General features: G+C 38.0%; 1 protein-coding gene across 5 annotated transcripts; it reads left to right on the top strand.

Moving 5' to 3' along the window:
- Positions 1 to 3,811: 3,811 nt before the first annotated feature.
- Positions 3,812 to 116,651, top strand: PDS5B (PDS5 cohesin associated factor B). Of its 5 annotated transcripts, none has more exons than XM_030475801.2 (35): positions 3,816 to 3,976; positions 27,334 to 27,459; positions 31,022 to 31,225; positions 36,390 to 36,476; positions 36,570 to 36,667; positions 37,734 to 37,860; positions 43,086 to 43,166; positions 45,294 to 45,434; positions 54,658 to 54,773; positions 56,492 to 56,586; positions 58,747 to 58,892; positions 59,802 to 59,953; positions 61,449 to 61,562; positions 63,073 to 63,154; positions 67,698 to 67,746; positions 69,173 to 69,312; positions 69,390 to 69,505; positions 71,278 to 71,383; positions 73,318 to 73,478; positions 74,071 to 74,194; positions 74,962 to 75,120; positions 75,909 to 75,977; positions 80,667 to 80,803; positions 87,015 to 87,138; positions 92,629 to 92,833; positions 97,116 to 97,230; positions 97,613 to 97,745; positions 98,532 to 98,651; positions 99,922 to 99,984; positions 102,635 to 102,780; positions 104,002 to 104,101; positions 108,437 to 108,879; positions 108,971 to 109,072; positions 112,007 to 112,148; positions 112,975 to 116,651. In XM_030475801.2, exons 2-35 carry the CDS (start codon positions 27,352 to 27,354, stop codon positions 113,008 to 113,010), a joined length of 4,341 nt encoding a protein of 1,446 aa, XP_030331661.1. In that variant the 5' UTR covers positions 3,816 to 3,976; positions 27,334 to 27,351; the 3' UTR covers positions 113,011 to 116,651. The 5 variants fall into 5 exon arrangements, with proteins under 5 accessions (XP_030331663.1, XP_030331661.1, XP_030331660.1 ...); XM_030475800.1 differs by having other exon boundaries at positions 3,817 to 3,976; positions 104,002 to 104,107; XM_030475803.1 differs by lacking the exon at positions 108,971 to 109,072 and having other exon boundaries at positions 3,812 to 3,976.
- The last annotated feature ends 2,030 nt before the right edge of the window (positions 116,652 to 118,681 follow it).

The raw sequence follows: 118,681 nt of genomic DNA, 5'->3' as shown, positions 1-118,681 counted from the left end.
AAATACTTAATTTGTGCTGGCCGTTTATCTCTCTGGTGATGACTGTATGGAAATATTTGCTCAAAAGTTACTCTTAACTCACATAATGTTAGTCTATAGGTAGGGAAATCAATAAAACAATTCACAACTTACTACTATCAAAAGCAGGTGTTCCTGTTCTCTGCTGTGTAGTCCCTCCCTTCTTTCTTGTGTTAGTTCACACTCCTGTGATCGGACTGAGCTTGCTAGCCACGACAGTGATTTAGAATATGGTTAAGCTGAAATATCTGCTTATCTTGGGAATGGGAAAAAAAAAAAAAAAGTTTTGCTCCCTCCAAACCATTCCTTCCCTTGTTCTGTCAGGGACTGTAGGATTTTTTAGGCAATTTTCATATTTCAGTGTAAGGAATCAGTAGGAATTGCTACAGCACTGAGTCATTCTAGGACCCAGCTTCTTTACGACCTTTCTTCACCCCTCAGTGGGATGCTGGGGTTGTTTGAAAGTTTATGTCCTTCTCACCTGCCAGCTTGATTCCAGAGGTCCTGGTCTGTTCAGTCCTGTGAGGTGTATCTTAGAGCTGTTATTTAGACAAAGGTATGACTGGTAAAGTTAGGATGTTGGTTTATTCTGGTTTGAAATATCCTTGATTTTCATCAGTGACCTGGAAAACAGGCTGCACACTGTGATACTTGGATGGTGTCAAAGTCTTTTGGGTAATCAAATGCTGTGCTGGTGGAAAGAACTCCAGAAGGTCTCACAAAAGCGAATGGGTAAAAAGATGGCAGATAGGCTTGAATTAGATCAGTGTAAGGTAAATCATAGAATTACCTGTCAGTAATGGAAGTTTATATTCACAGTCTGGAAGTCACTGTTTTCAGCTCTCGGAAATCCTTGGCCCAAACTGCAACAGCAACCAAAAAGCGCCACTGAACAACAGAGATGTAAGGCATCATCAGGAAGAGTACCACAAGCAAGACAGAAGGCAGTTTGCTGCTCTGTGGGAAGTCTCAGCATACTGCTGTCTTGATTACAGTGTGCAGTCCTGGTCTGCAAGGACACAACAAATTTAAAGAAGGTATCAAGAAAGATAGCCGAAATGACCCAAAGGGAGAGATCAGCAGTCTAACAAAGTAGGGACTAAAAGGGTTTAGATTCTGATTGTGAAAAGACAAGGCTGAACAGCGTATGATCAAATTTTACAAATCAAGGAGGCCCTGTTTAAGCTGAACGCAGAAATAGGGTTCTTGACACAGTGGGTAGTTGGCTTCTATATTCTGCTGCCTAAGTAGGATAGAAAATACGCAGTGTCAGCAGGTTCAAAAAGGGATTAGATGAGTTAGTGGACAACAGGTCCACAAATGGATTCTAAATGCAAAGAAGTCTTTGAAGTTCTGTGGCGCTGGCTTTGTCTGTATGTCATACTGTAAGCAAAATATTTATTTTGTACAAACATTTTGAATCTTTAAGCATGCAGTTTCCGTAACATACATTTATGCTTACTCCTGGCTTTCAGGAGGTGGCAGATCTAGTAAAACCGAGTCTGCTTACAGTCATCAGTGCCCTATGGCATGTGACATTTCTTGTGGAGAGCCGGAGCCTGCCCTTGGGAACACAGCCAGCACTTGCACAGATTGCACGGTGCGGCTCTTTTAGGACCCCGAAACGGGGCCGGGTACTTGCTGCTGCTTCCTCCTGTAGGTCGAGTTCCTAACACTTTACAAGTTATTTTCTGAGGGAACTCCTGCGCAACACGTCCAGCGAAGTGTCCAAACGAGCGTCCAAGGAGCTCCTCAGCGGCTGGCCGGCCAGCCGGCACATTTCGCCGAGGAACGGCAGCTCCATGCTGCCTCCTGCCGCCCGCGGCCCCGCGCCCGGGCTCTGCGTGGCGGCGCCTCCTCACGGCGCTGCCGCCCAACGGCTGCCCCCATCGGCCGCTGGGGCGGGGGCGGGGCCGGGGCTCTGCAGCCCGCGCCCCACCTGCCTCCCTTGGCGGGAACCGGCCGTGGGGTGAAGGTTAGCGAGCGGCCGGCCGGAGCCGCGGTGTCGGACGGGCTCCCTCCTGAGGGCCGCGCACGCTACTGCGGCAGCCGAGCGCCTGTCTCATAGCGCGGCGCCCGTAGCGAGCACCGCGCGGCGGGGAGATCGGGAGGGGAGGAAAAGGGAGGAGTGGAGAGTCACCGTCAAAATGTCCATCTGTGAAGTTTTAAGGAATCTCGGTGCAGGCAGGAAATGAAAGGCAGAGCGTATCTGCGGGAGGCCTCCGTTACACAGCGCCGTGCCCCGCTCCCCGACGCGTTCACCGCGGGAGCCGGGACAGCTGCGGTAACCTACTCTCTCGGCAGAACGTTCGCGTCCGCAGCATGTCAGCACACTAGTTGCTTTCACAGCTATACACCTGGGTTTACAACTGCGGTAGCTATGTTTAACTTTCCTCCTAGTTTATAAGTATCCTCGCACACAGGTGCCAGCGCTCTGTAGGAAGCAGGTGTGCTCCCCAGCCCAAGATACGGTGTCTCGGTAAGCCCAGCTGGCAGTGGGCGGCATGAAGGGGAAATTGTACAGCCTGCGTCCAAAAAAAGTATATCCTTGACTGCAAGTAGTACAAAACTGCCAGATAAAGTATTCCTCTCTTTCCTGCCCGTGCAGTAGTACTTTTGTTTTCAGGAAGTGCAGGACAAACATAATTCACCCAAAAATACAAACGAGGGGAGTTTTGGGGCCTGAAAAAATGATTTCTATGCGATTTCTGGCAATTTATCGCAGTAGGAGTGATGTAGCCTTTATTAGAAGATGAGGCTATTAGTTTAAAGGGCAAATGAAAAATAAGACAAGCTCGTTACAATGTGTTAGTGAGGGAACTTAAAGATTGAAAGCACTAGTTACAGTGTCTTGGCTAACATGCAGTTGAAGTATGTCCTCACGCCAGGCAAAGCCCTGAGTGCATTTCAGCAGATCTGCTAAGTACGATTTATGTTTGGGTTTTTTTTGAAGCATAATACTCTAAGCACTTCTACGTTCTCCTGATGTGTCATTCATAAATGCAGCATTTCATCTGCAGCCCTGAGAAGTTACATCACTTCTCTGCCTGCGCTTTCCTGTCAGGGCGCCCCTGAAACTCTTGCGTGCACTGAAGCAAAACCAAAGGGATTGACGAGCGATTTCTGCTACTTTTTCTGCGCTTTCTCCGCAGTTAAGCAACTTTATTCCTCACCCTTTTACAATAATTCGTTAATAATTCGTGTAGGTTTGGGGAAATACTTGTTTCGCTGCTTTGCACCGTGCACATGGGCGGGTAACGGACCGCAGCTCATCGGCCGAGGGGCTGCCGGGCCCTCCCCCGGCCCGGGCCGCGGGCTGTGCGTAAGGCGAGGTGCTCTGCCGGCCTGCAAGCCGTGCAGTCGCGGTCCTAAACACAGCTCTTGGCTTCTGACAAGGATCCGTACGGTGCTGTGCAGCGGCTGGGAGTCTTTCGGGCGGGGGGGCAGGCTCAGCCGCAGCCCCCGGCTGGCAGGCGGGGGCTGGACCGGGCCCCGGGGCGCAAGCACACTTGGGAGGGGTCGTGACTTTTACACCCTCTTCCCCGCCCCGCTGCATCGCCCGGTAGCGGCGCTCTGCGGCTCCCGCAGCGGCGGCGCGGAGGGCCGAGGTGTCTGGCGGGCCGGGGCGAGGGGGTCCGCCTTTGAGGGCAGCGGTGGCCGCGGGCCCTGTGACCGCTGGCTCCGGCCGGTGTCCGCGCCACGGCGGCCGCGAGGGCCGGCAGGGGGCGCTGCTGCCCCGCTCTGGCCCCGCTCGCTTCCCCCGGCGGTTCCATTGGAGTAGCCGGAGACAAGTTGGCGCCATTTTGAAGCCGACAGGGGGACCGGGGAGAGCTGCGGAAGGGGAGGGGGTTAGAGGCGATTGGCTGCGGCTACGGCGGCAGCTCCTCTCCGAGCCCGGAGCAGCGGCAGCGCGGAGCGGACCCGCCTGGGACCAGCGAGGAGAGGCGGCTGCGGCGGGGTAAGGAGCTCGGCACCTCGGCTGCCGTTACCCCCACCCTGGTCCCGCTCCATTTTCCTTTCTGTGGGGCTGGGGGCGCCCGCTCGGTCCGAGCTCCGCGGCCGGCGATCGAGGAGGAGGGGGAGTGTGGGGGGGGACAGACCTCCACTTGGCCCGTTGCGGAGCCCCCCCTTCCCTCCCCATCTCCTCGCGGTGCTGCTCCCCTCCCCCCTTCCCCGTGGCCGGCGTCACAAATTAAATTTGCCGCCCCCCCTCTCTGCCCCCCTCCCCCGCCCCGGTGGCGGCAGGGCCCCGCGGGGGGGTGACCTTGGCTGGGGTGCGCCGCGGGGGCCTGGGGGTCACCCCCTTTCCCCTACCCCCCCCCCCAGGTGGCCGGTCGGGCGGTGTCGCGCGCTTAGCGGCGGTGGCTCCTCGCGGCGGCGCGGGGCGGGGGGGGAGGGTGCTCGTCCGTTGTGGTGAGCGATCGCGGCCCCCGCCGGTGCCCCCCCCCCGCTGCACCCGGCCTATTGCCCGCTCGGGCTGCACCGGGGATTGCCGAGGGGACCCCCCCTCACTGCCCGGTTCGGTTTCTCCCTCCGCACTTAGCAGCGATCCTCAGCCGGGGGGAGCTGGCGGCCGCTGAGGACCTCGGTTCGGTAGGTCCCTACTTGTGTGAGCCCGTTCCTTTCATGCTTGCCTTTTTTTTTTCCTCTCTCCTTTCTTTTTTCCCTCCCACTTTGCATCAGGCTCTGTTAGAAAGCGCTCGGAAAGGAAGCGGGGGGAGTGTTTGCTGCCGCCTGGTATATGAAAAACTATGAATTTTACATCTGAATTGCCAGATGGAGAATGGTTAATTTATAGGTTATGTATTGTTTACGTTGAGAGCCTCTGGTCAGGAATCTAGGTCTGTAACTTCATCCCGCGGCAAATAAATCACTATCTGCTCTTCAAAACAAATCAACAATTAATGACGGTGAACAATCCCGGAACGTTAAACTGCAGCAGAGCAGCTCCGGCAGAGCTGGGTTTTGTCGTGCAAGTCTTATTCTGACTTTTATGTTTGCTCCCTGCGCGGTCGCTTACTGAGAGTGGTGGTTATTTTGTTTGGCATTCTGTTTTCCCATTTAACACAACTGCTGAAGTATTCTCGTGTTGGTCTTTGTTTTGTGCTTGCAGGGTAGGTGCTTTGGCTATAGCTGATTTCTCTTTGCTGGGAATGGAATAGGAGTGTTGAAAATTTGAGTGGCTTTATAGTTGAAAGTGGATGTCAAATCACATTTTGGGAAGGGGATAAGATGACGTGCATTCCTTCAGGTTTTCCCCGTCCAAACTAGTGGAATTGGTCAGTTTTCAGATAATAGAAATTTTGCTTGGTGTGTCTTGTATGTAATATAGCTATGCTCTAAGTATTATATTTACTTATGTCAAGTAATGCCTCAAAAAGATGTGAAACATCTGCATGTATGCTGTACTCAGACCACCCTAAAAGAAAACTGATAGTGACAGACAACCAGGTAAGATAGTTTAACAGAGGTGTGTGTATTGTGTTCGTTACAGGCATTTGAAAGCGTGCGCTACTGGGGAAGGTGTTTAGTACTTCAGTACTTGCATGACGTCTTGTGTCTGCTTGAAGCAAGATAGCACTTCATTGCTGTGAGGTGTGGGGGGTGTGCAGTTGTGTGTGGTGTATTGTTTGGGTTTATTTTGTTTTATAGTTCTTACACAGTTGTATTTGCCTCTGTCCCTCTTGCATTCCCTTTGCTAGTTACTATACAGAGTGGACAGGCTGTAGTTCAGTTTTTGATGAAACAGCTAAATAAATGAGAATGGAAAATCATAATGTGTGTAATGCATGTATGCTATTTTTTTTTTTCTTGTGTGCCATATAAATGTTGGGGTTTGACTGTACCTAGCAAGCTTACTTGTGGACTTGAATCAGGCAAGTCAGCCAAGTCATTATTAAGCTGTAATTAATATAAAAAACAACAGTCATTGCTAGCATTTGGAAAAGCATAGTAATGAAATACGGGCATGACCTCAGGCATTATCCATTTTTGGCTGTAGAACAGGAGGCTCTGTTACCTCCTGTAGATCAAGAGAGGTGCATTTTCTTTTGGGATATATTGCTCTCTACCAGGCTATCAGGTTGTGCTTTTTTTCCTCTCTGTCTTTTCTTCAGTCACACGGTTCATGTCATACAGAAGAGCAAGAGGTTGTATGGCTATGTGTAGGAGTCTTTTAGTATGGGATTTTTCATTTAAAGTTTTTTCGAGTAAATGTTTTTTCTTTAAGCCTGAGTTTGGAGAGGTGATAAAGGCTACTTGTTGCACACGGAAAATTTTCATGGGAGCAATGAATAAGAAAATATGAAGCTGAACAGTAAAAGCATGCAAAGTAAGAAATGGAGGAAAATGTGATATTACAGCTCATTATTTTTCCCTACCAGTTTCGTTCTAACATCCCTTTCCCTTAATATTAGTTAGCCCAAATACATAGCTTCCTCTTTCTTGACGTAGTCTTCACTCCTGCCTTCAGACAAGTTCCTTTATTAGAATCAAAAAGTAGTTCTGGTGTGTGTTAAAGATACCACTTGTCAGTATCATACTCCTTTTAGCAACTATCTGCAGTAATGGTGTTTTTACTCTTAGCACAAAACATCAATACTGCAACCTGAAATAATCTTTGGAAAGACTGAGAGAATATGAGAGGCTTTCAGTCAGTTTTGAAACTAGCTGGTAATGGAAAACTGAGGAAACTTTTTTAAAAGGATGTGTTAGTGTGATAATCTTTGGTGGTCAAGTATTGTGTTGATTTATAAGATTTATAGACCCTTTGGACTATTTGAACAGCATTGACAGACCCTGGAAGGAATCATGTGCAGGCTTTTAAAGAATTGCAAAATACATGCTTTAAAAACAATAATAATTCCTTGCTCTTAGAGGCTGAACACCTAAAAGTTAAGATTGTGCATGTATGTAAATGACTTACCTACTGCTCTTCCATTGGTGATCTCCTGAGTTGAATGTAATCTTGTAGAAAACTTGAATCTTTTTTTATTCCCCCCCCCCCCGCTTAATTCAGATACTTAATTACATCAGAAGTGCAGTGTATGGATGAAAATAAACTTTATTACTTCAGTAAGTTAGTGGTTTATTTCAAAAAGTCTTTGGAACACTTTGGATTCCACAACAAAAATGCTATTAATATGAATGTTTACTGTAACACATCTAACTTGAAACAATTCCATGAAATACAACTAATATTTTAACTTTGTTTCTAAGAATCAAAATGTTAATGCCTCCGCTCTTTTTAAAGGTTATTACTGTCTGTTGCTGCATGTACTGCCTTTCAACCTTCCCTAAAGTGTGAGGGAGTCCTTGGAGTAGGTTCTGAGGATTAAGACTTCCATTACTTTGTCCCCATCTGTGGAATTTACTCTTTCACATCCCATCCCACGCATTCAAAAAACATTCTGCATTATTCTGCTTGGTTTATACTGCCTGATCTTAGCTCTGTTATTTCAGCTCATGGCAACTTTGGTATTAATATGCTTCAAGAAATAATAATTGAGAGAAGCGCCATACCTCATTGGGAACAGATGGGCATGTTTGTACTAATCATCTTGTGTCTGTCACCATTTATATGGTCGTACCGTAACCAGGGATCAGGACCCCATCTGGGGTTTTCTAATTTAGACCCTGTTCTTTAAAGATCGATTCCAGACAATACTGTGTGTACTTTTTCTCTGACTTAATTAGAAACCCTGGTGGATGCTTCCGCTACTGAAATGAGATGCTTCACTTGCATGCTTTTTAATGGTTAAAAAAGACATGAAGTTAGCAGTCAAAATGTTATTGTCTTAATTGCTTCCGTTGTATATTCACCTAAACTACATTTCGTAGCTCTTCTAAACAGGACTAGATCGAGCTAAAACTTAATTGTTAATCACTTAGAAAGTAGCTGCTGAGTGAGGCTTTCCACCTTTTGTGCACATAGAGCCATTAGTTGTCCACAACTTCTATCAAAGCAGCCTCTGGTTCTCTCTGAGAACCCAGTATATCCACACTGTAGTTCAAGATCAAGAATCAGAATTCTGAAAGTCTTAGAAAGGGGGGGGGGGGAAGTGTTTAAAAAAAATCTAGTTATCTACACTGAGTGTGAACATACTGCTCACAAGGAAGTCTTAAAAAAGTACATCAAAACTTTCTGTATGTAATCTTTCCCCCCACCTTGCGCCTGACTGTTCACTTCTGTTAGTGCTGCTTCGTTACCTGGATGTGGAGTTTCAATGAAGACAATCAGATTTCCAGGAAATCTTTGTTTGTGCATGTGTTGGGTTTCTATTCTTAAAAAAAAAAAAATTGAGATGGCTTGTTGTCAGTTATAAGAAGCGAGCAGAAGTTACTTCATGGAAACCTTTTCTTGCATTTTGGGATTTCCTTCCCGCCCTTGCATCTACCTACTTAAAATTTGAAAGTGTTTTCTTTGGGGATGCGTACAGAGGTGCTGGGCAGCTCACTGTTAGGTGTGATGCTGTCAGTACGAAGCATTGTGTGTAGTTCATTATGATTTCGTGTACATGGAAACAAAGTGTATGGAAGAAGCTATAGCTTTTTGTGCCACTAGTTTGTGAAAGCGTTTGTGTGGGACAGTGTCTATGGGCATTCCATGTGACAGCCAGTGCTTTTCAAAAGTTAAGGGAAACAAACTGTGGATGCAATTCATGGTATATAATAACGTTTGCATTGGGTTTTCTTCCTCTTGAGGGTATGAACTAGTTAGAATAAGGCTGTAATGTTCTGCTTTACTGGTTTTGGAAATGGAAGAAAGAATGGATAAGCCCAGTGATAAACTTTTGAAGATTTTTGAGGGAGCATTTCTCTTCCATTTGCCCAGCTTGGATTATGCAGTCTGTAGTTCTTGGAAGCATTTCTGTAACTGAAGGAATTAAGAACAGAGATTTTCATGCATGTGCAGTTTTTGGAAAGCATTACTCTGCTAATTTTTAATGAGTAGTATATATGTACTTTGAGAACTCAAAGTATTTTGAAAGTCTTCCCAAGTTACAGATGTTGCTGGGTAGTAATCTCTCCATTAGGTTGTTCGTACGCTGTTACATATGAGCATGTTTAGAGTAGCTTTTTATTTCTTAATGGGTCATTGCCCCCTTAATTTTCTATATTACGTATAAAAATGCCGTAAAACAATATTCAAAATGTAATTTCTTTTTAAAAATAGGAAAGTGCTTTAATTAATTCCTGTCCTCATAAGTACATGTTATGGTAGTCTTTAGTTATGATTTATATATAATTATTTTCAGCTGGCTGTATTTAGGAATTAGAGCTGTGTATCAAAGTTGGCTGACATATTTTCCAAAAGCTGGGAAACGTGAAATGAATTGACAGGGAACCGTGGGAAGGGAAAGCATATCTAGTGATTTGAATGATTGAACGTCACTTTGGAATACTGCAATTCTTTTCTTTTTGTCAGTTTTTCGTGATCCTAGATAAGTCTGTTTCAATCAAACTTTCCGCAAGAGCTTTTTAGTAGTACATTGATGTCCTGGGAGACAGGCTGTAGACCGTGACTACTTCTGCATGGGTCAATAGAAGTTTTAGTTTTAGACACAGCACTGGATAACATGGTGTACTTTTAAAGTTGTGCCCTAAATTTCTTTAACTGTGCAGGCAAAATTAGTGGGTAGTTCTTAAATTTCATTCTGTAATTCAGGTTACTCATCTATAATATGGGAAGAATAGCTGTTTTTGTGAAAACTTCTGTGAAAGCGTTGTGAAACAAGTTAATTTTTCTGGCACACTAGCATATTACAGTGGTGAGTCCTGTACAGAAGCCCAGTAGGAAATTAAGTCTCTTCAGAGCATGGTTTAAATAGGGTGTAATAAGGGACACACATTAAATTACAAGGAGAAAAGTTGCGTAGCTTCTTTGCTTTGAATGAGAAAGCCCTGTGGCATGGAAAAAGGTAGTAAAGGATCAGGCAAATCATGTCCTTTGTGCATATTCTCTTTAATATCGTATAAGAAATCTTAATTCTGATGTTTCCTAACTTTTAGTAACTGATTTTGCAACTATTTCCACACTTTTGCTCTTTGTTTTTAAGCAAACTTAGTACATGAATTTACTGTATGGATGTGCTCCTGTGAATCATTAGGTCATAACCTTTAGCTCTGTGTAGCTACTACTAATTAAATTGATGGAATGCTATTAGTAGCAATAAGTTTTTCTCTTTTAACCAGCAGTAAGTGTGACGAGGTACAAGAGCTTTTCAGTGAATTCTTGTAAATGCTTGTAACTGGTAGAAGATCTGTGTAACATTATGGGTGTGTGTTGCACTGCAGGCCCTAGGAAGGAATGAGTTCTGTGGGATGTGCATTCACCTACTGCCAGCCGCAGCTGATCTTGCTGATCTGGTCAGTCTCTTTCTCTAGAGAGTGACTTCACTGTCGAGTTAGTCCTCATACCTTTTCAGGCTTCTGATTCCAATCCTTCATTGTCCAAGTAAATCCTACTTCCTTAAGGTTCCTGAACTGTTGTGTGTGGAGTTTGTGGTTTGTTCACACCCTCAACTTTGCTTTTTGGTTGACTGGTTTCCCGTAACCCCTAAACTTTCTGCTCCATTTGTCTGATACAACTTGTTAGTCCCTGCAGCGGAGTTGTTAGAAGTGTGTCCATAAGATTATAGAATCATAGAATAGTAAGGGTTGGAAAGGACCTTAAGATCATCTAGTTCCAACCCCCCTGCCATGGGCAGGGACACCTCACACTAAACCAAGTCGCCCAAGGCTCTGTCCAACCTGGCCTTGAGCACTGCCAGGGATGGAGCATTCACAACTTCCTTGGGCAACCCATTCCAGTGCTTCACCACCCTCACTGTAAAAAACTTCTTCCTTATATCTAATCTAAACTTCCCCTGTTTAAGTTTGAACCCATTACTCCTTCTCTTACCACTACAGTCCCTAAGGAAGAGTCCCTCCCCAGCATCCTTGTAGACCCCCTTCAGATACTGGAAGGCTGCTATGAGGTCTCCATGCAGCCTTCTCTTCTCCAGGCTGAACAGCCCCAACTTTCTCAGCCTGTCTTCATACAGGAAGACACACCTCAGCTGTTTCCATGCTAAGCTGAGCTTTTTGTCTTAAAGACTTAAGACAGACTGCTCTTGAGCTGAGAATCTGAGTGAGGTGTGGACAGTTCCAGCTTTTTCTGCTAAAGCAGCAGTAACATCTGCCTGTGAGCAGACAGGTGGATTAGTGATGGATTCAGTTGTCAGCAGGATTTATCAGAGGTGTTCATTAGTCAGGTTTGGCTATGTTAACCTTCTAACTTCAGGGGAATCGAGAGAGCAACCTGTAAGTTAGAAGAACTGTTCATATGCACATTAAGTAATAGGTGGAAGCTCTCTTAACTTCTTGTATCTTGATTGTATACTTACAGTCATAGTATAAGCAGCTGTATCTATTAATGCTTTAAAGCTTGCTCCTTTCAGTTGCAAAACCCATCCTGTTAACAATGAGGAAAGATTAGTTTCTGCGGAGTGTTTTTACTGTTATCTTCTATAGGTGCTACTTATGTCCTAACTCTTTCTATGTATGGAACATAATGCAGTGGGGAATGTGTAGGTTTTTTTGTTGTTGTTTTGATTTGGGTTTTTTTGTAAACGCTGATTAACAAATGCTTTAGATTTTTCTCCTGGGTAGATTTTTGTCCTTCGTGGGGGATGGGGTGGTATTGGGTTATTGTAAGGAATGAGGTGTACGTTGTAAAATGAGGTGTGTGTCCTTACTACATATCAGCACAGATCTGAGCCTTAGTTAAAGTGTAACCTATACACTAATGCACACAGTTTGTCTGCCATTGTGCAGCGAGTATATCGTAGAATCATAGAATATTCCAGGTTGAAAGGGACCCATAAGGATCATAGAGTCCAACTCCCCGCTCCTCACAGGGCTGCCTAAAAGTAAACCGTATGGCTGAGAGTGTCATTCAGATGTTCCTTGAACTCTGACTACTTGGTGCTGTGACCACTTCCCTGGGGAGCCTGTTCCAGTGACTGAGTACCTTCTCAGTGAAGATCTTTTTCCTAATATCCAATCTGAACTTCCTCTGATGCAGCTTCATTTCATCTCCTTGTGTCCTAATATAAGTGATAAGCTGCAACTGAAGGATAACTAAATATAAAGCATTAATTTCCACGGTGAAAGCAAACCAGAGAGTTTGAAAATTTCTTATCCAGAAGGTTGGTGTAGCTGTAATAGTACATACACTCCTGTTTGTAACCAAGCCAGGATTAAAATGTCTCAACATATGCAAATTTCTGAAAGGAGGGTACAAAGAAGATGGAGCCTATCTCTCTTCAGTGGTGCCCAGTGACAGGACCAGAGGCCATAGGCACAAACTGAAACACAGGAGGTTCCCTCTGAACATCAGGCAACACATTTTCACTGTGATGATTACCAAGCACTGGTACAAGTTGCCCTGGGAGGTTGCGGAGTTTCCATCCTGGAGATGCTCAAAAGCCATCTAGATGTAGTTCTCAGCAAACAACTTTAGGCAGCCCTTTGTGAGCAAGTGGGGTAGACCAAGTGATGTCCAGAGGTCCTCCACCAACCTCAGCCATTCTGTGAAAACACAACCCCACAAGACTAAGGTGATTATAAGGGATGAGTAACTGTATTAGAAGTTGTTACAGGAGTGAATAGTTTATTGGCAAAGAAAGCTTCCATGTTGATTGAGTGTAGAGATAGATGTCAAAGGTAAGACTTTGCAGATTGAAACATCAAAAGAGTCTTCAGCTTCAATGTTAGGTTCATGTGTGTTAGCAGATGACTAGACCTTGTCACTTCAAGTTTCTTCTAGTCCTAAGGTCTTAAAAACCTACCACAAATGCGCTTAGTTCACCTTGTAGTAAGTCTTCATCTAATCTGTGCTTTGTAATCACAATTATGGGTTCTTTCTGTGTCTCCAGGGACATAATCATTTTTGCAGTCTGTGGTTTTCTGTCACTTAGAGTTTTGAGAAAAGCGAATAAAAATGTTCTAGTTAGATGGGAAAAAAAGCTACCTGATACAAGCTGTCTGGGTAGCCAACTTCTATTTGTAAAACACCCAACAGAATGTGGTTTTGGTACTAAGATTTCTCTATGCAGTCCTAAAAGAAATGTTTGTTTATAATTCATATTGATTAGGAGCGGATGCAGTGTTGCTTAGCACAACATCTGACTTTGCAGGGCAATACCCCTGCTTTCTTTTAGGTCTTACAATTAAATCCATCCCACTAATGTGTTGTGTTTTGATCTTTAGTAATTCCGTACTGGATCATTTGCAACAGGGTGCAAGACATTTGGTTTTGTGGTTTTTAACATTACATACAAAGTTAGGAATGGAAGGGAGGCTTATTTATGTATACAAATTCTGACTTGTTACTAGAGCAACTTTATATTGGCTATCCATCTGTGAAATTTTATAAAATGCTGGTTTGCTTCTGTGGTGGCATGCTCATGTTCTTCATGTTTGGAGTTCTTTTGTTTTAATTCTTACAAGAAACCTCTCCCCTTCCTCCCCAAACCAAACCAAACCCCAACAAGCGTTCATGGTAAGGCTCAATAAGGCATTTTTTGCCAAGGTGTATACTAAAATAATACCAAGTGTTGTTTTCTCCCAAGGGACAATACAGTGATTAAACTTGATTTGTACCTAATGTCTATCCACTGTAGTTGTCTTCTGCTTTCTGTCATGTTCCCCTTATTTTCCCCATGGCTTCTATGCCATTCTTGCATGTTTACTTCTTAGGTATGGATAAATACTACAAATGTTAGCCTTCTAAAATTAGTAATGCAAAATATCTGAACTTTTAAGGACTTTGTTATGCTTTTTTGAAAATAGTTAATGTAAAGGAAAATAATAATTCCTGCCTCCTTCCTCCCATTCCTTTCCAACTGCTGGAGGAAGGAAAAATATAATTTTCGCCCTACTAAATCTTAAAGTAGCTTTCCTGCTAGAAGAGAGCTGTGCCTGAATTAGGGCTGTAGACAAGTGATATTGTTAAATTTTTATACCTAGGCTAGTTGTCAGTTCTTCTTAGACTGGTACTCTTAAAAAAGATGTTTCTGTCAGTTTCTAGTGATTCTAGTAAAAAGTATTTTGTAGAGTGAAAGGTCTTCTTTTTCACATAACTATTCATGTAGCCTACAACAGCAAGGTACTGATCTCTTGTATACTGAGTAACTTCTGCATATTCTATTTGGATATTTTGCTTCAGAAAATTGTTAAAAAACTTTATTTTAAAAACTAGAAGTCTTCCTCTAATTGTCAGTATTGCTTTGTCTGAGCGGTGGGGTTGGAACTAGATGGTATTTTAAAGGTTCCTTCAAACACAAACCATTCTATGATTCTGTTTATCTATGAGCTTATGTCTTATGGTGGCTTGTTTTCTTTGGGTAGGATCTTCCAGTATTTCTGGTATTTATAGCGATTTCTGCCTCTCTTCACTTACCCTTCTGACTGGCTTTCTTGTCACCTCTGTAGATGTGTTTTCCTGATGTAGTAGACTTTATGGGCACTTTTTCCAGTTTAAATTATCTTGATGATAGGTGCTGGTAGCTGTGCGTAGTAGTCCAAGCAAGTTCATAGAATCATAGAATCATAGAATCGTAAGGGTTGGAAAGGACCTTTAAGATCATCTAGTTCCAACCCTCCTGCCATGGGCAGGGACACCTTGCCCTAAATCATGTCGCCCAAGGCTCTGTCCAACCTGGCCTTGAACACCGCCAGGGATGGAGCATCCACAACCTCCCTGGGCAACCCATTCCAGTGCTTCACCACCCTCACTGTAAAGAACTTCTTCCTTATATCTAATTTCACCTTCCCCTGTTTAAGTTTGAAGCCATTACCCCTTGTCCTACCACTACAGTCCCTAAGGAAGAGTCCCTCCCCAGCATCCTTGTAGACCCACTTCAGATACTGGAAGGCTGCTATGAGGTCTCCACGCAGCCTTCTCTTCTCCAGGCTGAACAGCCCCAACTCTCTCAGCCTGTCTTCATACGGGAGGTGCTCTAGCCCTCTTATCATCCTCGTGGCCCTCCTCTGGACTCGCTCCAACAGCTGCATGTCCTTTTTATGTTGAGGACACCAGAACTGTACACAGTACTCCAAGTGAGGTCTCACAAGAGCAGAGTAGAGGGGCAGGATCACCTCCTTCGACCTGCTGGTCACGCTTCTTTTGATGCAGCCCAGGATACGGTTGGCTTTCTGGGCTGCAAGCGCACACTGCCGGCTCATGTTAAGCTTCTCGTCAACCAACACCCCCAAGTCCTTTTCTGCAGGGCTGCTCTGAATCTCTTCTCTGCCCAGCCTGTAGCAGTGCCTGGGATTGCCCCAACCCAGGTGTAGGACCTTACACTTGGCTTGGTTAAACTTCATAAGGTTGGCATCAGCCCACCTCACAAGCGTGTCAGGGTCCCTCTGGATGGCATCCCTTCCCTCCAGCATATCAACCGAACCACACAGCTTGGTGTCGTCGGCAAACTTGCTGAGGGCGCACTCAATCCCACTGTCCATGTCGCCGACAAAGATGTTGAACAGGACCGGTCCCAACACCGACCCCTGAGGGACACCACTCATTACAGGTTTCCAACTGGACATCAAGCCATTTACCACAACTCTTTGCGTGCGGCCATCGAGCCAGTTTTTTATCCACTGAGTGGTCCATCTATCAAATTGACGTCTCTCCAATTTAGAGACAAGGATGTCGTGTGGGACAGTGTCGAACGCTTTGCATAAGTCCAGGTAGATGACGTCAACTGCTCTGCCGCTGTCCATCAGTTCCGTGGCTCCATCATAGAAGGCCACCAAATTGGTCAGGCAGGATTTCCCCTTAGTGAAGCCATGTTGGCTGTCACCAACCACCTCGTTGTTTTTCATGTGCCTTAGCATGTTTTCCAGGAGAAACTGTTCCAAGATTTTGCCAGGCACAGAGGTGAGACTGACTGGTCTGTAGTTCCCCGGGTCTTCCACCTTCCCCTTCTTGAAAATGGGGGTTATATTACCCTTCTTCCCGTCATCGGGAACTTCACCTGACTGCCAGGATTTTTCGAATATGATGGACAGTGGTTTAGCAACTTCATTCGCCAGCTCCTTCAGGACCCGTGGATGGATTTCATCAGGTCCCATGGACTTGTGCACGTTCAGGTTCTTAAGATGGTCTCGAACCTGATCCTCTCCTACAGTGGGCCTAAGGTCTTCATTCTCACAGTCCCTGCATTTGCTTTCCAAGACTTGGGTTGTGTGGTCAGAGCATTTGCTGGTGAAGACTGAGGCAAAGAAGCCATGAAGAACCTCAGCCTTCTCCAAATCCATGGTAGCCAGTTCTCCTGATAGCTTCTGGAGAGGGCCTACATTGTCCCTAGTCTCTCTTTTATTTGCTACATACCTATAGAATCCTTTCCTGTTATCTTTTACATCCCTTGCCAAACTTAATTCTAGCTGGGCCTTAGCTTTCCTAACCTGGTCCCTAGCTTCTCGGGCAATGCTCCTATATTCTTCCCAGGTGGCCTGTCCTCGCTTCCACCTTCTATAAGCTTCTTTTTGCCCTCTAAGTTTCCTCAGCAGCTCCTTGTCCATCCAAGTTCTTGCCAGTACTTTAAAATCTGTGTTAGATATTGAGGTTTTGGCTTTGTAAGGCTTTGTTTGTTTGTCTTTTTGAAGTACCTTGTCTAGAATTAATGTTACCATCACCAGTATGGTGATTTTCTATGCCGGGACCCAGGCATGGGGCCCTGCTTCAGCCCCCTGTTTTTTTTCTCCTTAACAGTTGATTTTCTTTCAGACTTGTAGCATATATTCTTGTTTGGGTGTTCAAATGCACTCTTTATACAGATAAACATTTCTCTAATCTTTTATTTCAGTGTTTTATTGGACGACAGTCTGATGTATCTCAGCATCCATCCAAGATTTCCAATTAATTGCTTACATAATAAATGCTTTCTGGTGCAAGGAAACTGCAAATTGTTTTATCACAGTCTGATCAAACATAAATCGTCCCAGGGTAATATGATGACCTTAGAAGTTACATTGATCCCAGTATTTAAAATTTTTACTTTAGCATGCAGGTTTTTTCTAAACTCTTTAAATACTATTGATATCAAAGTAGTGCAGCTGCAGTGGCAGTATTACTTTTTTGCTCTGCATTATTAGTGACAGCATTGCCTTTATTTTCTTGTACTACACCTTAATTTTTAAAATAGATTTAAATTTTTCAAATTGAAATGTATTACACTTTAGTTTTTAGATATCATTAAAAAGCTTTGCATACCACACTGGTTCCCAAATTCTCAGATAGTGTCTGTGCAAGTGCTTTGATTTGAAAACGTGAAGTTCGTAAGTATAGGCACTGTAACTTCTGATTGAATATACCTGTTAGCAGTTGCTGCAGGAATGACATTTTACCTGCTATTTCTTCGAAAATGGATATTCAGCTGACTTTTTAGGGTATTGCAATATCTTTTTGATGCCTAATCATTACTATGCAGCAGCGCTTCCCCCACCCCCCCCACTCCCTCTTGGTTTTAGCTATTGAAGTGCAATTTTTTAATCTTTTTAAGTTTGCTTACAATGGCCATTTGAGTTTGGCTTCAATTCTGTCTTTGTAGTACAACTTTCCTGTCTTGAGGGCTTTGATTACTACTTACAACATTTCCTAAGGGGTTGTTTGAATTTGCTTAGTACTATCAAAACTTTCCTTGCACCCCAGTCAAGGGGACAAACAGCTTAAAGCTCAGTTTCGTTTCTTTGGCGTGGACATTGCTTGTGACCACCATGCTGGAGTTGTATATGTCTCCAAATCACTTCTGCTTTCAATTTGTGCCTTTCAAAACAGAGACTTTATTTGTGCACTGCTTGTGTCAATTTAATATAAACATTCATTGTCTTTGAATGTTGGCAAAATCGGAACCTGTGGGAGTACAAACTTATGTGATGTTGTTTGTGAAACTTAAGTTTTGTCATGTGTGTGTAGGCTGGAGAATCCTGACTGTGACTTAGGGGGTAGTTTTGGTCATTCAAGTATGTGTAGGTGGCTTTCTTGATAGAAGAGGGGGGTTTTTCATTCCAAATTTCCACTGAGAGCAGTATTCCCAGGTGCAGTAATAGTTAATGAGGAGGTCCATGGGGACAAATGTCACTGCTTCTCCTCAGTATTGAATAGCTCAAATGTACAGAATGTTGTAAACATATCTTACCCTTCTGAAAGCCACTGTTATCCAATGTATGGATAACGTTTCATGTGGTGACAGTTTCATGTGGTGGACTGGAAGCAGAATTATCCTGCTGCTGATCCATGTGCTGTTGGTTCACTTTCAGTGAAATGCTGAAAGTTGTCCAGAATGTTTATGCTTGTGGTCTCAACTGATATTTCACTGAGTTACACTCTTTGTTTTTCTGGAGTTATAGATAGGATTGCAGGTGTATCCCTTGACAAATGTGTTTTGAGCAGCAGTATGTCACACTTCCCACCAGCACCAGAAAGGCAGGGCATCTCAAAGGCATCCTCTAAAGAAGACAAGTGAATAAGTCAAGGTGAGGTAATCTACAAAATGAATCTTCGTGAAGTCCGCCATTGGTAAATGGGCTTTTGTGAGCTTTATAATCTTGCATAATTCTCCATGAGTGTCATTTTTAATAATTACCATGCTTTATTTTCAGATCTTGTCAGTATCATTTCAAAGTAGTGTGCCTTCACACAAAATAGCTGCATTTCAGTTTAGTACTGATTAGTTTGAGTCTTCTGTATGAGCAACTGGTTTAACTTTTTTGTTTTACTGCAGTCACAACATTGGCAAGAAGGATGGGAGAGGTCTGATTTCCAGAGTTAGGTCAATATGTGCCCTTTAATTTTAGACTTGCTTAGACCATGCCCTTTATTTTTTTGTTGACTGCATTCTTTCCCAAATCCTATTGAAATAATCCTGAAGTATGGGCTGTCAAGGCATGGACATAATAAAGACAGTTTTAGTAGGCTTTGCTATTAAAATCAAGAGTGTTGAGAGTACGTATATCATGGGGCTTTTCAGAAGCTTTGGTAAAATTTTCCTGGGGGCAGAAACTATGCTGTTATCCTTTTACACTAGAGACTACTCTCTTCCTAACTTGATATTTGTGTTCTAGAGAACAGGGAAACTAGTATCTTTTTAGACAGCTCTGTCTGATTTGTGATACATGGTTTACTTCATCTTGGATTTATTCTGGGACATGACTGGAGACTACCAAGAAAACTTACCAAGAAGTATTTGCAGCTTCTCTAATGTAGCTGAACTTTATATTTTCTGAAACTGACCTTCAATATGTGAGGTCATTATGAAATATTTAATGGCTTTCGCTCACTTAATGAAACTTGTGTGTTCTCTGCACCTGCCTTTCTCCCTGCTTCTCCTCCTGACTGGAAAAGTGTTACCTTTTTCACAAAATCCTCCACATCCAAGTGGTACATACAATGCTTCATTTCTGATTTTGTGAGTATAATGACATCCTGCCTATCTGCAGCTCCTTCCATGCATTCTTTTTCCATTTCTTTAAGGAATTGTATTTTTCTAGAGCAAAATAAATTACTTGGTACAGGACTGGAAATGTTTAGTAAGTGTATTAGGTGAAAACTGTCATGCTCTTGTCCAACCAAACTTAACTGCAAGCCAATTTGAATGACTTGCTGTAGTTTTTTTACAATATTGCTAATTCTGTTATTTCACGTCTTTTGCATTCAGTGTTAAACATTCTGAGGGCTGGTCATAGTCTGCTTATGTGCTTCTCTTTTTTAAGCTTTTATGTAGTATGCTTGCATAATATGACCACCTAACAAGCAATGAGGTGGAATGTTTTCCCTAGTATTTGGCTAACTGACAAATATGTTGCAGATGTCTATTCAGCTACCATCATATTTTGTCAGCCTACACTCTTTTCCACTTTACAAAACAAATAATTACACTTTTAAAAATCTTAACCAGTATTTCTTTGGTTAGTTGTGCTTTTGCCTTTTTCTGTGTTGGAATCTTCTGCTGTAGTCTTCAAATTTTTATCTCATTGACATTTCTTTTCCTGCAGCCATGCACAGAAATAGGAAATTATAATTGTAATGTCTACGGTCCACTTTCCTCTGTCTTGGGCAGAAGTATGAAAGCTGAGATCCCACAATAACGGGGCAGTTTTGGTTTTCTTAGGTTGTTGATTGGTTTAGTAGTGAATTCTGATATGTAGTTTCTCATCATTTTTTTTTTAATCTGGTTTTATTTGAGTGAAAATGCTGTTTCATAAATGGCAAAAAAAAAAAAAAAAGGCAATTTGATTCTTGTCATTTTTGCTTTTAACCCAACTCAAAAATGATGAAATTTACAAATTGAGTCAGTTGTATCTTGTGGAAGCTGTGAGTATCTACAAAACCACTGGAGAGAGCTGTACGCTGAGAGAAGTTGGTACTGAATACTGTCTACTTGGGTAATCTTTGGGAGGTTTTCTATAATGAAGTTTGAAAAAAATCTCATCAGCAGAAATGGGCTCTTGTCTGGGATCACTTCCTAACTGATTGCAAGGAGGAGCACTAGGAGCACTATACTCCCTTTAAGCTGCTTGAGGATTTTTAGCAGGCATATGCTGACTTTTGTATCGTGGCTTGTCTTAATGTTTTGTTCTTTATTCTTCTGTGTTCTTTTCCTGAATCCTTCAAATCCTTTGTACATAATGAAAATATCTGCTCTTGCACAGTTATGACCTGCACATCTTTTCATTTTCCACAAAATGTTTGCTCAATATGTTAATAAAGAAACTTAATGTGCTTTGCCATATTTTCTAATGGAAGGTTGATAAATAGCATTTCCTAGTTTAAATAGGCATTATTACCTACATATTGATTGTCACAGGATTGCTGTTAATGAGACTTCTGTAGCAAACCCCTAGTAGTTTTCATGTCATTTGCCAGGCTTGAGAGTGTTACTCTTCCCTTATGTGTTTTTTTATTCCAGGAGACCTTTAATTAGTGATTTCTGTAAATTCTTCCTGTATCAGTCCTTACTATGTATAGTGCTGCCTTACAGAAATAGGAAGCTAACATTTTCTTGATACTATGAATAAAACTTGATTTAATGATAGTTAAGTAAACAGTATAGCATAATATAACATTCCTAAAAGAGAATGGAAAGTATTCATCTAGACATTGTATCTGAATCTGTATGAAAAATGACTTTGATTTCATGAGCACACTTGGTGCATCACACTAAAGTGTTCTATTTTACTCAACAGCAGAAAATTAACTGCCAAGTTTCAGCTTGGAGTTGATTTTTTTTTTTTTTTTTTTTTTTTTTTTAATAGCCAAGTTATAACTCCTTAGCAGTAGATATATTATAGAAAGATTTAATTTCGTGGCCCTTACATAATGAAAGTCTGTAACACCTAAGTCACTTCTCACTTTGATCAGTTGTTGTCAATCAGCTATACGCAGCAGGAATTTACCAGGACGCAAGATTTTTCTGTAAGTGGCTTGAATCATTAAATTATTTGTGATTTATTAATAATTCTGCTGAAGGAGAAGGATGCCTGCCTCTTCCACTTCTGTAAGTCGCTAAGTAATCTCTTTAGAATACCTTGTGGCATCTTTTGTGGAAATTACAGCTTGACCAATTTCTTCATACATGCTATATTGTTGAAGCAAAATTAGTGGTTTATATGTATTCGTACAAGGATGTTACCTACTGAGGGTGCAAAAATAAAAAAAATGGATATAGATAAGAAAAAGACATGACAAACAGCGTGTTGACAGAACAACAGAGCCTTGGAGTGAACTCTGTATTGTGGTTTACAAAATGAAAAAGATTTGAGTTCTTTGCAATACTCCTAGAGACAATTCAGGGAAAATGTTCTTGGTTCTTCTAAACTGTCTTTGTATTCTTGATAGGATAGCCTATGACGGTGAGAGGCCACTGGTCAGCCTTCTTGATTGTGGACAACAGGTTGATGAATATTTGCAAATCCTTTTTCTTGGCTACGCTTTCCTGTTGTTGGAGTGGTATGGACTGTGTGAACACGTGTATTTAAATCTCTACAGGTTACAACTTTCTTCCATGCCAGCAATTTGTTAAATTCACTTAGGCTTCTAATAGCTTTGTGAGTATGAAGAAAGTGAACTTCCCAGCAGCTCATTGTAAAATGTCTAGCAAACATGGATTTAAAAGTATAAATATTTGCATAGGTCAGATTTATAGGTCTTAAATTTTGTATACCTAATTGAAAAATAGTGATCTCTAAATATATCTACATAAATAATTATGTATAGTTCAGTGAAAGTTCTATGTCCTCGTGTTTGGATTCTGGATTTTAAATAGTGAGGTAGGAGACAGATTTGCAAGGAATAAAGGAATTGATTTGCTAAAGCTTGCTTTTAACACATGTAGGGTCTTTGAAAACGTACTGTTGACACATGACTTCATGTATGTTAAGGCATAGTTTGTTTAATGATTAGCACAGTTAATTAAATCACCATAGGCTATGTGAACTGTCATCCAAACAAACCACACTCCATTTAATTGTATTTTAAGTCCTCTTTTAGATCATTGACTTAACATCCTGTAATGATATTTATTGACCTATTAAATATATTGCGTAGGTACTTAATATGTGAGATCTCAGTCCATAGTTTATTTGTGTGTTTGTAATCCGTATTTTATACTGTTGAGCAAGTAGAGTGTGTGTAATTAAATTATTCACAATTCGGTACTATAGAGAAACCATCTGAGTATTGAATCTTTTAATATTCAGTATTATGGCCAGTAGACTTAACTGGGATTGAATAGCTGTTGGGTCCTGCTAATTATGTACAGAACTACTCATTTTGAGTTTGACCAAATTTTGGCAATGATACTTGTTAATAATTAACTCTGTTTAGAGTAATGAATTGTTCCCCGTGGCTGGTGATAATCATCATTTCTCATGAAGTATTATCTTTCTATTTAACTTTTGTCACAGGAGGTAGATGAATTCAATCCCTTCTATTTTAATGTCCAATAAGTGCAAATTCCATTTTTGTTGCTTTTTCCATGCTTTAATTTTCCTGTTAGCATTGTACAAAGAGTGTATATTGTCGTCTTTCATTTTTTCCCCTCCATTTCTTTTCTTGTACTGCTTTTTTCCACTCTCTTCTCCCCCTTCCTGCCCATATAATTTAGTTTTTAGTTTGTCAAGCTTTTTTAGGCATGCATTTTTCCTGCAGACTTGATCATGGTTCCTAATTTCAAGCCTTTCACATTATAGTTGCAACAGTGCTTCTGGTGCTTCTGTGTTGAAAGCAGCAGTGCCTAGATATCTTAAGTCCTACTCTATCATCTCCTTCTGCGCAAGGAGTGGAATAAATATTTTAAATGCTATATTAGCTTAAGATATGTTTATTTTCTTTGTAGTTTTCCAGGACTTCACTTGGCTTCTAGTACTGCTTAATACAACCAAAAGCTGATTGAATCATGGTTTTTATTCCTGTGTATTAGGATTAGCATTTGTTTGTTATGAATATGTTTGTATTTGTTATGTATTTGTTGAATTATCTCAATTTTTGTCCTCATATAAGAGCAGAAACAGTGCACATCTTACTGATTAGTTAACAGGTTTACATTCGGTCTGGTGCAAAGCATCTTAGTGTCTGGAGTGTTTTCTTGCCTTAAAGAAGGTATCCATGTGAGCATTTCCTTTTTCTTTGCCTTCTGATTGTGTATATGGAATAATACTGGATTTCTGAAAATGTTGTGGAGAACTAAAGTTTCAGTTGTTAAAAATGAAAAAAAAAAACCCAAAACCCAACCTGTCAGCTGAGTTTCTTGTTGAATCTCAAAGAAACTTACAAAGAATTGCCCTTTTCTGGATTTGGTACGTAGTATTTCATAGAATAATGGTTTGAGTTGGAAGGGACCTTAAAGATCATCTAGCTCCAACCTCCCTGCCACTAGACCAACTTGTTCAAAGCTCCGTCCAACCTGGCCTTGAACACTTCCAGGGATGGGGCAGCCACAACTTCTCTGGGCCACCTGTTCCAGTCCCTCATGACCCTCATAGTGAAGAAGTTCTTCCTAGTATCTAATCCAAATCTACCCTCTTTCAGTTTAAAGCCATCCTAAAAAGCTTTCAGGAGTGATCTGCAAATTTGTAGTACATAAGAAATTTAAACCATTTATGATTCTTTGCCACTTATGGTCAAGTAATAGGCTATTTCATTGAACCTTTTTAAAATTAATTTTTGGTCCTGTAAGATCAGATGTGTTAATTCTATAGAAAATTAGGTTCTATTTAGTGGTTTCTATACTTCTGAGAGGGATAAGTTACGTGCTCTGTTTTGTAACCTTGGCTGGCTGCTGGGCACCCACACAACTGCTTTCTCACTCCCCCTACTCAATAAGAAAATAAGAATGAAGAAAAGGGGAAGAAAATAAGATGAAAAAGTTCATGGGTCAAGATAAATACAGCTTACCAATAACAATCACTGGCAACACAGACTTGACTTGGTGAAGATAATTGCCAATTAAGAGTAGAGCAGGATGGTGAGAAACAAAGACAACACTAAAAACACTTTGTCCCCACCCCCCCTTTTCGCCACGCTCAACATCACTTCTTCTTTTCTGACTGTTTTACATTCCCCTTTCCCCATCGATCAGCACAGGGGAGATAAGGAAGAGGGGTTGTGGACAATTCCTAACCCTTCATCTTTCTACTCCTTCCTCACGCTTTTCCGCCTGCTGCAACGTGGGCCCTAACCAAGGGATGCAGTCCTTCACAGATGTCTCCAGTGCAGGTCTTTCCTGTGTGCTGCAGTTCTTCACAAACTTCTCCAGCGAGGGCCCTTGTCATGAGGTGCAGTCCTTCAGGAACAGACTGCTCTAGCATGGGTCCCCTCCAGGGTCACAAGTGCTGCCAGTAAACCTGCTCCAGTGTGGGCTCCTCTCCACAGCTTGCGGTGTGGTTATCTGCAATGTGGTCATCCATGAGCTGCAGAGGGACAGCCTGTATCACCATGATTTTCTGTATGGGCTGCAGGGGAATCTGCTTCAGTGGCTGGAGCATCTCCTGTTTCCTGACCTTGATGTCTGCAGGGTATTTTGCTCACATTTTTCTCTCTTCTCTATATTAGCTGCTCTGCAGCATTTTAGACCATTTCTTAAATGTGTTATCGCAGAGATGCCACCAGTGTCACTGATGGGCTCAACTTTGGCTGGGGTGAGTCTGTTTTGCAGGGCTCTGTCTGCCATGGGGACAGCCCCTGGTCCCTTCCCACAGAGGCCATCCCTGCAGCCTCCCCTGCTAATAAAACCTTCCCACGTAAACACAATACAGATGTTCAGTTTCAAACCCAGACCTTGTATGTCACACAAGCTTAAAAGCTTGGTTGCATGTCAGTTGGACATATCAGCTGGACAGTTCAACTTGACCATAATAGGAGATTCAGTCTTTGAATTTTTTCAAAATGTGCTCCAAACAGGACTGTATCATCATCTTCTAATCAAGTTTGCACTGCAGTTGATCTGATCTGACAGCTGTCCTCCACTGGAAAGGGGAGTTTTGTTTCCCCAGTTCCCTTAGTTCCTGTTCCTTCCCTTGAGTTATCTTTGATGCTTGTCACATGCTTTTCAAAAAGAATTAGGCTTGTTTTTCTGAGTTGGTGAGTTTTGTTGGTCCAGCAAAGCATTTGATGCTTTTATATATTATCGGATTAAGGGATGCAAGACTCCCTTCTGCTGTGATGAGCTGTTAAAATGAATTTAGCTATGACACAGAACATGATCCCATCTGAAAGTTGGAATGGAATATCTGTGTCAAACAGCAACAAGAGTGAACTTGGTTACATCTTGTGTGTCTTTGCGGAGTCCTAGACTTAATGTCATGACAATGCATTAAGAAATGCAGTGGGAACGAAGGTGGCAGTGTATTTTCCATGGAGTATTAAAGTAGTTGCTTCAATGAGTTGTTCCATCCCAGCTTTCTCATGGTCTTTACTACAACTGCAAGTACATAGCACTTGGTTCAGCTGCCATGTAGGTACAGAGGGGATGACAGAAACCTAGTTGGCTTTTGTGTAGCTATTGAAGTACATTGCATACCATGGCTTGGGCCAATAAGTCTCAGTTATGGCAGGTTACACCATCTTGTTATGTAACATGCTTCTGACCCATCTCTTGTGGATTTTGGTTGATTTTTATTTCTAATGTTACAGTTCTGAGAAGTTCAAAGTGTACATAGATCCTCCTTGCATAGGAGGTCAGTAGGAAGAAAATACCTGACTTGGAATTCACAGTTCAGGAGAGTGATGACTGTGAGGAAGTTTTTCAAACTTTAAAATAAATAAATAAAAATATGAAGGCAATGGCAAAGAAATTTTATTTCCTTTTGGTACATTTTTGACTTGTAGCTGTCCTGGTAGAGTCTTTTCCTAAAATTCTAATTTATCCCAACACATGCCATCTAGTTTTTCACTGTCTTTTGTATTAATTGTTTTTATGCAAGTAAAGCTTTCAATTCAGCTTCCTTCTCTGCAGCAGTGGGACTTTGCATAACTTAGGGTGGATTAAGGTGGCAGTCTGCATTTCCATCAGTTTAAAGGGACTGAGAAACCAAGTAGCAGAGTTGTTTTTATACTTGGAATTTAGGAAGAAGATACCTTTGCTTATCTGCAGTCTTGCTGAAAAACTTAGCTTTGTGACATAGAGGAAAGACTTCCATTTCATCTGCTCTCTTCCTGTCCCTACTTTGTTCTCTGTCTGCTGCTTCTCTGTCAGTATGGGCAAATTAAAATTAGTGATGTGTAACACTTCACCAGCATTGCTGTTTAGGCTTTGGGGGAAATTGTGCTCTGTTTAATTGTTTGGAAAACACAAAGTCCACTTCAGATATCTGTTTCTCAGTCTGAAAATCCAAGCTGGCTTTATTGATTTATTGATAATATTGATATTATCACTATAATAAAAAATTATCAATATAATTATTATAATATTATTAGAATATTGATTTACTATTATCAAATGGTGGAAACAGTTCATACAATAAAATAAGAAGATTCTTGGTTGTGTCTCTGTATGTGAAGATCAAATACATTCAGGAATGAGGAGTTTTAGCTTTTTTTTTCTGTGTGCTTGTCAAGTTTTATTGTAGTATAGGACAATCTATCTGACTACCAATACCACTGCTGTCTACCACAATATATGTTACTGAAAAGAGTCAAAATCTCTTGTCTGACTTTTTCTTTGTATGGGTTTTGTTGGTATATTTCTAATTGGATTTTGTTTGTGAAAGCAAGACAGATAAGGTGAACAAACCAGTGAACAACATTGACTTCTTCATTTCTTTCCACAGTTTTAAAATCGTGAAACCATGGCTCATTCGAAGACGAGAGCCAACGATGGAAAAATCACATATCCTCCTGGAGTCAAAGAAATCTCTGATAAAATATCTAAAGAAGAGATGGTGAGAAGGCTAAAGGTTAGTATGCAAGTAGCTGTTTGCGGATTGAAGTTTCTTGTATACAGCATTCAGTGATTCTGTTCCTGTGTTTTTCTATCTGCAAGGATTATTTTTATTTTTCCTTTGGGCTTTACCTTTTCTGTGCTCAGAAAGAAGATATTGTTGCCTGTTGTGCCTTCTACCACTTTCTTGAAGTGACTTGTCTAAAAATGTTTAAATGAGTTAACAAATCACAAATGGAAATAAGCTATATTAATTTCAAATACTTCCTTAATTTTATTTCAGCTCTTACAGTAAGTTGGTACTTTTAGAGAAGAAAATACTGGAAAACATGAAAAGCCAGTCATGATTTTGGAAATAATATGAATGTGTCAGAATTTATGGATTTGTGCTTTTTGGGTTGATTACAAAACTCTTTATTCTCATTATTTTAGCCTGTATCATAATGAAGGTTGTCTTTATTATGGTATGTATTTGTCTCCTCAATTTCTTGATCACTTCATTTGGCCAAACTCTACAGGAAGGTGGAGAGATTTGGGGAATAATTATGTTACCACAGTTCTTTACACATGTACTCTCACAAATAGGCAGGCCTGTTAGTATTGTGCAGAAGGAATGCCTGCAGCTTGGGCTTGCCCTGTGAAACAGGAGGGAGCAGATGTGAGAGAGGAACCTTAAGTATTCTAACAGCTGGAAGAGCTTAATTTGGCATTTGTTTTCTTAAGAAGTGGGTTTAAGTCAGTTGGAACTACTGGTAAATGAACAAAAAACAATAAAACCCCAAAACACAAGGATTCTTTCTCCCCTCCCCCTCAGCAACCTGTCTGTGCTTTGGGAGTTAGACTGCTAGAATGCAGTTTACTGACTAAAGTCTGTGATGTTAAGTAGAGGATGACATTTATAACTGTATGTATGAATGACTCCTAACAGAAGGAATTATTTGTTAGCCCTTGTGTACTTTTTTGTTTTGGTTTTTTTTTTTGGGTTTGTGGTTTTGTGTTTTGGTTTTTTTTGGGGTTTTTTTTTTTTTTTTTTTTTTGGGGGGGGTTTTTTCGGGGATGGGGTTTTTTTTTTTTTTTTTTCAGTTTACAAAAATGTACACAGTTCTTACTGATACTTTTTCTCCAATAGTTTAATTTCATTTTTGGCCTTGAATGTCTAGTCCCTTCTGCTCTGTCATTTTGATCTGTCTTGCAGAAGTGTTCTTTGCAGGATGTCCTGTATTTCTTGTCAGTGGTTTATTCTGGCATTATTCATTGGTACACAGGCAGGGAGAAAACCTCAAGCAGTTTCTTTTATGAAGGATTGGATAATCTGGGCTACACCACAAATGTATAGACCTATAGTATAAATACAGTTGCAGGTGTTAAAGAGCAGCAGTTGATAAATAAGTGAACTGTTAGCCTCTTTGTTTCCCCAACTGCCAAATTCAGATAAATATTAGGGAAGAAGGACTTTTCTGTGGATTTTATTTTGATTTACAGAAGCAGAGAGTGTGCTGTTTGTTAATGACAATCTATTTATATAAATACAAATTATTGAGAAATCTCTAGAATGAAATGGAAAATATGCATAATAAATTTCTATATTAGCATAACTTCTCTTAAATATTATGCATTTCCGATCCATGCTATCTCCAAGTTATAGTAGATTTGGAAAAGAGATATAAACTAAGTGGTTGGAGTCATGAACTAGCACTGAAATGAGAAAGAAGGTAATAAACACTTGAAAATGAAAGTGTGAGAAAAAAGTTATTCCAGAGTTTCTCTTATAAGCAAGAGGAAAGGCATCATCTAATGAAATACATTCATTCTAGATCAGCAGTCTAATAATATAGTCTTCCATAAGTTATATGACTAAATTCTGAAGCTTATTACTGTAGAAAAATGTAGGAAAAATTGAATGGGTTAAGAAATACAGGCCACATCTGGAAGATGAAGCTCCCGGAGTATTAATCATGGTGGCCTGGGTGTGATTTCAGGCTCAGGTATCCTCTAACCTGTTGCTTTGCAGGACGCTATTAAGGAATGCTAGGAGAACTAGGTTGGATTTCTTTGTTTTTCCTTCAACACTGTGACGGATTGCTCTGGAGACAAGATGACTGATTTTCGTTGTCCTGACCAGTATGGGAGTTTATGTTGTCAGGGAAGAGAAACGGAAGGTTCATTTCTAGAGTAGACAAAAACCATACTTGTTGCATGAACTCTTGTGATGCCTGAATATTTGTTCATTTCCTGTTAATTATATAAGTCTAACTACTTTCCATAGAAGTGAAAACAATTTTGATTGCTAAATCACTTTAAGTGTGTAAAGGCTTAAAATGCACTTCACATGATTCATCTTGTGTCTGACTGGAGAAGACTTTTTTTCTCACAATGGATACTCTATGTGTGTGTAAGCTACTCACCTTTTGTGCCTTTCAGTAAAGGATTCTCATATGCTTGAAAACCTTACAGCTGCTAATTATGCAATTGTGCAGAAGTCCTTCCTTTTTTAAAGTAGGATTTGTTACTACCTGACTGATTGCAGTGAATTTGAGGGGGAAAAAAAAAAACCCCAACTATTTATTAAATAAAACAAACTGTAGCAAAGCAAAAGAGTTTATAGGTGGGTTTTGTTGTTTTGGTTTGTTTAATTTTTCGTTTGTTTGTGTTTGGTTTTTTTAGTTTGTTTTTTTGAGGAACTTCACTGACATCATTATTCTTGAAAAATATCAGTCCCTGCGCTGTAAAATAGGTCGGAGTTTTTACTTTAATTCTCAGGATTTTGTAATGTCTTTATTATTATTTTGTTAATTTCAACAAGAGTTTAACTCCTTAAAATAATTCTGACTTTGTGGTCCAAATAAGAGATTGGAGAAAGACATAATTTATTTTGTCAATAGATTTTTCTCCTCCAAACAGTTTTTTGAATAGAAAAGTTATGACCAACTAGCAGTTACCAAGTGTGGCTTTTCTTGCTTTTGTTCTGTTTAGGGTGTTAAATATTTGGTGTCCCAGACTTTTCTTTCTTCTGTAACTTTAGTCTACTGGGTCCTAATAAATACTAATGGGCATTTTAGAAAATGCATGCGGCTGAGCTGCCCTGGATTTATATATAGTTCTGCTGAAAGTGCATGCTGTGCTTCTGGGGAATAAACTTATTCTCAGCAGTAGAAGAGAAAAACCTGTAATTGAAAGAAAATAGAAGAAAAATAAATTGTTACCCTAAATACTTCTATTCAAAATACTTATTTCTCCCTTAGTTTTGCTGTTTTTGAAGTTTTTCAGTGACTTGCAGTAACCATGAATGCTGTTGTATTTTTTTGGATTTTGATTTTACAGTTTCTTAGGTATGTGAAGTACTGCAGGTAGGCTTTCAGTAACTCTGAGGCTGTGTATTGGGACAATTGTTAGAGGACCCAACTATGTCCTGTCTCTATCTTGAAAAATAAGACAGTGGTTACTCAAATAAGTACTACCGCATTGCTAATAATGTTTCTGATTAGAAGTTGCACAAAACCAGAAAAGAAACTTTCAGTAAGGACCCTGTTACACAGAGGATTTCATTTTATGTACTGATGTCTGTCTGTCCCTTTTAGATGGTTGTGAAAACTTTCATGGATATGGACCAGGACTCCGAAGAAGAAAAGGAGCTCTACCTAAATCTTGCTTTACATCTTGCTTCAGATTTTTTCCTCAAACATCCTGATAAGGATGTACGTTTGTTGGTAGCATGTTGTCTTGCTGATATATTCAGAATTTATGCTCCTGAAGCTCCATACACTTCACCAGATAAACTAAAGGTAAATTGAATTAGTCTGTCTTTTTCACACCAGGTTTGAATGATTAATATGATTGATTATAACTCTTTATTTCTGGTGCAGCCTGAGCAGTTCCAAGTTTTAACTTGATTCTGGGATAGGGGTGTTTGGTCAGGTCAAATGTTCATTGGATAAAGTGATACATAGTACCTTTTTCAATAACTTGTAGAGCTTTGGATTTATATTGAAAATAAATATGTTATTGAACTGCCATGGGGATTTGCAGATAGCGGTCTGTTACTTCAGAAGTATTGATACGCCTGTGTCTCTTATCATAATCTTTTGCAAGATAGCTAATTCCTTCAATTGGGAAAATACCTCTGCTGTTTGCAATTAAACTGTGAGGAGATGATTACTGTGTTCATAAAGAGAAAGGCTCTGTTGAAACAAAGGAAAAGTATTTTTGTACAGAGGATGATGATTTCTGATGTGAATTAGAAAATTCTGCAATTACAAACATCACTGATCCCACTAGATGGAGATGGTTGATAGAGAAATGCCAGGTTTGAAAAGGCAGTACAGATCTGCCCCATTTATTCCAGAAAAAAATAAATCTTAGGTTGTTTTGTTGTTTTCTTTTTGCTTTTTTAAATAGAAAGCTTAACTTTCTTTCTAACTCTCAAAATCATAACACTTCCCTTACACAGTCTGAATCTAGAGTGATGAACTGAATCTTAGAGAAAATCTTGCAGGCAAAAATAACACTGAGAAACGTGTACTTTTTTGGTTTGGTTTGGTTTTTGTTTTTTCTGCAGTAGGATAAAATGATGGTTGTGGTGGAAGGCATATCTGTTATCACTCAAGAAGAAATCGATCAATTTCTGATCTTGTGGTTGCACCAGAAGGGCTTCATAAGCAGGGCCAACAGTATGGTTTCAACTGTAGCAAATCCTTTGGTACCAGACATACTGAAGAGATACCTAGGGATTTGTTAGATGTTTTTTCTTTATTCTGAATTGTTGCGCTTCTGATTACACTGTATCTTGTTACCTTACCTATTGCTTACACCATCTTCAATGGGAGACAAACGTTAACTTTCTCTGCTCTGCTATATTTTAAATCTGGTTTTGAGGCATCCTGATTTCTACTTCAGTTTTGAGTATATGTTTTCCTTTGCTTGTTAGGCTTAGAGTTTGTTGGTGGTTTTTTCTTTCTTTCTTTTCTGTGTTGGGCAAACGTTATAATATTCTTCCGTACCAAACTTCATCTGTCAAATGCTACTAAGTTTCATATTTGGTAGTGTATCATATTGGAAGGTTTAAACTACTGATCTCGAACTTGCAGTGTAAGCATACTACTACTTGGACAGAGCTCTGAACAGACTAGGAACCTCCACTCTCAGCATTCAGTTCTATAATCTGTATGGATTTCAGAATTCAGTTTCTTGACGGGAATTTCTAAACCTATTTTGAGAAATAAAGAAAGGACAAGCAATAGAGACCTTTGCCTAGGGCTACTGAGGTAGGTTTTTGCAAACCTGTTTGCTCTGAATACAGCTTTTGTGGTTGCAGGACAAGCTCTGATGCAAATGTCAAAGAGTTCCCTCCACTTTGTGACAAAGAGGTAAGAGGAAGAATGCTTCCTCTTGGGTTATGTCTTGGCACTATTTTAACCTGGTATTTAATATTTTATCCATACTGCAGCTATGAGTCTCTTCTAGTATGTTTAGCACCAAAGTTAAAGATGGTGAAAGGAAGGGCTAAAAAAGATAATTTCAAGAGGAGAAAACTTAGGTTTTTGCCCTCGCTTCAGACTCTTTGTATCTCTTTGTAACTTATGCACTGTGCAAGTAGGATACTGAGAGAAGGGATCAGAATTTCAGATTTCCGTCTTCGGAGTATCCTTAGTATAAATCTTACGTTCCTCACTGAGTGTTGTAAGAGCTTTGATAACAGGGATGGAAAATGCCACAAGTAGGCTAAAAGCAGAATTGGAGCAGGATTGCTTTTCTGGGATATGGAAACCTCCAAGTCCTTCTCAGTCTAGGGAAAGCCCAGAGCCCAAATCTAATTTTCGGGGGAGGGGGAGGTATTCTAGTCATTGGTGTGTATCAAAGAAAACCACTTGGACAAATGGACTGTCTGCCTGACTCAGCTGAAATGGAGATGTATAAGGGTGTATGTAGTAGCAGAACTTTAACTATCTGAATGTGTTTTGTGGTGAAAGCCACAGCTCTGATGTTTACTGAAGCCATTATGTGGTTAATTGGTATCAAGACAACAGTCCACAAACCCCATTTAGTGTTATTCCTAAAGTTGAAGTATAAGCACTGTCGTTTTTAGAGTCTGGGTTCTCATGTGGACTTGCTTTATGGAGTCTGATGTGAAGCCATATTGTCCACTTCGTTAAAGTGTTGCAATTTCTTAGCTGCACCCTAAGTTTAGTTTATCCCATGTTTTGCATTTATAAATGCGTGTTCAAATAGTATATTCCCTTCAAAAAAAGGGAAAAGCCTTGGGTTGTATTACACTAGATATTAAAAATTAGTGAGTACTTTTGGGTTTAGTCTGTCTTATTTCCTTTAAAAGAGGAATAGGAAAATAAATAAAATTGGGGTAAATCATTACTTTTTTAAATTATGCCATTATTATTTGTAAAGCGTTCAGTTGCCAGACATTATACATGTAGGCTATTAATTAATGTATGTATTGATATACAATACCGTGATGAGTACTTTATAAAAGTTAGGAAAATTAGTTTGGTCCCTAGCGTCTTTGAATTGCATTCAGTAAAAAGTGTTTTATATTGAGCTGCAGGATAAAAAGTAAAGATACTTTGTTAAATGAACTGATTGATACTCATCTGTACAAGTAAAGTTTAACAGAATAATTACACCTAGGACATAAGTTCTAAGATGAAGTAGGTTTTATATTTGGCATTTATTATTCTCTTGGATGCTCCCTTTCTTCTTTAATTGAATCTCATTCTTCACCAAGACTCAGTTTGTATGTCATGTCGAATTCACAGCACGTTCTGGTGTACCAGTTTTTCAGATGATGGAACTCATTTTCGGAAGGGCTGATGGCCTGGTAGTGGTTGAGGCACTGTGTTTTAAGGAGGGGGGATTCTCCAGACTGACTTTTTCCTGTGGACTGAATGCTCTCTAGTGGTTGGAGTCTAGTAGATGTGTCCTTTGAACTGTGTCTTTTGGTTTATTTTCAAGTGAATAGTCTAGTTGGTGTACTCTGTAACTGAAGTGTGAACTAAACAGTGATTCTTCTGATCATCCTTATGTCAACTTCAAAGGCAAAATCTTGATCCAAATTCAAATATCAGTGTATCTATATCTCTGAACAGTTTGCTTGCTGTGCTTTTTTGTGAAGAGATAATGTCGTGTGTAACCTACTTCTTGTTTTTACCTAGACCCATAGTAAGTGCTCAGCTTAATCATTAAGGATTAATTCTGTAGTTGTAGCGTTAGAAAAAAGGAACCCCATTCTCATCTTCTGTCCATCTCATTATTCTTGTGAGAGTGAGAGGAAATGGTTCTTGGAAAATGTTGTAGAAAAGCTTTCTAGAGTATTTCTAGGAAAGTTTTTTTTCAGGGTTAAGTGTAAAGCTTTCTTGTGTTTATTATGGCAACTTTATAAATCAAATAAATTCCAAAAGATATGTCTAGATTGCTAGGTTGAAATATTACAGATTCATTTGAGGCTGTAAGCACTGTTTCTGGTGATACGTACTTCTGAATCATTTGGTTCAATATAGTACTTAGGAATTTCCAGCTGTTAATTATTTGAATGTAAAAAGCATTTTAAAAAGATACAGATTGAGCGGAGAAGAGATTCAGAGCAGCCCTGTGGAGAAGGACTTGGGGGTGTTGGTTGATGAGAAACTTAAGACGAGCTGGCTTCAGTGTGTGCTCGCAGCCCAGAAGGCCAACCGTATCCTGGGCTGCATCAAAAGAAGTGTGACCAGCAGGTCAAAGGAGGTGATCCTGCCCCTCTACTCTGCTCTTGTGAGACCTCACTTGGAGCACTGTGTACAGTTCTGGTGTCCTCAACATAAGAAGGACGTGGAGCTGTTGGAGCAAGTCCAGAGGAGGGCCACGAGGATGATGAGGGGGCTGGAGCACCTCCCATATGAAGACGGGCTGAGAAAGTTGGGGCTGTTCAGCCTGGAGAAGAGAAGGCTGTATGGAGATCTCATAGCAGCCTTCCAGTATCTGAAGAGGGTCTACAAGGATGCTGGGGAGGGACTCTTCTTAGGGACTGTAGCGATAGGACAATGGGTAATGGCTTCAAACTTAAACAGGGGAAGTTCAGGTTAGATATAAGGAAGAAGTTCGTTACAGTGAGGGTGGTGAGGCACTGGAATGGGTTGCCCAGGGAGGTTGTGGATGCTCCATCCCTGGCGGTGTTCAAGGCCAGGTTGGACAGAGCCTTGGGCGACATGGTTTAGTGCGAGGTGTCCCTGCCCATGGCAGGGGGGTTGGAACTAGATGATCTTAAGGTCCTTTCCAACCCTAACTATTCTATGATTCTATGATTAAGATCCTTTCCTGTGTGGTTCCATTCTGTTCATAATGGACTACTTGTTCCTTATAACCTGCTTGAAGTTATTCTGTGTGAGACTTGTTCTTAAGAAGTCTTCTGGTGCTGAAAGTTAGTAAAGGAAGCAGGAGAAACTTGGTTTATTGGTTTTTGCAAAAGATATGATCTGTGTCAGTAGCAGATGACTGAGAAATGCACAAACAGTACAATGTAAACGTATAATAATACTCCTTAAGAAAGCTGAAGTTGCCTACTGCTTTCCCCCAGTTCTGGTGAGACCTATTGCAGGATAAAGTGCAAGTGTAAAATTCGTTGTCCTTCTGAATAATCTTTTGACTTCCGCAGCATGTCAGCCAGTTGCAGCTCTGTTTTTGTCAAGTTGAGTGATTTTCTTTGGAAAAGAGAAACTTTTGCTTCCTTTAGAAAAAGAATACTTTCTCAACCCTTTAAAGAAACATGAAGCATTTTAAAATTACTCCTTGACATTCTTCAAGATGTTTTTGTAGATCTTCTTTTGGATTGTGAAATAGTGTGCCTGTTGTTGCTGCATATTTTGTAGTGATGAATAATGCTAGTAATTTAAAAAGGTAATTATTTTAATTTTCAAAGTTTCATTGCAATTGATTAAATAACTGTAACCTTTTTCTTTTCAGGATATATTTATGTTCATAACGAGGCAGCTTAAAGGTTTAGAAGATACAAAAAGCCCCCAGTTTAATAGGTATTTTTATTTGCTTGAGGTAAGCTTCATAAGTTACTTCATAATAACTGTTAAATTATGTTTTCAACTTAATTGTGTATTTACTCCATTTGTTTTTCCCTGTTCAACACAGAACATTGCTTGGGTCAAATCTTATAACATATGCTTTGAATTAGAAGACAGCAATGAGATTTTTACACAGTTGTACAGAACACTGTTTTCAGTAATAAAGTAAGTATTGTCACCCCCAATTATAATATATTACTGCATGGTTGCGGTCAGATGTTTCTAACCTGGGTGTTCAGTCTGTTGTGTGACTTGTAGCATTAATGAGCTTAGTTTTGTAATTCAGTTTAATTAAAGGTAGAAATATAAACATAAGCTGTCAGTTTTGCCTGTTTTAATTAAAAAAGACACACTGCAAATAATCCTTTTTTTTTTTTTTCCAAAGAAACTTACTTTGATTGTCTTTTACTGCATTTATTTTATTCTGTTCTTGAATTTGAATGATACAATATGCAATTACAAGGAGTTTGGAGAATTATTATTATAAAAACTCGAGTTAGTAAATAGCAGACACTGAAATGTACAGCTAAAGATTGTCTAGTCCACCCCCCTTGCTGAAACCAGGTCAGATAGAGCAGATTGTGCGGGACTGTAGCCAGTTGTGTTATGAGTATTTCCAAGGACGGATACTCCATGGCCTCTCTGGGCAGCCTTCTAGTGCTTGATCACTCGTTTAAAAAGTTTCTCTTTCTTCTGTTTAAATGGTATGTCCTGTATTTCACCTTGTGCTCATTGCCTTTTGTCCTGTTACTGGACACCACCACTGAGTCTTGCCCCATCTTCTTTACTCCCAACATCAGGTATTTAAACATAATGATAAGTTCCTCCCTAAGCCATCTCTGCTTGAGGCTAAAAAAAGATGTCAGCACTCTCAGCCTCACCTTGTATGAGAGCTGCTTCAGTCCTTTAATCATATTTGTGGCCCTTTGCTGGTTGGACTCTGGGATGTTGAGTAAAAGGGAGGGATGTTATAATACATTTTGTTTTCATGGTAGGGACAGATACGGTCCTCCTACTCTTTTACTGCAGGAGTAAATGAAGAGGGCATGAGATTGAAGAACATTTTGGGAAGTGGTGTAAGCAGCTGACAAACATAAGTATTTTGACCTCTAAGAAAATTTGTGATTTGATTATTATATTCCTTGTTGTTTGGCATCACCACAGGGAGTATGCTGCGTGGAGGTTGTACTTTATATGTACAGTACACTAAGAATTTTGTTTTTAATTTCAGCAACGGTCATAACCAAAAAGTACACATGCACATGGTTGATCTGATGAGCTCTATCATTTGTGAGGGAGATACTGTGTCGCAGGAACTTTTGGATACAGTGTTAGTTAATCTAGTGCCAGCACATAAGGTAAGACTTAACAGTGGCTTAATTTTTTTTTCTTTTGTAATTGTGCTTTATTGGATGTATGTGTTCAGATATTTACATTTCTTTGCGAGAATAAGTGTAGCAAATGTGTTCCTATTACTTGGATCTTAGCAAACAAATAATTTTTAATAGTCAAAATTCAGTAGAGTTTCATTGCTTTGATTCACTTGCTATAAACCAAAATATCAGTGATCATAGTAATCTGAAAGCTTTTAATGTCATATGAATTTATACACTTTTATATATGGTCAATATCAGCAGAACTTTTTATAAAAGATATATATATCCTTTGGAAAGTTTTTAATTATTGTAATGCTGTATCAGCAGTTCAAACTAATGTGCTGCCCTAAGTGGGAGGGGAAGAAGTTATGACTACTGATTTGTAGTTGGCACTATTATATTTCAGAAATGCTGACTTGGTGTTACTGAAAGCACATTGGTATGTTTTCGATGCAGCCATAGAACTGTATTCAGAAGTGGGGGTGCCTGAAGACCCAAGTGATTATTGTCTTTCCTTAATGAATAATGTCTTCTTAAAAAAACCCCATAAACAGCGTCCAAGAGATGAACTGAGGAAAAACTTCAAACTGTGCATGTGTTGTGACGCTTAGATTTCCTTGCTGTTTAAACATTTGACTTCCTCATTCAGAAAATTAGCTGGGTCCTATTGGAATCTCTTGGGCTATAGTGTAGGAGATGACCTGTAAGTTGTGTATGACAAAACTTCCCCTCCTTAACAGTAATGTACCTGAAGAAACTGAGTAAATTTTTCATAAGGGGCCCTCAGAAGAGTACAGCGAGTAGCGCAACTTAGAGTGCCTTACCACAAGCCATCAATTTCAGTAAATAAACAGCACATAAATTACTTGTCTATTGACAGTGGAAGATTAAATGCTTAGTATAGATCATGCTTTTTTTTCCCACTGGAAATGTTTTAACTGTGTTCTTCAAGGATTCTAGTACTTTTGTGCCAGGACCAGGCTGAAATTTGTGTTGCTAAAATTCAGATTTATGAAGTAAAGACTTGGGATACAACAAGCAAAAGCAAGACTACACAAAATGCTTTAGTTTGTATTTTCTCAGTTGTTAAGTATCTGTTGTTTCAGTATGTCACCTGTGTTCAATTTGATTTAACTGTACTGCTTTCGATTCATGTTACTGTACTGTTAATAGGATAAGGTATTTGGCGTTTTGCATTTTCTTCTCCTAATCAAACTGGCTCTTTGGCTCTAAGAATGCTAGCTTATAGCTTACCTTCTAACTGAAATAGTTACTTAACTTCAGGCCATATTCTGTATACTTTTACCTCTGTTTTAATTTTTTTAACCATTTTCACACTAGTAGAAGCTTCTAATAGTTTTGTTTGATCTCATTATCTGCTTATAGTGTTTATTTAAAATTTCAAAGCTTATGTAGTCATCTCACCAATTTCTGTGGCTACTGATGTCACGTTGGAAAAGTGTAATGAATTGAGAGTGAGAATTTTTCCATTCATGTCTACTGAGCACTAAACTACAAGGCAGTTAAGGATAAGGATAAAGCAGAACTATGTCTTAAGTGACCTAACTGTTAAGCTGTACAGGAGAGGGAAATTGTCAAATCAGACTGGCTCAGTAAAAATGGCATAATGATAAGAGCTGTTGTGATGGTGAGTAGGGAATCCTTATCTAGCCAGATTCCTTGGGGACCAAAAGAATGCATTTGATGGTGTAGAAGAAGTGTAGATCTGTTACTAGCTAAAATTTGAAAATGATCAGACTGAGATCATTGTAGATAGGACAGCTTTGTTTGCAGCAAGTGACGCAGGCAAGTGGTGTATTTTTGGTGCAGCCTGAATGAAGGCTGTATGTGTGAGGGAATGTGGAGTGCCCTCGTGAATTGAATGACTGTATTCTGGAAAATAGTGATAGAGCTAGTATGACTTTTGGTGTATAAAGAGCTGTATTGGCTAACACTGGGTGGAAGACTTGAGGAGTTTAATCTATGTAACTTATCAGAGGAACAGTCTGTAAGTGTGTATTGGGAACAGAAGGTTCAAACAGCTCCTCTAGTTTTAGATCCTGGATGCTGAAATCTAAAAGCTGAAATTCATAATTAGATTGATACACAAATTTTGTGGATATATTTAAGAGTTGTAGTAACTAGTTGAGCAATTTATAGAAGGCTAATTCAAAGCTGTTGCCTCTTAAAACCAAGATCAATATTTTTCTGAAGAGGAATGCCACATATGGTCACTGAGTAGTCTGGAGTAGTAAGTCTGACAAGCAGTGGTGTTAGCAGATCAGCTGCAATGATGTTAAATGTAACTTCTCAATTATTTTGCAGAAGATCTGAGTTCTGCTTTTTCATAGGTGGTTAGAATCATAGAATCATAGAATCGTAAGGGTTGGAAAGGACCTTAAGATCATCTAGTTCCAACCCCCCTGCCATGGGCAGGGACACCTTGCCCTAAACCACGTGGTTCAAGGCTCTGTCCAACCTGGCCTTGACCACCACCAGGGATGGAGCATCCACAACCTCCCTGGGCGACCCATTCCAGTGCTTCACCACCTTCACTGTAAAGAACTTCTTCCTTATATCTAATCTAAACTTCTCCTGTTTAAGTTTGAACTTTGCTTTGTCCTCATCAGTTGGTACTTGTTTCTGCTTTTACCTTCAAAATGCAAGAATTACTAATGATTACTTTAAACAGTGTTGCCAGCTGATGGCTCAGTTTCTACCCCATTCAGGACTCTCCAAAGCTTATCCCTGCTGGGTGCTTGCGTGCTCTTAGAGGCATTCTGATGAAGCTTATTGTCCCCATCACTGAGGGCTTTCTTAAAGCATTAGAAGATCTTGAAATACACGTAAATTTTTTTTTTTTTCCTACATGTATGGAAAGATTGAAGAGAAGATAATGATAGAAGAGTTTAGATAAACACAAGGAGGAAATTTGTTAAATTAGGTCTTATCCTGACAAAATTTCTTCTTAACGCAAAGTTTAAAGTTGTGGCAATTAAATTAGTCAGAAAGATAGGTTTGATGTTTTGTACAAGATCTTTGAACCTATTTGGTAATGGTCTGGGTTGCTCCTGGCTTCGTTTCAAGTAAGGCAGTGATGCTTTTCCTTGTTTCCGCTTTGATCCTAAAACTGGAAAAGGGAGAAGAAAACTTTCTTGTGTGCTTTTAAGACTACTTTGGTATTGTTATTTTCAGAAAGTTCAGGCTCTGGGCATTTGAGAGCTTTGGCTATTGGCACAATTAAATCAAGTACATAAGGCATGAAAAAATGCTAACTTACCTTAGCTAGTTGTGATCAAGGGTGTATTTTTTACCTTTGCAGATTTTTTAGATAGAAGGAAGCGTAATGTTAGTATGTTACTCTGGGTTGCAAATGGCTACTTCTGGCATTTATCTTGGGAAGCATTAAAGTTTTAAATGAAGTGCTGTGTGAGAGAGACAAGCTGAAACTGTAATTAATGAGAATCAAAACAGATCTGCCTGTTGGAACTCTGCTATGCTAGATCTGCTGTTTGGACTTGTTTTATACGTAAATCAGATCTTGCTCATGATCTAGAGTTCACTCTTACCCAGGTAAAAATTGTTTTCTTTGTTTTAGCAGAGGTGACCTGTGGAAGTCCAGAGGGATCAGAGCAAGAATTGCAAGCGGCATACGTTCCTTGTTAGGGATTTTTGTACCTTTTTATTTCCTGAGCAGTCACAATTCTAGCTAAATAACAGAAAACAAATGCTGCAGTCTTTTCTGGGACATGGAACAGCTGTACAAATTTGTAGAAAGGCTGCCAATGTTGACCCTTGCATCTTGATTAGATAAAGGGAAGAGGAAATTACAGGATGTTAACGTTTTTATGTAAGCATTTGAGTATCTTTCCAGAATTGGGATTGATTCCCCTTCTCTAGTGCCTCTAGGTAAAACAGATACTTCAGGTGTGAATCTTTGTAGCCTTTTTACTTCAGTCACCTAACTTTGTTATATCAGTAGGCAAGTCAAAGACTTCTGTTTTATATTAATAGAAAATGTTAATCTGTTCCTACTGCAATCTAGAAGCCAATAGTTCCTATACAGTTTTTGAAATTGCAGACAATATTCTCCATCTCTTTGCAAATCTTTTCCATTCAGATAGCTACAAAGAACCAGGAATATGCAGGCAAAGAAATACCCTGCGTGTCTGCTGTGCCTTGTGTTTGTTTTTAGTTATGCTGAAGCGAAGTTTTCTTCCTTTTATGTATGAAATGTTTGTGAAAAAACAACTACAAACTGCCCCTTTATACTGTTGTCCTGTAAATGGAATCTGCTGAGTTTTTTAAATTGCAGAGACTAATAAAATTGGGAGAACTATATTTTTACAGAGATGTTTAGCTATTAAAAGGCTATGTATATTTTTTATATTGAAGACTTTTCTTTCATTCTTGTTAATCAAGTCTACAATGGGTGTCACAAGGGCTGAGTTGCTTTTTCTTCTGAAAATTTTTGAAAAATAATTGTGATTAGAAATAGTAGAATGGACGCAGCAACTAGACCATGGAGAATGTGTGCGGGGAAAGGAAGGAAACAATGAGAGAGTAATAACCCAATTAGAGAAATGGAGGGAATGTTGGGAAGGGGTGTGGGCTTTTATTTTCTGTATTAGTTTTGCTTGTATTTTTCTTTTTTGCTCATGAACTAAAATTCTAGGTAGTTCTTTTTCTTTGCTATCTCAGTCAAACAGACTGAGTATCTTTGCAAGATGCCATGGGGAGGCTGTGATGGTGGTTCACAGGTGGCTGCTTGGTGCAAGGACAAGATCATATTTTCTACCACAGTCCTGTTCAGAGTCTTGCTTCCGTGGTGACTGTAAATGCCTCGGTATTGCTTTGTGTTGCTTTGTTGTTTTTCGGGGATGGTGATAAGGAGGAACAGTAAAATGCAGGACCTGACTTCACTGAGTTTCAGGCTTAGATGAATAACTGAAAGTTGAAAGTAAGCCCCAATTTGCCAGGAAAGAGTTTTCTTAGTAATATTAGTGGAGGCTACAAGGCTTTATTTGGACTAGGCTTATTTTTACTATATTATCTTTACTACTGAAAGTATAAAAAGAACTATTTGTTTAATGGACTTACCACTACATATTAGCGTTAAATTCTTGTATTTATTTTTAGGATTAATGCATGTGCTTAAAACTTCTCTGTTGCTTTTTTTTCTTCTTTTTTTTCTTTTTCACCTCCAGAACTTAAACAAGCAAGCCTATGATTTGGCAAAAGCTTTACTAAAGAGGACAGCGCAAGCAATTGAACCATACATTACTAATGTAAGTGAAGACAGCAAACAAATATGGATATCAATACGTTTTTAACTGAGCAGTAATATAAAGTGAATGAACTGCATATAGTCAAATAGGGCTGTTCTTTGAGAGAATTGTTGTATTAATGAAGCACTGTAACCTATCCCTTGGAGTTTAATTCTTCACGGTATTGAAACTACTAAGCCTATATTAATTTTGATTTCTGAAATGCAGTGGTTGGTTTACTTTCTGCTGCCTTGGGAGACCTTGCACTTCAGTCCTTAATGTGACTGGAAGACCAATGGTACTTACATGTATTGTTCTGAAAAAAAGTACATAAACACGTTGTTCTTTTGGCAAAATTATTTTTCTAGTGAGGAGATGAGACTATTTTAGAAGCTAAGAGAAGTGAAGATAGAGCAGAATTTTAATGCCGTTGTCACAGGAAAAGAAGAGGAAACAGAATCTAAGAATAGATATTAAGAAAGAAAACCAACAAGTGGATTGAGGAATGTAGCCAAGTTGAGTCTAGATGTCATAGACATTGCAAGAGAAGAGGGATGAGAGGAAGTAAAGATCAGACAGGAGTATGTTCTAACTTAGGTTGCACAATAGAAAAAAAAAACCTACTTGTTTTTTCAGAAATAGTTAAAGATTTTAGAAGTAGTTAAAGATTTAGCAGGTCTCGTGGCAGTTATCCAAAACCTCAGCAGCTTGAAAACAATAGAAAATTTTCAATGCGTTTTGTCGCTTTCAGATTTCTAATACTTGTGGTACTTGGAAAGTGGGTGCCTTCTAAGATTTAAAGAAAATCTTCAGTGAAAACTCTTCAAACCTGTTAGTCAAACATGCTGTTGGGAAGGTGTTGCTACATGGGAATGTGTTTTTAATGTTGATCAGTTGCAAGGTTAGATTACAAACCAGGTGACATTTTGTGGGTTTTAAAGAAGTCTGTACAATAAGAATCTTCCTCGTATGGAAAATACGTACATGCAGTCTTCTGTTCTTGGTTTTCCACAAGTGGGAAATATTATGCTGTCTGGTGTCTTGGTTTTGAAAGTTGCTTTCTTAAAACATATTAAAGGCACAATAAGAATTAGTTTCTTAATCAGGAATATATATATTCCAGGCAACACTGTATACAGAAAAGGAAAACTTTTCTGCAAGACAGCATGGACTCTTTAACTTCTAATGAAATGCACTTACTCGTTATTTCTAGTAATTATTGCTAGAAACTGTTGACTTTTTCTATTGTATCACTTGTTGGGGTTCACTTTAAAACCTTAAAAAGTGGTAGCTTTCATGATTTTAGTTTCTTTGCTGATACGATTAATCTTGTCAGGTACAAACAGTCGTGATGTTCATCTTCTTAAGTTTGGGATTAGGAAAACTGAAGTGCCAGTTAAGTGTGTTTGCTTGCCTTTGTGGCAGGTGGAAATAGTTCAATTTGTTAAGCCACACTTGTGTATTCTCTTAACCCAAAGAGAAGAAAAACTTTCCAAATCATGTCCTCCCCCTTACAAGTGATGAGTAGTAAGTTCCTCCTTAGTTGCTTCTTACCCATCTATTATGAGAGGATATAGGTGAAAGGAGTGTGGAATTAATATTTGATTTTGGAAAATATTTTCTTTAATGAGAAGTATAAAGTTTCTCTCAAACCTGTCAAGTTTACCATGAAAGAATAATTGCTTTACAGCTGCATTATGCTGCCTGTAAATATAAATTCTGGAACAGGCAGTTATTAATTCCTGTGCTTTTACTTACAGCTCCTTAACCTGTCAGCTGTGTAGTATAGTAATTAGCCAGTTGTTTCAGCCCTATTTTGACTAAATGTTACAATACTTTTAAAGTGATTGTTCTCAATAGTGAAATAACTCTAAATATAGTCACACTATAAGAAGACGTGTTGCACTGGAACTCCCCTAGAATTGTTTCTTACATTATTTGTAGGCCTGCTTTCGTAAATGAAACATTTTAGCAAACTTTTAATGCGTTTTCCAGTACATGTAATATTGAATACAAAACAATGGTACCTGAAGATTTCTACTACGGAATCCTGATCTATGCGTGGTAAACTTACAGGTAGGCAAGCATAGGATTTAGAAGAGTGTGTATACTCTTTGTTATTGATGTATGCTCCGTTTTATTTTCCAGTTCTTCAATCAAGTCCTCATGCTTGGTAAAACATCCATTAGTGACCTGTCAGAGCATGTGTTTGACTTGATTCTGGAGTTATACAATATTGACAGTCACCTCCTGCTTTCTGTTCTCCCCCAGCTTGAATTCAAACTTAAGGTAAACACTTCCTGTCCTTTCTGTATATTTGAAACGTGTGTGCTTTGACTGTTAATGATTTTTATATTTTTGGTTTTTTTACTGAAAAGTTCATCAAACTATTTGGCATATAAAGTGAATACTTATATGTAAAACATATCTTTGCATTGTTAAAAGGAAGACTCGTAAAAGCCCTCAAAAAGAGTGATTTAAACTTCAAATGTATTAACCTACAGTGCATGTATGCATATATTTGGGGTTTGGTTGGTGGTTTGGTTTTTTGGGTGTTTTTTTTTGCCTTGCATCTTTCAAGCAATAACTTGGTTTTTTGGTGACTTGAGAATCTGACCTGTGTTGCTCCTTGGTTTACTGTACTATTTATTGTGAAAGAGTTTAATATATTGAAAGTACCTTATGCTGCTAGCTGCACAGAGAAACTACATCCATTCAGAATAGGGAAAAAGTGGGCTCCATGTTAGTGGAAACCAGTTTATGTACTGACAGTTTTATTCAAATAGAAGGCCTGTGACGTGAAAACAGAGCATTGGACTCCGTAAATACGTGTTGTAGTCATTGCTGCAATGACTTTTATGATTTTCAGGCTTATTTCTTGTATCTGAAGGATAGCTGGTGCTAGCTATCCCTTTTAATAGTTATTTTTCCTCTTTGACTTCCTACCATTTCAGAGTGTCTTCATCACTTGGAAGAAATTCAGTATAACAGCTTGTACTCCCTTTATTCTGCGCTACTTCTGTTCTCTTTGTCATTCCATGGGGTTTCCGAGGAAGTGGGGAATTTGATTAGTTTTGTATTACTAAGTTTGAAAGTGATCTGTTACCACTCTTCAGGGCTAATGTGTGGTAGGCCACTTGTAAAATTGCATGTATTTTTATTTTATTGAGGACAGATTTTAGGTTTGTAGAACCTTTGACCTGTTCTCAGTACAGTATTCATTATCATAGTGGCTTGTTCATAGAATTGTAGAATGGTTTGGGTTGTTTAAGAACCTTAAGATAATTTAGTTCCAAACCCTGTGCCTATTATTTTTTCACTAATGTCGCTAGGCAGGCACAATACACTTGTTGGTCGAGTTGTATTTTAATGGTTTTATCTTTTCATTCATATTTCCAAAAGAAGGGTTCAATTTACTGCTCGCTGTCTGACTCTTAAAAGTAGACCTTTGCAGCCTTTAATTCCTGTTCTTACAGATGGTGAACAATTACCATTCTCACTCCAATAAAAACAGTACTTCTGCAGCCAAAGCTGTTATTCAAAAGATTTAATCTTAACTGCTGCCACATCCTTTATTTATTTTTTTTTTTCCCTCTCTTCATAGCCATAATTGCAGTAACCTTTCCATCTTTAGGTCCATTTAAAAACTGCAGGTTCTTGAATTGTCTTCCTCCTCCTTCATTAACTCTTGTATTCAACTATTTCAAACTTCTTTTTTGTATCCTATTTTACCACTGGAATCAGGAAGTTTAGAAGCCCAACTCTGTCAGCCTTTTTTCTTTCAACAACTTCTGGTCTCTTCCTTCAGCTGGGTGATTTCAGCAATAAGCATTTCCATGTTTTCTTTGTGCTACTTAATCTACACCACTTTTTTTTTTTTCCCTTCATTTTTGCATTTCTGTTCTTTTTTTTTGGTTTTTCTGTTCTTTTGTTTAGTATACTCTTAGATGATGAGCACGTGTTTTGTCGCTTTTGTCTACTTGATCCTTAGTGTAGTTTTCTCCTTGTGGTCTGAACTCTTGAGGATTCAGGTTTGGGGATTGTAAGATCCTGTTAAACAATGTTTCCAACAGACATGTACGTATTTATAGTTACATTCTTATTGCTCTTTCTCCTTGAGGTCTTGTTGAACTGGGTACAGTTTGTAGCTATTCTGAGAGCATGGTGTGGCTTCTGTTTGAATTATCTTGTTGCTTCAGGTGTGTTTTTGAGGCTTTAAGTTATAAGACAAATAATCTATGTCTTTTTTTGTCCTGTTGGCTGTCAAATGTAGTTTGACCTATCTTTTACAGGAAAAAAAAAAGAAAAAAGAAACACCTCCATTTGTAATAGGATAATCCTAGTTTAAATCCTGAAATACTGGAGCAGGCCTCCCAGGGAAGCTGTGGGTGCCCCATTCTTGGAAGTGATAAAGGCCAGGTGTTGGACGGGGCTTTGAGCAGCTGGTCTAGTGAAAGGTGTCCCTGCCCGTGGTAGGGGGGTTGGAACTAGGTGATCTTTAAGGTCCCTTCCAACCCAAACTGTATTATGGTTCTAAATGAGTTGAGAGGTCTGTAAGATCCTTCTGTGGTTAAAAGAGTATCTTGAAGATGAATGTTCTGAAATACTAATGAAATATGGTCAGCTTATGTTTGTTCTGAAATTAACACAAATTGTTCGTTATGCAGACCTGCCAGTGATGATTAAATACTTTCCACTCCAGTAATAGTCGTGGCTTTATTTTAAACAGCAGTAGCTAGTGTCAAGCATTTTTAACTCAGGTCCAGGTAAATTGCATGTTAGCCTGTTAAGAAGAGAGTAAATTCAATGAAACTCAGAGTGCTTATGGTAGGAGGCAGCTAACGTTTTGCTGCTTTGAATGAAAAGGAACTGGACAGTCTTATCCCTGTTAGCTTTGATAAAGCCTTGGATCAGTTGCCTGGTAAATGAGAAAAATACACTTGGCAGTCCATATTGAAATAGGGCAGAAGGTAGATGTCTTTTTGAACAAAGGTCAGTTAATGATACAATAACCATGAACTTCAGTGAGCTCTGCATATCATTCAGAGCTTGACTAGATGATTTTGGCTTTCCTGGATTTGGTACATAGCATTTCATAGAATTGTAGAATGATTTGAGTTGGAATCTAGTTCCAACCCCCCTGCCATGGGCAGGGACACCTTCCACTAGACCAGGTTGCTCAAAGCCCCGTCCAACCTGGCCTTGAACACTGCCAGGGATGGGGCAGCCACGGCTTTTCGGGGCAACCTGTTCCAGTGCCTCACCACCCTCATAGTAAAGGTTTTTTTACTAATGTCTAATCTCAGTCTACGCTCTTTCAGTTTAAAGCCATTCCTCCTTGTCCTGTCACTACATGTCCTCATAAGAAGTCCCTCTCCAGCTTTCTTGCAGGCCTCTTTTAGGTATTGGAAGGCTGCTCTAAGGTCTCCTTGGTGCCGTCTCCAGGCTGAAAAACCCCAGCTCTCAACCTGTCTTCATAGGAGAGGTGTTCCAGCCCCCTGATCATCTTTGTGGCCCTCTGTGAGATTATGTTCAAGAGGTGTACCAAAGGTGTGATAGTAAAAGTCAAATACTTTTTGGGGCAAATACTCAAAGTTTATGGGGTAGTGCAACAATTACTGATTTCCAGGATCTCATATTGCTGCTTTGCTGCTAAAGACGTTTGTATTACTCTTAAAGCAGTTGATATTAAAGGAAAGCTGTGGCTGTCTCAACTGTCGAGTTGTCAGTTTTGGAGTGAAGATGTATCCAAATGATCTCATCTGGAATGCTTTGAACATGTGGAAGTTGGACATATGATCTGTGCTTTTCAAAGACAAATTGAGTAATTGCTCTCTTGTTTTTCTGGGAACATGCATATTCTTTATAAGCGGCTTCAAAAGCAGTGAGTAAAAAAAATATTTGGCCTGATGAAGTAGACTCATGGTAGACTTATCCAAGCAAGGTTCCAAGTGTTCTAGCTCAATTTAAAGTGGATGCTTTAAAAAAATATGTTTTCAGGTGCAAACTTGGCAAATTCTGTGGGCCAGAACTCAGTATTTCTGATCGTTTCAGTGAAATTTAATTGAAAAGAAATGAATTAATTTCTAAAAGCATTTTTATTTTGGTTGCTGTAGTTTGACCTGTTTTTATCCAAGAGCTGTTCTTTTTAAATTCTTTTGACGTTGTCTGAAAAGTCCTTTTGCTGGTGGAGAATGATAAATGGTTACTTTCATACAGATGTTAAACAATTTTTTTATTTTTTTAATTGGCCTTATCATGAAGAGAACAATGAAGGTCAGCTCAATAGGGCACAGGACTTCAAAATAAATTGGGAAATTACGATTCGGCCTCTGTATAAGAAAAGAATGATGTGACGTGGGATTTCCAAAAGCAAATATTACAGAACTTCATTACTGACAACCTGAGAAGAATTTCTTCACTTTTTTGGGTTGTCATTTGGCAATAAAGTGAGAAGTTACTAGCCAAACAAAAGAAGATAGGAATTCCTGGAAGAGTGGTAATAATTTGATAATACTGTATGATAAGACTTTGAAGGATTGTCCTTGAGAAACTCTTATCTGTATGTTCTAATGGTATATTTATTTTTCTTCCTGTTACTGAGCTGCTAAAGAAAAATACAATTTAGTTCATTTTTCCTATCTTCCTTTTTACTTGAGATGCATCAAGGAGACAGATGTTCTGGTCCTGAAGCCGTGTGATTCCTGATGAATCCATGTGGTTACTGATGAATCCTGTTCATTGAACGGGATGACTCCATTTACACCAAGGGAGGCGTTTTCAGTGATGCTTTCTCCACCCAAAGCAAAATGCTCATTCACATCAATTAATTGATTTCTGTCTGAGAACAGACTGAAATCTGTGAAGTCTGTTGGATGTACTCCTGTTTGATGATTGCAAGGGCTGCCATGCTCATTTCCATAAATTCTATTTAAAGTGAAGGGGAGGGGGAGGTGGAAAAAAAAAGGTGATCTTGATTGTTCTGATGTTGAGGGCCTTCTCCTGTTCTTGGAGGATGCTGAAAGCTCTTGGTATTCTTGACTTGTTCTTTCAGGGATTGTTCACATGTTTCATCCTGACCTTAGGGTACTCAGTCTCACAGTGTAGGTGCTGACCATTTCTCTGATAGTGATCCTGTTTCTCTAAACTGATTCTTCCCGGTATCAGCAACTTTTCCACTAGTTGTATTCTGTACATGAAGCAGAATTTCCATGTAATGTCATATTTTTTTTTTGCTTTTAAATGCTTTGCGGCATGTTTCGAAAATGAAGTGGTGGTGGTTTTCTCCCAACAGCTAGGTGAGTGATCTTCACAGCCTTCCAATTGATTGGGCTGCCTTTTTCTCAGCCTCTGTGACTGATAGGAGTTTGAGGACATGAATGAACATTTGTGTGTTTGTGACTCAGTACCTCACAGGATACAAATTTCTTGCTCTCCGTATCTCTGAACTTCTCTTGCACTCTTTGTGGCAGTACGCCTCCTGGTTTTTTTTCATGGGATCAGAGTCTTATGGAAGATAGTCTTTTCAAGTGTGGGGAAAAATCCAAGGATTTTCTTGTCAGTGACCAAATAAGTTGTTGATGATGTACAGAGGGATTAAAAAACACTTGGTATGGAGCTTGTGAGAGAGCATAGGTGCCTCAGTAACACTGTTTCACATATTTACTGTTTTGGATCTAAACAATGTGGCCACCTAGTGTTCAAGCACCTTGCCATTAGGTGCAGAAAGTGACCATACAGTTCGGTCAGGATGCGAGGTGATTTTAACTGCTGTGAGAATTGTACATTTTGGCTTGGCTGAAGAATGAAAGGTTGCTGGCAGCACTGGTGTTCTCTGAAATGTGCATCTTTTGTGTGCTTTACTCCCTTAGGTGCTTTTTCTATCTTATCACAAGAATCTTTTCAGTATGTTTGGAAGGAATTGAAATGCAATCGAGTGTGTGCTGTGCCATGCCATGTACAAACAGAAGAGGACAAACTAGTTATCCTTTTGGGTCTGGCTGGGATGGAGTTAATTTTCTTTGTAACATCCTATGGCGCTGGTACTTTATATTTGCAGCTAAAACAGTGTTGATGGCACACTAATGTTTTGGCTGTTGCTGAATAGTGTTTGCATAGGTAAAGGCTTTTTCCCCCACCACAAGTAGGCTGAGGCAGGGCAGGAGGTTGAAAGGTGACACGTGCTCAGCAATAAAAGGTCAGGGAAAGGAGGAGGAAGAGGGGCATGTTTGTGCTCATAATGTTTGTCTTCCCAAGCAAGCACTGTGCGTGCCGAGACCCTGCTTTCCAGGAACTGGCAGGGTGTAGGGAATGAATTCCTCTCTTTGATTTACTTGTGCACGCAGCTTTTTCCTTACCTGTTAAACTGTTACTATCTTGATCCATGAACATTTTATCTTCCATTTTCTCCCCTTCCATTCCCTTCACAGGAGAGGAGAGTGAGTGAGAGGCTGGGTGGATGTTTGGCTTTTGGCTGGGGTCAACTCACCACGCCTTTATAGATTTTTTGTAAAGAAAAAGCTGCTATGTTCTCATGTGGCAGAAAAGGAGTATTGTTAAACTGTAACGCTCAGAGAGCTGTGTCAAATCACGGTTGCTTCTAACTGGTAATTATTTTTTAACCAAATTTCGGAAAGGAATCTGGGGGCTTAGCAGGAGAACGTGCACTGAAATTCATTTAGCTTAATCTCTTCTGTGAGGGTCAGTCATTTGTATCTGACCTTGGCACCTTAAGGTGATGTGTTTAGAGATCTAGCGTTGACACAGAAGCATTATTGGTGCAGGAGAGAACAGAGGTAAGAATGTATTGTTGTGTAGGTCAGCTTGTAAAGGAAACTGATATTCCTTCATTCAGATTTGATATTTGAATTTTAGAAATTTGTATTACTGAAAGTGAATATCATTTTATGTTCAGGTGAATTAAAAGCTCATTAATAGAGTATTTAGGAAATAACCATAACAGCTCTTACATCTTTATTTTACCATCTTACTAAGACAATATAATGTAATGAATAAAATCAATAAAATGTTGACTTCTGTTATTGTAGAGCTGCGTTTCTTTCTGGATATAGTAGTTAAAATTCCTGGCAAGTTTCAGGTCATGTGTCCACTTCTACTCTCAAATCCCCCCCACATCTTCAGTGATGCCTATGTTTTTGGACTTGGTAGTGATAACAATCTGACCAACTTCAGCTGCTGTTAGTGACCCTAATATGTAGGCAGAAGAGCAGCTGCGTGTGTGTTAGGAGCGCATATGGGAAACTGAAGATATTACTGTTCAATGTCAATTTTTATTGGCAAATTGTTATGGAACACTGTTAAGCATAAAGTGGTGGGTTATACCTGAGAAAAGAGGTGATGGACATGACTTTTAAGTACACAGTGTCTTATAGAATGGAGAAGGATTAAGAGTTTTTCGAAGTTTGTGATACTCATTTTTTTACTTGAAAAAGAAGTAGAGATTAAAGTATAAGAAAGGAGAGAGGCTGCAGCAGTGATGTATTCATTTAATAAGAGGAACAGGTTGATTTTTTTATTACTTTCAGGAGTTTTATATGAGAATGTTTCAAGGAGATGAACATTTGGGCCCAAATTTAGAGAGTACCAAATTCTCTTGGTCCATAATCATAAATATTCATTGTTTCTACAAGCAGGACTAGAAACATGGTAGGTTGTCTTATAGTTAGATTAGTGGCTAATACAGTGTAAGCTTCTTCTGTGGCCAGTTCATTAAGGATATTGTACAGTTTTTGGTAGGGTTTTATTTATGGTGTGTTGGGGTTTGGTTTTTTTTAACCTCTTTTTATCATATTTTTTTCTATATTTCTGGCAGTAAAATTAAGTAGTTGAATGGTTAGCGTACTTCTGACCCCTCCACTGCCCTTTCTCCCCACCTTCTGGATCTGTACTGGTTACCTAGGGAAATTCAGAGATGCTTATATGTTTGGTATTTTGTTGGTTTAAGTAGGAGTTGATGGGATGTGAATAATGGAGACTAATATAGGCTTCAAAAAAAAAAAATTAGAATCCTTAACCATGAGGGCTCAGAATAAGAATTTGTAGTATAAGGGACACAAGCTGAAACTCCTCAAGGAAAAAAAAAAAAAAGTAATTCATTGCAGATTAAGAGAAGGTGGTTGAAGATGGCTTTCAGTAACGTCAACCTGAATTCTATTTGGAAATACTAGTCAAATAGTAATGGATTTACTATTAGTGCTGTTGATACTTAATACTAGCATGTATTTGGAAGAATTACAGTCTTTCGTAATGCAGTAATATGTCAGTGTTCGAGGTTTCTTCATCCTGAACTTCTCTTGCTCTGTTACTTTAAAGATTTTACAAATGCTTTTACTGTTTTTAGGGAGCTGAATTAAAAGGACATACTGGCAAACTTTTCAGCCCATTTATGGTATTGAGCCAGATAGGAGGAACAGTTGGTCTTTAAGGCTGTGATGTCAGATTAGAGAACTCTGTCAGCTACATTGTGCTCTTATTTCTTTTTCACATTAAAAAGGTGATGTTGACCTAGTAAGAATGTAAGAAATAGTAGAAAAGAACAGTATTTTAAACAGTCCTTGTCTTTATTACTAGAAAAAGACTGAAATAATGAGGTGATTAGTATCTAGTTATTACAAACTAATTTTAGCTACTCCCTCTTCAAAGAAATGTTGCAGCCAGTTCTTTTTAATAAGCAAAATTAAAAATTGGTGAACAGTAAGTCCATGCTAATTGCACAAGCATTAGCACACATATCCAAAGTATGTATTAAGCTTCAAATGCTGTGTGTTGTACTGAACAAGTGTAGTGCAAACCAACAATAATGAAAATATACTGGAGAGGGCCTTGTTTTATCTCAGTGCTAATTTTAAATATGAAAGGAAAGTTACTGAGTTTTAACTCAGTATTTTTAAATATAGGCTTAAATACAGGACCAGATCCTGCGCATCTTAGATCTTCCCTAAAAAATTGTTCTCGGCATGCAGACAAATGTAGTATGAGTTTTGCAGGTTTTGTGTTGCACTTAAATTTGTGTAAGCTTGTACAGGCACATATCAAATTTCCTAACAGAATCACTAGTCTGTAAAGGAGGGTTAAAAAGACGTATGTACATATGTATTCTTCAGATTTTTCACCAGGCTTTGTCCACATTGCGTTTTTTCCTCTACACTGTTTTTAATTTTCAGCTGCCATTATTGTTTTGTCTTCTCCCAATAATTGCGAAGGGTTTTTGTCTTGACATACACATTTCTACATGCGAAAAGTCTATTAATCTGAATTCTGATATTTCTAGAGGTGTATAAGTGTATTGGTGTAAAAACTGTGCAAAACAGAATTCTGGTAGTATGTTGGGGTTTTTTGTTGTGGTTTTTTTGTTGGGTTGAGTTGTTTTGTTTGGTGGTTTGTTTTTGTGTGGGTTTGGGGGTTTTGGTGGTGGGTTTTGGTTTTTTTTGGTTGCATTGTTTGGGTTTCTATTTTTATTTTTTTAATTTAAAAAAATGTGTTCAATTTCTAGAGCAATGACAATGAAGAGCGCCTGCAGGTTGTAAAACTTCTGGCAAAAATGTTTGGGGCAAAGGATTCAGAGTTGGCTTCTCAAAACAAACCACTTTGGCAGTGCTACCTGGGGAGGTACGTGTTGGTTTAGTTCCCTTCCTTAGGAGGGAAAAAACATTCAGTTGAAGTATAATTAAACTTTTTCTTTCTTTTTCTTAAGTGATCCAGCTAAGTGAGTTCCCTCCTGCTGCTTTGTCTGAGATCTGACAGCTAATGCTAAAGCGATTATTTTACATACATCTTCTGCATCTGTGATTGTGCAGCGGAAACAATTACAAATCATTCCTTCTTAGTTCTCTTTTTTTCCCCCCTAATTATCTTTATTGCCATTGTCAAGCAAAAGGAATATTTTATTTCTTCACGAGTGAAACTATTCAATAATAGATTAATTCTAAACCAGCATCAAATGACATTTGCAGTACCAGGTGATACTACAACTGGTTTTGAGGCTTTTATGTACAGTATTTGTATACTGGTTTCTATTTTTTAATGGTAGGAGTGCCCTTAAGGAGGTATGTAGTATTTACATTTGTGATGCAAAAACACACTTAGTCTTGGTTTTGAAATGTTCTGCTGGTTTGAGAAAGAAAATACAGCTGAACCTTGTAGTCAGGAGAAACTTAAGTATGGCCACTATGATGAAAATGTTTTTGTATAAAGGAGGATAAGTTCTGTACATTATTACAACTGCAATAGTTTATAATTTAGCCTTCAATTGTATTAAAACCAGAGACCTCAAAGAACTGCTACTTTTGAAAGTACAGAAACTTAATTGAGTTTGTTTGAAAGTGTGTAACTATTGAAAACATTGCATGTCATTTAAAAAAAACCAGCAACCAAAACCAGATTTAACTGGGCCTAAAGGAAAATGCTTCATTGTATTATAATGTGAAGCAATATGAAGACTATGTTGTTCATAATTATTGTTTTCAACTAGGTATGAATCCCATACATGTGTTTACTTTTTTCCCAGGGTTTTAACTAAGTTTTAATAGCTGTGTAATTAAAAGAACCATTCTTAAAATCTCTTGAGTTTGAAAACATAATGGTTTTTTGCTAAAACAGTTATTTCTTAAAACTGCTTTATTTGATAAGTGTTTCAACAGTAGAAATATTCTAAAATCTAATTTTCAATTTGTTTAAAACCAAGCATTTTGAGGATAGCTTGAAATGCATTGAATTTGTCAAAATGAGGATTACATATAACTCTTACATCAATAGTTTTGTTATAAAATTACTTACAGCAAAATTAAACATGAGCAAATATTGGTTTTCAAGCATCAAACCTAACTCGTTGTTTCAAAAGGGAATATTACAGAGGTTGAAGAGATGCATCTCAGGTGAAATTTTTACTAGGCTAGATGCCTGTTTGATGTCTATCGTACAGTTTAAAGAGGGAACAAATACAATAGGCTTATAAAAGTTTTTGCTGCTGATCCATGGTTCATGGTCAATTGTATGGATTATTACAGAAAAAAATAGTTAAAATGTCAGACATGTTTGTAATAAATAGTTGTTATCTGCCTGGGAGTTTTTCATGTGTACCAGGAGAGAATATTTCTCTTCATGTTCGGAACATGAATTAATAAATGAGTACAGAAATATTTTCTTAAGCTAAAGACAGTCTCCTTAATAGTGTAAAATCAGAGATGTTTTATAGCATGTAACTGTGCATGGGAAGCATAAAAATATTTTCAGAGGTATTTGAAATTGTGTGGAAATAAACTAATTGCTTTGGTAGAAGCATTGGTATTTTTGTTGTTATTGTAATGTATTGTCTTGTTTCTAAATAGGTTTAATGATATCCATGTACCTATTCGTCTTGAATGTGTGAAATTTGCAAGTCACTGTCTTATGAACCATCCTGACCTAGCAAAAGACTTAACAGGTACCAGATTTATTATAACATTAAAATAGAATTTTAAGACTCCTGGAAAAGTCAGGAAGGTTAGTCGTAATCCTAAGTAATGTCAGATGTAGTGGAGGATGTAATTGAGGTTCAAGTTCTGAGTCACAGAGTCCCTGCTTTCAGTGCTGCCTCTTGGGCTGAGGGAGTTGTACATAAAGAATGCCTTAACTGAAGAGATCACTCTCTATTACAGCAGTTGCATTCCCAGCTCCTGTTGAAAGCACTGTGGGATCAGGCAAAGACAGCCTGGCTAACCTAATGGTCATGACATTTAGCAATTGGGGTGCAGAGTGGAGACCTCAGTTCTGCAAAGCCAAAATGTGTAAATATTATGCAGTCACTGTTTAAAACATGACAGCAGTCCAGTTAACTGTGATCACAGCCATTGGTTCCTCCTTCAGATGAAATACAGCCTGTAATTCAAGACCTCTGCAGAAAGCAACTGGTATAGATAAAAACATTTAGTAATTATTGCTCCTGATGTTGCTCCTGATTCTTACACTTAATGAAAAAAATGTAATTAAAGAAAATTGGATGGTTTGGTTTTCTCCCCTCAAAGTGTATATGGAGACTGTATCTCCCCCTGATCAATAAACTCCTACTTCTTATAACTTTTAGGAAATAATATCTTTGTTCATGTCCTCTAAGGAGGGAATTTAAAGGGTTGTTAATTGCATGGGATTGCTCTCCTGCTTACTGAATGTTTGTCAAGTTAAACACAAATACAGGCGGGCAAGAGTCATCCTGTAGTTATTGGTATTGTTAAGCCAGCTTAGAAGAAATTTCTGGGCTTTCCAGAATGGAAATGGCAAAGATATTTCTTCTTTAGTTATCAGAATTGTATTTTCAAGGATTTTTTTTTTTATTTTTCTTTTTTTACATTGCTGAAAGACTTTGTGCCCCCTCTAATGGTATCCTCTGGGAAATGTAATTTTGCTTGCCCCTCCTCTCTCACCACAGCGCTTGTCAAAGTCAAATTGTTGAAAAAGTTTTCTAACTTACTGGCGTTTTGCTTGGTTTTAATTTATTATGTGTCCCTGTGGAACACATCATTAAAACAATTTCATAACCTCTATAAGTGCAAAGCTTTATTTCTTGATGTGCTCTTTTGGCACTTGTGCCGATTACCAGAAATGTTAATGGCCAATATTTCAGATAAGACTTGAAAATTTTCATTGGTCATTGAACAGTAACCTCTGGTTATTACATTCAGAGTAAACTTCAAATTTCTAATGTTTCCTAATGTTCTCAGCGTTTCACTGGTGTATGCTGGATACAGCGATCTTAACTTCTGTATGCATTTTCCTACCTGATTGTACTTCTGTAACCTAAAATATGTACTTCTAGAAAGATAAATGAACTTTGCCACTTTATTTGTCAGATTTCTAAAAGGACAATAGCTGACATTTTAGACACTTAAGCAGAAATCTTAAAATGTGGATAGTATAAAGATTATCAATGGTACCAAATAAATAAGAATTGACCAAAATAATCTAGAAAAATAGTGTTAGGATTAATAAACTAGAACATGTCATAGCATATGTCTAAGTAAGCATTACAACTTGGCCAAAGAGCATGCTTTTTAAGTATGTCTCTTGATTTGTCCCTGTTTACAATGCTTACACAGCTCACACAGGGGTGTTCCTGAAGCATGTGAACTAGATTCCTTGTGGATAATATAGAACTTGTGGTCAGGAGTGCAGCTAATGTGCTCCAGCAGCCAAAGGGGATGGAGTATGCAGGCAAAGAGTAGCCTCTAGCCTAAAATAAGACTTTAAAATGTATACAATATGGTTATCAAGTTCTCAGCACTGTCCATTCTACTTGACAGATCCAATTCTGTTTGGCTGTAATAGTCATTAATGTAGACATAGCCTAATTACTGTAAGAAATAATAAAAATGAAAGTAAAAATGTAATGCCAGAGCTCATAATTCTGTAATGCCAGAAATATAAAAATTTTATACTCTAATATAAGGTTTTACTGATATTTCTCTTAGAGAAAATGATTGGTTTCTTACTGTCAATGCTCAAACCAGTAGAAAGTCATGATTTCTGCTTCTGTCAGTTGAGTGCTGTCTAGGGTAAGAAGAGTAGCTGAAGTTGTGTACTTAAAATACGTACTTTTTTTATTCTCCAGAATATCTTAAAGTAAGGTCACATGATCCTGAAGAGGCCATAAGACATGATGTTATAGTCTCCATAGTTACTGCTGCTAAAAAAGATCTATTGCTTGTCAATGATCATCTACTTAATTTTGTCAGAGAACGAACACTGGACAAGCGGGTAAGACATAAGTAGTCCTAACCATGGCTGTGTGTTATATTTCTAGACTGTAATTCAGCTTTTTAAAAAACAGCAATTCTAAAAAATGCTGAACTAATTTGAAAATGATGTGAAAAATTTTGAATGTGAAAAATATTGAAGCGGTCTATTTAATGAGGCATCTTTTGCCCCTTACTTGAATGCCACATTTTTCATTGTGCTGCATTTTTATTCAAGATAGTATGTTACCAAGAAGTAGGCTAAAGCACAACAATGCTGTTTCAGTCGTCTAGTCCTAGTAATTTTTTAAAATAAAATGAAACCCTTGTAAAACATTCTAACATTTTTTCTTAAGAAATTTTACAAGCAGGTTTCAAAATATATTGTAAATTACTAATGAAAAATGTTCCCCCATCAGAGCTAGCTAGTTTGCCTTCCTTTAATGAGATCACTGGGAGACTGCAAATCAGTGTAGTAGCTTTCAAATTTGAGTAGTCTTGAAATTTGGTTTAACTGTGTTTGGTTATTTGGTAAAATTTTTGAGGTTTGCTGTTTGTGTTAAAGCTGCTGATGGCAAACCTTTAAAATTAACATTATCACCCGTTTTTTTTTTTTCATTTGGTGGCATGCTTTCTGCTGTTGCACTGGTAACACAATCACAAATATTGAGTATAGCCTGTGAGAAAGGGTGTTGGCTTAAATTTGTAACGATTCTGAATTTAAGATACTTGCATAGTATTACTGATGTTGAAAGGTTTAGCATAATAGATTTGATGCAATATATGTCCTGTTGAGAAAGTGTTGCACTTAGAACTCAGCTTAATGATTTATAAATTAAATTATTCTGGTGTAGAATAGGAAATGCCTACCAGGAAATTCTGCAGTCTGAGTTTTGAACTGCTAAACTGGGTACTATTTCTTTTTTTCAAGTGGAGAGTAAGGAAGGAAGCTATGATGGGACTTGCACAGATATACAAGAAATATTCATTACAATCAGAAGCAGGAAAAGAAGCTGCAAAACAAATATCGTGGATCAAAGATAAACTCCTGCATATATATTATCAAAACAGTATTGATGACCGGTAAGTCAGTCATGAGCTAGGTGATTCTGTGGATAAGTGTTTAACTTCTTATTCAGATTTGTTTTTTCCTTTATGCTTTTGTACTGACAAAAAGGAGACTTGATAATCCTGCATGTTTTGATCCAGTGCATAGTGTAATCTTATACAGTTGCAGCCAAATGTTGTCTTGTGTTGTTTTCTTCCCCCCCCTTTTTTTTTTCCTTAAAGGGCAAAAGTGATTCTAACGGGTGAGATAGGTCAGGATATTTCAATACTTACAGCTGTACTTCATTGCTTCAGTAAAGGAGATTTTTGTTTCTATTTCAGTAGCTTGCTAATTTTTATGCTAAAATGCAGTAATTGAAATTGCTTTAACAATCTTGCTTTAGATTTGCATGTTGTTATATGATTTAAAGATAAGCCTAATAAATGTAGTGACAACAGTTAAGGCATATCACTTTGCAGAAGATTAGTTTTTCTGTACTATAATAGCCGTGAATTAGAGCCTTTACCTCGACTTGTGGTGAAAGCAGTGCTTCTGCCATACCAGCTATAGCCTTGTCTGTGGTTGTTTGCATTGAAAAATAGGTAGCTGCATATGAGCAACTAGTCCCTATTGACTAATCAAGGCAGTCTTGGTGGCGCTGGAAATGAGCCTTTGGCCTTCACAGTGTGATCAAATACAAATGGTATTGCAAACCCATACAAGCCTTTTCAAAAACTTGTAGACTCAGAAAGTCATCTGTCATCTTCAAAATAAGAAATTATTTCATGGTACCATGGAAGTGCGCAGAACTGTCTGGATCTTCAGATCCAGTCTTACTCGTGTTTTTCTTTAACTTCAGGATCTTTTTAAAGTAACTGGGTTTGGGTTTTGACCACCTGCTCCAATTGTGCATAAGAATTTTCTTCTCTCTACTAGCCTAAACATAATTTTAATAATTCTCTTGTGAATGTACCTACATTTTTATTGTGGAAGCAAAAGAAATGGGATAAACTTAGATCTTGGGGAAGGCGCCGGGGGGGGGTGGAAGAAAGGCAGCTCCTTTTGATTAGTATCTGAATTCTCCTTCTAGGCTTCATGATAATGTATGATATAGTCAACATGATATTTCTTTATTTTAGGCCTATTAATTTACATCAATTCATGAATTTATCTCAATACTGACCCGTAATGAAATTCACAGATGACATCTCTTTGGGCCGATTATTCAGTCACCCTTCTCTGAAATCCTTTGGTTCCTGTCTAGAATAATACATCTGACTTTGATTATGTCATCTCTGAAATGTCCTACTGCTAACAGTATCGTTACAGAAGATGTAATGTTAAGTTTTGTTTGGCTTCTGCTAAGTTGTATTGGAAGTTAAGTAACTTGACCTAGAGGTTTTTGAATAACCGCATCTTTATATGCAACAGCTGACCTCTAGATAGGTCTGAGAACTTCTGAATTAATGTTTTGCAATTTAAGACTGCTGTTTTCCTTGACAGTTTAAGTTTCTTAATCCTGTCTTTCAGGTTACTTGTTGAACGCATCTTTGCTCAGTATATGGTCCCTCACAACTTGGAAACAAATGAACGAATGAAATGTTTGTATTACCTTTATGCAACATTGGATTCAAATGCTGTGAAGTACGTGCTGTTTTTAACTTCTTGCAAAATATTTTTTAATGCAAACATTATTGTTAATTAGTTTGAAATTGTTACAAGTAGCCTAAGCCAGTGAACAAAAGTAGTTTATGAACTATCAGAAAACAGATTGTAGCAATAGTATCTATTTTTCAGGTGGGATTGTGGAGGGGGAAAAAAAGAACCCAAACCCCAAAAATGAAACACAAACAAAACCCCAAACTAATAGGGTCTTTTCCAACAAGGTGTGGTACCTTTTAGCCATAAATAGCTTGACTGCGTGTCAGTCCTTTTATGTCTGAAAAGAGATAGCATAGATAATAGCATTGATTAGCCCTAGATCTGACAGCTTCTCAGTTAGTAACAGCCAGGATGACTTAAGAGTGGGAAGGAATTACTTGTTTGTCTTTCCTCATTCAATATGCATTTTACTTGAAATTATGTGCCTTCTCCAGCTTAAAATGGGTACATATGCATGAAATTGACTAATTTTGCTGCTGTAATGCTCACAGTTTGAATTTAGTAATTTTAAATTTGTTTTTCATTTACTAGTACTTAGTCACTTGAAAATCAAATATAGTTTAGTTTGGTTTGGGTTTTTTTCTTTCCTCATGAGGGAGACTAGAAAAAGCTTTGTATGTAAAAGAATGGCTTAAAAAAACCTCACAGCGTTCAAATGCTACAGAAAGTGATTTTTGAATCCCCTGCATTTCTCATATTGCCTGTCTAAAGATATTACAACTGTAACAAACTAAAATTAAGAATAGTACATTAAAAATAAAAGGTTACTGTTCTAGTAAATTTTAGTATAAGCTAAAGAAAAATGCAGAATAGATTCCTTTCAGTACTTGTTTTTTTAGTTAACAAATAATGACAGAATTCTACAGCTTTCATGTGCAGCAGTACTCATTTTAAAGACACAGTATGTTCAGTTAGTTACATAGGACTGAGTTATTGTGGCTTATGGAAGTTTTTTAAGTGCATCTGTGACTTTTTATTATTTATATGGCTTATTTTTCCTGAAAATATGGTAATTTTCTATTTTGTCGAATATCTCTAATGTATCTCTTACAAGTCTAATCATGTCCACTTTTCACAGTTTATTCATCTAGTAGCTGTTTTCTGTGTGCATGAAAAACATAGTTTTGATGATAAAAATCTTAAACATCTGCTTTAGCCTGCTTCTTGGAATGTTTTTAGAAGAGTGATTTCATGCTTGTACAAATGACTTCTTTATGGGCCAGATATCAGTTACTTCCTATTTCTTTTAAAGGCTATGTAGTTAAGTATCTGAAATGAAACTTGTTTCAAAATCTCACTTTGTTCCAGTCTAATATGACCGTGTCATGAAATTAGGAAACATTTAACCTTTGCTCGCACAGCAGCAAAAGTGCAGGTGATAAGCACGTTTCTGAGACTGGAGTTGAAAAGAATTTAAGGGCTTTTCTTGGTCAGTTGTGTTCTTTATCAAGTTTGTGATTTTGACAACTCCTTTTTAAAATTTGTTTTTTAGAGCATTAAATGAAATGTGGAAATGTCAAAATCTGCTACGACATCAAGTAAAGGATTTAGTTGACCTGATAAAACAACCCAAAGTAAGTTCAATTTATCTTTAACCTACAGTTTGTTTCCATTTGTTTTGCAATCTGAAGCTTATTTTTAATGACAGAAAATATTTTGAAAGCATTGCATTCAAACCAGTGTTATGCTGTTGACATGTTTGCATTTGTCCATGTGGCTTTCATCCTATCTTTTGCTGTTAAGCGCTAATTCTCTACACTGTAATATTCTTTTGAGTAACAGGGCTGCATGGGAGAATGTAGGGGGCTTGAGATAGTCTGAGATGTTGTCATGGGCAACAAAATAGTTCTGAGTGAGGGAATTTTACTTTCTTTATTGTCTGTTAACACAAACTTTTGATTTATTCTGGTATTGAGAAAAAAAACCTGACACTTAGAGAAACAGCCTTTGGTTGCCCTTTGGATGCTCTCTTTCCTGCTTTGCAGTCTCCAGGCCCCCCATTGCACACATTGCTCAGTCCCTTCAGTGATGGCAGCACAGGAGATATGGGCATCAGGTGTGGTGGTTCCTTTCCTTCTGCTGCTCCTCATTTCTTAGCCACTGCTCCAGCAGGGATTCCTCCACCAGTCACAGTCCCTTTACAGTTGTATTTTCTCCAGTGTTTCCTCTCTTAAATATGTTTTTGCGGAGCACCATAGGCTCCTCTCACTGGTTAGAATTGCATTGGTTTGGTTTGTCGGTTGTGGAGCTTGCTAGAAGCAGCTTTGGCAGGCACAGGGCAGTCCCTAACCTCCTCCCTAGTGGATCACCCCAGCAGCCCTTTGTTACCCCAAACCCTGCCTTTACACCCAATGCAGATGCTTTGCTATTTTTAAGAAACCTTTTACTTATAATGCTCCTTGTATGGTTTTTTGTGTTTTGGTGGTTTTGTGTGTTTTCCCCAAATTGATAATTAATTCATAGAATTAAATGACTGTAAGAGTGTGTTTTCATAATCATGAACTGAAGTGACATATAGTCCAAGGCAGTCATAATCTCAAGACAAATATCCATTAGCCATTCAGAGCTGTAGAAATTGTTTTCTTTCAGAAAACAAAACTGAAACGAACTAGTAATCTTTTAGAATATGACTTGGTGTTACCGTATGTGCTTTTTCACTTCAGCCTGATTTTTTTCACTTAATCATTATAGCTTAATTGTTGATTTGTTGTCCTGTAGATCTTATCACTGTAGCAAGCGTAGGCATTGTGAGAGCTCTCAGAGATGAAGAGGACAAGAAGCAGTGCACAAAAGTTGCCACAAGAAAACTTTGATTAGGTAGTAAGGAAAAAAAAATTGCAGTTAGGGTGATTAAATATGGCAGCACCTAGCCCAGAGAGGTTGTAGAATCTTCATCCTTGTAAATATTTAAAATACAAGATGAGGCCTGGAGCAAAACCTTATCTAAATTGGACCAGCTTGGAGTAAGCAGTTCAACCTGGTCACCTACAGTTGTTGCTTCCAACCTACATTATTCTGTGACTATAAGTCTTTGAACTTTTCAGTCGACTGTTTGTCTCATCTTAGAAAATCTTTCTGCTGTTTAGTGAAATACTTAGGGCATTCTGCTTTTCCTCTTCAGCGTCTCTCCAATGTAAGTACTATTGAGGAGACTGAAAATTACTTAAGTAACTTTAGATTTCTGTTGACCGTAACTTCTCCTCCTCATCTGAGACAGAACAGACATCAAACTTGCCTTTAAGATGAGTTACTTTTCTAAAGAGCAAAAGCATAAATCACAACTCATCTTGTTTTCTCCTACATCAGTAGTATACAGTTAAACAAAATACATTAACTTGCCTGTTCACATGAGGAAAAGTGGGTGAATGCTGGTTTATCAGTATTGGAGTATAAGCTTTATTTGTTGCAGATGCTTCCATATCATGAATGCAAGATAATGTAGATAAAGTGCCACAGTAGATCTTCTAAAAAGAGATGTTTCTTGATCGTCTTCAATCTGTCATTATTCAGTGGAGTTACACTACTAGAAGTTAAAAAAATACTTTGGACTCAGGTTATTTCATTTGATGACTAGTAGTTTGCTCAACTTCAGGTCTGTTTTAATGGGAGCTTTAGCCAGTACTTGAAGACATAGCCTATACTGGAAGACCAAACCAGTCAGAAAGAAAGAAACCCCACAGTACAGTTTTGGTATTTTACTTCTGAATTGTAAAAGGTGCGAATATGGAGATTCTGTATCTGTTGACATAATGATTTAAATTCTGTAAACCATGTTTTATTTCTGTTTTGCTGGTTTTGGGGTTTTGGTTTGGTTTGGTTTTTTCATTCATTTCTTGTCTGAACATACCTGTTCAGCTGTGACAGCCAGAAGCCCTGAAAATGTCAGCATTCTTCCAACACTAAAAAGTGATTGAAAGTTCTGCAGAAATAATTCTGCTAGAATTATGTGCCAAGTGTCCATGTCACAAGATAAGAGAAGACGTTCACTAAAAACATTGCTTGTCTTAATCTCATGCTATATTTTTGTTATACTCAGATAGGTTGCCACTTTTCCCAACCATTGCCATGTTTTCCACAAACTTGCTAATTAACATCCTTAATGACAAAAAACCCTGTGCAAATATGTTAGAACTCAAAATCCTGTTTTCTTTTATAGTATCTAGTGAATTCTGTTCTCGAGAACAGAAGTTTACTATGAAAAGTTGAAGGACCGGGTCTAGTGGCAGGTGTCTGTGCCCATGGCAGGGGGTTGGAACTATATGGTCTTTAAGGTCCCTTCCAACCCAAACCATTGTATGAAATGGATGCTTCTGTGTGTTAGCCGACGTCATTGTAATAAATTGTAATTTTGTTATCTCCAGTGTTGATATGGCTTGTTTGAACCTTGAGATCTATATGCAGATTTCAGTAATAAAATGCCAAGGAATGAGATGTACCCGAACAAGACTTTGACCTGTGTCTTGAAGTTTTTATAATAAATGTTAGTGTCTTGCAATGCTACCTCTTAGCCATTCTTTCTGTTGATGAACCTGGTGAAAAGGTCCACCGTAGGTCTTCATTTGCCTCATGTTAAGTACTTCTTAAGAAGACTTCTTTTTCTTCTAAGGTGAGCCTCCTTACTGAGTTGGTTTGACATTTCCTTGTTAGTAATTTTTAGGTTTGTTTACTATCCCTTAGCAATGGTGGTGGGTAAACACTGTTCTTCTTAAATAATCTTCAGTGAAAGCTAATAGTGTGGTAGTGTTCCTATTTAAATCTTTCTCAGAAGAATATAATTTGATAGTTGTAGCCCATAATTGGTACTATTTACATGCGTTTATGAAGTTTTGCAGACTTTGTAAGTTACGTCACTGAAGTTGATCTGTCAAAAGTCAGTTGGCAATAGAGCAGCTTCCTTTGTGGTTTGGAAGCTGATGGGTCTATATGCTTTTGGCAACATTGCTGTAAGCTTCAATCTGCTTTCAGGTTCCAATTTTCGTTTTAGTTATGAAGATTTCACAGTTGTTGAATAACACTTATTACACAGCAGTGAAAGATTTCAATGTGTTTTAATTCTTTTGTCCACTTTAGAATGCTTTTCTGAAGATGATTTGAGTGTTTATCTTCACAGTACAATTAAGGATTCTCTGGCATTTTTACTGATAATTCCTTAATATTTCAAACTTCAGTGTAATTCCATAAAGCTTCCTAGTCTGTGGAATAATGTGGATTACAGCTAAAAGTGGGGACAAAATGTCTTGGGAGGTAGTTTGTCTACCTTCCATAGTAGGCAGTATGTTGTTAGAAATATAGTCTCGTAAAGAAAATATACTTGCTGTGTAGTTTCACCTGGCTGAGAAATTTGTTGTATCCTCTTTTTCATCTTCCACTTACTCAGTGCCAGAACTAACTCTTAAGGTGGACTTTGCATGTGGAATTTGAAATCCTGTACCAGAAGAATTACTGACAGAAGGAAAATAAATTAAATAAAAAGGCTGTTTTGCTTCACTTATTTTGCTTGTAAGGTGCTATTGGATGACTTTACATCAGTAACAGTTTCACTGAAATCTAAGCTTCACAGATCTCTTGAAATGCAGTTATATTCTCATTCGTTTTGTTGTTATGGTCTGTGATTGTTACTTCCACAATTATTGCCTTCCCTGTTCAGCTGAACAGGGCTAGCAGTTGTCTTATTGTTGACTTGCTCTGTTCTTTACATTAAGTTGGGGACTACTACGAAGACTACTTAGAATCAATATGTGAACAAGAAGATAAAGTGCATTTAATACTTGCTGTCCATTCTATATTTAAAAACCAAAGAGGCTTTAGATGGAAAACAGTTACAGAAATAACCCATTTGTGCTGTTCGTAAGTTACAGAGTAGATTGAAAAGTAATAAAAGTGTTTTACATAAGTATCTGAGATGGTGATACTGTAGGTGTGACCTACCTTTTACTTCCTGTACCTCTCTGGCATTAACTTTGCAATGGTAGTTTTGATTTCTAACACACTGATGTGTTATCAAAATGGGTGCTGACTTGTTGATAATGCATTGTGGTATTTTGCTCACTCAGTATCCAAGTGGAAATATATAATGTAAAATTTTTACTTAATCCATTTTTCTTTTGTGACTTACAGACAGATGCCAGCAGTAAAGCTATATTCTCAAAAGTGATGGTTATAACGAGTAAGTTGAAATATTTACAGTTTTAAAATTACAGTTTAACTGTATTGCTTTCTTGCTTTAAATATCATTTGAGATAAGCTTATTAAAAAGTTTTTTAACAGATAAAAAAATACAAAAAATCATGATAAACATGATGTAACAATATGCTTTAAAGAATTAAGACAATGGTAAGCAGAATTGCTTCCTTACTGTAAAAAGTCTCCACTCATGAAGCTTATCACATGACATTTTGGCTGTATCTGTTGTGGATTAATTCAAAATCTCTACTATCTCTACCAAAATATCTACTAACTTATCTCTCTTTGAGGTGTTGGCATTGTAAGTGCTGTTGGGAGAGCACAAAAGAATTGGGGTTCAGTAGCAGGGAAGACACTTTAGAAACTGAAGAACTTCTGTGTAATCTGAATTCTCAGCAAAGAAAAAACCATCAACCCTAAAGGAACACGTCTTGTTCCCCCTAGCCCACCATGCCAATTGAATTAAAACCAGTACAAAGAAGAAAAACTTGCTTTACAGTTCTGAAACATTGTTTTTAAATCAACCTTTTTTATTTAAAAAAAAAAAAAAAAAAGAAAAAAAAAGCCATCTGTTCTGGCAAAAACTGGTGCTGCTTAAAGCTATGTACATTTTTGTAAAAATGTGGAGGAAAAACTGAATCTTACTACCTGGTTGGCCATGTTCCAAATCCTTTTTTCCTTTTGTTTTATATTATAAAAGTTGTTCAGTTTGTAATTTTTCTACTGCTTTTAATTCTGGGTCGCATTAAAAAAACCAAAACAAATACAATGAAAGAAATACTTAGTAGAACTTGTTTAGAACTAACTATCCTGTAGTCCTATACTATTTTCTGTGCCAACTTTGCTCAGTGCTAGTATTAATATGTAGTTTAAGAGACGCATTTTAAAAGCTTTTTTTTTATTATTTTTTTTTAAATGTTGTAAACTGTTGTACAGCTTAAACTTACTGGAGGAGTAATTTAGCAAAAATACCCTTTAAATGTTATTCCACACCTGTCATATAAGGTGAGCTATGTACAGAGTATATTTTTCTGTAGGGTTATAGACCTTGCATTCTAAGGTCAGCTTCAGCTGTTAATGTTATTAACAAGAACAACTAGATATGCTGCAAAATGCGTGTGAAGGCCGAGGAAAGGAAATAGCGTGGGGAGGTCTGTGGGTATACAAATATTTAGAAATTGGTGTCCTCATAGATGTGTCAGCATAAGTTAAAGTGTTTTATGGTTTGGGTCTTGTGTTTGTTTTGTGGTGTTTGGTTGTTTACCCCTCTTCCTCTCTTCCTCCCCCCTCCTCTTTTGTTAACTTAAGCACACATAGAAGCTTTATTGGTGTAACATTTCAAACTTGTGTAATTTACAATACTGATACTTCATACTTCTTAAATAGTGCTTTCTTTTGCTTATTTAAAGGAAACCTTCCTGATCCAGGGAAAGCTCAAGATTTCATGAAAAAGTTCACACAAGTTCTAGAAGATGATGAAAAAATAAGAAGTCAGTTAGAAATGCTTGTTAGCCCAACATGTTCTTGCAAACAGGCTGAAGGATGTGTGGTAAGAATTGCTCTTACAATATGGAAATATTTTTGGAACTGAATTGATTATAAATTTAATTGAAACTTGTATTGCAGAGGGAAATTACAAAGAAGCTGGGCAATCCAAAACAACCAACAAATCCTTTCCTGGAAATGATAAAGTTTCTTCTTGAGAGAATTGCTCCTGTGCACATTGATACTGAATCCATCAGGTATTCTTGTGTGTGTGTTGGCCGTAGATTGCAGGGTTTGAAATCAGGGTTTCTTATTTCAACTTTAAGCAGTAATGGACTGGGAGGTATGGTTTAAGACCTGGTAACCTGCAGTATTTTCTTCTGTTTCCCCTTGCTTAGGGGTTTTTGTGTCCTAGTTCAGAATGTAGCCACAGAAACAATTGAATTGTCATTCAACACAGCCATGACAACCTGTCAGTAAAAATGGATGCGTTGCTGATGGGCAAAGTTTGGTTTGTGAGTCATTGACTGATTTTAAAGGAAATATCTGTCCATGGCTATTCACTGAAGTTTTCCACACGGAATATTAGCTCATAGTGTGTTCTAAACAGTAATTTAACTGAGGAAGTAGAGATTATGGTGATGAGGTATCAAGACTTTAAAGAAAAGTAAGCCAGTTAAATTATGGGAGGGGAAAAATGTAATTGCTGAAATGATTATTTAACAGCTGTATTTTGAGATATTTGGTACCTTATTAGAGACAGGTACTTCTAAATACTGGTAAATTCTTATCTGTTAATTCCAACTGTAGTACTTGACTCTTAAGTACTTGAGCTTTTCAGTTTCTGCCCGTCATGTACGTAATGTAATGGAGCCATTCAGATTTCATTTAATCTGTTTCTGATCTTGGAGCAAGTACAACGTGTAGCTGGATTTTTACTTTCAATTTGAAAATACATTTTTCACATTCATAGAAGTAATATAAAATGTATATTTAAAGTAAGATTCACAGGTGGCACAAAGTTGTAATATTTATTTCAGTCTACCTACTGATTGCCTTACAGTATACAAGCAAAAAAAAAAAAAGTAGTAAAAAGTCCATATTTTCAGTTTTGCCACAGAATTGGTTTTCTTGCATCTTTGTAAAATTTCACTAAACTCTCACTTCATTTTTGAAAGTCACTGTTTATTTTGGGGGTCTGTGCGTGTTTGGTTTTGGAGGTTTGGGGTTTTTGTTTGGGGTTTGTGGGTTTTTTTGTTTTTATTATGTGGTCATTTTTGTCCAATTAGGGGCAGGAAAAAAAAGTGCAGTGTGGGAAGTCTGGCTAGGAGGTCTTGCCCTTGGTTTGTGACCAGTTGGGGTTTTCTAATTTATTTTCATTTGGGGCTGTTTGGTTTGGGGATTTTTTTTTGCTGTAAATATCATTTACAGGATGTAGTGAAGGAATATTCTGAATATTTTTCAGTTCATGATAGGGAAGCTGCCTACACCATGCACTAATAGGATCATTTCAATAATAATTTCCTTTCCTAGGGTACAGTGTAAGGAGAAAATGAAGCATTACTGTCAAGGTGAAATATGCAGAAAATAGATCTTTTAAATATTTCATCAACTCTTAGTAAAGCTGTTTAATGGTTACTTTTTTTCCTCTGGATTGTATACTTAACAAATAAATGGAAAATAACTGTTTACAATGTAAGAATCCATAGCAGCTGGTAGCCTCACCATAATTCTTACCTGAATTTGTCGCTTGTGGTACTCAAATTGATTTCTTATTTTGGTCATCCTTCCGGAGTAATTTGTTTATGGTTCTTTCATCTTAGGTTTTTTTAACTTAATACTTCATAAACTTTGAATTAGATAGGAGATGAGGGTAACCAGGTTATGTACGTAGTTGACACATTTGTTTTATAACAAGCTTATGTTTTAAGTTTTAAATGAATTCCATTAATAAGATTATATCTTTTGAAAACTGTCATACACAGTGGATTGCAGTAAATACAAGGCCATACTTTGTTTTCCTCTTCAGTGCCCTTATCAAGCAAGTAAACAAGTCTATAGATGGAACAGCTGATGATGAAGATGAGGGTGTACCTACTGACCAGGCAATCAGGGCAGGTCTTGAATTGCTTAAGGCAAGTATACTCCTGGTGGTCAGTGAGCATGTAAAACTTTCTGAAACAACTTTGTTAAAATAAACTTTTAATTAGCACTCAGTATCTTTAGCCATAAGCATGGGGTTGGCTGTCTGAAAGAATACTGGTTTGGGTTTTGTTCTCTATGCTCATCTTGCATGGCACGTAAGTAAAGTTATTTTATAAATAATTTAGAAGTTTTTTCTGGCAGTCAAAAGTAGTTGTGTGTGTGACATCAGTGGCTGATTTTTGATTTATTAGAGTGTGAATTGAGTTGCTTTTGAATATAGTTACAATACTTTTGGAACCGTACTTGTATGTAAGTGTCATGCTGTGGTTCCTAGTAGTTCCTCATAAATTTGTGTCTTACCTATTTCAACTCTGTATAATCTTGGAGACTCAGTTAACATAGGAAACCCCATAAAGATGCATTTGTGGGGAAACTGTACACAATTTCTTATTCTGTTCTCCCTTTTTGCTAGGAGGAAAGAAAAGGACTGATCACTGTTATTTACAAACACTGTTATATGCATGAAACTTTTAAAATGCCATTATGTAGGGCTTTTTGTTTCACTTAGTTTCTCTTAAAGACTTTAGGCTAAGAGTACAGTGTAGTGTCAGCTTTGCCTGTACTTGAACAGAAAGGTACTTACGCTGTAGTACCACCTCAGTTACATGTTTGTGTTGGGAGTGGTCCAGGTGTGGGTTGAGTTCAGAAGCCTCAAAATCTAAAGGACTCCCATACTGAAGTTTTCAGAATATCTTAGATCAACTAGGGGCCTAGTAGATTCATCTGAGAGTATGTGCCTCTTTAACCAGGTGCATGTTTAGTAAAAGTGCAAAAAGCCAGTAGCACAAAAATGAATCTGAATAGGAATGAATCATGTCAGAAGGGACTACATATTTGAAAGACAGCTTCCAGGTCAGTACTTAAATATTCATATGAACTGGCATGACACGTGTAAGGAAGAGGAGTAAGATTGCCCTAAGGAAGGTGGTCTGTACACCATGAGAAGAATCCAGAAAGGACAAATGCAGGAGTCTAGAAAAGGGAATGCCATTCAGTGAAGTGGGAAGGAAGGGAACTTGGTGAAAATTAAAAACTGAGTGTAGAGAAGTTCCAAGATTTTGAGGATTGTTTCTTTGCCATGGGGCAGAGTATGGTATGAAAGAGACTAGTAATCAACAGCCACTTACAAATGAAGAGAAGACAAACTTTCAGGCAGGATCAAGAGAGGATTTTTATTTTCTTTTTTTAAACGTGGGAGGACTGTCATACTTGAAAGCAGAGTCCAGGAATCTGAAGGAGAGGTAGAAGATCTGATAAGCTGCTGTATAAAGCTTGAGAGACTAGAGACCCTATTGGGTATGTCTATATTACTATTTTAGAGATAGGAACTTCAATTCAAAGTGCAACCGCTTATTCCGCTTAGCAAACAAGCATGAAGTCTGGGAGCACATAAGCTGGATTCCTTTTAGAGAAACTTATGAGATGGGCTTCAGAAGCACATGTTGTGTTGCAATGGTAAAGTGAGTTCAAGTCTGTCTAGAAATACTCTGAAGTAAAGCCCCTGAAATGTGAATATTGCTTCCTTAGTATCAGTTGTTTCTCTTAAGATCTGCTTCTGCTGTAACCCAGTACTTGCTGATGTAGATGTAGCCACTAAGAAGTGCATGTTCACAATAACAGAAGAAATCGAGACTGAAGAATGAAACTAAAACTGATGAGATCATGTATAAAGACAAAGAAGTTTAGGACGTACTAAAAAAAAAAACCCAAAAGTCAGGAAAAGAGAAATGTGGATCATGTGACAAAACCAGGCAGAGTATTATAAATATTGCAGTGTGGCAGTGGAAAATTACTCTTGACGGAATGTTCTATGTAAGTGGACCTTTAAAAGAATATTAACATGGCTTTCGTCTTATTTTGGCAGGTACTTTCATTTACACACCCTATCTCATTTCATTCAGCTGAAACTTTTGAATCTCTCCTGGCTTGCTTGAAAATGGATGATGAAAAAGTGGCAGAAGCTGCATTACAAATTTTCAAAAACACGGGAAGTAAAATTGAAGAAGATTTTCCTCATATACGATCGTAAGTTTTATGTCTTACTTTGTTTGAGTAGTGTTCTTGGTGGGTTTTTGGAAGTTCTCTTTCTTCCCTTTGCATGCTATAGTATTATCCTGCATTCTTTTGGAAGAAAGTATTACTTCAGGTAAAACAGGAGAAAGATTGTGAATGATTTTAAAATGTGGTGCTTTTTGAACAATGAAATTGAAATGAATATATCCAAAGTAGTCAACAGCTGATACACCACTGGTACTCCCATAATTTTTATCATTGCCCTTCAGAATTATGCATGGGGTTTTTTATTCCTAAATTAAATATATGGCAATGTAAAACCATTCTTTGCAACTTAATGGGGATGTGTAGACAAGAATATTTCCAAAAGAGCATTTAGTAACTTGTGCAGATAAAATATTTTTTTAGCACATGATATTTTATCAATAAAAGCCGGGGGCTTTTACTTGCAAGCCATTTCTTTCTTTGAAGAAATTGCCAAAACCAGGACAATTAGCACTTCTGCAGAGGTGTTATGTTCTTTATATGTGTATCTGTACTTTTTTGCTAGTTTGCTATTTTGAAGATTTTTCAATTTGTGAAAAGGTATTTTTTTTTTTTTAAGAGCTTTGCTTCCAGTGTTACATCATAAAGCTAAAAAAGGACCCCCTCGTCAAGCCAAGTATGCTATTCATTGCATCCATGCAATATTTTCCAGCAAAGAAACACAGTTTGCACAGATATTTGAGGTAAAATTAAAATATTTAAGTTAGTTTTTCTTAATCTTTTATATTGCAAATGTAAACTAAGGGAGGTAGTGGCAATCTATATGGCAAGTTGTATTAATTTTGCAAAAGATATTTTTCCCTTTTCCCTTTGTTCTCCAATTTGGCCTGAAATATGGTAGTGGAGGGGGGTTTTGTATCCCATGATCCATCATGTTTAAGGTTATGTATTTTAACAGATGATAGAGTAAAACAAAGTGTTGGACTGTTTGCTAGAACCATGAACTCTTTATGGGAAGAGGAGCCATACACCAGTCCTTATTGGGACTGGTGCGAAGTATTTAAATGGTTATAGAAAGAAAGGAAAATCGATTTATGGTAGAGACTATTTAAATAGATTTTAAAGTTATAACTGCAAATGTATTTAGTGCCCATCAGCTGCTTATCTTGAAGTCTGAATCATAGTCTTTTACTGAGATTGTAATCTTGAGATGTAGCCCACTTCAACAAGGAAATACACATTGTTTTCTGAACAGCCCTGCTTGAGCTGCTGCTTTTTGAACTATGCAGATGTAACAAACAGTTTGTCTTTCTTTGTGATTTTTCTTTTGATTTGTAGAAGACTTGTAGGGTTGGTGAATGTGTCTTTAAATCAAAATAGTAGTTATTTAAAAATTGTATTTCTGACAAATAAATACTCATGGACAACTTAGTACAGAATTCCAACCGCCATCTCCTCAATAAGACACAGATTATATCAGTAATACCTGAATATGTTGCCTTTATTCTAGCCACTGCATAAAAGTCTGGATCCAAGCAATTTTGAGCATCTCATCACACCATTGGTTACTATTGGCCACATAGCCATGCTAGCACCTGATCAATTTGCTGCCCCTTTGAAATCTTTGGTCGCCACTTTTATTGTTAAAGATTTGCTAATGAATGATAGGGTAAGTATTTTTAAAACCTCTTGTTAAGATTCTGCTTCTCCTGTAGTATGACAGTCGGCAAATACTTATGAAAATTTTTGGCTCGTTGATTCTACATTTGGATATGGTGGTAGATGTCCATGTGTACTGTTTGACTGAATTGAAAACTCACAGTACAGGAAAGGAGGTAGTACTAATTTTGTAGTCCTTACAAATGTGACAAGCTATATAGCACAGCATTTAATCACTCATGCTTTGCCTTTTAATGGGGAAAATTGGTATTGACTTCACTCACTTAGTCCCTTGTCTTGAGCAAGCAAGTTGTGAATTTTTATTTTTTTTTTTTAGGAAGTATAACATGTTTGAAACTAAAATATGCTGTCTAATTGGAAGACTGTAAATTTTAGTTTTTCTAATACTTCTGTATTGATAGTGGTTATAAAGCGGGAAAAAAGTACTTGTGCATTGTCAGCCATTGTTTAGGGAAAGATTTACTGTCTAAAACTGTGCTCTTGAGGTTTCAATCTACTGCATATGGAAACTGGAAATTAATCTGAAAGCAATGGCTATTACACTCAAAAGCAATAGTTTTCAAGTAACAACAATAAAACCCCCTTTACTGCTGTCACATTTGCTGATACTTGAATTGAGAGGTAAGAACAGTATCTCACTTCCCTAATTGTTACTTCTATAAAAGACAGAAGGCATAAAGCTAACCAGTATTGATTTCAGAAGCAAAAAGGAAAGAGATTACATCAGGTTTCACCAAAGAGTAATGTCAATGTAACAAAATGTAACATTTATTTTAGCTTCCAGGGAAAAAGACAACTAAACTTTGGGTCCCAGATGAAGAAGTCTCTCCTGAAACACTTGTTAAAGTAAGTAGCACTTACTATATTTTGCTATTATTATGTAATAATAGCAGTATTACACAATAATAATTCTTAATACTGGATTCTTAAAGCTGTCAGCTGCTTTTCTCTGCTTGTCACCTTTCTAAAAGTAAAAAAGAAATAACTATTTTTAGATTGAGTATCTTACCAGAACACATGTTTTTGGATTGTCAGAAGAATTTGCTTTTGGAAGCACGTACTTTTTTGCTTTTGTAAATCAATTTACATATATACTTTATTGAATTTTTATTATAGCCTGTTATAGGCTTAGGTTTGGTGTGCATCAGTATTTCAGATGTTATCATAGTTAATATAGAAATATATTTCCCTCCTGTTTCATATAAGAGTTAAATACCATGGAGACTTTGTTTAAAGTCTTCCTTTTTCTTTCAGATTTTTAGGACATTCCAAGAAACTTTCAGTGCTGTTTTGAAATAAAGTAAAAATTGGGTTTGGATTTGTCAGTTTCCTCAAATGAAGAAATGTGTTAAATTGCTTTTCTCTGTGTACAATGTGTACCAGAAAAACAACAAGATTTAAGGAAAGAGAAAAAAAACCAAAACCCAAACCACAAACAACCAACCCAGTTTTTAAAACGGGGTGGGGATTTTGTTGGGGTTTTTTACTTTAAAATGTCATCTCAAGCTTATTATTTTTTGGAATAAGTTTATTATTACATTTTCTGGACTTGGTAATGGATATTCTCAGTCAATTTTTGACTCAATCAGAAATAGACTTACACTATAGAAAATATATCCTATGTCTGTATTTGCATTTTAAGTGCCCTTTCTTCAGAACAAGAATAGATTGTGCTTTTGCATTTTCTTTCAGAATTAGTAAGATGCATGTACTTCATAGCATGCTGTTTCTAAGTTAAGTGTAGCAGTCATTTAATTTCCAATGCCTTTTTAAATCATCAGAGCAACTTTATTCAAAAGTTCGTTGTCTTCTCTGTTAAGTTACACTCTTTGTAGCATACCTCCTCTGCTGGTATAACAAGTACTTTTGTTTCCAGCTTGGTACTGAACTCTTACTGGAAGTGCTCGGCTGCATTTGGAGTTTATTTGTTAGCTTTTAATTGGTTTGACTACAGCAAGGATATTTTTTGTATTTGTGCAACTCCATAGTTACACAGTACACTCCAAGAACTGTTGAAAGAATGCATGTTTGTTTTGATTTCATGAACTGCTAGTTTAAAATAGACATGATTTCACTTCAGTGAGTATACGTGTAACTCGAAGCAGTAAGTATTAATTGTTTTTCTTTTTTTTTTAATGATTCATGAAGCTATTATATCTCTCGAAAATGCTCTTTTATGTTGATAAAACTTTTCTTACAATTGACTGTTTGGAAAGGAATTGGTTTATAGAAAATCTTCAGGCAATTTGAAGTTGAAGCCAAGCCTGAAAAGTGTAAGGAGCATTTATTGGCAAGTGAAAACAGGTTATTGTGAAAATTGATTTGCAAATTTAATTGTCATTTATTACCACTGAGAGGCCTATATTTAATGATAACTGCAGGCCACACCATTAGTTTGTAAATGATTTCACTCTGACAGTCTATTTTTCTTCACTCTGGTTTTAAAAGCGTCTTTCTCCCTTTGTAACAAAACTGTATATCTAACGGGGATCTTAAAACTAGCAAGTTTAAGTATGAAAGGGGGAAGGACTGATAAAGACAAGATTTTAGTATTGTCCAGCTTAACACATGTAGTTAACTACATCTACCCTTAGTTTTGGATGCTAAACCTTAAATGAAATGTCTGTAGAGAACTGTTTCAGTACAGTGTTAAATATGAATTGGATTAATTATTGTATGAGCTAGTCTTGAGTTCCTATGCCTGGCACTTGTGTCTGCTCTAAAGCAGTAATTTCTTGACAGTGACCAGTCCTAAATACTCCTCTGTACCCTGCAGTGGATTAAGACTTACGTAGTAGCAGTGATATTTCTTGTTTCCTTCAATGTACACAGCAGTGTAAGGTTTCTCATCCTATTTTTCTAACTGTGCTTTAAATGGGCATTCTTTCATTTTCCACTTCTGCACAAACCTGTAGTGTTTGTGGCTCTGAAAACTCAAGTAGTAGAAACCTGAGCTAACTGTTGTGTCATAATGTTGATGTAGGAAGACAGTGTTTCTAGGATCACTACATGGGATGGGAGCCCGTTGTACTTTTATGATGGAAGCATGATGGTAACCTCTAGATCAGCGAAAAGCATTATAACTACCTGTTGATTATTTTTAATTTTTAATTTTAATATTAAAAATTAATAATAGTTGCAGTTTTCTCATAACAAATCAAAGATCTGTCATGTTATTCTCTAATAAATGATAACTTCTTATCGCTTGTGCTTGCACTTCAAATATATGTTGTTCATGTTGTGCTGCTGAGTATAAAGCAGTTTTTTGTGGCCTTCGATATGGTTCTGACCCATGTTGTATTTTGACTTTATATTTTCATCTCGTGTATAATAATTTCTAATCTCAGAGGAGGATTCTAGGCTCATGGTACACAAATTGAAACAAGAGGATCAGATTGGATATAAGGAAAAACCTGAGAACAGTCAGGCAATGGAACAGGTTGCAAGAGGTCGCAGGTTGCCAAGAGAGCCTGTGCAGCCTCCATTCTTGGAGGCTTTGAGCACCACAATGGATAAAACTGAGACCAAGGTGGTCTGACTTCATAGCTGACCTTCCTTTGAGCAGGAGATTGGACTGGAGATCTCCTGACACTCCTTCCAACTGGAATTATCCCTTGATAGTTTATCCTATTTGGCTGCAAAGCAAAAAAAATAAAACATGAGGGCAGTGCAAACTCATACCATGTTTAAGTTTTCAGGTAGCCAGAAGCAGTGACTGGGGGAATTCTCATGCCCTGTACTAATTTCGTGGGAATGCTTAGTTCTAAAGGCTTGCTGGAATGTCATCACATCAGTAACACCAGCAAAGAAACAGGGAACATAGTGGGATCAGATGAAAATTCTGAAGGAGTTGGGATTAGCACTTCCCGCATGGAAGGAAGACTAGGATAGATTTGGACAGTAAAATGAGGAGAAGGAAACAGTGGAGTAGAGACGGGAAAAGAAGCAAAGGTTAAAACTGAAATTGCTCAGGAGCTGACCAGAGATGTTGGGGCACAAAATAGCATGTGGCTGTTCTTCAAGACCAAATAGAGTTGGCGTATTTCCATCCTCCCAACAAATAGGAGGCACTAATGGTTATAGGTACTGGTTATGGCATGAGGAAATTTTAATTGGTAAGCTGACAGAAGATCTGCTGCTGCTTTTATTACTAGTATTACTACTACGTTGGTTTTATTGCTATTATTACATTGGTTTTATCACTATTAAAATCTTCTGGTGGATACTTTCAGTTGTTCCAGTGGAAGACTCTTCAGAAGCTAGGGCAAGACAATTTCATTTCTGTTCCACAAATGCTACTTGCATTTTGAGATCTGGAGTGACAGACATCCTATCTGTTGCTGGTGTTACCCAACAGAATTGCAATTCCGTAGGTGGAGTAAATGGACTACGGTGCTAAAAAAAATAAACTCCAGTATAGATGGCAATCATAGAACTTAGATCTGAAGGGACCATTGTGGTCAGTTTTTTACATGGAATAGATGAACTGTATGATGAATTTAATTTGGTGATATTGTGAATGTTTATATAAAAGTTATTAGAATTGCCTTTCCCATCAAGGAGAAAATTTGAAGTTACTGTGTACAAGAAGTATCTTAGATTTTCTAAAGCTTGGTTTTGGTTTGTTTTTCTTCTTCCCCAAGGCTGCCTATGTGATTAGCATTTTCATTTTGCTGTAGGAGGATAGTCCTCTTTCTGTTTTATTGTCTCTGCTCTCATATAGAAGGAAAATGAAAGGTCAAAGTGATTCAAATACTAAACCAAACTAATCTCAAAATTCATGCTTTATTTTCACTAAAGAATGTGAAATTATTCAGTCTTTCTTGATAGCTACTGGATTCTGCATACTTTTAGAAGCTTGCCTCGAAACACTTGATGTTTCCATTGGCAAAAGACAAGTTATCCTAAGTAAGACGCTTTGAGACTTTTCTTTAAATAGCCATGAAAGAAAAATTCTTTTCTAGAACAAGTTATCTTAATATAGTTTGATACTCTAACAGTCAAAATGTCTATGAAGTGTTTTTTAATTTACATGTCTTAAACTCAAATATTTCATATATAAATAAACAATATATAGGGATTGTTTAAGTACAGGAATTATAGGAATATAGGAAGATGAAAATGCCTTCTGCTTCTTGATCCAGTAACATTTTCTTAGTAAGTATAGACTGTTTTGCCTATTCCACAGTGTTTAATGGATGTAAGCTCAATTAGGATAATATGTTTTCACAGAACAAAATATGCGATTGCTTAGTAGAAGAAACAGTTCAAACCTTGACTAAATGTTGTATGATTTCTATTTGCTATAATAAGTGCTTGAGACTTCCAGTAAAATGTTGCTGTCTAGTGAGAGTATGTCTAGTATATTTTTCAGTATTCAAATGATGTTTTGCAGCCTTGACAGGTTTATGTTCACAGCATCAAAAAGCATTTGGGCAAATACTGTGTGATTAAACTAAGATAAAGATTATTAAAGTAAATGAGGCTCATTCTGTGATTTGGCTTCTGCCTATCAATTTTTTTTTTTTTCTCCAGATTCAGGCTATCAAGATGATGGTTCGGTGGTTGCTAGGAATGAAGAACAACCACAGCAAGTCAGGAACTTCTACTCTGAGGTTGCTAACAACGATATTACACAGTGATGGTGATTTAACAGAGCAGGGGAAAATTAGGTATGTAACAGATGGTAACGTTTGTGGTGATGTGGTGGGGAGAGTTTTAGTTGAAGTAATACTTAGACTATTCTGTTAGACTGCTTAATGATTTATACATCTTATTTCCTAAGAACTGATGGTAAGCTTGGCTGGATGCTTACATAAGTTTGCTGAGTCTCAGTTTTTTTAACACTAGATAAAGCTGTATGTTAGTGTTTTTATCATCTTTGTTTTATCCCTTTCTTCAAAGGGCCATTACTGGTATTGCAAGAATAAACTGTAACTTCCTCTTTCATGTTGAAAATTGGGTTTAATTTTTTATGCAGTTTGCTCTTCCTGATGTACAATTGTTGTATATGCCGAAGGCCAATAGACGGCCTTTCTAATAAGAAGATAATAGCATGTTGCGCAAAACCGGGTGGGAATAGCTAGTACATAAGGCAGTTTGCTTGAAGGCAGACTTTAATCCCTTGAGGCCTCTAAAAGTGAAAACAAGAGGAAAATGTGTAAAGAGGATTAAGTCTCAATAAATAATTTACCTTTTAGATGATTTGTCAAGCAATTTATTTGTTTTTCTCTATCTTCTTAATCCTCTGTGGTAGGAGAAGTGACAAGTTGTCAGCCACTATTGCTTGCCAAATACTGAAAATTCATGTCTGTAAAAGCCATTAATGGCTTGCATGGATCATGCCAGTTTAAGTAAAAAGGTTTTAATTTTGGGGTGGAGTTACACACCGATTATGCAGACAGAACCTACATTGCGTGCACAAAATTGCAAACCTGAGAATTGTCTAGTATGTTATCTTTGCAGCAACTGTGTAGTCTTTGTCTTAAAGTTCCTTGAAAATAACTGTTTCATAGTTTTAAATTCTGTAATATGACCATTCATAGCAGTTACTAGGGAGATAAGCAGTAGTAATTTAGCTTTTCAGCATAACTGCTCAGAGCATATTGTTGGCTTATCCAGAATCAATCAGTTATGTCGATCCTGTGTGTGGAGTGATGATTACTTACTGTGCATGTTTTAGGAATTTAATTTTCACACTCTTTTTGTACTCCAAACTACAAATAATCATACAAACTGTACATAAAGAAGTGGTCAGTGCTCCATTATTTAAGTTCATGGAGGGGTGGGGATACTTTCAGGGAGAAAGCTGCAAAGACATGAGGTCACTCTGTTTTAAAGGCAACCCTTCAACCTCAGAACTTGGAGCTCTGCCTAGGGGCAAATGATGAGCCAACTGAGAGCTTACGGGTTAGGATTAAAGAGCAGACTGGTACATGTGACGCTGTAGTGAGTGTCTGCTGTACCCCTCCTGGCCACAAAGAGGAAGTGGATGAGGCCTTCTATAAACAGCTGGAAACAACTTCATGCCTGCAGGCCTTGGCTCTCATGGAGTACTTCGTCTACTCCAGCATCTACTGGAGGAACAACACAGCAATACATAAACAATCTAGGTGCTTACTGCAGAGCATCAATGACAACTTTCTGGCACAAGTGATAGAGGAGCCAGTAAGGCCAAGTGCTCTGGTGGACCTCATACTCACCAACAATGGAGGGATTTGTTGGTGTGAAGGCTGAAGGCAGCCTTGTCTGTAACAACTGTAAGATGGTGGAGGTCAGAATCCTGAAGGCAGCAATGAAGGCAAAAGGCAAGATCATAGTACTTGAGGAGAGCAGACTCGGGCCTCTTTCAAGGTTCTACTTAGTAGAGTCCCATTGGATAAGGTCAAGGAAGGTGATACTCCCCCTCTACTCCACTCTCTTGAGACCCCAACTGGGGTTGGGGTCTGTGCTGAGGTTGGGGTCTGAGTACTGTGCTCAGCTCTGTAGTCCTTTGTACGGGAAAGACATGGACCTGAGCAGGTCCGGAGGAGGGCAGCAAAAATGATCAGCATGGTGGAACATGGCTGCTGAGAAGAAAGACTGAGAGAGTTGTGGTCATTAAGTCCAGAGAGGAGAAGGCTCTTGGGGAGACCTTATTGTGGCATTTCAGTACCTGAAGGAGGCTCATAAGAACAGTGGGGACTGACTTTTTAATAGGGCCTGTTGCAGTAGGACAAGGGATAATGGTTTTAAACTAAGAGTGTAAATATAGACTAAATTTAAGGAAAATATGTTTTACAATGAGGATGGTGAGACACTAGAACAGGTTCTCCAGAGCGGTGGTAGATGCCCCATCACTGGAAGCATTCAAGGTGAGGTTTGTTGGGGCTTTGAGCGTCCTGATCTAGCTGAAGTAGCCCCTGCTTGTTGCAGGGGAGTTGGACTGGATGACCTTTAAAGGTCCCTTCCAACCCAAACTGTTCTATGACTCTATCAAGCATACAGAGAAAGTAGAAGTAGGGACAGGTAACCTGGCAGGAATACAGAAAACACCATCTGAGAGTTGGTTAGGAAAGCCAAAGCCCAATTGGCTGGAATTGAATCTAGTGAGGGATTACAAAGACAACCAGAAAAGCTTTTTTAAGTAAGTGGTAAAAGGAAGACTAGGGAAAACATACACCTGCTGCTGAACAATGCAGTAGCCCTGGTGACAGGAACATGGAAAACACTGAGGTACTGAATGCCACCTTTACCTCAGTCTTTACTAGCAAGACTGGCCTGAGCACTGACACAGATTTTACAAAGAAGTGGTGGCGTTTCCATCCCTGGAGATACTAAAAATCCATCTGGACACTGTCCTGGGCAGCCTTCTCTAGGTGACCATGCTTGCGGAGAGGGGTTTGGCTAGATGACCTCTAGAGGTCCCTTCCAAATGGAACTATTCTGTCATTTCCATACTGCATTTTGGAAAGGCTCTAAGCTGCAAGGAGGGTAGGTCTCCATTGTCTCTGTGTGACCTATACCACCTATGTTAACACCTCTGAAGCAGAGATGACATTTCAGGCACATTAGTTCTGCGTGGAGCTTCCTGGTATCTTGCTGGCACTTCCTGACCTTTATTCTTCACTCTCTAAGAACACAATGAGGATATCTTCTTTCTTGCAGTACTTACTGTGTTCCTGCTGTACAAATCTGACACTGCCCTTTCCAAATTAGAGTAGTCTTTGGAAAGTAAAATTGTCTGTTGAGTATAGAACATAATCTTTTAAACTGTACTTGATCTGATGTCTTTCTACATAGAGTCAGTTTTTGTGTTTGTAGCTTGCATTTGTCTTTTAAACAATGTATAATTTGCTAAAGATAATTGAATTAACTGCAAGTGGCAGGGTTCAGGAGGCATTTGACCTTATGTGGGCTCTTAGTCATATTAAAATAATTCTGGTGTTATTATCCTCATCAGCCATAAAAATTACTCTGTCTCTATGCCTCTTTAAATATACACAACTGTACTTCTGAGTCACAGTGTAAGGGAATGGGATTTTTAAATTTCAAGGCATGGTTCAGCCTAGAGTGTCAGGTAGAAGCAAGGTCGTACTTGGAAAATAAAGAAACAAATCTGTACTCTCATTTTGAAGTAGTTGGATTGATGACTATGTTGAATTTCTTTTAAGACAATAACTGGTTGCTTTGGGATGTTAGCATATGTAGGTTAAGTTCACCAGTGTCAGATGCTTTAATACTGATTTTTTTCAATAAACAATATCTCGACTTTCCTTTCCAGGTCTTTATTTTTCATCTTATAAGTCATAAACAGTCCTACAAATTTGAAATTCAAGGTTATACAGATTTTTTTATTTGTGGTTAGGTAAAACTAAGTTGAATGTTGCATGTCCTTGTAGTAGCATTTTAATTTTATCTATACTAAGCATAAAGTAAGAGTATTTGAGTATCAGAGAACACTGGCTGTTTCTGAAAGTACTGGTATTAGATATGAACCTGAATTGACATTTTTCTGATATGCTATCTGCATTTTCCTTACACTAAAGCTTGCTTAAAAACATGTAGTTTAGAACTTCATAGTTCTATGCTGTAGATAATTTGCTACACCATCTGATATGCAGTGTTCTCAGAGGTGGTCAAAAGACACTTTTTATTCCATGGAACAAAATGGAACACAGAAAATGCTTAGAAAACTGGACACAGACATTTAACCTCTGGAGTAGAAGAAAAAGTGCTAACTCCAGTGCTGGATTGTTTTAAAATATAAGGGCATCGTTGGTACCAATTTTCAGAATCGTTAGAAGTAATCAAAAGCTGTAATTGTATCTGCAGAAGCTTTTATTTCAGCCCTAATAATTGTGTGGTTTGGGATCGATAGCAGATCAGAAAGCTTTTGGCTATAACAGTTTGACAAAAAACAAATTCTCAAGAGTTTCTTCAAAGATACCCTTTTGGGGAATAAGACAGCTGATGAATTTTCATCATCAGCTGTAAGAATATTAATAACTGTCGCTGTCCTCTTCCTTCCCACGTGCTTGTGGTTATTTCTGTGACACACATACTCTGCAAAATTTGGCCAACTTTTATGTGATACATCTTTGATTCAATTTTCAGAATTAAATGTTACCACTACTAAAGCTGAGGAACATTGAAAGTTCGTAATTTTATCCTTCCTTTAGTTCAGTCACTCTGTGCTTGTAAGTTGTTATTGCTCAGTTGTCAGTGAAGTGCAAAAACTTCATTGGGTTCACTTATCACAGTAGATTCTTTTTAAAGTGAAATTTAGTGAAATATAAAAACTAGACATTACCATGTTAATCTTCATGCCTTGTTTGAAAGTTAGTGCAACTTTTTCCTGCCACTTGGTTGCTATTTGGTTTTTTGGTGTTTGGTTTTGCTGTGGTTTCCATACCATGAGGTGTGTATAAAGCCTGATTAGATGAATTTTAAGGTTTAAGCTCTTTAGTAGGTATTTTTATCACGTACTCTTTATTTAATAATGTTCTTTTATTGAATTCTTTAAATGCTTTATGCAGTTTTTCACAATAATGGATTTAAGACTACAGTGTTTGTTCTTCATAAGGGTAAAAGGCAAATGATTAAGAAGTTAAATGGTATTTGTCCTGCTTAAATGAATAATTATTTCTAAATAAGAATACAACTTGATTCCTGCTTCAGGTTATCCAAGGAAAAAGCTGTACTTACTACTGCTGAATAGAATTCATTAGTGTTTTAAGCGAGATGCATAAAACTTAACTAATTCCTTTGTGTTTGATCTGAAGAAAGGACAAAGTAATGTACTTTGTTGAAATAAATTGTGAACAGTGAAAGCTCAACTAAGTTTATTAATGCACACATCAAGTGGGTATCAGTTTGCAAAGCTCTGGTGAAGATGCTTTTGATATTCTGATAACCTACAACCATATTTACAAAGGTTACAGAAAAATCTATTCATCTTTTTATATGAAATTTAGCAAAGAGTTTTAGTGTTTTGCTAGATGGAAGTGCAATTTAGGTTTATAGGTCAAGTAACAATACCTTCAGCATGTTGAAAACTTTTTCACTTGCCTAATTCTTTTTTGCTGTTATTTTCACTTAGTCATCTATCATAATATCTTATTAATTAAAGTTAACTTGCAGCATGGATTTTGAGCTATCATTCATAGAATCCTAGAATGGCTTGAGTTGGAAGGGACCTTAAAGACAATCTAGTTCCAACCCCACTGCCATGGGCAGGGTCACCTTCCACTAGACCAGGTTGCTCCAAGCCCTGTCCAGCCTGGTTTTGAACACTGTCAGAGTTGGGGTAGCCACAGCTTCTCTGGGCAACCTGTGCCAGTGTCTCACCACCCTCATAGTAAAGAATTTCTTCCTAGTATCTAATTCACATCTACCCTCTTCCAGTTTAAAGCCATTCCCTCTTGTCCTATCACTACTTGCGCTAGCATATCTAGAAAAACTTTGGCAACTCTGGGGACTAGAAGGGTCTACTTCTTTGACAGGAGCCCGCTGCTGAAGCAAAATCAGCATGCTGAATAGAAGTATCTCACAGGCTAAATGAGGTCTCTGAGGGGCAATTTGGACTGTGCTGGTCCAGTTCACAGCTAAATCTGTTTCATGCACATGTGGGATTTTTAGGAAGTTCCAAGGAATATTTTCATTGCTAAGTTGGGGCGAGGTAATTGGTATATGGTAACAGGTTACCACATGAAAACTATTCTGGTTTGAAGTTACTTCTGCTGTGGATTTGTGGGGCCGTGGGTGGCAAAGTCCATGGAAACTTTTCCTTCTTTTTAAAGTATCTGGTTTTCAGCAATACAAATTTATTAAGATTTAATTAAGTCAGATAGTTACATATTTTCTTACTAATTAACCTTCGTAATCCATGTGCTTATTTTTCAGTAAACCTGATATGTCTCGGTTGCGGCTGGCTGCAGGGAATGCTATTGTGAAGTTGGCACAAGAACCTTGTTACCATGAAATCATCACCTTAGAACAGTACCAGCTGTGTGCACTAGCCATAAATGTAAGGAAATTAGGTGGGAGTTGTGGGTTATCAGCATATGTATGAGTATGTATGTTGCTTGTTCTGTATGCTGTGTATACTTCTGCTAATCTCATTTTATGCAAACGGTTCAATCTTGGCTTGAATTTGTTTTCCCACTACGTAATCCTGAAAACTGATTTTGGATGAGAATTAGATCTATACTACAAGGCTGTCCAGTGGGGGAATGCTAACTTAAAGTAGTGAAATGTTAGAATATTGATAAACCAAGGAATTCAGTATTGATTTTAAATACCCCAGCTGCATTAATACATTTTTAGAAGTTGAAATGAGATGATATAAAGTACGTTGAACTGTGGTGACAACAGTGACCTTCATTACTTGAATACTTGGGTAGAATATACTTGGAAAGCAGAGGTCTGCGATGATAGTTGGCATCCTTTAAATATTAGAAGAGATAGGGAGAGATTTCTCAGTAGGTGTTGCAGTTTTCATCCTTAATTTCTGCCTGTGAGCACATAGTAGCAGAAAGAAAATAACTTTCAAGTTGTAAGCAGAGATATAGAGATCCTCTGTTTTCCTGTCTTGTAGATTTAAGAAATTCTACAGAAATTGATCCACACACCAAGAGTAAGGCATCATGGAGGGACTCATATTGGTATTACTTTTGTAACTGCTAGTATTCTCATGACCTCACAAAAGTCAAGAAACCCTCTGGAAGAAATCTCTTCCAGAACATACCTTTAGTAATAATGATACTCCATTCTAGACCTTAAGTCCTGTGACTGGTTAAAGCTTTAAAACCTGTAACCCATTTTAAATTAGTTAGGCTAGAAAAGCCATTCATCTATCGGAGTAACACAGTCTGTATTAGGCTTGTATATTGTTTTAACAATGTTTATGTGGATTTTGAGCTTCTGTCTTCCTGTGGAAGGGAACTTTTACTCAGTTCCCAAATGCTATGAAAAACAAGGGAAATGGAACTAAACAAAATTACTTAAGCAGATGAAATCTAACAAAACTGCAGCAGAAATTCAGTGGTAATAACTGAAGATTTTTACACCCAAAATGAGGACTTTTCAGTGTTCCTATTCCAAAACCTAATAGAAATGTTAGTCTTGTGTAAAAATGAGTTTTAAAGATTTTCACAATTTGGAACAAAATTAGTAGAGAGGAAAAGAGCCGCTTACTCTAATGACAAATAAGATCTGTCTCTGTTCCGGAAATGATACTCTAGCCAGATAATGTCATGGCACAGTAACCTTGCCAGTATAGTTTTTCCATGTTCTGTTTTCTTCTGATCCCAGTGATCAAAATCTCTTCATTTCTTCAGTCATTTGCCTTCTGTGGCATATTTTTGTTTACTGTAAATGTTCTCCTCTGTCAGAATTTGCCTTCATTGCTTTGACTCTCTTTTTAATACATTTGGTGCAAGCTCCTTGCCCTTCATTTCATCACTGTCTACCACTTTATTTTTCATTTCTTATTTTCCAGCTGTATTGGTCTGAACTCTCTGTGGATATTGATAACAGATGTGAGGGGTTTTTTTGGTTTTGGGGGTTATTTTTTTGGTTTTTGCTATATTTGGGTCTAATGCTTACCTCTCCTCAATTTTCAAAAGTGAATGTTGAGAGATGAGCTTTTTATTACAAGAACATAATAGGGTCATCAACATTTATGAACAAGTTAGTATTGCATTTTACTATAGAATTGTAGAATAGTTTGGGTTGTAAGGGACCTCTAAAGATCGTCTCGTTCAAACTGCCCTGCTTTGGTCAGGGACATCTTCCACTAAATCAGGATGCTCAAAGCCCCATCCAGCCTGGACTTGGACACTTCCAGGCATGGGGCAACCACAACTTCTCTGGGCAACCTGTCCCAATGTCCTACCACCCTTACTGTAAAACACCTCTTCCTTATGTCCAATCTAAAACTGCACTCTTTCAGTTTAAAACTGTTGCCCCTTGTCCTGTCACTACAGGTGCTGGTAAAAAGTCTTTCTCTGTTTTTCTTACAAGTCCTCTTCATATACTGAAAGGTCGCAATAGGTTTCCCTGGAGCTTTTTCCTTTCTTGGCTGAAAAAGCTCACCTCACAGCCTTTCCTCAAAGGAGGGGTGTTCCATCCCTCTGACAATTTTCATGGCCCTCCTCTGGGCCTGTTCTAACCGCTCCATGTTTGTCTTGTAATGGGGACCCCAGAGCTAGGCTCAGGATGCCAGGTGGGGGGTCTCATGAGAGCAGGGTAGAAGGGGAGAATCAGCTCCTGCAACCTGCTGGCCACATTTCTTTCTATGATGCCCCTTTTCATGGCTTTCTGGGCTGCAAGTGCGCATTGCTGGCTCATGTCCAATTTTTCATCTACCAGTGTCCTGAAGTCTTCCTCTGCAGAGTTGCCCTCCATCCATCCATCCATCCATCCATCCATCCATCCATCCATCCATCCGTTTTGATACAGAGGATTACCCCCAGCCAGGTGCAGGGCCTTGCATTTAACCTTTTTGAACTTCATGGTTTCACATGGGCCCGCGCCGCAAGCTTGTCAAGGTCCCTCTGGATGGCATCCCTGTCCTTTGGTGTGTCAGCTGCACCCCTTGGCTCGGTATCATCCACAGACTTGCTCAATCTTGCTATCTGTGTCCTTAACAAAGATATTGAACAGTACTGGTTCCAACATTGACCCCTGAGGGACACCACTTCTTACTGATCTCCATTTGGACTTCGAGTATTTGAATGCAATTCTTTGGATGTGGCCATCCAGCCAATTTCTTATCCATCAAATACTCCATCTATGTAACCCATATCTCTCCAATTTAGAGACAAGAATGTTCTGTGAGATTGTGTCAAAGGCCACACAGAACTTCAGGTAGATGTCATCAGTTGCTCTTCCCCAGTAACTCCATTGTAAAAGGGTACAAGATGACTTAGGTGTCATTTGTCCTCTTTGAAGCCTTGTTGGCTGGCTGTAATTGCTTTCCTGTGGATATCCATATGCCCTGACATAGCTTCCAAGAGAACTTGTTCTACTTTAATATCACTTTTGTCACTTTTTCTCCTCATTTATTGTTACTCCTTTACCTTTTGTGACTTCATCTTGTTTACTAGATTATAAGCTCTCTCAGGACAGAATTCTGCCTTTATTTTTCACTGCAGCTCCTAATGGATTTTGAATATTTATTCATAACTTGTCTATATCTTTTTGAGGCCCTCTGCAGGTTCCTTTCTCTCTTTCGGATCTTCAGATGCAGAGTAACTGTAATGGTTTCAGTGACTTTTGCACTTGCGGCACTGTATTAATCTCCTTTGGAAACCTTCTGGGGTTGTTTTGAGATATTTGCATGTATACATAATACATACAAAACATGTATTTGTTTATGCTTAGAATGTTTAGTATTAGAATCTGTTTCATGATGGTAGACACTGATTATTTTAAAAATGCATTTATTCTTAACACTGTCAATCTACTCACAAATTAGGACATTGAACTGATGTCAAGGCCAACCCTAGTATTATGTAATTTAATTTACAGCAAATTTTCTTTACCTGGACAGATCAGGAAGCAGATTAAACAAAAGGAAAAGCTTAATTTTTAAGGTCTGTAATGGTTGCACATGTTCTGCTATGGTCCTGTGCTGGCTATTTCTTTTTTCTCTGAGAGTGCTATTTTGTATTATGAAGTGATTAGAGTGCAGAATACATAATTGAGTGTTGTTGCTAATTGCTGTAGTCAAGAGTCAGAGTTGTGTCTGAAGAGTACATGCTGCTCTGCAAATTTTTTTTAAATGCTTTTAAATGGTGAACTTCTGATGAAATGGCACTAAATTCAGAGAGGTAGATAAATGAAATTGGTCTAATGTATGTGTTTTATTTGTATGGTGTAAAAATGTAGACCTTAATGGAGTTTGGTCCCCCTTCTTTTCAGTGAACTAGTGTAACTGAGCTGAATTAAAGGTTATTTCTTTATCTTCTATTATTCAGAGTAATAATCATTCCTCTTTGTGCCACACAACACCATCAGTAACAATGAACTATGCCTTCCTTTGTCCTCTGAGTCAAGGAGGATATGCTTCCTTGTCTATATACTAACTAAGCACAGGTCTCTTCTAAGCTTTCCAAAGGCTTTAGACTTAGGTGATGTTTCTGAGCAGCAGAGGGCTGTATCTTAGCCTGCTGCTGGGGACTGGCTTTTCTGTAGAGGCAATAGATCTGGAGTAGGTCTCACAGTTTGGGCTTGTGGTCTTGGGTTGCTTCAACTCCATAACAGCAGGGTGTTTCAGCCCAGAGAGGAAGACTATGGCTTGAAGCACAGAAGGGAAAATGGGGCTTGGTTAATTTCTTCTAGATTTAGTTTTCGAGTGGTGGGAGATGGAGGCTTGTTTAATGTACTGTATGATCTGTCTTGATGCCGTTTGCAAATTTAACACGGTCAGTGCTACCAGCGGCTAGGTTTTGTCTCTGCACTTCCTGTTGGCTGATAGCTGGAAACCCTTTTCAATTCTTCCTGGTTTCAAAGCCATTATTTGACTGAAACAGCTGTTTATTCCTGTTAATGTTTTTTTCTTCACATTTAGAGATAACAAATCTTTCCTCTTGACCTTTTTTTTGAGAGGTTAAATAGGCCAAGCTGTTCTGGTGGCCTTGCTTACCTTATACTTTTCTGTATATTTTCTTTCTGACTGTTTTCCACACCTGCTTCTGTTAACCTTCCTTGGCCTGTGTTACAAAATTGTTTTGTGATATATTGAATGGTGTCTTAAAGTATGTAGGTCATTTTCCATACAGAGAATTTTAAAGTTCATATATTTTTGGGAAATATATTACTCAAAAAATTGTGGAAGTGCATTTGCTGCCTTCATATTATTTTCCTTTGTGTTATTTGGCACCTGTTAGACATGGGTGGTCGATCATAGTTCATAGATTTCCGCAGTACAATGGAAATGCTTGATACTCTCTTCAGCATTTGACTTTATCTTATCTGGTAATTCTGTTGAATTTTATTCAGTTTCTCGTATTAATGGCTCGATGAAGATTTGTGAAATTGCAGTAATAAAATCAACATAGTGGTTACTGGTGGCTAAACACTGTTTTGATGGAGATCTTTGACTTTGGCTCCATGAAGCAAGTGGTCCTATTGTATACAACTACATCAACTCCATTCCTCAATACTATAGTTAGGCCTTGTGTGTGTGTGTGTGTGTGTGTGTGTGTGTGTGTGTGTGTGTAGTAACTATACTAAGTTAGGCCTTGTGTCCTGAGTGTGATATCTTTCTGTATGGTTTTTGAACCTTAACTCTTCTCCTGATCCTAAGGGGGAAGCTTCAGCTGATCAATTCAATTTAATTGCCCTGAATTAGCATTAAAAACATTCTTATAGTTCCTTTGTTTCTGTGGCTGCAAGGTCTGAAATTGATTTTGGCATATTTATCCAGGTTTCTGTGTTTTATTTCACAGTCTGTGTTACTTTTAGAAAAGTTTACTGTTACCTTTTTTGCCTTTTTTTGTTTTTTTAACAGGATGAATGTTACCAAGTGAGACAAATATTTGCTCAGAAACTTCATAAAGGCCTTTCTAGACTACGGCTGCCACTAGAATATATGGCTATTTGTGCACTGTGTGCAAAAGATCCTGTGAAAGAGAGAAGAGCTCATGCTAGGCAGTGCCTTGTGAAGAACATAAATGTCAGAAGGGAGTATCTGAAGCAACATGCAGCAGTTAGTGGTAAGAAAATAGAAGTCACTTTTTGGTACAAGTGCTATAGTTCAAATGTAAATGTGAGTAGACTGCGAAAGTATTGATAGTTTTCTGTTTTTATACATAAAATGGCTGTAAATTTCTCTTAGAGGTATCTAATGAAAACTGCAAATAGCGTCCAGATTTTGAGTATTTTAACAGGTATTTCTGGGATCTTTCAGTTTTGTTAAAAGCTGTGCAAGTGCTCATGCTTAACTGTACTGGAAGTGAAATAGTTTCTTAAGGCAGTTATGTGTACTGTTTGAACTTAATGGTTAATTATGTTGTAAATGAAGTGACAATGATTAGTTTTACCTCGGTAATTAATAATATGCAACCTTAATGACATAAATGCGGTACTAAATTGACTGTCTTTGCGCTGCTATGTTGAGTAGCTACTTGTCTTATGCTGGCAAAGGGCTATATTTGTAGGCACTTCAGGATGAGTTTATGTGATGCTTTCTTCCCAGTACCAGCAGTTTGATCATGGGAATGCTTTGTAAGTTATTATGGACTAATGTTAGCTATTTTTCTTTTATAAAACCAATCTTTTTCCCTTTTGACTTAAAGCTACACTGGTATATGTTCATAGGAAAAAGCAGACCTTTATGAAGAGCTATGGGCATTTTGAGTAAGAGCTTTTGAAAGTTTTATTTCTTTGAAAGGTTACTGATGGTTTGGCATTTGTGAAAGAGAGTGGATTTTTTCATTTCATCTTATGGTAGACCAGACCTGTTTTCTGAATCTGATCTCACAGGTGCTGTCAGATAACTGATTTCCTTCTGCATTTATGAATCACAGACTTTATGTTAGCCATGTCAGTCTGTGTGTGCCTTACACTTTGGTCAGAGAATAAGTCTGCAGAGAAATCCTTTCGTGTATTGTTAATTAGACTTAAAAGGGGGGGGGGAGAGCAGTGCCTTTCTCCCTCCTGAATTACATGGAAAAAAGAAAAATCCATTACGCAAACACTTTTACATCATCCTAAGACTATTCCTCTTGGAAGTTGAAAACTCTTTTTAGCTGTGTAGTAGGAAAGTATAAAATTCTCATGGGATTAAAAGTAATTTCTGATTTCCTAACTTGATTTAAGATAGATGCTGCAAAGTTACTGTAAAAAAACTGTAGAAGAAATGAAGAGGAGCCTGGGTGTGTGTGATCCTTTTTATCCAGCAGGACATCAAAGTGTGCCTGATGACTTTTTTTCTTGCTGAAAGACTTGAGTGATGCCTTTGATTTGATAAGTACTCTGATACATGAGGAGCCTGGATAAAATGTGGATTGCAGGATTTTTTGAGGATTACAATGTTAACTTTGTGACATTAAGAATAGCAGTCTGGGGTTTTAACAAATATCTTGAACTGTTTGCATCTTAAATCATTATTGCAGCAGTACAGCTGAAGCTCAGTTCTGGTAAGATCGTACTATTTAAATGTGTTTGTGTCTCCCTCTATCATTCTCACTACTGGCCATACAGTAACTCAGGGTGGTAATGATGATAGCACCTCCTTTGAAAAGCTTCCACAAAACACTAGAACTGAGAATCTGCATCTTTTGATTAGTGCAGCTATTTTTCTGACTCTATAAATGTGATTTTTGTGATATTTTTTCTTGAAACCTTAGATATCTTTCAGATGTTTTCAGCATTTGTTGAAAAGATGGTAAACTTCTGTATACCTTGCCTAAGGAGAACTTCCTAAGGACTTGTACCCGACAGTAAAATGATTCTTTCCTCCTCACTAACCTTTTACAGTCTGGCAGGAGTTGCTCTCAAGCTGCTTAAATTCTCTAAATGCTGTTCAGAGTGGAAGCCGCTCAAAATCAGACTTAATTTGATTGTGTATCTGTTCGTAGATAGACACATCTTGCATAGGCATCTTTGTTTTCTCAGGTTGTGCTTGCAAGTCAGTAAGTGGAGAAATTTCAGGAGTAAATACTAATTTTTTTAACAAGTTTCTTTCCTAAATGTTCATAAAGGCCTGTCATGAGGGTTTTGGCACACTCTAATATTAAGTGCTGGTAGTTCATGTCCATAAAGGCAGCCCACCTTTCGGGTTGTGTCTTTCCTCATTAAAGATGAGGAAAGAATGTGTAAATGCTGTTTTTTGTCATGACGGGTTAAATATAATATGTCAATTTTTGTCCTTTTCCTGTTTTGCCTGGATCTGGTTCACTTTGTTTCCCAGACCAAGTTGGAATTATTACTAAGTTATTATAAAAATAGTACAATGCAGGAAGTTAATGAAACACTGAGTTCATGAGCTCTTGATGAGCATTCTATTGAAGTTAATTAATACAAATAATAGCAGGTTGGTTTGCCTGGGACATGTCTAAGGCAAGCCAATTTTGCCAGTGTTCTGAAATCATAGATACGTTCCTTTTCTTCCTTGCCACATCTTTATATTTTTTAATGTAGTTACGCAAACAGCTGCAGGCTAAAATGCAGGACAGCGCATGAAAAGTGAAGGATGTTTTCAAAGTTAATAGTGCAGTGTCAACTGAAACACATTAAAAACTGCTTTGTGATATATGCTGGGTTTCAGTTACATAAATATAGCTTGAAATAGAAATTTGGTGATTTGATTTTTTCAAACCTTACGATGGCTCACAGTCTATATAATAATTACTGTGGATAATTAACTGCAACTGCAGTGGCTGTCTAAAAGTTTACCTCTGGAATTTGATAGCGCTGTCTTCTGAGGGCCTTTATTAATTTAGCATGCTTTCCTTGCTGTTATGAATGAATCCAAATATTTGATGTAGGCTGTGCATTATCCCTATCTATGCAAACCATTAAGAATGGGATAGATTAAGATTTGACTTCCTCATGGCAATTATTTAATCAGTCTTCTGAAATCTACAATAATAATGTATTTTATCCGATGTGCACAATATGTATCGAACACATCTTATACAAATGTATATATTGGAAATAAAAATATCAGTGTTCTAATGTGTTATAGTTTTAAATATTGTCTATAATGGTTTACAGATGTTTGGACTTCTTATTCATAACCTAATGTGGGATAGCTAAAAGCTTACTGAAAGCACATTTCCCAGACTTGGTCATGTCTTTTGTGACCAATCACTAACTTAGAAATGTGATTTTTCAAAAGTAGAGCCAGGGATTTCCTTCCTTCCTTTATGGATAAACACTTGAATGTACATGTAGTCATGTTAATACTATGAATTTGCATTTGCCACAAGTACTCAATATCAAATGCTTATACCATAGTAATATACTAGCATGCCTTCCTTGCCTGTCATCCTGCCTGTCACACAGGGTACAGGTTTAATAACTTAGGTGTGCTGGGCATCCTCCAGTTCCTTTCAGTCATTAGGCTAAGGAAAGTAGTGCAGATGTTATTTTGCAAAATGTTCTTTGTTGTCTTTGCCCTTTGGGATACGTCCTTTTTTAATCTGATTTTTGTCATCAGACTTTGAGGTGCTGAAGTTCACTCTGCATAGTGTTGGTTAGCGCAGGAATTTGTTGGTTGCCTATGGAATGTGTATTTCATGTTTGTAACTCTGAGAGGGGCTTTGGCAACAATCCTTACTTTTTGAATGCCCAAGAAAAAAAGGCCATCTGGCTGTTGTGATGTAGGGAAGACATTCTCCTGCAGTCCTTGCTTAGCACTATTTACAAGTCTCAGAAGAAGTTTTGAAACCTTTGAATGTCATGGTTTGGTTGTGCTGGTCTGTTCAAGTGGGTTTGGGCCTTTAAAACTCAGTCCAATACTATGTTTCAGCTTTCATGTTACCTCCTCTCCCTTCTTTAAACAGATATGGTAGGCTGTGGGTTTGGAGAATGACTGCAAAGCCCCTGCAAAGGGCATTTCTTTCTGTTGACAGCAAGGCTGGGCACTGCAATGTCCAAAGGAAGAATAGAGCTTATCCTGCAGTTGTGCTGGTCTCATGTCTTGCAGTTAACATGGATTTTGTGATCTGTCCTCAGTTCTGTTTTTCAAAGTCTTTCAGAATACAGGCTTTGAACTGAGGAAAAGATTGGGAGTAGGGGGTGACTATAGCTGTATTCTCAAGGTAGCTAGAAAATATGCAGCCCTGAGGGAGAGATACTTTAAATCTTAATTTTTGCATGCATGAAACATCTGCACATCAACCATGAGATGCAACATCTTAAAGAAGTGATAGGCCCACATGTGCCTATATCTTAATGTATGCTGACCTTAAATTTTGCTCTTTCCTCTCTAGTAGAAAAGCATATTTCTCAGTATGTAGTCTTTTGATGCATATTTCTTCTGCTTTTCAGAGAAACTGTTGTCACTTCTACCAGAATATGTTGTTCCTTATACTATCCACCTCCTAGCTCATGACCCAGATTATGTCAAAGTCCAGGACATTGAACAACTCAAGGACATTAAAGAGTAAGACTGCTTTTAATAATGTTGTTTCTAGAGTTAAAACCAATGTGACTTTATTCTAAGTGAAATTTTGATTCATTGTGGTACCCTTGATACTGTGCAGTGCACATAACAATGGCAGTTATTTCTGTAAAATACTGTGAGAAATAGTCAGTGTGCATTTTTAGTGCTCTGTGGTATCTTACAGGGGACCCTTCGCCTTCTGCTCATTCTACTTTCATTTCTTCTTTTTTATTTATTTTTGAAAGAATTGTTTTCCCAGAGTTAGACTGGTTCAAATTAATAATACTGGTAATACCTGGAGTACACCACTTTCTCAACTGTGCTTTTTAAATGAATTTCTTTTGCATTTTCATTCATGAGGAGTACTGCATTTCTCCTTTAGGTGCCTGTGGTTCATACTGGAAATATTGATGGCTAAAAATGAAAATAACAGTCATGCATTCATACGAAAAATGGTAGAAAATATCAAACAGACTAAGGATGCTCAAGGACCAGATGATCCAAAAATGAATGAAGTAGGTGATACTTTTTGATTGGAAATTGCATTTAATTCTGGCCTGCTTCTGGAAATGAATTGCTTTTTGTTTTTACACCAACCTGAAAGTGTCTTCTGATAGAATTGTCTGTGGGAAATAACACTTTATGTACTGTAATGTGTATGTTTATTGTAGTTCAGATGACAAGTATTTTCCTATGCTTCAGTAGGTCTTGCATGTAATAGTTTACAGTCCCATTTGTGTCTCAGTAAGATTATTAAACACTAAAATATGTTAACTATAATTTTTACTGTTTAAATCGTCACTCAAGTGCTTTGTAGTAATTAATTTTAAAAGTGTAAGAGTAAGCTTAGCATAGGAAGAAAAATACATACATTAGATGTCTCCAGTGTGTATTGTGTAGTGAATGTATCAAACCCTGATGTTTTTTGAGGTTTTTGCATCACAGAAGTGTACAGTTTGTCACTTTTCTGCTTTTACCGCAGAGGTGAGATTTTTGGGTTTCTGTTCTTAGCCTTGTCTTTGAAACCATGGCATACACTGTTCTTAAGTGTAGAAGGATGATGAAAGCTAGGTCGCTTCAGCTGCTGCACCTACAGTTGTTGTTTTTGTCTTTTGCTCCTGTATTTTAATACCCTGTGATACACAGTTTAAGGTGCAGGCTATTGTTAAATGTTGAAGATGATTGTTTTTGAACTGTGAGTTCTTGTAGTTCTGTGCTTAAAATATACTGTCTATTGTCAAGATTTGCAATCAACTTCTAAAATGTTGTTTCTTTGTTTTTTTAAATTTTATTATTTACAGAAACTATATACAGTCTGTGATGTAGCAATGAATATCATTATGTCAAAGAGTACAACATACAGTTTGGAATCCCCTAAAGACCCGGTACTTCCAGCCAGATATTTTACTCAGCCTGACAAGGTATATGTTAGCATTTAATTTTTCTTGAGATATGTCTGTTTAAATCTTTGTTAGTTGTAACTGAGGGGGGGTTTTAATAGTTCTTGTAAGTTCTGACTTCTCCCTGTTATAATGTAGTTGAATATATACATGTTTTCATAAATATTTATATATGTGCACACATACTGATTTCTTCCCCCCACTGCGAAATAATGTTCTTCAGGTTTAAAATTTCAAAAGCATAAATGATGTAAAGAAAATCACAGAATGGCTGAGGTTGGAAGGGACCACCAGAGGTCATTTAGTCCAATCTCCCTCCTCAAGCAGGGTCACCTAGAGCACATTACTCAGGATTGTGTCCAGAAAGCTCTTGAGTATCTCTGGAGAAGGAGACTTCACAACTTTTCTAGGCAACCTATTCCAATGCTCAATCACTCTCAAAGTAAAGTTCCACCTCATGTTCAGGTGGAACTTCCTGTGTTTCTGTTTATGTCCATTTCCTCTTATCTGTCTCCTGGCACCATCAAGAAGAGTCTGGCTCCATCCTCTTGACGCCCTCCCTTCAGATACTTATACACATTAATCAGATCGCCCCAGAGCCCTCTCTTCCCTAGGCTGAACAGGCCCAGCTCCCTCAGCCTTTCCTCATATGAAGAGACATTCCAGACCCTTAGTAGCCCTTTGCTGGACTTGCTCCAGGAGCTCCATGTCTCTCTTATATTTGAGACCCCAGAACTGGACAGTGCTCCAGGTGAGGCCTCACCAGGGCTGAGTAGAGAGGGAGGAACACATCCGTCCACCTGCTGGCAATGCTCTTCCTAATGCAGCCCAGGATACCATTGGTCGTCTTAGCCACAAGGGCACATTGCTGCTGGCTCATGGACAACTTATTGTCCACCAGGCCCCCCAAGTCCTTCTCTGCAGAGCTGCTTTCCAGCAGGTCAGACCCCAGCCTGTACTGGTGCATGGAGTTATTCTCCCCAGGAGCAGAACCCTGCACTTCATGAATTTCAAAAGGTTCCTCACTGCCCATCCCTCTAGATCCTTCTGAATGAGAGCACAGCACTCTGAGGTACCAGCTGCTCTTCCCAGTTTTGTATCACCGGCAAACTTGTTCAGGAGGCATTTTATCACAGTCTGTGATGTAGCAATGAATGTCATTATTCACATCAACAACCATTGCTTCCTCATTTGTTAATATCTTTCAGTACTACCTTCAAAATGTATGTATCTTGCTAATTGATTATTGTTCTGATTCCACCCCCTATTTCTCCCCATCATTCCTGTACAGAATTTCAGTAACACCAAAAATTATCTTCCTCCGGAAATGAAGTCTTTTTTCACTCCTGGAAAGGTATGTATGGTGGGGAGGTTGGGGGAGTTTGGTTTTGGTGCTGCGTTTGTGGTTTTGGTTTGGGTTTCGGTTTGCTTTAAGAAAACTAACATGTAGTTAACGAACTCTTCAAGTTTAAGAGAACAGATTATTTCTGCCCGAAGGGTATATATACCAAAGGTTAGTAAACAGGTAAAGAGAAAGAGATAGGTAGAAGGGAAAACTGCTACTGTCTGTGCTGGGATGTGGTAATAGTAGGCAAAGCCTGTTGTCTTGTAAAGGAGAGAGTCCAAAAACCCAACCCCGTAACATTTGATAAGTTTGCAAAATGGTGAAACTTTTTTTCTGCAGAAGACACAGTATTGCATATGAAGTGACAGCTATGGAAAACTCTAATAGAAATTATTTTTAAAATCACATAAGTTAATCTTTGGCAAAGCTGAATATCATTTTACAGTATCTTTCAAGATAACTAACTGTTCTATGGTTATATTAATTTGTTATTTCTAAATATGCATTGTATTGAATGGCAATGTTCTCTCTTCACTAAAACTAAACCTATGTACTCCTTAGAATAAAATTGAATTCTAGTAAAGGAAAAAACCAAATTGTGATTTTTTTTTTTTTTTTAATTTACAGTAATGTGTCCTGATTACAGGAGAACATTCATTTGCTACCTTGCAAAAGAAGTAAAAGTGCAGCATCTTCATTATCCTTAACTTTGCTAATGAAGTATTAGCTGCAATGTAGTGACCTACTAATAAAGGAGAAATGCGAGTCAGGAAAAAATGCAACTGTACAGGGAGCATCTTTTTTATTAGAAGTTGAAAGCCAACGTTTATTGACTGGAATGTATCATCACTGTATTGCACATTTCAGTATTTGAACTCCACGGATTAGAGATTCATTTCTTACTGAAGATGCAGAAGTCTTTAAATGGAAATTGTCTCTTAATTTCTGATCAGTAGTCAATATTAAGTTCTCTCATCCAGTTCTTGACATAAAACATTCTTGCTAGTTTGTACCCAACTTAAGTGTACTGTGACAATATTAAACAAGAAACATGTTTATGCTAGCACAAACAATCACAGAATCACAGAATGTTTGGAGGTTGGAAGGGACCTCTGGAGGTCATGTAGTCTAAAGTCCTTGCTCTTTCAGACTTTCCTCATAAGAAAAACACTCTGGTCCTGTCTTTCATCTTAGAGGCCCTTTGCTGGACTCTCTCCAGTAGCTCCATCTCTGTCATATATCCTAACTGAAATTCTTTTGAATCCTAAGGTAGCTTTTATATTATTTTAAATTTCTAGTGCCAGGTGTTCTGAAAATTTGTAACAAACACTGAGGTGTACTTGACCATGAAAACTTTTCAGTTGTTTGACCATCATGAGAGCAACATGAAATGAGAGTTGGTCTAGGGAGTCTTAGTTTTGGGAGTGGAAGACTAGCTTGAGTGGATTATAGTGGGGTGGATGGAAGCAGGGCAGCAGCTTGAGTGTAGGTTCTGTGGTAAGGGAGGAGCTGTTAGTGCAGGCCCTGCTTGTTAGTTCCTCTTTAGTAGGAAGTCCAGTCCAGTGTGAATTTGAACATCTCTCTGCTCTTGAGCTCCTTCTGTATTCAGTTATTAACATTGAGTTCTAAACTAATAGATATAAATTCTTAAACTGGACTTTGTTCTCCAAGGTTTATTTTTGGAAAGGATATGCTGTTTTTCTTGTACTCTGTGCAGAGTGAATCTTTTATGTACGTGTAAAATTCCCTCCAGCTATAAAAGTATAACCACATGGTGCAGATCTCTGAAAAAGACACCCAAAGCTGCTATGATGTGCATGTTGAACTTTTCTTTCCTTCAGCTGTCACTAACTTCGGACATAGCTCAAATCTAATACTGAAAAAGAAGATGGATCATCCTAGATGATGAGAATTGAAGGGAATGGTCTTTAATTCAGTGGTTTTGTACGTAGGTGTTTGGCATAAAAGTGTATTCTCTTTAGGAGTAACTGAACTCTTTCAACTCTTTCAAAAGTTAGTATGAGCTGCAGGTATTTGGCGTGTCTGAAAGATAATCCAGGTAAATGAATAACCTGAAGCTCACCAACGTCTGGAAATTTTGGCACCTGTTAGAAGCCTAACATTTAAAATCTGTGCATGAACTATCAGAATCTTCTCCACAGTATCTGGTTTTTTTGGATTCTAATTCATTCCCAGTTGAAACTAGTGTGGTTTGCCATTACAGGTAAGCCAGTTTAATGGCTTCTTTGTTGAGAGGGCTGTCCTACTGCTAGTTCTGTTTTGCCAGTACAGATGCTTATCTGATCCAAATGGTGAGCTGGTTCAGGCACCTAGATCAGCAGAAAGCAAACTGCACAAAAATGCTGAAGTGGCTTACTGCAGTGTCAGGTGAGCATCCAGTACTACCAATGAGAAGAGGACAGAATATAAGGGTAGAGAAAAGAATACTGTGTTTGGTGGCAGCAGGCTATTTGATTACAGCTTTGTCAGCGTCCTTCTGGTGTCTGTTGTAACTTTCATATGAAAATGTTTATAGCTTTGTGTTAAAACTAAGATATTGATTGCAGAAAGTGAAAACTGTGAATATTTTAAGCATAGTACATGTTAACAATATCTAAATATGTAGCTCAAAATAAAAGAAATATATTTTTGGTTTCAGCCCAAAGCAGCCAATGTTCTTGGAGCAGTTAATAAGCCTCTTTCGTCAGCAGGCAAGCAGTCTCAATCCAAATCTTCACGAATGGAAACTGTAAGCAATGCCAGCAGCAGTTCAAATCCAAGCTCTCCAGGAAGGATCAAAGGGAGGTTGGTAGACAACAAAGCAGCTTTGATATTTCAAGTATTTGTAATGACAACTTTGAATATTTCTGTAATGTTTTCTAAGTGAGAGACAGAATTCTATTATCTTATTTTGAAGTAAAGTTATGGTACCACATTGGTATAACTGACACCACGAATTTGGCTTTCGAACCCAAGAAATAAATTTGCTTTAAAAAAAACCCCAAACAAACAAACAACAGAATCAAATCACATCCAGAGTTGGCTGTAGGAGGGAAAGAGAGCTCATGTTAATTTTCTTTTTTTCATGTGTATATATAACCCACACACATGTATATACGTGTTTGTGTGTGTGTATACATACATCTGCAGTTCCTAGGAACTTTGTGGCCTGCTGTAATGGTAACACATCATAGACAGTGAGGACTATAGGCCATTGTGGTGATCTTGCATGACTTCCTCCTCTGCAAAGTCTGGACAAATTTGTAGATAAACATTTTAATATTTTTTTATTTTAGATTCCTGTGATGGAGGGGGAATATACTGTAATGTTGCATAAGTCTACTTCTAGTTACCAGTCTTCAAAAATTAGAGCTTATTTTGTGTCAATTTTTAAGGTTATTAATCAGTTACTGTATCTTCTTATGCTCATTTTTCAACTGAAAATCACATCATCATCAATTTTTTTCACAGACCATTTAGAGATTGCATATTCACATTTTCTCACATTACTTCAAGACTGTGAGAAAAATGTTATGTTTGGAAATACACTTCTCACGTGGTATTTATGTAACATTAATATATAATGCTAATTTAATGTATAATATTAATATATAATACTAATTTTAAATGTAGTGCAGTGTTTTACAAAAAATACTTCTCAACTCCATGGGAAGTCCACAGGAAGACTTATTTCTTACAAGTCACGCAGGTTCATATGCCGAAATGCATTATTGGCTAAAGACATGTTGCAATCCAGATTATTCTCTATATCCAGAAATGAATCTGAGACCAATAGTGTTCTATATCCAGTTCATTTAAAAAATGCTGTGCTTGCAGTCTAACATGTTCTGTCATCTTCATAATCTGCCCAGTTCACCTAAGTTAAACTGATTAGTGTTTTGAGTGGAGATACCAAAGAAGAAGAAAAACGACCTCTAGAAGTGATGTTGTTCTTAATATCTATCTTTTTAAATGATTGCCTGCTGTATTATAATAATGAGGAGAATAAATGTTTATTCATCCTAGGCTTGACAGTACTGAAATGGACCACAGTGAAAATGAAGAATTCACACTGACTTCGCCCTTACCAGGGAAAAAAACTGACAAGAGGGACGACTCTGATATTGTAAGGGTGAGCTGATTGGTTGCATTGCACATGTTTCATTTTAAGTCACCAAGACTTATAATAAAAATTAATGCAGTGGTACTTGATATCATTCAAGAAAATGTGCTGAAACATGAAAATGAGTTGATGTTGTAAACTACTGGAAAATATGTTTGAGTTGGATATGAAAATGCAATGAAAAAAAGGTTCGGTTTGTCTGTTTTTTCTTAGAATTGTTGAGGTTGGAAAGGACCTTTAAGATCATTGAGTGCAACTGTTAACTGCCAAGCCCACCTCTAAACTATGTCCCTAAGTGCCACGTCTACATGTCTTTTAAACACCTTCAGGGATGTAGGCTCAACCACTTCCCTGGGCAGCTTGTTCAGTGCTTGACAACCCTTTCAATGAAGAAATTTTTCCTAATATCCAATCTAAACCTTCCCTGGCATAACTTGAGGCTGTTTCCTGTGGTCCTATCGTTTGTTACTTAGGAAAAGAGACCAGCACCCACTGTGCTGCAGCCTCCTTTCAGGTATTTGTAGAGAGCAATAAGGTCTCCCCTGAGACTACACAACTCCAATTTTCTTCAGCTGTTCCTCTGTAGGACTTGTGCTCCAGACCTTTCACCAGCTTTGTTGCCCTTCTCTGGACGTGCTCCAGCACCTCAATGTCTTTGTTGTAGTGAGGGGCCCAGAATTGAACACAGTATTTGAGGTGCAGCCTGACCAGTGCCCAGTACAGGGGGATGATCACTGCCCTGGCCCTGCTGCCACACTGTCTCTGATACAGGCCAGGATGCCGTTGGCCTTCTTGGCTACCAGGGCACAAGCTGGCTCATGTTCAGGCAGCTGTCAGCCAACACCTGCAGGTCCTATTCTGCCAGGCAGCTTTCCAGCCACTCTTCTCCAAGCCTGGAGTGTTGCATGGGGTTGTTGTGGCTCAAATGCAGGACCCAGCACTTTGCCTTGTTGAACCTTATACTATTGGCATTAGCCCATTGATCCAGCCTGTCCAGATCCCTCTGCAGAGCCTTCCTATCCTTCAGCAGATCAACACTCCCAGCTAACTTGGTGGTGTTTGTAAACTTACTGAGCGTGCACTTTATCTCCTTGTTCACATCATTGATAAAGATACTAAACAGAACTGGCCCCAGTACTCAGCCCTGGGGAACACCACTTTGACCAGCTGCCAACTGGATTTTACTCCATTCACCACCACTCTTTGGGCTCTGCCATCCGGACAGTTTTTTGTTCAGCAAAGCATACGTCTGTCCAAGCCATGAGCAGCCAGTTTCTCCAGGAGAATGCTGTGGGAAATGTCAAAGGCTTTATGCTAAAGTTGAGGTAGACAGCATCCACAGTCTTTCCCTCATGCACCAAACGGGTCACATCATAAAAGGAGATGAGATTTGCCAAGCAGGACCTGCCTTACATAAATCCACGCCGACTGGGTCTGATCACCTGGTAGTCCCATACATGCTCTGTGATGGCACTCAAGACGATCTGCTCCATAACCTTTCCTGGCACCAAGGTCAGGCTGACAGGCCTGTAGTTCCCCAAATCTCCCTTCCAGCCCTTCTTGTAGATGGGCGTAACATTTGCTACCTCCAGTCCACTGGGTCCTCCCTGGTTAGCCAGGACTGATGATAAACCATGGAAAGTGGCTCAGTGAGCACTTTAGCCAGCTCCCTCAGTACCCTTGGGTGGATCCCATCTGGCCCTAATAGACTTGTGTGTGTCAAAGTGGTGTAGCAGGTCACTGACCACTTCCCTTTGGTTTATGGGGGTTATCCTAGTGAGGATATAAAAAAGATTTGTACTCTCACTGAGGTATAGTGCTTTAATATGTTAAGAAAATTATAAAATATTCTAAATACAGGTTAAATACTGTCTCAAGCAGTATTTACACCTATATCAGAATGAGAAAAATAAACCACCAAAGAAAATTATAATTGCGTTGTAATTCTAAGAGCAGTTAAAAAAATAGGAATTTCACATACTGCTAGTAAATTTCTGTTCTTTGTCCTTTAATAACAGCTGGCAGTATGTAAATTTTGTAGTAGTTTAGACATACATGAAAAAGTAATAATATAAACAAGGCCAGATTCATTATAATTGGATTTTTTAGAATGCAGTAAGGATGTCCTAGTTCTGGTGTCCTCAGCATACGAAGGATGTGGAGCTGTTGGAGCAAGTCCAGAGGAGGGCCATGATGACGATAAGGGGACTGAAGCACCTCCTGTGTGACGACAGGCTGAGAGAGTTGGGGCTGTTCAGCCTGGAGAAGAGAAGGCTGTATGGAGACCTCATAGCAGCCTTCCAGTATCTGAAGGGGGTCTGTAAGGATGATGGGGAGGGACTCTTCCTTAGGGACTGTAGTGGTAGGACAATGGGTAATGGGTTCAAACTTAAACAGGCGAAGTTCAGGTTAGATATAAGGAAGATGTTTTTTACTGTGAGGGTAGTGAAGCACTGGAACGGGTTGCCCGAGGAAGTTGTGGATGCTCCACCCCTGGTGGTGTTCAAGGCCAGGTTGGACAGAGCTTTGGGCGACAGGGTCTAGTGTAAGACATCCCTGGCCATGGCAGGGGGGTTGGAATTAGACAATCTTAAGGTCCTTTCCAACCCAAATCATTCTATGATGTCACTGCTGCTTTATTTTTTTGACCATCTCTGACATTTCTCTGTTCTCCCGTTATGTCTGTTCCATTTTTCGAGGTTGCTTGGGACATAAGGTACTGATTAGTGAAAATGTCCTGAATTTTTGCTTGTCTTGAAGTGCAAATAACCATCTTATACTGTGATATCTTGTGGGAAAAGCAAACTGGCTTACAACAAATCAGAAAAATCAGCAATCTCTTGTCAAAAAACCCCACTGCCTATATTGATATGTCACTTCAGCTGTAAACCTTGAAAAGCCTAAGAGTCTAAACAGCTGCCGGCATGCAATTCATGTTTACAAGCATTCGGCTGAATTGGTAACTGACAAAGCTAAGTGATAAAGCAAATACTGTTCAGTATTTTGGGTACTTTTGAGGGCATTTGTATTTCACTTTGAGTATGTAATCAAGCTGCTTAAGGTTATTGATTCAGAACTCATTTGGGTTTTTTAGAACTGGGGAACAGATTATACCAAGCATTAACTGAGAAGCAGAATTTTAATCGGGAAGCAGAAAGTCCACATTTTAAAGATGTTACTATTCAGGATATTTGTCCAGATTAAATCATAATGTAACATGTTAGTTCTAAGGTTGTGGGACACAGTTAAACCCAAAGGGGGAAACTTTACTATGAAACTTGGCTACAACTATTTACCTGGTAAAAGCAACTGCAATCACACATGTACAGTCACTGCAAAAGCAAACAGAACAGGGAATAACAGGGATGTTGCTGTTCTAGGTCAACAGCTGTGTCGCTGAAGTCATGAACCGACAGGAGATGTCTTCACTGTTCAAACGTAGGAAGGGGGCTTATAAGAAAAGGTGGAGAAAGACTTTACAGGGGCCTGTAGTGATGGGACAAGGGGCAATGGTTTTAAGCTGAAAGAGGGTAGATTTAGATGAGATATTAGGAAGAAATTCATTATTGTGAGGGTGGTGAGGCACTGGCACAGGTTGCCCAGAGAAGTTGTGGATGCCCCATCCCTGGAAATGTTCGAGGCCAGGTTGGATGGAGCTTTGAGCAACCTGGTCTAGTGGGAGGTGTCCCCGCACATGTCAGGTTGTTTGGAATGAGATGATCTTTAGGGGGTCCCTTCCGACCCAAACATTCTATGATTCTTCTCAGGGTTGGGTGGGGTTTTTGCTGCACAAAGCAAACGTTGAGTCTGAGTGCAGCTCTCACAGCCATGCTTTGGCAGCTACCACTAATACCTGTGCTTCTTTCTACAACTATAAATTCAGGTTACCTGTTGTATTCTGTATTAATTCGTTGCCACTGCCAGCATGGGAGCCGGGCATGAGCACCCTGGTAGTTCACACAGAGCTGAAGCCACAAGTTGATAATTCCCATCTTCTATATCTTTATATTTTCTTATTGATAAAAATGCAGTTATGGATGTTCTAGCAAATTGTGTTTGACACAGGTGAGCACACAAATGAAGACCTTACACACTTCAGTGTTTGAAATAATCTTTCTCTCTTGTCTGGCATTTTATATGTATGTTTGTGTTTATACGTTTGCAAAGGTTTCTGAAATGGATATGGTGGACAGTCTTAGATTGTGTAGATTGTTATGAAGTTGTGTAACTTGAAGGGTCTTTCTCTTGGAGGGTGAAGTTTCTGTAGCTTTTGCATACCTGACAGTTTAATATGGCAGTTTAACTTTTAAATTTAAAGGTGTAATCTTACCTTTTCAGTCAGAGATGGAGAAGCCTAGAGGAAGGAAGAAAGCAGCTATCACAGATGCGGAAGAGAAACTAAGCATAGATGACCTCAATAAACTGGGTCAAGAGCAGAAACTTAGAGGCAGTCAACGGGGAAGGAAGAGACCCGCAGTTGTTTCAGAATCTGATGAAACACAATGGCAAGAGGAAAAAAGGCTAAAAGAAGATGTAATAGAAAGTGAGGATGAACAGAATAGTCCACCAAAGAAAGGGAGAAGAGGACGCCCTCCCAAAGCAAATAATGGGGGAACACCAAAGGAAGAACCAGTAGCAAAGTCGTCAAAAAGGAGCAAAAAAAAACAACCGCCAGCAGCTGCAGCAGAAGAGGAGGAGGAAGAGGAAGAAAGGCAAACTGAAAACATTGAACAAAAACCAAAAGGCAGGCAAAATAGGACACCGAAAAGAACACAGCAGAGGTAAGTCTGTCTTCTTGTAAGCTGCATCTTTTTTATTCTTGGACATTAGTTATAATTTGATACTTTGCGATTTGGGTCTTCCTCAAAACAGAGCAGAACCATCTGAAACTAGTACAGTTGAATCAGCACAGTCTACGCCACAGAAAAGACGAGGAAGGTCATCAAACACACCACCATCACAGCCAAAAAAAGTGTAAGTGGGGAACATTTTCTAAATTTGTATATAGTGAAAATTAGAACTATGGCTCTGTGCCCCCAAACAATCATTTACTGAAAGTATTTCAGAATCCTTCAATTGACAGATAAGAAAATAAATTTCCATTGCTATTTCTAAAATATTTTCCCTAGCTGCTTCTCCCAGAACACCTCAGACCAGAGCAAGAGGCTATGAGTAAGTTTAACGTGCGCAGGTAGCATATACGCAACTTTGCTCTTCTAGGAGAAAATAAGGCATGTGAAGCCTTAAAGACAGGGCTTTATTAGGACTTCAAGGAGTAAAAAGTGCTCCCATTTGTTTTGGATAGGGAGGAAGAATCAAATTGTTACTGTGGTTAAACAGTATTGTGGAGAATTAAGTTTATTCTGATGCTTAAATTAATGATCACTTTGTAATTTGTGGCCTTATTATCCACTTGAATCATTTCCAGATGAAAAAAATGTGCTACAATCTATGAAGGATAGTAGCTCTTGAGCATTCTGAGGCAGATTAAGCTCTAAAATGAAGGTAGACTCTGTGGCTAGCTTCATTTTCTTGTACCTGCTGTCAGAAACTACAGATATGTCTACCTTTTCTGTACATGTATATACAACATACATAAAGCAGAGGTGTGTAAGTGGACAGGACTTAACCTGCTCACAGGTATCAAACTGCATCTTGTAGAACAGATTTGCAAGATACTTTTCCAGACCCTGGTGATAAATTCCTTAGGGCACTACTTATGCACATCTTCAGTCTGGCATTTTGTATTACTCTGTTGTTTTTCTAGCTTCTGGGCTTAGTTAGCATCATTTTGATCTTCCTCTGGCACCTTAATGTACCAATTTGCCTGTCCCTGGAGAATCTTCTGTAACAAAGATCTTTGCCGGAACAAGCTTGTACCCTCAATTCAAACTCTAATTTCACACCAGATTGCATGTTCTGGCATTTTGCACGCACAATATCCCAAGACAGTGTTCTATTTCCCTACCTCAGGTTAGACCTCTCCTGCTCCTTTACTCTGTAATCAGAAACACAGGTCCTGACACTGTCTTGGTTACTGCAGAAGTCACTGCTACATATACAGTGAAACAAGAGTTGGAAACTGCTACTGTCGTGCAGAGAAGACATGCCCACAAGCTATTGTTGGGTGATGTGCTAATACTTAAATAGCTTCTGATTAATTTTGCAGTGAAATCAGTGTATTTCTTTACCCCATTTTAAACAAAGTAGACTGAGTACACGATGAGTAACAGGCATAACTCTTGTTCACGTGTACGTACATTGTTGCTGGCACAAGGAGCTGAAGTAAGTTGGGAGTTGTGGGTCTATTCTAGATTTCATCCAAAAATAATAAAAAAAAAAGATAAGTTTTTTTGTGTGTGATCACACCACCCAAATTGTGACTGTCCTCTTTCCCAATCTGCAACAAGAAGGTGAGAGCACAATAATTCCTCAGTTTTCAAAGTGCATTGTGGTCAGACCTTTCTCCCTTTTCTACACATGTGCATCTACAGCAGTTTTAAGAGGAAGGAGCTAATAGACTGAGCAGTGCTGCGTACCACAAGATAGATCCATATATATAGAATTCAAATGCTTAAAGCTTTCTGGGCTCCTTGGATTTGTCATAAGAATTTGAGATTTTACCTATGAGGTGATAGTGTATAACCTATTTCTGATAGCCCACTGGGTTACCAGTTAGTGCATGTGAGCTGGCTTATTTTTGTAATCTGTGAAAAGATGAACTTGTGAGTAATTCTTATCTTTCCTTTTCAATTCTCTTGTTTCTATCAGTCTTGGAAGGCTTGAGTTGGGCTAATCTGTTTTGTTTATCAGCAGGTGTCATGTTGGTTGGTTGATGCTGAAAGCCCCTATACTACACTATAATTACTATATGCAATTCAGAGATTCTATTTTGTATAGATTTTAGTGTGGTTCCCACCACATGTGTGCTTTGATGCTGTCAGAAGGCAGCTGTTCTGGATATGTGCCCCCACTGGGGACTGAAGCTTGTTTGTTGGCTGTTTGGAACAGTTTCTGGTTTAATTTCATCCAGAAAGTCATGTTTGGTGCACCAAGTTTGGGTGCACCAAGACCACATCTGCAGTAAGCGGGATGATTCTGGGATTTGATTCTGAACTGTGCTAATGACCCAACCAAAATGGTGATATGTGTTCAACTGTGTAGTTTTTGGATACATATCTAGTTGACCTTTTTGTTTTAAGGCAGGAGGGGGACTAGTTCTTATTTTAAGCAAATGGGTGCTTTTTGCTTGTGGTTCAGCTTCCACCACTAACAGGCAATTTATGATATTGTCGACTGATTTTTCTTGATTATCCTGATGAAGGTATTGCTATCCTGATTATTTCCAGCTCTTAGCATGAGCTAACTTGGCAGATTTGCATTCAGGTTCATTATAGTGTTAATTTCATAAACAGCAACAAAGGTTCTTCTAGGTCGGTAAAAGCATCGATGCAGTTATTAAAATCTTGTTGTGTATAAACTCCTGTCGAAGTAGAGCACATCTATTCATGGAATTGAATAGAAGGGGAAAAAGAAAAACCAACCAAGTATTGTGTCTCTGGCTGTTCGGCTTCTCCTGTTCACTGGTTACTGTTGTGTCAACCTTCTTAGGCCCGTATTCTCGCACTGAAGTGAAAAATCTATCTTGTGTAGAGGCAGAAATTGTCCAACTTTGTACTCCTAACCCTTTAACCTGGAAGAATGAGTTTTAAAATGCTGTTGTCCAGACTCCTAGTTTCACTTCTATTCCATGTGTGGATGAACTAGATGGGTATATAAGACCTAGTATTATATAACATGAAATGGTAAGGCTGGTGGTTTTTTAGCGTGTTTGCTCTTATACATGTGTTTATACACGTGCAGAGCCATATACTGTGAAAATGATCTGTATTTTTTTTCTGATTGTAGCCGTGCAGGACGCTCCAAACAAGCAGCCAGTAAAGAGAATGAATCTAGCGAAGAGATGGACGTTTTTCAGAGTAGCTCACCTGTCAGTGATGACATTCCCCAGGAAGAGGTAACGGAAGAAGAGGAAGTTTCCACAATTAATGTAAGAGAAATGCTTGAGATTTTCTTTGAGAGTCTTTGTGGTGTCCTCTGTGTGTCAATGTTCGGAGAATGACTTCTGTTAAGGTTAAGCTCCTATTCCTAGAGCTTAACCTTCCTCCTTTAAAATGAATGAGGTGGTTGTGAACCACCACTGTTGTGTAGTGGCACCACACTGTAGCTTCCCAGAGAAGCTGCATTCCTTAGCAAATGTCAGGTTTTGTCAAGCATCTTCTATTTTCTGTTCTGTATAGCTTATGAGTTGTGTATGACCTCATGGCAATTATTTTCCAGGTAACTCCTGCCCATTCTTCTCAGCTAGATCATAACAGTGAAAAATGTTTCTTTATACAAAAAAAAAAAGACACAAAATGAATAGTGCTGGAAAATAAGTACGGGATCTTGGAGCAAAATCCTAAACAAACTTCTTCCTCTTACCAGCATATGCAAATATGTTAAAATAAGTTTATATTTATTTCATACAACTACATTAGTAATGTTAGTAGCAATACTAAAAATGGTACTGTGAATGCCTTCACGCTTTTGGACACTTCTGATGATTGGAACATCTGAGTATAGGAAAACTCTAAAAAATGAAACTAGATGATTTTTTAAGATTTGAAGGATGCAGACTCAATATCATCAAACAAAGTTATGTCCTGGTCATTGACTGGGTCTTGTCCCTGCAATGAGTAAGGAATGACACTGTATACGGTTACTCAAATGTTATTGTGAGACTTAAGTATTTTTTCCATTATAAAATATATTTATTCCTGAATTTTTCAAATATTTTCCTGTAAAAACATTTCAAATGCTTTTTCTCCAAACAGGTCCGTCGCAGAACTTCCAAAAGGGAAAGGCGATGAGTGAGCATGTAGTTATCAGCCTTCCAGGTGAAAGCTTTGAAGAATGCTTTTACTGTAAAGCTTGAGACTGAATGAAGCTGTTAGTGCACAAATGGGGTTGCTGAACAAAAGACAAAACCTATTTTACTTTTCCTGCCCCTGCATTTGCAGTCCCTAGGTCACAAGCTTTAGCCACACACGTTGATATCATTAACTGTGGATTTTTGTGAAGTGTAATGTGCGCTGGCTTTGTAGACATATGAACTAAAGAAGAAAACTGTAAATAGTTCTTTTTTTAATGTTTCTGACTTCTAAAGTGCTTGTATAGCTTTTATCTGCGGCTTTAAACTGACAGTACCCCACTGTTTATTGGATCTATTGATTTAAAAAGAACAGTTTGTTGAAAATTGATCTCAAGCAATATCTGTCAGTGTTCGTATTTGTACTCTTGTTGACATTTAACTGTGAAAACAAAATCAGTTGAACAAATAGTGCCACTTTCTTTTGCCACTATTTGTTGAGAAGAAGAAGGAAAAAAAATGGTCTTTGTTTCCTTCATGGATTTAACCTAGTGTTTACCTTTAGGCACCTACTTATCATCAGAGGTGCTAAATTACTTTCTTTTACAGTTGAACAATGTTGGATAGAATAATACAAGAGATGCAAATTGTGAAAGAAGTTGTTTGTTTTACACCTCAGTATTGATGCCAGACTTTTCTGGACTTCTAGTGGCATTGAAAATTCAAAAAGGATTTAAAATATTTTAATTTTAAAAGTGTGTTATTAAAAAATGTACTGAATACCCTACCCATTTTATCTTCCCCATCAGTTTTTATTAATCTACTGTATCAATAAAATTCTGTAACTGAGTTTTTAATAGTCTAGTATGTTAATGTGTATAGATATTTCCTTCTGAACATGATGTTCACAAAGAGCAAATTATTACTACATTATAATATGAAATCTGATATATAAACATTAGTGAAAATACAGTTCTTATTACAATGTAAAGTTAATCACAAAGAAAAATTTTATTGATGCAGTGTGTCTTTATAAAGCTGTTCTTGAGAGCCAAGTGTTTTGTATTTTATAGTGAAGTTGCATGTTTATGAAAAATGTGCTGAAAATGGGATGTAATGTTTTTTTGGAAACTCGTATCTAGCAGTAGTATATGGTAGGTTGCCTCATGAGAGAATCTTTTATTGAGAGTTTATTGTACCTTTTTGTTTTGTTTTTGGGTTTTGAGCCAAATTTTTTTGGTATGAAGAGCTAAGTTTTTGTTGAATAACCGGCTGCTGATTATTGCAGTCAGGGTATTCAAGATTTGAATGAAGCTCCATTTTTATTTTCTGCTACCATAAAGAGGTTGGGTTTTTGATTTTTATTTTTTATTTTTAAGGTATAATCTGGAAAAAAAGAAAAAAAAAGAGAAAATACTTAAAGCAGTATCCTGTATGCAGTTTTACAGTTTACAAACTGTGTCCTTGAACCAAAATGTATAGGTTACTACACTATGCTTAGCCAAGCGCATACGATAATTCCAGGTGCTGTTCTCCCTCTGGTTCCCTACAGCTGACAACATGTACAAAAATCAATTTCTAACTTGAGAAAATTTTATCTCAGTGAATAATGAAGCATTTTCACATAATCCATCAATAAAGTAAGTTAGAGTTGCAGGGTGGCCTATAAAGATTAGAGGAAACGATAATACTAAAACACGGATTTACTGGTTTCCAAATTATAAGATCACCACTAAAGAAACAGTTATAACTTTTTCATTATGTTTTTTTTTTTTACTAATGGAAAAAGGTATTATAAATATTAGATTATTCTGCCTCAGCTTCACTTCCCCCCTACTCCCTTCAGTATTCAGCTTTTCAACATTTATACCTATAGGTATAGGGGAAATGCTGCCTAAAAAGGCAATTACGGTTGATTTGAATTGACTTTGAAACAGTTGGCACAACAGAACTGGCTTACTTACGCTTCAGCAGTGCAAATGCAAGTTGCTGGGGTGTTTTTTATGGTATAAAATGATTGAAAGCTAGCTTTATATTTTCCTCTTTTGACAGAATTGCACTGAAAACATTTATGGAAGATGTACCTTTAAGTCCATTTTATACAAAAAATATGAAAAATTGATGCTGAAACTGCTGCAGACTCTTGAGGCTTTATGTGCATAAACATGGTTAGGTTAAACTTCATGGAATATTGATGCACATTACTGATCACAATGTCTAATGTAAATTTAAACTATAGTTTTGCAATTTAAATGATGATTTCTTGGGTTATAATGTGTAATTCATTATTTCTTGAGAAATAGGCACAGCAAATATTTCATTCTTATATTCAAACCTCTTCTAAGTTCATTCTCATCTCATATAAAGAAAATGAATATTTTATGTACTAACATTTAGAGATCTGCGTACAGTAGCTACAGTAGAGTATAATTATGTATAAAAGATAAATTGCTAACACTGAGTTAGCATGCTCTTCTGCAATGATAATGTTAAGTTTATAAAAATGTACTGTATTACATTAAAAGATCAAATTGAACTCACTGTAACAAGTTCCAGTATGACATTTTTGTGAGATTACCGAAGTATCTTGCTGTACTTCGCAGCAAATTAAGCTCATTTGGGTTACATTTACTTTTCTTGCTGCAGTGCAACAGGAGACTTTCAGTGATCTGTAGTTCATATGCAGAATGAAAACAGTGATTGTAATCTTGATACTAGTGTTTAATAATAATTCACTCTGATTCCAGAAGCATGGGATATTTCACTTGTCACCAACAGAGATAATAAATATTTAGGGCTAGCTAAAACACTCCAATAGGAAGGAAATATGAAATTGCTTGAAAGTTCTAGTGTGAGTACACCTAGGACACTCTAGAATCCTGTATTAACTATACTTGACTCTGCCAATTGACTTCATTTTCTAGCAAAATTAAACCCTTTTTTGAATATTTTGACATTTGCTGGTTTGACATTTCAATCTACATGAACAAAACCATTAGAATTTATAAAAAAAGCACTCATATTATTAAAGACATTTCCACTGAAAATGAATATGATCAGTTTGTAAGTAACTTGCAAAAAAGCTTAGGTTTGAAGATTAAATACTTCATTCTGGCATAGCATTTGTCATCTGATACTCTAAAAAAACCCAAACCACCACCAGACTTCACATAGAGGTGTGTGTACAGTTTTCTTGTTATTTTTTGCATGTCTGGTGTAGGTTTTGACAGATTATCAAAGTCTGCTTTTGTGAACACACAGAGTAGATTTTGGATCCTGCAAGTTTGCATCCCTATGGTTCTGTGGGGTTAGTTCTTCATTGCATTTGTCCTGTGCAAATACAAGTACATACCCAAGTATATTGATATGTTTGACTCTTCTAACACTTTTGTAAATAGGTCATGTAATGAAGGGAGCATACATGTATTGTAAAACTGTTTACCTTGGACATACAAAAATCTGAGTTTGTGATATTTTTAAACTTGTCTGTGTTTAAATATATATATAAATCATCAAGGTAGGCGCAGCACATATTTTACAAATAATTTCTCAAAGAAACATGTTCAGCTATACCAGCATGTTTGTCCAAGGCAGCATTTCTACAAACACATGGTTAAGATGAGTTCTAGATGGTCATCCCATTAGTCCGATGGCTTTATGATGACCAAAATGATAAAATTCACCTAAGAACCTCTGTCTAGTCCTCCATCAGGAAAAGAACCTGGATGCATTCTTGGTTCTTTTCATGCTCAGATTGCCATTCCAGTCTTTGCATCTTTGTTGGATGTTTGCCTTTACAAAAGATATTTCCTAATTTAGGTGCGATTTCCTAATGCTGACAGAAGTGACTTACATTCCACAAGCATAAGCAGACTCCCTGCTATGTCAGCAGGTTTGTCCAACATAGGACACCTGCTTCATTATGTACAGTACAGCTCCTGGCATTTTGTTGCGAGTAGAAAAGTAAAGACCTGAATGGTGCCAACTGGTATGGAAATACAGGACAACTTGCTTAAAAGTTCATCGAATTCTGCTGTCTAAAAGGTCTGACCTCTCCGCACAGAGTTTACCAAGTGCCATTATATTTACGTAGGCAAGATAAACATAGTATCATACAGTGTGTATATGCAGTAACGCTTCACACCTACATTTTTTTTTCCAGTGCCTCACTACAGTCATGATGTGGTTTTAAAAAGTACCACTTTCATTTTTATAATGAAGATGTATATTGTATATTCTTTTGAGTTAGCAGCATTGTATTATATCTATGGAAGAACGAAGAAAGTCTCAAATACAGATTTCTACCCCTGCAAATCAGTATTTCAGTCATCATGTGATGAGTTGGAATTAGTTTTAACATATAGTTTCTTTGGAGGATGAATAACATCTTGTAAGGTGTTGGCTAGTTGTGTTTCTGCTGCTTGTATCCTACCTCATGTATGTAGATACAAAGAAACACAGTATTTTGAAAATCCAAGCAGTATCATTGAATATGCTGACTGCTTACTTGGAAGTAATTTTGTTATTAAAAAATAATGCATTTCACAAATCTGTTACATAGTTCTGAACAGATCCAGAAAGCTGAAGGTTTTAGATGTTAGGTTCTGTAAGGCTCTGTCAGTATTGTTGCATTTTACTAATTTTCTATAGATAGAAGACAATTGCTCGAATTATGATACGCAGTATAAGAGAACAAAACAGTAACAATCTAAGTAGTAGTAACTTATGCTGCTGTTATAAAAGAATGTGTTAGAATGAAACATTCTTGCCCTAAAAAGCTTTTTCTTTAGTATGTTGAGAAGACACGCTGATAATGTAAACCAGCTTTCTTCTAAAGTCATGGCACCTTGAAATAGTCTTTGGAACAGTTGCCTTTTTGATAGATATGTTTTAATCTTACATGTTTCTGTAGTGTCTTTCTATTCAGCAAAATTAAATTCTGTAAACTAAAGATATTTTGAAGAACAGAAGAGGTTTTAATCCATATTTAATAAAACAATAAGGTGTTCATTTTAAGCAGCATTTTATAGCTGTACCTATAGATGCAGTGACGTGTTATGTGAACCTGATGTACACAACCATTTCTCTGGAGCATTTGAGCTGCAGCATACTCTGAAAGGCAGTGAAAACTGCCTCTGGGTTTTCCCCAAAAGGCATTTACTGTTGTCCTTCCATAACCATTTCAAAAGATAAGACCTGGAGGAGGAAGGAGTGAAAAGTAATGGTTTTATTTACCTTCTGTTTATCTTCTGTTATATGGATTAGGCGATGAAAAAACAATGCTATGTGGAGGTGTCTTGGGTGAAAAACGGTATATTAGAAATGAGTTATTAATTTGAAAGATGCTAGAGAGATGAGGAAAGGGTAGGGAATCAACAGATAAATGAGATGGGAAAGCAGTTACTCAATACCAGATGACCAGTGATAGGATTCTTCTGTTCAAGATGAAAGGCTAGATAAGAGGAACTATGTTAGTGATTATGATATTCTCATTTTTAATAATTATGTAAGAGAGGAGAACTGAAGATGTGTTGCTTTCTTTGATTTGGAGGAAGAAGTTGGAGTGTTCAAATGTATGTCAGAAGACACACAGAATTGAGACTAGTGGCCAGAGTGTGTTTGTTGAAAGAGGATGACAGCTGCTGCTAAGGGCAAGCATAAGGAATTTGAAA

Source organism: Strigops habroptila, chromosome 2, assembly GCF_004027225.2.
Source record: "Strigops habroptila isolate Jane chromosome 2, bStrHab1.2.pri, whole genome shotgun sequence".
Lineage (NCBI taxonomy): Eukaryota > Metazoa > Chordata > Aves > Psittaciformes > Psittacidae > Strigops > Strigops habroptila.
The sequence above is the reverse complement of the archived record's forward strand: the minus strand, read 5'-3'. Positions and strand labels throughout refer to the sequence as shown.

Bases quoted from the DNA above. Each gene is read 5' to 3' on its own strand.
- PDS5B (XM_030475800.1), top strand. From the start codon at position 27,352: ATGGCTCATTCGAAGACGAGAGCCAACGATGGAAAAATCACATATCCT. The intron at 58,893-59,801 runs GTAAGACATAAG...CTTTTTTTCAAG, and splicing joins AACGAACACTGGACAAGCGG to TGGAGAGTAAGGAAGGAAGC. The intron at 97,231-97,612 runs GTAAGACTGCTT...TTTCTCCTTTAG, and splicing joins CAACTCAAGGACATTAAAGA to GTGCCTGTGGTTCATACTGG.